General features: G+C 42.4%; 1 protein-coding gene across 1 annotated transcript; it reads left to right on the top strand.

The window, feature by feature from the left end:
* Positions 1-83,837: 83,837 nt before the first annotated feature.
* Positions 83,838-140,635, top strand: LOC122557081 (sodium- and chloride-dependent neutral and basic amino acid transporter B(0+)-like). Its single transcript, XM_043704371.2, has 15 exons — positions 83,838-83,900; positions 99,472-99,563; positions 99,809-99,962; positions 101,974-102,105; positions 107,266-107,433; positions 108,910-109,048; positions 112,826-112,958; positions 113,639-113,779; positions 122,814-123,042; positions 124,216-124,341; positions 128,268-128,386; positions 129,572-129,671; positions 134,623-134,732; positions 134,837-135,007; positions 139,243-140,635. Exons 2-15 carry the CDS (start codon positions 99,492-99,494, stop codon positions 139,354-139,356), a joined length of 1,908 nt encoding a protein of 635 aa, XP_043560306.2. The 5' UTR covers positions 83,838-83,900; positions 99,472-99,491; the 3' UTR covers positions 139,357-140,635.
* The last annotated feature ends 3,544 nt before the right edge of the window (positions 140,636-144,179 follow it).

Raw genomic sequence — 144,179 nt, 5'->3', positions numbered from 1 at the left:
CCTCATCAGCCAAACTCTGCTGAAATCAGGGTCCCTCGAAACTACCTAAACTCTCACCTGACCTTTCACCTTCACCTCAATCACTGCCAAAGTGGTTTTTCTTTGATCTTTAACTTCTGAAGTACAGCAGCAAGTGTCATGAGAAAGAGATATATGTTAGTCTGTAACATTGGTTCTGCACTGAGTGGATTCCTTCCTGATTTCCTCTGGTTGCTGCACTCAGGACACGTCGGACTCAGAACCTTCCCTAGGTGAGGTGGGGAGGAAAAGGGTTGTATTAGGTCAAATCTCTTTCATTGGTAATTGAAATATCAAGACCCACTGCTCCAGTTACACTGTGACCCTCTGCTCCAATTACACTGAGACCAGGGCTCAGATTGTCCAGTGGGTTAGAGTTAATGCAGGAGTATAGTCTGGAGTTGGACATTATTTCCATGTGATCCCAATAAATCTTCTTGAGTAGACCAATTGCTGCAAAATGACCCTGATGGATAAATAGTCTGTATTGTATCTACTCTCAGTCTCAGGTCGAAAGTTGTGGCTGCATCTGTTTATTTCACTTGATTTATTATTGTCACAGGTATCTAGGTACAATGAAAAGTTATGTTTTGTGTGCATTACTGGAAGATCATACCATGCAAAATTCATTAGGGTAATAGAAGAGAGCGAAGAATACAATGTTAACAGTTGCAGAGAAGGTGCACATAAAGTGAGATCAACATTAAATGTAAAATTTGAGAGGTCCATTCAATCTTCTTTTCTCGACATCAGGAATTTCATTTTTCTATTCTTATCACATTTTCCCGGCTGTCTCGGCATTGCTACGTCATAATGAAGTGGTGAAAACTCAGCCTATTTACTTTGTCATCTTTCACTGCAAATTTTATAGCTTAGCACTGATATTCATGGCCAGTATTAAAGGTGCAATCTGCTTTAATTAAAACATGCTGAATCTGTCATGTATAGTGCAGAGATGGATTATAACAAATGTAAAAATATGAAAAATGAGAATGCAAAATTCTGTTACAGTAAGCTTCTGAAAAGGAAAGCCTATAAGTTTTGGGCCACAACTTAAACTAATCCCAATAATCATTCATTTAGTCATTAAAATTTTAACCAGTAGAACAACAGGTTTGGTGCAGTAACTCAGGAAATTTTATATAAATCATAAATAATACTTATCAAATCAAGACATTGATTTTACAGTCATACAGCAGTTCTTGCTTTCTGGTTCAGCTTAGGTTGCAGGGTGAACACTCATTCACTCGACTCTTTCTGAGTGGCTGAGATGAGACAAAGCTTGTTATTCATTGGTTTAATGGACACATGATCATTAATTGGCTCTTGAAAGTAATGGACTATGACTGATGTTACTTCCTGTCTGGGTCCTCAAGTTGTTGATTATCCATGAGCTTGTTCTCTTTACTGTGACAAGGTATTGTCTCTTCTGCAATTTTTTTTGCTAAGGTAGGAGGATAGTTTATGAAGTTTTTGCTGCAAATTTGTTTCGGAGGGTGAACACTCATGCTGTCATGACCCGATAATTGATATTCTTAAGTTCATTGCCTCAATTCTTGGTCAAGTGGTGAAGTTCCAAATAAATCAGACATTTATCACTGACCATTTATTTTTACAGGTCACTTGTCAGCTTAACTTTTGTGTTTGATTACTTGGAAAGGGTTTCTTTCTTAAATTCATTGTAAAAAAAAAAATTGTTTATAAAGTCTAATCCGTATAAATAGTAAAGATCAAATAGTAACCTTAACAAATTGTCACAGTACATATAATAGTGAATTTTTAAAAAATATTTTAATCAATACATTGTCAAGTGATGAATGTCTATGGGATTATGCACTTGCAAACTTAAATAAAAACATAGTTTCCTACAAAAGATTAAGGTCAGTCACAAAAAAAAAGTTGAACTTTGAAAATAAATTAAAACAAAACCAGTGCAGAACACAGCTGTGGCCATGATTTTATTTTTCAGTACTGTCTTGGTTGGTTGTTTAAAGAATTACTGATGTGGGAGGATGTTAATTTGCTTCATTTGGCTTTAATGTTTGCATGTTCACATTATCATGGAAGTTAAATAAGGTAAACAAGAGACCCTAGCATGTTGTTCAAAATTGTGGTGCATTCCTTTGTCAAGTTAGGTTAAGCAGAGTCACGTCATTTTCAAATCCTAAAAATATCTGGATGAGTAAACCAAATCTAGCCTTGCGAAGAAAAATCAGAGTTAACGTTTTGAGTCCGGTGACTCGATTTTTCATCACAGATACTCCCAGACCTGATGAACTTTTCCAGCAACTTCTGTTTTTTATGGTTGAACTGACCTTCCTCACATCCACTTTCTGTTCTTTCCCCGGAACCTTTCACCCCATAAGTCAACATGGCTAAATGTGGGGTTATACACTCTGGTGTATTAGCTGAAAGGAAAACTATGATGCAAGTGATGATTATAATGAGGACTGTGACACATTACAATCTGCTTGAACGCATGAAGGGAAGTGCTGCACCCAGTGCTCAGACAAGGAGTAACGTTGCCAGTTAATGTAGGTGAGATGATGTTCAGGAGATAGTAAACTATCAGAATTGTTGAATGAAAATCTGTGTGGATCGAAGTCAGATGAATAAAAGATTAAATGTGACATTCACTCAATGGATTCAGCAGATGAAAATCAAACAAACGCTCATTTCGTGTGCCAGTTTCATCAAATTTGATGTGAACAGTAGATTCTGAAAATTATCTCTGGTTGGAGTCTCCAGAAAGCTGAATATGTTTGTTACACCTTTTAGTCATTGTTGCTTTAAAAGGTTACCTTAATTAACATTCCCACTGCACACTTTTCAAATCCCCACTGAATATTTTGGAAGGCATAATGTCACATGGATGGCATTCTGAGCCAAGTTTTAAAAAAAAAATGACTGAAGAGTAAGAGCAGTCATAACAGTGGTTCAGAATGCAGGTCTAAAATGGAATCGGAAGTATGAGCTTGCACGGTCAAGAGTAACATTTCTTCGGCACATTGTCCAAGGGACTGGTTTCCCAACAGACCTTCAGAAAACAAGGCCAGTGGAGAATTTCCATAGCCAAGGCAAATTGATGATTTTCAGTGATTTCTTAGAATGCAAAATGTTCTGTGAAAATTTTTTATCAAACTTCAAGGTATCTATCTTTGTAATAGATACTATGCCAAAGTCAACAATGTCAACCAGGAAAGTGTATCTGTCAATATTTTAAGCAGATTTCGCCAAATTTCAGGGCATTTATACACTTTGCCTCAATCTATAAAACTTGCTGAAACCTCAAGTTTCAGTATCATACATATTACAATCATGACGTTGTCAGACAATTATATGTAATTGGTAATTCATATTGTGCATATTATCTTTACTTCTTTGAGTCTAGTCCTTTATAATATCTAGATAGCAACATCTAAACAACTGAATTTGTTCGCAACCTAATGATGTGTTGAATTGGGTGATAAATATTTTCTTACTTTGATTTGAAATCAACCTCGCATATAAATATCCAAAACAGTGCAAATCATAAGTCAGCAAAGCACTGCAGATGATGGAAATCTGAAACATCAGCAGAGAATCCTGGAAATAAAAAGTACCCAGTTAGTCTTGCAGCCTGTGTGTGGACAGAAACAGAACTAATGTTTCAGGTCCATGATCTGCACAAGTTCTGATAAACAGTCACTGACCTCTGTTCCTTTGTGCCCAAATAGTGCCAGCCTTGCTCAGCTTTCCCAGTGTCTGCCTTTCTACAGAAGAAAGAATAATCACTTTTGCCAGCCCACTGTAAAGCAGTCAGAGTTGCTAAAAGCCTCTTGTTCTCTTTCAGTACAAAACCCAGCTGCAGATACCTGAGATCTTGTTCTGCACAATATAAAACAAGTTCTTTTTTTTTTTGAAAGTAAGTTATGATGAAATGTAAATAAATTGCTGCACAAATAAAATCTCAATGTCAAAAGCAATAATCATATTTTCTTTTTTTTTAAAGAAAAGTGTACCAAGTAGAAAAAATAGCAAATTAAATCTTTTTTGGCATTTTGCTTGTGAAGCTGAGTGAGACAGAGAAAGGTAAGGGTCCGAATCATGGTCACAAGGTGAGGGAAGGGATAAGGTTCAAGCAAATGATTTGGGATGAATGTAAACTGTTGCCAAATCACTCAGCAAATATCTATTACTACATCCTGCTGGTCTGGTTCTGTTCTCCTCTGTCATTCCCTGTTTTCCATCCTAATAGATAATTGATTAAATACAAGTATAATTTCTGAAACCAGGATGGGCACCATGTTGGCAGCTGGGTTCGGGTGTATCCAACACTACCGCTGTCAGATAAGGTTTTGCCTCTGTCTATGAAAACCATCCCATTTTGTAGCCTTAGTTCATAGTTTAGGGATCAACTCCTGGCTGGTCATGCCCATTTTTTATTTTACACATGACATAATTTCTTTCTGTGACCTTCCCGAGGCACCAGTGGCCAGTTTCTAAAGCTTTCTCTGCACTGGTAGCCAAACATCCTATCTCTGACCATCCATTTGTGAAAAACCCACCACTTGCCCATGCTGTTTGTACACAGGTAGCAGTTATCCGAAATCCCATTCGTCTTGCACCAACACTCTGGTAGTTACACCCAAACATCATGGAGTTGTTGGGATGCACCCACCATCCTCACATTCATCAGCCTCCACATTTTGGAGGGGAGGGAGGTAGGGTTAGTAGGTCGGGATTAGTGCTGCTGTCATCTGAATCTATACTGTGGGAAAGAGGCCACAGAATAAAGATATCCGCTGCAGCTTCAGCGGTGTTTGAGTGGGGAATGCCTCTACCCATCTGCTAAAAATGTCCACAAAGACCAGGGTATCCTTGGATCCCTTTTTACACGGTAGTAAGGACTAATGTAGTTTATTTGTAGGTCAGTCCACACTGACCTAGTGTGCTTTAACCCTCCTTTATTGGCATATTTGTCTTGATTATTCTGTGCGCAATACAATTCTTGACGTAATATTTTGTGTATCTTCCTATTTCTGGACACCAACAGAAGGCCTTAATTCTGTCAGTTGTGCCTCTGTTCCTTGTTGAACTAGGACATAATCACTTGAGAAATCACTTGAATTTCATCCTGGACCAGTACCACATACTATCCATCTTTGAGAACAAGTCGTCTAATAATTAATTTGTCATCCCACTCACTGTACGAGATAGGTATTGGTCCCTCCTGTACTTACTTTAACTCAACATCGTTACTCTGGGTTTGTATCAGATCTTTGATCTTGATTTGGTTCACATTCATTGCATCTATTTGTTGGGTTGCCACATTTCCCCTTTGTGGGCACAATGCTAAGCCCATTTATCAGCCCTTATGTTCCCACTTGGGGAAGTTTGGTAGTGGGCTTTATCCTTAATGATGCCATATTCACAGCCTTGGGCAGATTGGAGAATAAATTTGATCATAGATGCAGATCATAATAGTTTCCCATCTGTCAAGACCGTAACAATTGGAATGAAGTCAGCCAGGTAGACCTCATAGAATATCAATTCCCTGATTTGAGGTTGCTTGTGTTAATTTATTACTGTCACATGTACCTAAGTACACTGAAAAGTATTGTTTTGCATGCAGCATAGCAGATCATAACATGCAAGTTATTGAGTGATTGAACTGAGTGAGGAATACAAAATTACAGCCACAAGGAAGATCAACATTAGATTTGAAATTTGAGAGGTTCATTCAGAAGTCTAATAACAGTGGGGAAGAGGCTATTCTTGAACCTGTTGGTATGTGTGTTTAAGCCTTTGTATCTGCTACCTGACGGAAGAGGTTGAAAGAGATTATAAGCAAGGTCGGAGGGCTGTTTGAGATATTGGTGCCTTTCTGCAGCAACAAGAAATGCAGATGGAGTCAATGGATAGAAGGCTGGCTTATGTGATGGTCTGGACTGTTTTCACACTTTCTTTAGTTTCTTCTGGCCCTGGACAAAGCAGGTGTCATATCAAGTCTTAATGCATCCAGACAGAATGCTTTCTGTGATGCATCTGTAAAAGTTGGTGAGGGTCCTTATGGACATGCTGAATTTCCTAAGCCCCCTGAAGAAGAGGTGTTGTTATGCCTTCTTGACCACCGCATCAATGTGGGTGGTCCAGGTCAGATTAATGGTGATTATCATGCCAAGGAACTTGACGCTCTCGACTATCTCCACCTAAGCTCCATTGATGTATCCTCCTCCTTGCTTTCTGAAGTACATGATTAGCTCTTTAGTTTTGGTGACATTTGAGGGAGAGATTGTTATCTTTGCATTAAGTCACCAAGCATTCTATTTCTGTCCTATATTCTGTCTCATCATTGTTTGAAATCTGCCCTACAACAGTGGAGTTATCAGTGGACATGTAGACGGAGTTCACATGAAATTTGGGCACACAGTTATGGAAGCTACAGGGAATACAGTATGCAGCTGAGTACGCATCCTTGTGAGGCTCCAGTTTTGAGGGTTATTGTGGAGAAGATGCTGTTGCCTATCTTCACGGATGGTGATCTGTGGGTCAGGAAGTTGAGCCAGAGGCGGAGCAGAGATCTAGGTCTTGGAGTTTGGAGATTAGTTTGGTGGAACTGTAGTCAATAAGTAGAAGCCTGGCATAGGTATCCTTATTATTCAGATGTTCCAGGGATGAATGTAGGGCTCAACAAATGGTGTCTGCCGTGGACCTGTTGTGCTGGTGGGCAAACTACAAAGGATCAAGGCAAGCAGGGACACTAGATTTGATGTGAGCCATGACTAACCTCTCGAAGTACTTCATTATTATAGAAGTCACAACCACTGGCGGTAGTCAATGTGGCATGTTGAATATGTTTTCTTTGGTACCAGGAAGATGGTGATCTTCTTGAAACAGCTGGGAACGTAACCTCTCCTTGCTACAATATTAAAGATGTCAGCGAGTACTCCCGCCAGCTGGTCCACACAGGATCTGAGTGGTGGCCAGGGACTCCATCTGAACCAGTCGCTTTCTGTGTGTTCTCTCTCAAGAATGCCAATCTGATGTCTGCAGTGGGATCTGAGATAGGCAGTGTATCCAGGGCTGTCGGGGCAGGTGACACGACTTCATTCAGAGCATAAAAAGCACTGGGTATAGCAGAGAAGGATATATTTCTGTCTGCTATTCTGTCCAGCTCCATTTTGTTTCCCATTATATCATATAGGCCTTGCAACAGACAGCGGGTGTCCATGTGATTAGTTTGGGTCTCTAACTTAATCAGGTATTAGCTCTTAACATCCGTGCAGAGGTTGTATCTGGTTTTCTAGTAAAAGTCTGGGTCATCTGACTGTAAAACACTGCATGCCTGATCTTCAGCAGGCAATGGACTGCCCAGTGCATCTATGGTTTCTGGGTGAGGAACATATAGATTGCCTTCTTTGGCATGCAATCCCCAACACACTTGTTAATGAAGTCTGTGATGGTGGCGGCACACTTGTCTAGGTTGACCACTGAATTCTTGAACATAGACTAGTCCAAGCAGTCCCACAAAAACTCTTCCGTTGCCTCAGATCAGCACTTTGCCATTCCCGTACTGGGTCCTCATGTTTCAACTTGTGCTTGTGAGCTGGGAGCAAGAACACAGCATTTTAATCTGATTTTCCAAAGTGCGGACAAGATGTGGAGTGGATGGCAATTTTGCTGGTTGGGTAACAATGGTCAAGGATGTTCAGCCCCCTGGTGGTACAGGAGACCTGTTGATGATATTTTGGTAGCATCCTCTTGAGATTGGCCTGGTTGAAGTCACCAACTACAATGAATAAGACCTTAGGTCTTGAGTGCATTTGCAGCGGTGTAAATTTCATCCAGAACACCCTTCACTTCTGCATGGGGTAGCATGTTGATTGCTGTCAGGCTGGCGGAGGTGAACCCGCACAGCAGGTAGTAGGAATGGCATTCCACTGTTAGATATTCCAGGTCCAGGAGCAGTGACTTGTCAGGGTCACCACATCTGAACATCAGGAGGTGTTGATTCGGGGGCAGATTCCACCGCCCATTGCCTTACTTGTGGTATATGTGATGTATAGAGAAGCCTTCAAGTTGCAAGATGTGGTAGGAGTGAGTCATGTCTCTGTAAATCAGAGCACACAGCAGTCTCTCAGTTCCTTCTGGATGGTAAGTCCAGCTTTAATTTCATCCATTTTCTTTTCAATTGCTTAGACATTTGCCAGGTGTATACTGGAGAGGGTGGACTTGAAACTGCGTGGTTTCACTCTCCCCTGCAGGCCAGCACATCTTCCACGGCTCCTGGTATGTTTCCTGCTTCTGGTCAGTCCCAGGCATCGGTGGTGCAAATCTGCTGCTCCAGAAACTAAGTGAGTCAGGCCTCCTCAGGGAGAAAGTGAGGACTGCAGATGCTGGAGATCAGAGCTTAAAAATGTGTTGCTGGAAAAGCGCAGCAGGTCAGGCAGCATCAAAGGAAAAGGAGAATCAACATTTCAGGCCCGAAATGTCGATTCTCCTGTTCCTTTGATGCTGCCTGACCTGCTGTGCTTTTCCAGCAACACATTTTTAAGCTCAGGCCTCCTCAGGGTCAGAGTTCAGGTCTGTGTTGGTCAGGCCTCCTCATAGTCAAGTTACTGCAGCGTTGGAGTTCGGCCAAAACTTGTCAGGTCACTCTGGGGTCAGAGTTCAGGCCTGGGCTGTTTGGTCCGCCTCAGCGCTGGGTCACTGTGGGGTCAGAGTTCGGATCTCTTCAACATTGGGCCTGGACTGGCCGGGCCTGTATGGTGTCGCGCCGCTGCAGGGGCCAGTTTTGTTCCAGTTTGCATCAGGTTGGCCCTCCTTCAGGTTCCGTCACTGCAGGATCAGAGTTTCGGCCTTGGTTCTCGGTTTCTTCATGGTCAGGAAGGTCGGGCCTGCCAAAAGCCCGTAGGTTTAATCTGGGCTTGCAACTCCAGTGTCAGTAATACTTGGGTCTTGGTGTTCATGGAATCTTCAGACCTTCAAGTAGATTTATTGTTAACATTGTTAGTAATTTCTACAAACTTAGAACTGTGGTTTAAAAGTGCAGAACAATTACAACATTTGGAGTACTGTGCACAGTTTTAGCTGCCATGAACTGCAGAGTCACTCTTCGAAGTTCAGGATGTTTCCAAACTACTAACCAATTGCTGTAAAATGGGAGTAAATAAACGTTTTTACAGTGGGGGGAGAACTGGACTTATTGCTGAAGTTTGGACAAAGAAAATCTACTTTCTGATTTGGTCAATTCTTTTCTTTGCCCTCAGAATGCTGCCAATATACCTGTGGGTAAAAATTATGAAAATATGAAGAGAGGTAACTGGTCTTCGAAGACTGACTACTTGCTCTCTGTGATCAGCTGTGCTGTGCGTCTGGGCAATGTCTGGAGATTTCTTTACCTGGCTTACAAAAATGGAGGAGGTACTGTATTGAATCCATATTACAGGAGAGAGAATGCATAATGCAGCTGACATTTCATTGACTTATAAAGGATTAAAGCTTAGCTCTAGTTATTCACAAGATAGATAAATGATTAGGATGAGGATCCAAAAGCAACATTTTCAAATTTTCTGACAACACAAAACTGGATGGAATTGTGAATTATGAGGCGAATGCAAGGAGGCATCAGTATGATTTAGACCAGTTGAGTGAGATACCAATGCTTAGTGGTTGCAGTACAATGTGAAGTTATACACCTCAGTATGAAAAACAAAAAGGAAGAGTATTATTTAAATGGAAGAAGATATTGGCATATTCATTTCATTGGCAGAGCTAAAGAAATCTCAGCTTTTGAGTACAGAATGAACTTCATCAGTGCAAAGTTATGCTGTTTGGAATGAAAAATACACTGGTAATGTTTCAGCGATTATCTAACAAAATAACCAAAGGGCTTGGTAATTGTTCTGTTTACAGCAACGACTTGCCATTTTTTAGCCTTAAATTTTACACCAGTTTATTTTATCATTTTGATCAACTACAATTCTAAATTTAGCTTACAATGAATTTGCCGAGGCAAAGGTATCTTTTAGGAACTTAATGTGAAAGAAGACAAAATCACCCCTAAGGAAACATCAGTATAGTTTATTTTTTTGATATTTCGATGTTTAAGATGATGCGTGAAGTTGTAAGTTTTGTTGCCATCAGTGGATTCTATCATACGTTTGTTCTGAAACTCAGCACTGTTATTACACCCTTAACAAACCTGTTGAACAAAACACAAAGAATTTGAATAGATATAAGATTTTTTGTAAATTTGAAAATAGTGCTGTCAACAGCACCAGTTTGATTACTTTTATCTGACTTATTCAAATCTATTCAAACTGGCTATTGCAGAGGAGCATATGAACAGGAATAGGCCAATTTAGCCCCTTTAGTTTGCTTCTCTTGGAGTTGCCATCCACAACGGAACACCATCAGTGCTACACTGGGGAGATGAAATGAAATGATGAAAGGTGATCGCTGTGTGAAATACTCATGAAGGAACATGTACACATCTTCTGTATCCAGTCATGAGTTACTCTGTCTTTCTCTGATAGGCTCAATCCTTTCCTTTATCATCTTCATACTCTAAAACATTTTAGGATTTTCCTTCATATTTCATAAACTCTCTTTGTCCTAATTTTCATCCTCACTTCAGCCCTGTACGTTCCTGAAATAACTGCACAGAGGCTAGTATCTTGTCTCCAAGTCACCCTTATGTGTCGATAAAGATGACCCCGAGTTTCCAGTTACCTGCCACTTCAACACCCCACCATGCTGCCAGGCCAACATTTCACTCTGAGGCTTACTGCAGTGCTCCCAGTAAGTCTCAACGTAAGCTGGAGGAACAACACGTGGTACCTAGAGAACTCAGTGTTGAGTTTAGCATGTTGAAAATATGATTACACCCCCTCCATACTTGTTATGACCATGCACATGCGCGCACACACAGACACAGATACACTCACACAGACAGGCACTAACTCTCTTGCACAGGTTATTCCCAGCTCAGGAGAAAGTGAGCACTGCAGGTGCTGGAGGTCAGAGTCAAAGAGTGTGGCATTAGAAAAACACAGGCAGTCAAGCAGCATCCAAGGAACAGGAGAATCCACATTTCGAGCATAAAGCTCTTTATCAGGTGTACCATCTTCCTGATGAAGAGTTTATGCTCGAAGCATCAATTCTCCTGCTACTAGGATGCTGCCTGACTGGCTGTGCTGTTGCAGGGCAACAGTGTTTGATGCTTATTCCTGGCTCAGCCAACCCATTTCCAGCATTCCTGTCTTACACTACCTTACCTTACCTTTTAATGTCTTGCCCCCTCAGCCAGAGACAGCAGGACAATGGTATATCTGTCCTGCCTTGCAATTTAGTGCAGAGATGAAGGATGTTTGTCATAAGTGTTAGCAGGCCTTATTCAAGTCAAGGAGGCTAGCCTGTAGATGTCCCAGCACAGTAAGTCAAGGGCAGCCTGTAATATCAGTCCAATGCCTGTCCTGAGTCTCTCTGCCATTTTCCTCCTGAAATGAGAGACAGGCCATGGGTGGCAAAGCTGTTACTTTTGGTGTTGGTGTGGCGGTGTCCCGAATGAGTGATCAAGCAGCACAGAAGGCAAGTTGGATCAGTGAGCTCACTGGTTGGGGTGGGTGATAGCGAGTGTGGGAAGATGCAGGCAGTAGTCATAATGGTAGAGCATGAGCCTTGGTGGGAGGTGGATACAGTAGCAGTGGCAGAGTATAAGATATCCCAGAGAAACTGGTAGGACTCACAGATGGAGTAGAGAAGAGACTTATTTCCTCAGGTATTCTTTGTTCTCCGATTAGTGAGACTGCTTTAAACCGGGTGGCAATTTCACTCTCAGTTCAATAAAGCTGGGAGATGTTCTGGCAAAAGTGGACTGGTTGCAGCTTCTTAAAGGAAAGTCTGTGACAAATCAGAGGAAAGCATTGAAAAACAAGATTTTCATGGACACAAGATAGACATGTTCCCACAAAGCTAAAAAGTGGTGCTGCCAAGTCTAGAGACTGGTGGTAATCCAGAGATATACAGGGTAAAATAGTTCAGAAAATTAGAGTTTATGATAATCTCAGAAAAGACAACTACTTTAGGAAGATTCAAGGAGCATGGAAATGTAGTGATTAGAACCAAGTAGATCTTATCAACAGTGAGCTCCTTGATTGGGATTGTTAACCTGGGTCAATCGGGAAGCCTGGCTGACCAATATACACAGGAGAGTCTGAATCTCCTTGCTTCAGGGACTGACTCTGAGCTGGCTGGCCACAGCAGTATACTGTGCACATTTAAATAAAGAGTGACTTGGAGACAGGATACCAGCCTCTGTGCAGTTATGCACAGGGGAGAAGTGAGAAGGAAAATTAGGAAATCAAATCGAGGTTATGAAAAATTAAGGAAAATCCAAAGATGTTTTATTAGTATACCAAGAATATGAAGGTGACGAAGGAAAGGATTGAGCCTATCAGAGACGGACATAGTAACTCATGACTGGATACAGAAGACGTGAATATGTTTCGTAAATGTTTTGTCCCTGTCTTCACAAAGGAGAGGAGTGATGCAGACATTCTGGATAAAGAAGATTACATGAACATTAATCTAAATAAACATAATGAGAGGGGAATTACCAGAGGTACTGACCTCCCTGAAAGTGGATAAGTCACCAGGACCAGTTGAATTATTTCCGAGTGTATTAAAAAAAGTCATGTGGAAATATTGGATGCTCTGAGGATTATTTTCCAAACCTTACTAGGTGCAGGCAAGGTAGTAGAGGAATGCAATTCTGCAAACATTGTACCATTTTTCAGAGAGTGTGTGAGGGATAGGGTCGATAATTATAGGCTGATCAGTCTGAACGTGATGGTGAAACAATTATTGGAATCCATAATGAGTGATAGAAGTGACTTCTACTTGAAAAGTTTTGAATTGATGATGGATAGTCAACATAGCTTTAAGGGAAAGTCACGTCTTATGAACTTAATTTTTTTTGCGGGACTATCAAGCAGGGTAGTGATGTGGGTCACACAGTGCGTGTTGTCGACGTGGGTATTAGTGAGGTGTTTGACAAAGTCCCATTCTGAAGACTGTTTTAACAAAAAGTTAAAACCCATGGGTTACTGGGGAATGTGGTGAAATAGGTTTAAAATGGACTCAGTGATAAGAAACAATGGATAAGTGATGATAGAAGTTTTTGTGAATAGAAAGTAGTTTCCAGCAGTGTTCTGCAGCGTTCAGCTCTGATTCCCTCGCTGCTTATGGTATATTTTAATGATTTCAATTTTAATGTGGGAGACGTGATTGGGAAATGTACGGATGATATAAAAACTGTTAGGTATTTAACAGGAGAGAGGATGGCTACTGACTGCAGGATGATACCAGCTGTTTAATTGACTGGGCAGAATAATGGCAAATTAAACTTATTCTGGAGAATTGTGAGGTTAAACATTTGGGGAGTGTAAACAAAGTCAGTAAATACACAATAAATAGGAGGGTTTTGCGAGGTAGTGGATGACATGAACATTGGATTGCATGGTTATATGTGTCTTGACAGTTGCAGGGCAGATGGAAAAGGTGCTAAAGAAGGCACGTGGAATGATTTTTCACCTGGGCAATGTAATAGCATCAGGTACATCTGTTTGCAGCAAGTTATATCTTTACCATACTCAGCCAGCTCATGATTTCAAATTCAATGTCTAACATCAGAAGTGATTCTTCAATTGGACATAAGCTGTGACACTGATTTCCCTGAAATTTTACAATCTGCTGCAATGATCAAATCTGGCACAATCAAACAGAAATTCAGGCTAGTGTGACAGTGTATGAGAAGATGCTTCTTTGTTTTCTTGCAAAAAGATCTGAACATTCTCAAATGACACATAGTTACCACAAGGTTTTCTCAAACTATGTTCTGGCTGACAGCAGCTTTGTCCATGAGGTTTTATCTCCCAGAAACTCAAGCCCACAGCATTGTCGCTTCATGAACTCCATACTCCCTGGATTCCTTTTGCATTTAATTTCTAGGCACTACAGCTGACCCATGTGTATTTCACTCTGACCATGTTCTGCAAATTACTGCTCTAACATTCACCCAGTGACTGTTATCATGATCATGAGCACTGAATAAAGCTGACAAACATTCCAGGGTCTTTAATCGATCCTGAATGTCTTCCCCTGTGAAAGTGAAACCTATGATTGACTTTTGTTTTCATTTCACACTAATGAGGTTCTGCTTATTATTATCTGTAACCTATTAAGAAAGCAGAGAATCTCAGTGTAACCGGAGCAGACAGTCTCAATGTAACTGGAGCAGGAGGTTGAGAGGTAACTTAATTGAGTCATAAAAAATAATCAGCGGGTTAGATCAAATGGACAGCGAGAACCTTTTTCCTCCGATGGTGGTGGCTTGCATGAGTAGCATAGTTTCAAATTGAGGGGTGGTAGTTATTGGACATATGTCAGAGGTAGTTTCTTTACTCAGAGTATTGGGGGTGTGGAATACACTGCCTACAACAGTTGAAGACTCGCCAACTTTATGGGCATTTAAATGGTCATTGGATAGGCATATGGATGAGAATGGAATATTGTAGGTTAGATGGGCTTCAGATTGGTTGCACAGGGCAGTGCAACATTGACGGCTGAAAGGCCTGTACTGCAGAGGGTCTCAGTGTAATTGGAGCAGACGGTCTCAGTGTAATTGGAGCAGACGGTCTCCGTGTAGCTGGAGCAGATGGTCTCTGTGTAACTGGAGCAGAGGGTCCTGGTGTAACTGGAACAGAGGGTCTCGGTATGAAAGAATCACTTGGCAAAATGCAGCCTATTGCTGGAGAGCAGAGAATGGCTTGCTGCTGATTCTTAGGTTCAGCAGGCAGGTCAGCAATGGATTGTGGAACAGTTGGGCATCTCGAAAGAATCCTTTGTACTGTGTCAACTTTCAAAGGGAAACAATCTAATCATTTGCAATGACAGTTCCATGACTGCATGTACTCACAGTTTAATGCTTATACCCTGTAGATTTTACAATGAGAGATGATCTTCTTGAATTTTCTGAGATGCTGGAGAAATGTAGCAGAGTTCTTGCTGAGAGCGTACTTCTGTTTATGGATGAGACCAGGACTATGTGGCAATGAGGGGTCCCCCATTTTATTTCAAAGATGAGGAATTTTGTTCCTTTCAGAATTTTCAGTTAGGAGAACTTGCCTCCTCAGTGAGCCATAGAGGTTGAGTGTTTGAATTAACATTCCAAGCTAATGAGGTCTCACAGAAATGGACAAAACACAAACTGATCACTTTGTCTCCTCCAATGCCAAAACGGCTGAACCAGGAAACAGTCCGAAAACCAGGACTTGCCATTTTCAATAATCATGAACAAGATCTCCTGTTTTTGGCAGTCAGTGAAGATATCCTACACATAACAGGTTTCAGGCTATCGCCAGTCATTACCAAAAGGGCTTCACAAACCACAGGGTGCCAGTACTGACAAAACTGAGTGCAATGCCACAAGTCATTCAGTGACCTGCAGCTATCTGGCAATGTGAGTGAGATTGTCCCTGACTCAGTTTAGGATCACAGTGCAGCTGTAATTCCTTAACTTGGAGCAGTGTGTACCCAGGTCAAAGACACAGTACGTTCTCAAGAGATTCATATTTATATTTTCTGCATTCACAGGATACGGGTGTTGTTGGCTCGGCCGGTGTTTGTTGATGAACCTTAGTTGCCCAGCACCATTCCTGTGGGTCTGGAGTCACATGTAGGTCAGACAGGTAGTGATGGCAGTTTCCTTCCTGAGAGAACACGAGTGAACCAGATGGATTTCACCTGAAAATTGGCAGTGATTTCATGGTCATCATTAGACTGTTAATTCTAGACTTTTATTGAATTCAAATTCCAACATCTGTTGTGGCAGGATTCAAACCTGAATCCCCAGAAAGTGGGTCTCTGGATTAATAGTCTATTGATAATACCACCAGTCCATCACTTTCCCTGAGTTTGGACATTTTTACAATATAGCCAAGTAGGAACAGATTTTTGTCGTAGTCAGTGGAGACTGCAGGCAGTAGACCATCTGCATAAGATCATCATTCTGGGAAGGAACTTGGCTTGGCTGCTGTCCTTTTCAAAGATCAGGATTTATCCAATACCAGTCATACTTTCCAGTATCAGCTAGCTTTAATGCCCTGAGATGGAGCACAATGAGATCACTGAAGCCCTTTCAACTACAGTGTGCTGCCTGGGTTCCTTTCCATGTCTTCGGGTCCTTTCCACACCACACCTCTGTGGCTTCTCTGCAGGTTTCTCTGCCACATCACCTGGTCTTTTCTGCCTCGTCAACTCCTTCTCTCCCTCCCGTGGGCGGCACGGTGGCACAGTGGTTAGCACTGCTGCCTCGCAGCGCCTGAGACCCGGGTTCAATTCCCGCCTCAGGCGACTGACTGTGTGGAGTTTGCACATTCTCCCCGTGTCTGCGTGGGTTTCCTCCGGGTGCTCCGGTTTCCTCCCACAGTCCAAAGATGTGCAGGTCAGATGAATTGGCCATGCTAAATTGCCCTTAGTGTTAGGTAAGGGGTAAATGTAGGGGAATGGGTGGGTTGCGCTTCGGCGGGTCGGTGTGGACATGTTGGGCCTGTTTCCACACTGTAATGTAATCTAATCTAATCATCTGCCCCTTCTCCTCTGATGATAATATTGGGCCTACCTTGTGCTCCTTGCTCTCAGATCCTCTTTTCTTCTCCTTGCTAAGATGTTTATATCATCAACAGCCATGGGTGAAGTGTTGGAAAGTGGAGGGTTGCTAATGTGGTGCAGTTAGTCCAATATCAATGGTAGGTAAGTTGCTGGAGGGGATTCTGAGGGACAAGATTTACATGTATTTTAGAAAGACAAGGACTGATTAAGGATAGTTGATATGGCTGTGTGAGTGGGAAATCATGTCTCATTAACTTGATTGAGTTTTTTGAAGGGACAGATATGATTGAAAAAGACAGAGCGATGAATATTATCTACATGGACTTCAGCAAGGTGTTAGAAAAGTTTACACATTGTGGACTGTTCGGCAAGGTTAAATCACATGGAATCCAAGGAGAGCTAGCCATTTTATATAAAATTGGCTTGAGGACAGATAGAGGATAGCTTTTTGGACTAGAGACAAGTGGTGCACTGCAAGGATCAGTGTAGGGTCCACTGCTTTTTGTCATTTGTATAAATGATGTGGATGTGAATATAGGATGAATGGTTAGTATGTTTGTAGGTGATACAACCTCTGAGGGCATCTCTTGTTGTCAGGGCAGTCTCCTGCTGCACTGGTCGCAGACATCTCCAGGTTGTCCTGCTTGTTCTGGAGGATGAGGATCTCCGTTCTCCTTTTTGGTGATGGCAACTCATGTTGTGCCTCTTGGTGCGTGAGAGCCCATCCTCATGGTGACTGAGACTGCTGCCGCAGCCACTCTGTCTGAAGGCCTGTCAGTGTGAGGGATCTTCAGCCTGACCCAATGACAGGTTTTCCTTCCTCAGAGATTGGGTTCTTTGAGCTTGGCTGAATGGACTGAGGAGAAAGTGAGGTCTGCAGATGCTGGAGATCAAAGTTGAAACTTTATTGCTGGAACAGCACAGCAGGTCAGGCAGCATCCAGGGAACAGGAGATTCGACGTTTCGGGCACAGGCCCTTCCTCAGGAATGGACTGAGGCCCTGCTCACTGATGAAAATATTTCCCTTGGCTCTGTGTGATTAGGGACCACAAATGTCACCTTCAATTCCTCTTGTGCAAGTTCAACACTATCCTCAGCTTTCCTGCTGAGGTACCACCACACCTTCAACATGTCTCTGAGCACACTCCTGACCTCATCTCTGACTGCACTGAGTGACCAGGTATCTGAGGCACAAATTGCCTCTTCAAAATCTTGAAATAGCTGCATGAATAGTCTGTGTTATGCTGTGCCTGACATCCCTGCTGTCCATGTCAGTGTGTGATCTGGTCTGATCCAATGGGAAAACTCTCAGTGACAGAAACAAGGGTGGAAATTTGGATACATTTCTACCAAAACAAGTCTGAATTCTACTTTGCCTGTCCCAATTCGTGCAGATTCACTTACAAATTAGATGCTTTTAAACCTGCAGATGCAAAGTAACTGCAATTTGATCTTGAATGCCCCAAAACTAGGCACGGAGCAAGACTATTTAGTATAGAAATTTATAATAGCAGCTGAATGCACAGGGAACTTGAATATCAATAGACTTTGTGAAAATTGAGTTTCATTCCTTTCAATTAAGTTAAGAAACTGTGGGAGAGTTACTGCCTTTTAAGGAGCTGAATCACCTTTAACCTGATTCCTGGAGCAGGACAGAGGCTGAAATTTCTCAGACAAAACAGTCCACAAGGTTAACAGTCAATCCATGAGTAACTGGAGGAATCATTCAGCATTGTCCAAAAATGGAGCAGAGTGGATTGGCTTTATCTGGGTTCTCAAAGAATGACCATCAAATACACCCTGTAGAAGACATGGTGAGTATTTTATGAAAACATGCCACTAGCTCTGTGAAATTTTCATTTGTCGTCTGTGTATATTGACTTAGGGATTTTGATTTTTAATTTCAGTCCTTGTAGGAACTTTCTGACGGGTATGAAATGAAATACAATGGATGTCCTAAGAGACTTGGGGATTCAGGTTAAATTGCCATGAATAGGTGGAGAAAATAATCAGGAAAGTCAATGGAATGCTGCCCTGTATATCTAGAGGACTGAGGTATAAAGATACATCTACAGTTCTCACTTTTGCCTAGTTGATTTTAACCTCACTGCAAGGATGACTACCTTGAAGAAGTTCTCCTCCTCTCTCTACAAGAATCTCAGTGAGTCTCTCTCACTGCAAACCTCAGGTACTCTTTGCTACCTTCCACCCCTCCCCCCCCCCCTTTTATCTCTCCACCCTGTAGGCTTCCTGCCTCTATTCCTGATGAAGGGCTTTTGCCCAAATCGTCGATTTTCCTGCTCCTCGGATGCTGCCTGACCTGCTGTGCTTTTCCAGCACCACTCTGATCTAAACTCTGGTTTCCAGCATCTGCAATCCTCACTTTTGCCTATAAAGATGTAGGGGCCTTACTGCAGTTATCCAAAACCTTGGTTAGACCTCACCGATGGCAGATATGCATAACACACATTATGAAGGACATATTGCCCTTGCAGGCACTGCGATGTAATTTTATAGGAATGATAATGAGCCTTTATTCTCTAGAATTTAGGAAGTTATGGGTGAACTGATTGAAGCCTTCAAGATATTAACAGGAAAAGATAGGATAGATAAGGAAAAACTATTTCCACTGGTTAGAGATTTGTGGACTATGGGGCACAGTCTGAAAAATAGGGCCAGACCGTTCGGGAGAGATGTAAGGAAGCACTTCTAAACTCAAAGGGTGATAGATGTTTGGAACTCTCTACCCCAAAAGGCAGTGAATGCTGTATCCGTTGTTAGTTTTAAATCTGCAATAGATACACTTTTGTTAAGAAAAGGTATAAAGGAATGTGGGCCAAAAGTAGTTGTATAGAATATGGGCCAAAATTAGTTGTAGATCTACCATAATCTCATTGAATGGTGTAACAGGCTTGAGGGGCTGAATGGCCTACTCCTGTTCCAGTGTTCTGATATTCTTTCTGTGGGTTCAGATTGTTTCCAAACTACCAACCAATTGATGCTAAGTAGAGAACAACAGAATGTTTCTGGATTGGGAGAAATCTGAAATAAATCAAAACATGCTAGAGTAACTTAGCACATTAGTATGACTCTTTGATACTGAAGAGAGGTGGAAAAGAGACAAGTGCTGTGCTGTTGACAAACGGTGATGAGAAGTGGGTTCTGAAGAGGAATAATTTGTGACTGGAAATCTTAATGCTGCACAACTCTCCACTGACAGAGACTTGCTGAGTTTCTCCAGTATACCTCTGTTTCTATTTAATTACCAAACATGAGAAAAATTTGTAATACAAAACTCATCCATGTAGAATAGAAATAAGAGTTAATGTTAAAGGAAAAAAAGTTTGTTTGAATCAGTCTCTGAGTTGTTCATGAGGAGCACCTGCTGAAGTGATTTTGAGTTGTACCTGTGTCATTAACATTGGCAGATCAATGATACATTTTTGAGATTCTTGCTTTAGAAAACTGATACTCCCTTGTCACGATTCAACTTTCAACTCTTGTGCAGTATTAAGAGTAAGTGATTGTCATGATTTCTTTACCTCTGGTGGAGAGGCGCACGTTGGCTGTTCTTAAGCTGTGACTTCCACAGCATGCTAGAGACTCTCCAGTCTATAGCAGCCAAATAATAGCATACAGAACACTGTTAAAACTTTCATTTGTATCCTCTTTATGTGCATTCTTTAAAGGACATACCACCAAAATGCTTGAAAGAGGCTGTTCCTTCTAAGAACACCAAAATGACCATTTGCCTCTGCTTAGTGAATAACTCACGAAACCATCAGGCAACTGCATCAAAGACATGGGGAGTTGCTTCTCATGGTGAATGAGACCTCATTGGATGACTTGTCTTACTCTGCCACAAATCTCGCCAGAGCCAATCTCATTCCGACCACTGTATGATTCCACACATAGGGCATTTTTATCAAGGGGAAAGGTAACTCCTCTCCCTCAAATGGTACAGCTACACCCATTGCTACATTAAGCTCCACAGCAGCTACTCCTTTTCTGACCAAAACCTAATTTTTCCTTCTGGGTGTGAATTAGAAGGTTTGATTAATGGAATTAGTGAAGAAATGTATGCGTGTTTGTTTGTATGATGTGCATTTAGAATGTAACAATATCTGGAACAGTGAAAGTCAAAGTTGTTCAGAATTTATTTCAGAGCTCACCTTTAGGTAATGATTTGACCAGAGTGAAAGTGATAGCTTTGGCCTTAATTACAGTATGTCCAAGTAAGCTTAAAGGGAGGGAAAAGTTTCAGGATTCTTTCAATTGTGTGCAGTGACCACAGCAATTGCTGAACAACATTTATCACCAGAACACCAAGTGATGTGCAAGCACTTTTCAGATTATCTAAAACTTTCTTCAAAGGTGTTGTGAGGTTGTTAAATGTCTGTTTCTCATTGATTTGTTGTCAATGTAACTGATGATCTGCTGTTGTTTCCATATCGTCGAGGCGTGAGTTAACCTGTTCTGCCTTTGGTTTGGTGTCAAATCCTGAAGGTCCTTAAAATCTATGGAACTGTATCTTCTTCGTATGAAGGACATAGGAACATAACAGCAAGAGTAGGCCATTCAGCCCATCATGTCTGTTCCACCATTCAATGAGATCATGGCTGATATGTAGTCTAACTCCATACACGTGCCTTTTGTCCATATACCTTAATAGCATTGCTTCACAAATAAATGTATCTATCTCAGATTTAAAATTAATAACTGATCAAATTCCAAACATCTACCACCTTTCGTATGTAGAAATGCTTCCTGACATCTCTTCTGAGTGGTCTTTCCTTAATACTCCCTAGTTTTAGAATCCTAACTGAGTGGAAATAGTTTATCCTTATCTGCACTGTTTTCCTATCTTGAAGACTTCTTTCAATTCTCTGATCTATCAAATGGATCTGAAAGCTTTTCTTTATCTGGTAGAAAGATTGGTGAATGTTGTGCATTGGCTAATTGTTGAAGTTAATAATGTTTTTGATTTGGATAATCATCAGACTTATGATCTTCTTGTATTAAACTTGCTTTGTTAATGTTTTTGTTGATTAAAGTTGATGCTGAATCTTTGTCATTGTCAAGATTGTTGCTGTTATACACAAACTGAAAGTTGTTGATGTTTCTGCTGTTTTCAATGCTCTCTGCAATGTAAAGTTCAATTTTCTTTTGGTATTCTGGCACCTTCACTGAAATTAATGAAGATATCACTTTTCAGAGGTGGCTGAAAGTTTTCCAAAGATCTGCAGGAGAAAGATTGTCAAAATACCTTCACTTAATAAGAGTCTATGACTGTATCAAATATGGCTGCCATCATAGCATTCACACTGATTCTTCGCACCAAATTTGACATTGCATTCCTTTTCTTTATCTTACATTTCATATTTAAATGAATATAATCATTAAAACATCTTAGTTGCTGAATAAAACTTTACATTAGGGTGGCACGGTGGCTCAGTGGTTAACACTGCTGCCTCACAGCACCAGCGTCCCAGGTTCGATTCCAGCCTCTCCCTGTGTCTGCATGAGTTTCCGCCGGGTGCTCTGGTTTCCTCCCACAGTCCAAAGATGTGCAGGTCAGGTGAATTGGCCATGCTAAATTGTCCATAGTGTTAGGTGCATTAGTCAGAGGGTCGGTGTGGACTGGTTGGACCGAAGGGCCTGTTTCCACACTGAAGGGAATCTAATCTAATCATTTGCTATTCAGTCAAAATCATGAAGGTTTCATGAACTTCACTGATAGACCTCTGTTATTTTAAGCTGCAACTTTTTTTTTATCCCTTCCCTTAAGTGAAACTGCTTTTGTTGTCTGATCATCAGCCTTTTCGCAAATGTCCTCACTTCAGATGTACCCCTTTAGCTGCTAATGCTTTTATTGCTCTCCATATTCTGTTTTTCAAACACTTACATGAAAGATTTTGAGTAATCCAAGATGGAGGATGGGAGGAAATTGTGGCTGTAAGTGTTCCTCCTGTTTTCAGGTTTCTTTCAGTGTTGGAGCAGATTTCCTCAAATTCTTAGAGCAGTAATTGCTGTTTTATAAGCCGTTACATTGTTTTGGAACTTTGTGGAAATAAGATCAAAACAAAGGTATTGTTAAAATGGGAGAAATTGAGAGAGCAGCTATAACATTGGAGGTGAAAAAGGGAGCAGTCAGCCTGAACAACTGTCTGCCTCTGCAGTTTAGTGTCTAATATCTCTGGACATTAGAGTTTGATCTGGAAAAGCAAACAAAATAAACACTGAAATTCACAGCTTGGAGGAACCTCTAGAGAACTGCTCACAGCAGGGGAACAGCCAAGTATTTCTTTAAAAGACTAACCGTACTGTTTTTCTTTGTAAATTTACAATAGTTTGTTTATATGTTTATTGAGATCTGTCTCTTGATTAAACCCTCTTAAAATATTTAACATTGTACCAAGTTACCCTGGAGCAGCTATTTTCTGGGTCTGTAGTTTTGTTAAGGTGCAAAGATGGCCTTTGGTCGAGTGATGTGCTCTTCCTGTCAGATCTGGGAGATTAGGGAGAATTTTAATATACTCATGACTATGTTTGCAGGAAATAGGTTTTGCAACCAAACACATCATACTTCATGGATGAGTTGGATAGGCAGTTAAGAGGCAATAAGGAATTTACAGGAGCATGGGGGTGTGAGAGATGGCTGTTTTCAGGAAGACAGAAAACCCCCAGATACAGTCAGGTAGACAGGTTATCTCCAGGAAAGGTAGGAGGGGGTAGGCAGGTAATGAGGGGTCTCATGGCTATCTCCATCTCAAACAGGTGTGCTGTTTTGGAAAACGTAGGGAGTGATGGACTCTCAGAGGAATGTGCACTGACAGCCATGTTCCTGATATTGAAACTGGCTATAATGTAATGAGGAGTATGTCAGGTTCCAAGTGATCGATGTGACAGGGGACTCTCTAAACAGAGGCACAGACGTTTCTGCAACTGCCAGCGTGAAATCAGAATAGTGTGTTGCATCCCTGGGGCCAGGGTCAAGGATATCTTTGAGATGGTGCAGAATATTCTTAAAGGGGACAGGGACCAGCAGGTGGACGTTGTATACATTGGTGTAAACGACATAGGAAGAAAAAAGGACAAAGTTCAGAGGAGAGAATATAGGAAATTAGGCAGGAGGTTAAAAAGTAGGTCCTCAAGGATAGTAATATCTGGATTACTCCCGGTGCCACATGCTAATGAGAGTTGGAACAGGAGGATGGAGCCGATAATTGTGTGCCTGAGGAGCTGATGTAGGAGAGGTTTCGCAGTTTTGAATAATTGGAATCTTTTCTGGGGGAGAATTAACCTGTTTAAGAAGGACTGATTGCACCTGACTTAAAAGGGGATGAATATACTGACGGGGAGATTTGCTAGAGATACACGGGAAGATTTAAATTAATGAGGGGGGTGAGACCTAGAGAGATTGTGATGAAATAGATCAGTCTGAGGGTGGTACAGTTGGGAAAAGGAGCAAGTCAAATAGTCAAGGCAGGCAGGAATAAAGTAGAGCATGCAGTGGGACTGCATTTATTTAAATGTGAAAGACCTGTCAGGTAAGGCAGATTAAGTTGGTGCTTGGTTGGGAACGTGGGACTGGGATATTAAACCTATTACAGAGACATATGTCAGGGATGGACAGGACTGGCAGTTAAATGTTCCAGGGTATAGATGATACTGGATCATAGCTAATTTAAAACATGACAGCATTAATTCATTGTTAATTAAAGAATGGAAAGCGACATAACTGGCCAGAGTGTGTGCAGGCATTGGCAGCAACAGCCTTATTGGTAGAGGAGAGTCAGAAACTTACTTTTGGGGGAGCCTTAATAGTCAGCACCTCACATCAGGTATGGACCATACTAAATCAGAAAGCAGGGCATTGGCTTATGGACTCTAGAATTCTAAAATACGAAGCAATTCTAATCGAGAGGAATGACCTTACATTGATCACAGATATTTGTCTGAATCCAGCTACCTTTCTCTGGAAAGGGGAGGATGAAGCTCCCTCAGACCCAGAACATGACTGCCTTGACACTATAGAATATCAGACTAAAGTAAGAATGGACCTTAGAGGTATCCCTCTACATGCAGGGGCCAGACTGTTCATTGATGGGTCCTCCAGACTGATTGAAGGTAAAAGACATAATGGATATGCGGTAGTGGATGGGATAGAGGGGAGTGTTATTGAGGCTAGTAGACTACCCAATGATTGGTCGGCATAGACTTGCGAACTTTATGCACTAGGAAGGGCCCTTAAGACTTTGGAAGGCAAAGAAAGAATCTGTGTATACAGTTCCAAGTATGCCTTCGGGGTGGCGCACACATTTGGGAAGATATGGCAGGAGAGGGGACTGATAAACAGTAGGGGTAAAGAACTGGCTCATGAGGAATTGGTAAAGCAAGTATTGGAATCCCTTTTGTTGCCAAAGGAAATAGCAATAGTCCACATAAATGGACATCAGCAGGGAAATGATACTGAAACAAAGGAAAATAGATTGGCGGATGAAGTCGCTAAGGAGGCAGCTCTGAACCTTCAGCCCTTTATAATATAGATTTTGGTACCAATGGTGCAGGAACCTGAGGGGAGACCGATATTTAGTGCTAAGGAAGAGAAAGTTAGAAGAACTAGGAGCTACACAGACGATAGAGGGGTGCTGGATTCTACCCGATGGCCGGGAGATGCTAACTAAGATGATGATGCGAGAAATTATAGCTGTCTTACACAAGGGGAGTCACTGGGGAGTGCAAGCAATGTGTGATTTGGTCTTAAGAAAATATGGATGCAAAGGGATCTATATGATAGCCAAACAGATATGTGAGGGATGTATAAAATGCAAGAAAATCAACAAGAAGGTATTGAGGAAACAAGTCCCAGGAGGGAGAGAACCTGGGTTAAGACCATTTCAGAGTATTCAGATAGATTATACCGAATTATCCCGAGTGGGAAGACTGAGGTATATACTGGTAATGGTTGATCACCGATCTGGATGGGTGGAGGCGTACCCTTTAGTCACTGCCACCGCAAGTGGGGTGTCCAAGATAATACTTGAACACAATTCCCAGATACGGGGTAGTGGAATGTATAGAGTCGGTTTAGGGAACTCATTTTACTTCCAGGGAGTGATGAAGGGGTTAGGAATCTCTTGGGAGTTTTATACCACTTGGCACCCACCTTCATCAGGAAATGTTGCGAGAATGAACCAGACACTCAAGAAGCAGTTATCGAAATTAGTAGTAGAAACCAGACTCCCTTGGACTAAGTGTTTACCTATAACCCTTTTATGGGTGCGAATGGCCCCAAGGAAAGATTTTGGGCTGTCCCCTTATGAGATATTGTTTGGCCTGCCCTATCTGGGAATGAAAGGGGAACTGCCAACCCTGGAGACTAAATATCTGTTCTTAAAGAAGTATATACTGGGCTTGTCCTCCTCTTTGTCTTTTCTTAGCAGACAAGGATTACTGGCACAGACTCCATCCCTTGAATTCGCCGTTCATCCCATCCAGCCGGGAGATTGTCCATGATTTGATTAGGACCCAGAAACTAAATTGCAACCAGATTGGGAGGGACTGTACCAGGCTCTTTTGACTACCGAAACGGCAATATGCAAGGCGGAGAAAGGCTGGACTCACTACACCAGGATTAAAGGACCGGTGGAATCCCCGGTTAAGAAAGAAGTCTGGACAGCCGAATCGATGGAAGAACCACTGAAACTCAGACTCAATAGACTTTAAGTAACTGATTTTTATGCAGACACGAGATAGTTTCTTTTTGATATCTATATATTGTATTGCATGTTATATCTCTCGGTCCTTCAATATTATTGTAGGATGCTAGGGACGCTTAGGGTTACCATATTAGCTTTCTTACTATTGGGATTTTGTCAAACAATGCTGTCATCTCCATATTTGTTATTTAACGGTCCCTGAGTCTGAATATCCGCAAGTAATAGAGGTCGATGCTTGCAGCCTAGTAAAATGCGCAGATGGAAAGTATCAGAGGGAGTATATTTCCTCCAAAATCCTCCTTAAGACCCGACTGAACACAAGGTATGGTTCGCAAAAGCCGTCACCTGGCATCACTATCCATAGAGCCCCTTTCGCCCAGTCCTAGACTGTCCTGACAGAAAGTGCCACCTGAAATATCTCACCATTAAAAATACCTCCTCTGAACACTCCTTACCCCTTAAAAACGGGTCTCGACTCCTTAGTAACGATTTAAAGATAGTAATGGAAGCCACTGGGAAGTGTTTTTCGGGCTGCTGTTTTCGAATAGTAGTAGGAAACGGAAAATAAGCCAAACAACTTGATAGTAAGATACAACATTTTGCCCCTCCCAATGATCCATAGGTGGTAAAAATTATAGAGGTGAAGGACTTGAAGCAGACCATTGAAATAGAAACTGGATATGGGGACACAAATGCCTGGGTTGAATGGGTAAAGTATACTGTTAAAGCTCTGAATAAAAGCAATTGCAATGCATCTGCCTCCAGTAGACCAGTTGTCCACATAGTCCCCTTTCCACTCGGGTGGAACCGAAACAGGAAGGGCATGGAATGTATGATAGCCTTGTATGATAAGACTGCATGGAATGAAAGGAATTGTATATCCCCATCTCCAATGTTCCCTCCTTTGGAGAATAAAGATTTGAAAGCTCCTCCTCCCCCCCCCCCCCCCCCCACCCCCGATATTTGACTGCGGTCGGGAATCACACATTGTGTATAGGCCGACAAGGTCTAGAGACTTGGGGGAGCTGAGGTTATGTATAGAAACTCAGAATGACACCGAAACAGACAAAGGAGAGAACTACTCAGCACTCCAGGTTCCCCGGGTGGATCTCTGGTGGTACTGTGGAGGCAGAATATTGTGACCTACCCTACCTCCTGACTGGAGAGGGATATGTGCATTTGGCAATCCCATTCACCTTGGCATTTGAGAAAGAGAAGATGGTAATAACAAAGATTGGGAGAAGTAAAAGGTCACAATTAGATACTTCCTTTGATGATAGTGTTTATCTCGACTCTATGGGAGTTCCTAGAGGGGTCCCCGATGAGTTCACGGCCCGCAACCAGATTGCAGCAGGTTTTGAATCGGCCCTATTTTGGTGGATAACGGTCAACAAGAATGTGGATTGGATATACTATATTTTTTACAACCAGCAAAGATTCATCAATTCAACTTGATGCAACCAGCAGAATGGCCTGGGAAAACAGACTGGCTCTAGATATGATCCTAGCTGAAAAAGGGGGTGTATGTGTGATGTTAGGAGGTAGCTGTTGTACCTTTATTCCAAATAATACAGCACCTGATCGGTCAATCTCTTGTGCCTTGCGAGGATTGACCATCTTGGTGGAAGAATTGGCTGAGAATTCAGGAGTGGACACATCACTCTCGAGATGGCTGGAATCATGGTTTGGGAAGTGGAAAGGTGTGGTAGTCTCCATCCTCACCTCCCTGATAGTGGTAGCAGGGATACTGACAGCAATTGGCTGTTGTACCATACCTTGTGTACGAGGGTTAACCCAGCGGCTAATTGAGACGGCCTTGGCAAAACAAATGCCCCTAAAAGGTAATCAGGCAGACGAACTCAACCTCTTGAACAATGAGGGGATGGGTGACCTTAAGGAATTAGCCACTATAAATGAAGTCTCAGGGATGAGGCTAGCGAACTGGAAGGCAACGTATGAGACAAATGCAGAAGACTACACTTAGTAGCCAAGAAGAAAAGGGGGGAATGTAAGGTATAGGGTTAAAATCGTGCAGAATAAGGGAACAGGTGTTGCCTCTGCAAAAGTTTACATTATAAAATCAGGCTGTGAATGCCAATACTAAACAGTGAGAAGCGAAAACAGGTAGAATTTTCTATGACTAATAGGGCAGAGCGACCGTGTAGCGGGATTTACCAGTAACAGGAGAATAGTGTGCCAGTCGCAGGAGGGATGTGGCCAACAGATAGAATTTAGTTTGGCAGGATGATCATATGAAGACAGCAAACTATGCCAGGATAGTCACATATAAGGAATGAGATAAATAAGAGTAAGGGACAACAGGCTTAGAGTAATGGGAGAAGTAAACAAAGGCGGAGAGAAGCTAGACAAAGTCGGAGTGAAGCTAGAGCTTGTGATAGGCTACACGCTACAGCAAAAGTAACCAATGGGATGAAAGGGCAGGACCGAGAGACGCAGCTGAACTGCATAAATCAGAATGTAACCCTCAGATCAGGGTGCTTACTCATGAGGCACCCGTTCTTGCAAGTACATTTCAATAAAATTCGCTGCTTCAGAATTTGACTTGGACTGAAATTTATTAATATGTGAGTTTTGTTTCTCACAGGTGATAATGGTAGGGGATTGTAACTTGCCAAACATAGACTGGGATTGTCACTGTGTTAAGTGTGTACAATAATTTTTCTTATTTGGTATGAGGATGTTCCTACTATAAAAGGTGCAAAACATGACCTGTTGGGAAATAAGGCAGGGCAGGTGACTGAGGGGGGAGCACTTTGGAGCCAGGAACCAAATTCTAAAATAGTGATGGAAAAAATGGGCCTGATGCCGCGGAGATGAAGGAATTGGGAAAATGGGATGGCATTTTTACAAGGGGCAGTGTGGGAGGAGGTGTAGTTTAGGTAGCTGTGGGAGTCGGTCGGTTTATAGTAAATGTCCGTGTTGATTCGGTCGCCCGAGATAGAAATGGAGAGGTCTAGGAAGGGGAGGGAGGAGTCTTAGACGGTCCAGGTAAATTTGAGGTCGGGGTGGAAGGTGTTGGTAAAGTGGATGAACTGTTCAACCTCCTCGTGGGAGCACTAGGCAGCGCCGATACAGTCATCGATGTAGCGGAGGAAAAGGTGGGGGGTGGTGCCAGTGTAGTTGCGGAAGATGGACTGTTCCACATATCCTACGAAGAGGCAGGCATAGCTGGGGCCCATGCGGGTGCCCATGGCTACTCCTTTGGTTTGGAGGAAGTGGGAGGATTGGAAAGAGAAGTTGTTCAGGGTGAGGACCAGTTCAGTCAGTCGAAGGAGGGTGTCAGTGGAAGGGTACTGGTAGGTACGGCGGGAAAGGAAGAAGCGGAGGGCTTTGAGTCCTTCGTGATGGGGGATGGAGGTGTACAGGGACTGGATGTCCATGGTGAAGACAAGGCGTTGGGGACCGGGGAAGCGAAAATCATGGAGGAGGTGGAGGGCGTGGGTGGTGTCCCGAACATGGTGGGGAGTTCTTGGACTAAGGGGGACAGGACCGGGTCGAGGTATGCAGAGATGAGTTCGGTGGGGCAGGAGCAGGCTGAGACAATGGGTTGGCCGGGGCAGTCAGGTTTGTGGATTTTGGGCAGGAGATAGAAACAGGCGGTGCGGGGTTGTGGGACTATGAGGATGGAGGCGGTGGATGGGCAGTAGGAGTATACTCAAGAGGCAAATCAGAAGGGCAGAAAAGGGACATGAGAGAGCTTGTGTCAGGTAGGGAAATACCTCAGTATCTTTCTAGGAGTATGAAATGGGAACTTAAAATGGGCCTCTTCAATGGCAATAATTCCAGTGTTACCAGTGTCACCGTAGAACTAAATTACATTTCCTGCAGTTCCCATCCATTTACAATGGCTGAAGGCCACCTTTAGTGAGGATATTAGTAGAGTGTTGAGTCTGTTGGAATTGGCTTCCAGCATCTGCAGTCCGTACTGTCTCCAACGGATGAGTATGATTTGGTAACTATTACAAAGGCACGGCTGGAAAGTAATCAAGGCTGGGAAGTGAATTTAAGGAGCCCTTGATATTTTTGAAGGATAGGCAGAAAGAATTTGGAGATGTGATAACTCTGTAAATGAATAATGAGCTCAATACAACTGTGAGGGTCTGAGACAGGATCATTTCTCAAGACATAAGATCAGTCTGGGGGGAGACAAGAAATAGTGAGTAATCTTTAGTTTTAATAAGCAATAGTGCAGACTTGTAAGACATATTGCAATATCTAGAGTAACATTAATCCTCATAGAGATTGGGCAAAACAAATTGCCAATGTTGATGAATTCATGAGGTGTATTTAAGACAGTTTCTTAGGACACTATATTCTGGAAGCAACTGCCCACAGGATAATTTTAGATTTGGTAATTTGCAACAAAATCTGATTGTGAAATGATCCCATTGTAAATGATTGTCGAAGGAAGAGTGATCTTTACACCTGAGACTAGTAGGTTGAAGGGAGAGATGAGAGCATTTAACATAAAAAATGACCATTCAAACTGATGAAGGAAAGGTTTGGCCAAAGTGAACTGGAAAAAAAATTAAAGGGTAAGAAGTATTTTGTTACTCTCATCAAAGATATATTCCATTGAGAAATAGCAACTTTTAAAGATTATTCATCTGTAACTAACTGAGAAAGATAAGAGAGAAAATGCAGCCTTTAATCCTGGTCAGTATTGATGGTGGGAAGGGCCTTCATTGCATTGCGCCGAGGCTCACAGCTATAGGGCTGAGTCATTGTTTTACATCGTTCTGTGTTAGGGACATAATGCAGTGAAAGCATATTCTCAGCACAAAAATCCTTCAGGCTATTGAACAATGCAAAAGCAGTGATGAATTGAATTGAATTCAATTCAATTTATTGTCACATGTACCGAAGCACAATGAAAAGTTTTGTCTTGCAAGCAATACAGGTAGATCACATAGTTAAGTAGCATTGGTAGTAAATAATAGGTAAACTGCAGCAAAAACAAAAACACAGGTACAGGCGAATGTTAACAGGTTGTGGGTCCATTCAGTATTCTAACAACCGTGGGGTAGAAACTGATTTGAAACCGGCTGGTGCGTGTTCAGGCTTCTGTACCTTCTCCCCAATGGTGGAGGTTGTAGAAAAACATCGCAAGGGTGGGATTGATCTTTGAGAATGTTGGTGGCCTTTCCTTGACAGCGGGCCTGGTAGATGGATTTTATAGATGGGAGTTTGGCCTTTGTGGCGATAACACACCACAAATTACTGTTCACATTTGACAACTTCATCCTCGCACTGGGACTCTGTTCATACGTTTCTGATAGAAATTTTACACTTTAAACATTATGAAAGCAAACTTCAGTTGTACGAATGAAAAGATGAATAAAAATAGTTGATACAGAAAGACTAGTATAATGTGCTGTAATACTTGTTGCAGTTCCTCCAGTTTGATAAAAGATGACCATGAGCAGCCTGTGTAAGATAATAAGATGAGTCTCTAACTCCCAAGCTTGTTCATTGAGCTAAGGAGCCATACAAAGCAATAGTTAGGACAATGGAACAGGAGGGAATTCTGAAATAAAAACAGTTATTAATGGAAAAACTGAGCAGGTCAACATTTTTTCTTCCTGTACAGACAGAGTTACTGTTTTGAGTCAACTTTGACTCTTCTGAACTGCTGTTCTAAAGGTCCTACTTGTGAAAGCAAGTCATATTAGTCTTTTCAGCACTTTCTGCTTTAGGTTTCAATCTGACACTGACATAGACCTCATTCATCCTGCTCAAGACAAAGGGATTGACAGAAAACATCCAGTGTGTTTGTTCCTGAATGTTGTATATCAACCACTGCTGGAAAGTTGAGTGTAAACAGCTCAGGGTGAAAGCAATCATTCTCTGTCTTCATGCACTAATGACAATTTAGGAAAGGTAACTGAGAAGAGCTGGGGCATTGCGGCAGAACATGAAGTGATCAGGAAAAGCACAACTTTAAGTGGGTTGGAAAATTACACCGATTCTTATGACAGGATTATATGGTCAGTTTAAGGAGACAATATTGATCAAAACAGGTCAATGAACAAGACGGGAGATAAGGAACCTTCAGATATTGTCAGTTGTCAGACAGATGAACATGCAAGGAGTGGAGGGATACAGACCATATGCAGAAAGAAAGGATTAGTTTAGAATAGCACCATGGTCAGCATGGATATGGTGGACTGAAGGATCTGTTCCTGTGCTGTACAGATCTACGCTTTGCCATGTCTTGCCAGAAATGATGATACAAGTGAGTCCTGGCATTGAAAAAGAGAACGGGATAAATATTAGACAGGGTGAAAGTCTGAGAGTTCCATGGAAAAGGGCACCTTGGACTGGAATTATTTTTGTGCCTCTTACCGAAAGTTGGCACAATTCTAAAGGCTGAAAGGTGATTTGCTTTCTCGGAATTTATGCTTCCACACGTATGACTGTAAGGGTGGATGCTACCAGATTTAAGGAAAAGGCATTCACCTATACAAAATTAGTAATGGATTAGAAAATTGAGTATATTTATTAAATGAACAAATGACTAGAAAAATAACAAAGAAGGAGCAAATTGCTAAAGTAGGCATGCGTCCCTGAGATGGAAAAGCACAGCCGGTCAGCCAGACAGCATCCGAGGAGGAGGAGAGTTGACATTTCGAGCATGAGCTCTTCATCAGGAAAATAATGAAGAGCTCATGCTCAAAACGTTAACTCTCCTGCTCCTTGGATGCTGCCTGATTGGCTGAGTTTTCCAGCACCACACATTTCGACTCTGTTCTCCATCATCTGCAGCCCTCACTTTCTCGTGGGTCCCTTAGATGATGAGACTAGTGAGTAAGTTAATGACTAGAAACAAAAAAATGTTCCTGGTGGAAAAAGTGTTCATATCTTCTTAGTTGAAAATACCCCAATGACGTAAGTCCCCAATGAACTCTGGGAAGACAAGGAATAAGAAAGAGTTGGAAAGAAATTGGGTTTAATGAAGTGAAAAGTCAGAGCAGCCATGATTTTAACCCGAAGGCCCTACAGCCTGGTATGCTCCTAGTTCTTATCTCCTTGTGTTCTTGCCTTACAACCCTTGCTGAAACTTTCATTATTTTTAGCCTTTTATCAGATTGGTTTGAAGCGATGAACTGGGAATTAAGAACTGGAAATGACTTAAGGACAATGTAGCAGCTGGCTTGTGCTATAAGGAAAGGAGAAAGTGAGAATTGCAAATGCTGGAGATTGAGAGTGGAAAAGTATGGCGCTGGATTTTGGAGGAGGCTTAGGACTTGCATGTCCTTGGTGGAGTGGGAGGGGGAGTTGAAGTGGTCAGCCATGGGGCGGTGGGGTTGTTGCATGCATGTGTCCCAGAGATGTTCCCTGAAACGTTCCATGAGTTCTTTTCTCTTGTTGCCATTGAAACAACTCAATAGAGGCCAGTATTCTGTCATCTTTTATACACAAGTAGAAAGTTCTTGACACTAATCCAGCTCCATCAGAGCTAGCTCTCAGTGTGAACAGGATGTTTGATATTCCTGTTTATATCTGTCAGCCAAAGCTCCCTGATTGTACCAGATTAACAGCCCCAGTCAGGGAACTCATATTCCACATCCAGAATATAGTTAGAAACTGACTCTTTTCATCCAGCATCACTTGGTAGTCTGTATCCTTTATATCTAGTGAAATAAGATTTTCCCTTACAAGTTCTGCCAATATTTCTTTAATTGTCAGTATGGATTGTGAGATCTCTTCATCTTTCAGGTCGATACATAATTTTAGCTTTCCAGTTTGTATCACTGTTACCCATTCTGGAGTAGGTGTCACTTTCTGGGTGCTCCCTTCTCTTCCAGCTTTTCTACCTCTGCTTTCAAGCTGGACCAGAGGGCAGCTGGAATTTACTTTGGCAGATGCTGAATTGGTCTTGCAGCTATTTCAAGATGTCATTCTCCAGGAAGACACTGAATCCTGTTAACACATTATTGTACTCCTTGTGGAATCAGTTCCACATCAGGGGTCTAACAGCCGCAACATGTTGCAAGTTGTTTTTGGAATGTGAAGGTTATCAGTTAAGCTTTGGGTTTGCTGTGGCTGAACTGAGTGGCTTTATTTCCTGCAGTGTGTGACCTGGAACTCAATGTCTTCATATTGCATTCGGCTCTCAGAGTGAACTGTCCTCTTGGTACAGACATGGTATCACTATATAACTTCAAATTTACCTTCACCAAGGCTTCATTTGTGTATCACCATGTTGTATCACTTTAGACAAGTCTTTGAAGATCGCAAGTATCTATCTGACACTTTACCTTGATCTGATGTTCTTATTCTGCATTCCTCATTCAGTCAAGATTCGCCGAACCTTATTGAATCTAACTGTTGTTTGGTGCAAAATGATTTGTCAGAGCCTTCAGCCGATATCTCTTTTGGCCATTTGGACTTGCTTCATTGTGCTTCCCTCTGAGCACATTGGTTGGATGCAAAATGATTCTGTTCGGTCTTCTGCAGTATTTTCATTCTGCCCTCTCGCTGTGATTGTTCAGCCCTTTCGGCCTGATGTATCTATCAGCACAATGCAAAACCTGAACTGTTCTACCATGACTTTGCTCGAACTGCTAACTTTCAACCTTGGTACCTCTGTACATGCCAATCATCTTCCTTCAAGTAAGCTTCTCCCCTTCCAGAAGGATCACAGTCTTTGGAAGAAAAAATGTGCTCATCCTGTGTCTCTTTTTATATCACTCTGTTCAGTTCTATTCAGCTGCCATGGGACACCAGTAGTGAGTAATTGTTCCTATTATTGCTGCACAGGTTACCTCAAGATTGATCTTTCCACATTCCCCCTTTTATCTGAGGCAGCTGGAATTCTTGCTGAACGTTTTTCAATTCATGTATTTATATACTGTCATGTATAAATATCAAAACTGGTTTCTGAATGCTTTTGATTGTTGTAGGACTGGAAACCACACCTGTCTAAATTGTTGCATGTGGGTATTGAAGCATCTGCAAAGGTTACTATTAAGAAGACTGGTGAACATTTGATTTTATTTGATTTATTACTCTCACATGTATCTGGGCACAGTTAAAAGTTTTGTTTTTCATTCAGTACAGGCAGATCATACCATACAAAATATATAAGGGTAATGAAACTGAGCAAGGAACATAATGTTACAGAGAACATTGTTGGTTACTTTGACAGACTTAGAATTGAGGTTTAAAAGAGCAAGATAGCAATTACAGACACATGGTTGAGGGATGGACAGGACTAGCAGCTTAATGTTCAAGGATACAAATGCTATAGGAAGGACAGAAAGAGAGGCAAGAGATGAGGGAAGTCGCGTTTTTGGTAAGGGATAGCATTACAGCTGTACTGAGGGAGGATATTCCTGGAAATACATCCAGGGAGCTTATTTGGGTGGAACTGAGAAATAAGAAAGGGACGATCACCTGATTGGGATTGTATTGTAGACCCTGTAATAGTCAGCAGGAAATTGAGAAACAAATTTGTAAGGAGATCTCCGTTATCTGTAAGAATAATAGGGCGGTTATGATAGAGGATTTTAACTTTCCAAACATAGACTGGAACTGCCATAGTGCTAAGGGTTTAGATGGAGAGGAATCTGTTAAGTGTGTACAAGAACATTTTCTGATTCAGTATGTAGATGTACCTACTAGAGAAGGTGCAAAACGTGACCTACTCTTGGGAAATAAGGCAGGGCAGTTGACTGAGGTGTCAGTGGGGGAGCATTTTGAGCCAGTGACCATAATTCTATTAGTTTTGAAATAGTGATGGAAAAGGATAGACCAGATCTAAAAGTTGAAGTTCTAAATTAGAAGAAGGCTAATTTTGACGGTATTAGGCAAGAACTTCCAAAAGCGGACTGCGGACAGATGTTCGCAGGTAAAGGGACGGCTGGTAAATGGGAAGCCTTCAGAAATGAGATAACGAGAATCCAGAGAAAGTATATTCCTGTTAAGGTGAAAGGAAAGGCTGGTATGTATAGGGAATGCTGGATGACTAAAGAAATTGAGGGTTTGGTTAAGAAAAAGGAGGCAAGTGTCACGTGTAGAAAGGATAGATCGAGTGAATCCTTCGAAGAGTATCAAGGCAGAAGGACGATACTTAAGAAGGAAATCTGAAGGGCAAGAAAGGGCAAATAGGGTTCAGGAGAATCCAAAGGGGTTTTAGAAATACATTACGGACAAAAGGGTAACTGGGGAGAGAACAGGGCCCCTCAAAGATCAGCAAGGCAGCCTTTGTGTGGAAACTCAGGAGGTGGGGGAGACACTAAATGTGTATTTTGCATCAGTGTTTACTGTGGAGAAGGATATGGTAGATATAGAATGTCGGGAAATAGATGGTGACACCTTGAAAAATGTCCATATTACAGAGGGGGTGGTGCTGGATGTCTTGAAATGCATGAAGGTAGATAATTTACCTGATCAGGTGTACCCTAGAACTCTGCAGAAAACTATGGAAGTGATTGCTGGGCCTCTTACTGAGATATTTGCATCATCAGTAGTCCCAGGTGAGGTGCCGAAAGACTGGAGGTTGGCTAACGTGGTGCCACTGTTTAAGAAGGATGGTAAGGACAAGCCAGGAAACTATAGAACAGTGAGCCTGACGTCAATGGTGGGCAAGTTGTTGGAGTGAATTCTGAGGGACGTTATGTCCATGTATTTGAAAAAGCAAGGACTGAATAGGGATAGTCAACATGGCTTTGTGCATGGGAAATCATGTCTCATAAACTTGATTGAGTTTTTTGAAGAGGTAACAATGAGGATTGATGAGGGCAGAGCGGCAGATGTGATCTATATGGACTTCAGTAAGGCAATCGACAAGGTTTCCCATGGGAGACTGGATAGCAAAGTTAGATCTCATGGAATACAGGGACAACTAGCCAGTTGGATATAGAACTGATTCAAAGGTAGAAGACAGAGGGTGATGGTGGAGGGTTGTTTTTCAGACTGGAGGCCTGTAACCAGTGGAGTGCCACAAGGATCGGTGCTGGGTCCACTACTTTTCATCATTCATAAAAATGATTTGGATGTGAGCATAAGAGGTATAGTTAGTAAGTTTGCAGAAGACACCAAAATTGGAGGTGTAGTGGACAGTGAAGAAGATTACCTCCGATTACAACGTGATCTTGATCAGATGGGCTAATGGGCTGAGGAGTGGCAGATGGAGTTTAAATGTGAGGTGCTACATTTTGGGAAAGCAAATCTTAGCAGGACTTATACACTTAATGGTAAGGTCCGAGGGAGTGTTGCTGAACAAAGAGACCTTGGAGTGCAGGTTCATAGCTCCATTGAAATGCAGTCGTAGATAGATATGATAGTGAAGAAGTTGTTTGGTGTGCTTTCCTTTTTTTGTGAGAGTATTGAATATAGGAGTTGGGAGGTCATGTTGCGCCTGTACCGCACATTGGTTATGCCACTTTTGGAATAAATTTGTACATGACACCAAATTCAGGTTAGCTACAACTATTTTCAATAGGATATTAATAAACTTGCTGACTGAACAGATAATTGGTGAATGAAGTTAAGCATGAATAAATGTATTCTGATACATGTTGCTGGCAAGAACAGGGAGGCCACTTATTAATTAGAAGGTAAAAGCCCAAGAATGATAAGGAACAAAAATACCGAATAGATTTTAATGGAGTGGACACAGAGGTAATTTTGTTTTGGGATGAAGAGTGTATTAGGCGGTATAGTGATCATCACAAAATTCAATCAAAATTTCAGAAGAAATATCTTCACCCAGCATGGTAAGAATGAGTAAATTGCTACCAACAGAAATTGAGGCAAGAGATACAGATGTATTTAAGAGATAACAATACAAACAATACAAGCAGATAAGAAGAGACAATATGATTGCAATGGTAGATTAGATAATTAAAGGTGGAGGAAGGCTTGCTTAGGAGAAAAGAATTAACATGGACTTGTTGAACCAAATGGCCTGATCTGTGCCATGTTTTCTATGTAATCCTATATAATCATTTTGAAGGAAATAAGTTAGCCATCCACTATGCTAACCACACACACACCTGATCCTCTATTGAGACAAACTTGCAGTGCATTTTGCAAACTGCTGCACACTGCAATTATGTGGATGAGCAGCCAGCAAGATGTTGAGCTGCTGTTTGTCCCAACACAGGTGGGCACAGTCAGCACTGGCTAAAGACTGGCATTAGTACAACAATTGTTTGCATTTCAATTTGATGAAAAGACAATTCAGAAGAGGTATAAATAGGATGTCAACTTTCCATGGCCCATTTTGTCCTCCAACCCAAGATGCATTTAAAACCCAAAGTTAATCAAATTCCTCACATGAGAAACATCAGAAGTCATTATTCTCTTCAAAGCTTTTAATGTTTTAAAAACAATGTTTATTATAAAAAGTCCAGTGACTCAGTAATAATATTCTTGCTGCAGGTTTCTATTCAGTATCTCTGCGAGACAACACAATGAAGATGGTCACGGAAACAATTGGCTATTTTCCCACTGACAGATCAACAGAATGAAATATGAATAATATCTCCAACAGATGTGAACATTGTACCTTTGGGAATCCTGCTGCATTATCATCTGCTCCCCATCAACTGAAGCAGTCTGACCATGGTAGGGGTGATTGGAAGGAAGCAAACAAGTAATACAGACTGTAGGTGAGGATGCAGAAGTGATTGATCCTTGTGTTACCATATTTATACCCACACCTTAAAGAAGGAACATAAATTTAAATTGAAACTGCAATAAATGCCTTCACATAATTTCTGTTTGCAGACACCCAACCTTGTCTCATTGCTAGTCACCATTGTAATTTTTGCAGTTTGAATCACAGAATTCCTACAGTGTGGAAACAGGCCATTCAGCCCATCGAGTCCACATCAACCCTCTGAAGAGCATCCCACCCAGACCTACCCCATTCCTGTAATCCTGCATCTCCCATGGTTGAGCCATCTAGCCTGCACACTGTGGCCAATTTATTTACCCTTCCCATCTTCAGAGTGTGGGAGGAAACCAGAGCAAACCCACACAGACACAAGGAGAATGTGGAAACTCCACACAGACAGTCGTCCTAGGGCTGAATCGAATTCGGATCCCTGGTGCTGTGAGGCAACAGTGCGAGCCACTGAGTCACTGTGCTGCCCAGTTATTTGCATTTCCATCATTCTCTAGAATTATATCACATTTGAGAATTAGCTGCATTTGAATTTCAAACAGTTTAGTGTGAAGATATATGTTTCTAATTGTAGAAACATATAAAGATCAAATCCCATTGACTTCAGGCATGTGTAATAACACTTGATTGGTGAAAAAGAACCTGGGTGTACCATCTTCAGATGGCATATCTTCATTACGTTTGCTTATAATCCTGAAAATTATTGGCAGACATTGGGATTTTCAGGGCCCTTTGAAGACACCACTGTATCAGTTCCATATTTTACAAGGATGTGATAATAAGCTGAGATTATGTATGTGTGGATATGACAAAATGCAATAAGACAAATCAAGACCCAATAGAATGAGGCCTAATTTTGGCCATGACAGAGTACACCTTTGTTGTTGCAAAAATCCCAGATGTTGGTGGGAATTCAAAATGCTATTTCTGATACTGGTGTTTCTGTTTTTTGCTCTGTTTTTTGACTGTGGGTAGTTCATGCATGTTTGGCTCCTGAAGGCAGATGGCCATTTGAATGACCAGTTAACAGTAGGTCTGTTTTCAGTGCTTTTTTTGGATGGCCAGGTACCGTTTTGGAAATACCCCTCTGAATACAGTCTCAACCTTGGGGATGGGAGTCTGGGATTGTTTTCTGGAGGCAAATGCCTGATATCCTTTGGGTTTGACATCAGCATGCTCTTTGGGACTGTTAACTATGGAAATAATGTGCGTAAAAGCTAAACAGACTCTGGAACTGTCGGACATGTCTGGACCAGTCAATGACTGTTGCAAAGTGTCGAGAAGTGTCAACACGTGTCGAACAATGTCAATTGAAGAAGTGTCAATATTGTCCATGAGTACCCATCTATCAAGGAGCATCAGCAAGATCAAATGTGTTTTAATGAATGAGATTGTAATCTCAATATAGAACTCTAAGTAATAAAACTATGTTTTCTCCGATGTGGTATTGGTGTCAGATGTCAGATATCAGTTACCAGATGTCAGAACTCTGTCAAAATCACAGTTGCCGTTAGCGTCAATGCCTCTGGTTCAATCCAGGGGAATAATGGAGATATGTGTGGCATCTCAGAATCAGTAATAATATCACCGCATTCAGGTGATGACTGATGTCAGGACAGTCCACTGAAACATTCATTATCCCACTGATTCAGATAGTTGTTCTGAGTGAGTCAGAGATGTGGGGCTGGAGGTGTATACATGGTTCCATCAGGTGCAGTGTGTGATAGATTACATACATGTGGCCTGAAAAGCTCAAGACAATGAATGTGGAATTTATCTGCAACCACCTCCAATCGATCTCACAGGGTATATGTACCTATAGTTCAAACCCTCAAACCCTGGCAACATCCTTGTAAATTGTTTCTGAACCCTTTCAAGTTTCACAACATTTTTCACATAGCAGGGAGACCAGAATTGCATGAAATATTCCAAAAGTGGTCTAACCAATGTCTGGTACAGCTGCAACATGACCTCCGAACTTCTATACTCAATGCATTGACCAATAGAGGCAAACATACCAAATGCTGCCTTTACTATTCTATCTACCTGCAACTCTACTTTTAAGGAACTATGAACCAGCACCCCAAAGTCTATTTGTTCAGCAACACTCCCCAGGACCTTACCATTAAGTGTATAAGTCCTGCTGTGATTTGCCTTTCCGAATGCAGCACCTTACATTTATTTAAATTAAACTCCAGCTGCCATCCCTCAGCCCATTAGCACATCCAATCAAGATCCTGTTGTACTCTGTGGTAACCTTCTTTGCTGCCTGCGACACCTCCAATTGTAATGTCATCTGCAAACTTACCAACTATACCTCCTATATTCACACCAAATCATTTATATAAATGATGGAAAGCAGTGGATCCAGTACTGATTCTTGTGGCACACTGCTGGTCACAGGCCTCCAGTCTGAAAAGCAACCCTCCACCACTATCTTCCAGCCAGTTCTGTATCCAAAGCTAGCTCTCCCTGGATTCCATGTGATTTAATTGTGTTAACCAGATTACAATTTTAAAGGAACACATATATTTCATTGTATAGGAAAGCAAGCAATCTTGGTATTTATACTGAGATAACTCTACAGAGGATGGTATCCTGTCACTAAGTTACCCTTTATTTACATGTGGAGATTCCTTGACACTGATCCAGGTCCCTCAGAGCTGGGTTTCAGAATGAACTGCATGGACTGACACATCCATTTTTATCTGTCAGCTAGGGGTCCCCAACTGGACCAGATTAACAGCCCCAATCAGGAAACTCGCATTCTAAGATATTCACCTGGCTGGCCTCATTACAATCATTACATCCGTCCTCCACTGCATTCTTGTTTTTTTGGCAACCTCTCTTGGGGTATTTTAGCACCAGGTTAACTTCCTCCAACTCTGCCTCTGATACTGGCGATATGTAACACACAGTAACTTGTCTCTTGTGCCCAGAGCATCTCAGGAAAAAATCATTCTCCTCTTCAGGCAACAAAGACATTGAGGCAGTGATATCAGCTGTGTCCATTTCAGATTCCAAGTTATCTTCAATGCTAGATGGAAAGAGAGAGTCCACGGCTTCTGGAACAGGCAGAAAGGCAGTCGAGGTATCGGGCAAGTTTTGCTCCTACATCGTTTGCAGTTTTCATATGGTCCACATGCCTGTTCAGGACCATCGCTATGACATGAACTTTATATGTCACTGGATATGACATCACATCAACCATGCAGAGCCATTCCCGTGGTTCCCACAACAAACATCGTCCCCAGAGGTAAACTGTCCCTCTTGCTTAGAGGAGTTATACATCCAGCATTGGGGTTTCTGATGCTGTTTCATTCTCCCCCTCCAGGTATGGGAAGGTCAGATTTCATGGAGTCTTCTCCCCATTAGCAACTCTGCTGGGGCTATCCCTGTAATTATATGAGGGGTAGTTGTATAATCAAATACAAAATGGGACAGTTTGGTATCTCATGAAGCTATAGGTGTTTTTTAAGTCCACCTTCAAAGTTTGGACTGCTGTTTCTGCATGACCATTGCATGATAGATAGTAAGGAACTATTCCGAAATGACGAGTGCCATTTGACTTAAGGAAATACTCAAGTTCCATGCTGGTAAATTTTGGCCAGCTATCTGTGTCCAACACTTCCGGGAGTCTGCGTATTGCAAAAGACGCGTGCAATTTTTCTATTGTTGACCACATGTTTGACAAAGACCTCCATGCACGTCCAGCTGTTTTGAGTGAGTGGGCATCCATAATAACAGAGAACATTGAGCCCATGAAAGGACCTGCATCGTTGACATGCAAACAAGTGCAAGGTTTACCTGGCCACTCCCATAAATGTGGGGGTGCTGGTGGAGATAATTTTTGTTGACTTAGTAGGTCAATTAAGGTGCCTAGAATACACATTTTATCCTCCTAAGGAATATACTCACCTGGGAGAAATGTGTAAGATTTTTATCCAAGTTCACTCGGTGCTCATTATTGGTCTTCCCTGTTATTAGCACGTCATCGAGATAAATGGTGACCTGGGGGTAGACCTTGTAAAATGTACTCTATCATTTGCTGAAAAATTGCACTGTGTGATGATACCCCAAATGGCAGTCTTGTGTATTGGTACAAACCCTTGTGGGTATTAATTGCAGCATACTTCTGGGAATCCTCATCTAACCGCAATTGCAGGTACACATGACTCATGTCCACTGTCATGAAGAACAGACCCCTGCCAGATTTATGTATGAATCCTTTTTACAAGGAATTGCATATTTTTCCACCTGTGAAAAGCTGTTTACCATTCATTTAAAATCCCCACAAAAGCGAAACAACCAATTGAGCTTCACAATCAGTACAACCAGTGCTGCCCATTCCACAAACTGGACTGGTTTGATAATTCCTTTGCTTTCCAGCCTCTTTACTTCAACATCTGCTTTCATGTGTCAGGCAATCGGCACTAGGTGGGCCTTACAGAATCATGGAATTGCTTCCTGGTCAACATGCCAGGTAGCTTTGGCTCCTTTGGTGGTCCCTCGACCATCCTGAAAAGCATCCGGGTACTTTATTAGGACTTCACTCAGGCAGCCATTTTCTGATCAACAAATGTTTAACCAATCTAGGTGAATCTTTCTCAATGAATTCTGCCCCATCAAACTGGGGGTCAAGTCTTTTACAATAATCATTGGTAACTGAACCAGTGCTTCTCATAGGAGACCGGAAACCCTTCATCTGTAAGGTTTTCTGGTATTTGTTCTCAGTCTAGCGAGGTCTTGCACAACCTTAGGGATTGGAGGCCATAGTGAATTTTATTAAAGACTGGTTCTGCAATCACTGAAACAGCCACGCCAGTATCGGCCTCCATTAGCACCAGGTGACTATTTAACCAGACACCTATTTTGATTGGATCTGATTTGGATGTTGCTATGCAATTTAACTGTTCCAGACCAGATGTAGGTGGACTTTCCAGGGTGTGCGCACTCTTGGATATCGGTCTATGAATTCCCTTATTTTATTTCGTTCTAATGTGACTCTTTTGCTGTGTTGAGTCCGCGTACTGGCAGCAACAATGATGGCTTGCTGGCCTGGATCCTGAAGAAAATTTTAACCATTTGGCTGAAGCTTAGATTTGCTTTGGGCTGACCTACACTCCCTCTGTTCTGGATGTGTCCTGAGGGAGATTATACAATTGCCTTCACTCAAGTGGTGTTCCCCAAGCTCAGTCGGACTGGTGAGGGTGTCCACTTCCTGCAAGTCATATAATCCACTTGCTGCATTTTCCAATGATAAAGCCAATTTAAAATCTAATGTAAAATGCCTGTTTCAAATCTAGTTGGGCTTCAGATGAGCAGTGCTTTTGCATAGTTACATCATTAGTCACGCTCTCACCATCATTGAAATAATTCCACAAAGACTGGTATCCCATCACAAAGTCACCTCTTATTGATCCAGCTTCTTCAGAGCCAACTCTGAGTGGACAGAATCTCCGAAACTCTTGTTCTTTTTTTACAGTGGAAAGGGGTGGCAAGGCCAGACCCCAATACTACCATGTAACCAGTTTGGAGGGAAGTGAAGATAAATCTCAAATCCCTCTCCTGGTTATATTTTATTAAACAGTACAGTTTACAAACAATTAACATTAACAGCTGTACACAAAGAAACAGCAAATTAAAAGGGAGAGGAGCAGTAAAGCCAGGCCCCAAACCCTATTGTTTGACCAGTTTTCAGGGAAATGAGGACAAGCCTCAAATCCCAACAATCCTGTTTATTTATTTCTTTTTCTTTTTCTTTTTTCCCACACTACTGCCTAACTGCTTATTTTTCCCCTGCACCCATGTTCTGTGTGTGCTCGTGCAAGATACAGTGAAAGACATAAGGTACACAAATCGTTATTCAATTTCCACCACCAGGGAGAAAAGAAACATCCAGACACTCCTGTCTATATCTGTCAGCCAGTTGGACCAGACTAACAGTCCCAATCAGGGAGCTCATACGTGGTCAACCTGGCTGACATCATTACAGTCACTACATACACAAAGCATATAAACAGCAAAGCTAAATCATATCTTGAAAAGAAAGAGAATCCATGCTTCCAACTCTGTTGATATAAGTACAAGATTTTAAAGTAAAGCAATGATATCAATCTAACATCAAAGTAATAGATAATACTTTAATCCCCCATAGTGTGAGACTAATTAGGTTCAGAATGAGTTTGAAATGAAGGTAATCAATATCAAAATCTCTCTTTAATGAATTTAATTGTTGGGATTATGTTAAGATATCTATGATGACTTTTTTTGGTTTTGCATAATTTAATAGCGGTATGGAAGCTTGATTAAGAATAGACAATCCCTAATTATTGTCCCATATTAAATGAGAATGCCTTCCTCTTAATATAATGTTGCACATTCAATTTCCAATGAATCGTTCCAAATTTATTCTGGCTAGGGCTAATTAATAGCCATGTTGGCCAATCTGTTTGTTCAGATCCCATCAGGTAATAAGGTAACAAGGCACAGCATTGCTTCATCAAATCATGGTGTTACTTATTTGAATTGGCTTCGTACTCTATTACAAAGTTGTCATCACAAGGATCCCCAGGATGGTGGTTTTTAGGTCTGTATAATTTGTATTCACTATTCCACTCAATTGTGAAAGAAGTTGACCATGCTATATCTGGTCTTTTTGTTCTTAGAAAATGCAACTTGCTTGTAGATTTTACTGAATGGTAACTTTTATGTCAAAAATTCTCATACTATCCATATAGTTAATGGGGTGTTAAGATGAGCATACAATACAGGAGTAAAAGTAGCCAGTTTTGCTTATTAAGTTTACTCCACAATTTAGTGAGATCAGATTTGACCTGATAATCGTCAACTCCGCTTTCCTATCTTTTCCTGTAATCCCTGTTTCCCTTATTTATTAAATATCTTTCAGTCTCATCCTTGAATATACTAAATGACACTAGCTTGCGCACCTCTGCACTAAAGAATTCAAAAGATTCCATCCTTAGAAAAATATTCTTCTTGTCTCCGTTTTAAATGTGTACTCACTTATTATGAGATTATGTCCTCTGGTCTGAGACTATCCCACAGGCTAAACATCTCTGCATCAACCCTGTCAAGTCCTCTAAGAACCTATGTTTCTATAAGGTCATCTCTAATTCTTCTAAACTCTGTAGTGATACTGTGCCTTTTAGGGATGTATTCTGTCCTGTATCTCTTGTCCCATGTCCTGACCCTAACCCCCCACACCAGGCCTTGTTATTTGTAGTCTGTCATTGTACACAGCCCATTGTTAGCCATTAACAGCTATTCTCCCTTCCAGCCAGTTCATTATCCACCCCCTTGTCTGTTCAACTATTCTTCTATCTTTGGGGTCTATCCCCACCAGTCATTTTCTCCTTACCCGCTCCCTCCACCCTATCTTCTGCAAATAAACTGACATTTTCCGAGCTACCATTAGTTCTGAGGAAGGGTCACTCGATCCAAAATGTTAACTTTGATTTCTCTCCACAGATGTCACCAGACCTACTGAGATTTTCCAACAATTTCAGCTTTTGCTTTTAATTTACATTGCCTGCAGTTCTTTTGGCTTTTCTATGATAAATTGTTGGTTCTGCACCTTGCAAGCTCACACAATTGTTTTGCTGTGCATTTGGATCGAATACATTCTTAACTGAAACACTTCTGCTCAGAAGGATTTTTGGTGAGTATGAGTCCCTATGGCAATATAAACATTGGAGGAGAAGGTGGCCTAGCTGTAGTAATGTCAGAGGGCTAGTCATTGAGAACTCGAGGGTGATATTCTGAGGGCAGACTTCAATTAAAATCAGGACTAAAACACTAGCCTAACAATGACTAACCACCATTGATTGTCATTTACAAAATAACCCTGGTTCACTAATGCCCTTTATGGATGGAAATCTGCCATCTTTACCTGGTGGCCTACCTGTAACTCCAGAACTACAGTAATGTGGTTGACTCTTCACAGGTCTTCGGGCAATTGGGGATGGACAATAAACACTGGCCTAGCTGGCAATGTCCACATCCCATTGAAAAAATATTTCAAAAATCTGTCTGACAAAATTCACTGAGGTTTTCAGTTTAACTCTGAAATCAACTCTGGTTGAATAATCTCTTTCATGGGCCAGATATTCAATTAGGGTAGGGAACTCAATATCTGGATAAATTCTGCTCCTTTCCCCTATGCTTGATTTTTGTCAACATTGTAATGTAAGTTAAAAAATTAAATGGCCTAATTAATCATAAGGTAGACTTGGCACCTATTTAGAGACAGTGAGTGCCTTGAGATGGTGGGAGCACCCTGCCTGACACAGTGGAAGATTACAGCCAGGTTGGAGTTTGGTTTATTGATGAGTACCTTTTGAAAATACAAAACTTTATTGGAGGCCTCGGGAGTTTCTTATGGAAAGCCAAAAGAAACCTGGTTGATTGATCTCATCAGTATTAGTAAGCTATTTAACTGCCATCTTAGTTACTGGGGAAGTATTTTCATCTTATACTATGATCCATATAGTGGGGGACTATAGCAACAGTTCACTCTTTAGCTGCAGTCAGAACAGTGCAGTCAAATTGTTATTGCATCATATTAAACAATGGCTGACATTTAGTGAGCTTCAATGTAGTTTAGACCAAAAATATATACTTTTTAACAAATGCCCAGTAAGGAAAATGGTTAACCGTGACTAATAAAAAGAAATTGATGATTGCATTAAATCAAAGGAAGAACTGTATAAAGTATCCAAAATAGTTTGTAAGCCAATGAATTGGAAACATTTTGGAATTCAGCAAATGACAAATGAGGAAAATATTAAGAATGGGAGAATAGGTCATGGGAGTGCACTAGTGAGGGATACAAAGTTGGGCTGGAAAAGCTTCTCTGGGTATGTAAAAAACAAACAGTATCAAAAGGGTAGGCAAAGGTGAGCACTGCAGATGCTGGAGATCAGAGTCAAGATTAGAGTGGTGCTGGAGAAGTACAGCAGGTCAGGCAGCGTCCGAGAAGCAGGAAAATCTATGTTTCGGATGAAGGGCTCCTGCCCAAAACATTGATTTCCTGCTCCGTGGATGCTGCCTGACCTGCTGTGCTTTTCCAGCACCACTCTAATATCAAAAGGGTGCCCATTACAAGAAAAGCCAGGGGAATTTAAAAAAGGGGGTAAGGACACAGCAGCAGAACTAAACCAATACTTTGCATCTATCTCTATAGAAAAAATTGAAAATATCCCAGAAAAATTAAGAATCTATGGATTAATGCAAATTAGAAATTCAATTTAAAAAATGTCAATATTGGCAAACAAAAGTATGAGAAAATTTAATCCAATTTAAAGTAGGTAAATCTTCTGAACATGAGTTACATTTGGGTGGCACAGTGGTAGCACTGCTACCTCACAGTGCCAGGGACCTAGATTCAATTCCACCCTCAGGTGATTGTCTGTGTGGAGATTGCACATTCTCCCCATGTCTGTGTGGGTTTCCTTTGGGTACTTAGCTTTCCTCCCACAGTCCAAAGATGTGCAGGTTAAGTGGATTGGCCGTGCTAAATTGTTCAAGAATGTGCAGACTAATGCATTTGCCATAGGAAATGCAGGATTATGCGAATGGGGTAAAGGGGTGGGTCAGGTTGGGATCCTCTTTGGAAGGTTGGTGTGAACTTGATGGGCTGAATGACCTGTGATGATCCCAGAATGTTAAAAGAGTTGGATGTAGAGATAATGAATGCATTTGTGGTCACAATTAAAAATTCTATGTCCTTTGGAATAGTTGCTGCAGATTAAAAATTAACAATATAACCACCTATTTAAGAAAACAAGGACCAAAAACAAGGAACTACAGACCTGTTAACATAACCACTCATGGGAATTTACAAAAAAAGGGATCATATTTCAAAACTGTTTTAATTTTTTGAGGACGTAACTTGGTAGATTTTCTCTGGGTGGGATGGGGAAGGGGGAGGTGTGTGGTTAGGTAGAGAGGACCAATGGATAATGTATATTTAGCTTTTGACAAGGTTCCACACGCAAGATGAGCAAAGAAAAACAACACATAGATCTAAAGAGATATGTATTTACAGATTCAGAACTGGTTAACAGGCAGAAAACAGGAAGTAGGTACAAATGGAAGGGTTTTGCCCGAAACTTCGATTTTCCTGCTCCTCGAATGCTGCCTGACCTGCTGTGCTTTTCCAGCACCACTCTAATTTAGGCAAATGGATCTTTCTCAGGTTGGAAGAAGTATCAAACTCAAACTGTTGACTCCATTTCTTACTGCACAGACGCTGCCAGACCTGCTGAGTTTCTTCAACATTCTATCTTATAAGATTTCCAGTATCCACAGTTAATGCTTTTATTTGAATATAAGTGTGAGTAATGAGCAAAGTGCAAAGATGCTTGTTGGTTTTAGAGAAGCTATTTGAGTGGACAACGAATTGTCAGGTGGAATACAACATGGAGAAGTGTGATGTTATGTACTTTCACTGGAAAAACAGAAATACAGTGTATTCCTTTAATGGTAAAAGATTGGGAAGTGTTGAACTTCAAAGAATTAGTTTCCTTTGTTCATCAGACACTGAAATTTAACATTTAAAGACTGCAAGCAATTAAGAAGACTTCTTTTACTAGAGAATTCTAGTAAAGGAGTAAAGGGGTCTTACTGTAACTGTATAGAATCTTGGTGAAACTACACCTTGAGAATTGTGCATAGTTTTCACCTCCTTACCTACCTAAAGATATACTTGCTGTAGAGGGAGTGCAAAAAAAGGTTCACCAAACTAATTCCCATAAGTGTCCTATGATTAAAGGGTCTTTATTCTCAGGAATTCCTCTCTGTTCTTCTTTGAGGATAATGAGTAGTGACCTCATTCAAACATACAAATTTCTTCAGAATTGATTGATTAAATGCAGGAAGGATATTTCCTGTGTGGATAGAGGAGTTTCAATCCAAGGGGCACAGTTTCAGAAAAAGTGGCAAGCCGCTTACGTCTGAAATGAGGAAGAATTTCTTCATTTAGAAGAGTGTAAATCTTTAAAATTTGTTTTCAGCTTGGGTGTTAGGGTAGATGATGAGCCATAATCATATTGAATGCTGGACTAGCTTGAGGGGTTGAATGGCCTACGCTGGCTCCAATTCCTTCTATTCTGATATGGTGAATATGGGGAACTACAAAATCTTGGTCCAACCAAAGATGAAGAACGTTGATGCATGTCTAAGTTGTTGTGTGATTGAGAAGTGCTGGTATTTCAAAGCACTTGTACATTTAGGGGACAAAGTGGCTCATTGCTGCCTCACAGCACCAGGGACCCAGGTTTGATTCCACCCTCAGGCCAATGTCTGTGTGGAGTTTGCACATTCTCTTCATGTCTGCATGGGTTTCCTCTGGTTTCTCCCACAGCTCAAAGATGTGCAGGTTAGGTGGATTGGCCATACTAAATTGACCATTGCATCCAGGATGTACTGGTTAGGTGGATTAGCCATGGGAAATACAGGGTAACACGAATGGGAAGGGTCTGGGTGGGATGCTCTTTAAAATCGAGAGTGTGTTGCTGGAAAAGCACAGCAGGTCAGACAGCATCCGAGGAGCAGGAGAATCGATGCTTCGGGCATAAGCCCTTCACAGGATTCCTGATGAAGGGCTTATGCCTGAAACGTCAATTCTCCTGCTCCTCAGATGCTACCTGACCTGCTGTGTTTTTCCAGCAACGCACACTTGACTCTGATCTACAGAACCTGCAGTCCTCACTTTCTCCTCCTGGATGCTCTTCAAAAGATTGGTTTGGACTCGACGGCCCAAATGACCTGCTTTCACATTGTAGGGATTCCATGATTTAGGTGAGAAAGATTGTGGTTCAATTGTTGAAGCCTCGCTCAGCTTCTGCACTGCATCCCAGGGAGTGCATGTTTAGCAGCTTAGGGAAACTGTTTAGGCCTGAACACTGTCAAGTTACTTCAACACTGTTGGAGCTGTATCCACTCAGGCACTTGGCATTTCCCCCACACATTCCTGAATTGTGCCTTGCAGGTAGTCAAGAAAAGACAGCAGATGAACCAAGAAGCAGAATATCCAGCTGTGAGTTTTGTTCAGTGTGTTGATCGCAGGGACACACTAACAGTAATACTGCTGTATACCAAGTGAAGGTGGTTATTTGGATTGGAGTGCTCATTGTTATGGACCAGACCACACCCCCTCAAAATATTCAGAAGATAGTCTAAACCTGAATGTTTTCTGATTCTAAAGTTAAATGTAAGGTGATGCGTTCCAGATGCTATTCATTCGGTCAAACTAACAGATTTAAAACAAAGCACCTTTTATTTATACACTATAGTTAAAATACAACAAAAGAAAGAAGGAATTGGAATAACTGAACAATATTGGAAAACTTACCAGAATAGAAACAGCTGATACAGTAACTATTCCTAATTAACTGTTCCAACACTGTAACATCCCATAAACACACCCTTGGCAAAAAGCAAATTCAGAAAACAGATTGTCTCACATGCAACTCCCATAGCATAAAGACAATCCAAGCTTTTGGCTGTAACCATGAGAGGGAGAAAATAGCTTTCACTTCTTCAAGACTCCAACAGCAACTGCTGAAAGCTAAACAAAAAATCCTGGTTCTGTGGGAGTTCGACCACACCCACTCAGGCTGCCTTTATTGTTCTAACTTAAAACAAAAACCCAAAGCTTCACTAGTTGCTTATCTTCTCAATGTGCTTGACACCTGTCCCCTAATCTGTTTCTAAAAGATATAAAAAAAAATACATCTTTTAAAGCCACACATGAATTGCCTGGAAATAGTGTGCCAAAACAATGTTTGTTACACATCAAGCATTTAGAGTCATAGAGATGTACAGCATGGAAACAGATCCTTCGGTCCAACCCGTCTAGCCCCACCTGCCAGCACCCGGCCCATATCCCTCCAAACCTTTCCTATACATATACCCATCCAAATGCCTCTTAAATGTTGCAATTGTACCAGCCTCCACCACTTCCTCTGACAGCTCATTCCATACACGTACCACTCTCTGCGTGAAAAGGTTGCCCCTTACGTCTCTTTTAAATCTTTCCCCTCTCACCCTAAACCTATGCCCTCTAGTTCTGGACTCCCCGACCCCAGAGAAAAGACTTTGCCTATTTATCCTATCCATGCCCCTCATAAGTTTGTAAACCTCTATAAGGTCACCCCTCAGCCTCCGCCGCTCCAGGGAAAACAGCCTGTTCAGCCTCTCCCATAGCTCAAATCCTCCAACTCTGGCAACATCATTGTAAATCTTTTCTGAACCCTTTCAAATTTCACAACATTCTTTGATATTATTCAGTCTTGTTGTATGTGGTTTGGATTGCTTTCTGTTTGGAGGTGTTAAGAATGGAACTGAATTCTGTGCTGGCATCAGTGAAGGCAGGAAATGGAAGCAACATTTTCACAAGGCGAATGATGACAGAAACTTGATAATCAACCAAATTCCTTTGTATTTCATCTTTTATCTATTCCTGCACCAATGGTACCCACTGAGTACTTGTTTCTTTCTACTCTGTAGTATTTTCTGGTTATTCATAATGAGTTTATCAGTCATAGATATAACTATTTTCTGATAGGCTCTGCCTCCTTTGGTGGGTTACATTGGTTCCCTGAAGATAACTAACCTCCTATTTACTATCTTCCATGGATTTCATCAGGGATTTGGTTCACTGCACAGGATAGGCGGTGATGCAAAATGATGCCAATGGCATGGAATCAATTCCTATTGTCCATTTATGGAGGTCCTGCTTCACTGGATGGGCTGCTGCTGTGGCAGTGCACAAAAGTTAAATAACAAAATGATATCTCACTCTCTCTCTCGTCTGTTGTTGTTAACATGGATTAATGATGATGAATTTGATATCTCCTCCTATCTCCCCTTTGGACCATGACTCCATCATGGAACATCAGGCCATTTTATCAGCTACGGTCATTTCATTTGGTTTCATGTAATTCATGAACATTGGAACTCAGCACTATCTTTTTGTGATATGCCATTCAGCAGTTCACTAACTTCCTGATGCCACCTTCCTACTCTTTTCTACCTTCAGTCACATTCACACTCTTAGCCCAGAAGGATTAGAGGTCTGATCTCAGGAGCAGACATTCATTTTGTAACCCTCATCCTGCTTTTCTTTGTAATCCACTGGTATTTCCTTGTTAGCCAAAAGCTAGAGAGCTCTTTGCAGCAGTTTCTTGTGATATTCAATACCAAAGTTAAGGTATCCCTCATTTCTCCAAGGTTAGAATCTGAGTGTTCAGATCATTGGTGGGAACCAGCATATTCTCAATTATCCGCTCTCCAATGTTGAATATTCTGTACACAGCAAAGGTCTCAGTGTTATCCCTCTGCGTTCCCACCTTAACGAATTTCGGGCAAGACATGATGTCGATCATCTCTTCCAACATCTTCTCTTCCGTGCCCATTTCTTTGGAGAAGAGTCCTCTCCCTATCCCAAGCATCTCCGAAATTCTCCCTCCATCTGGACCCCTCCCTCTAGCCTTCTGCCTGTACTCCACTTGTTCATTGAGAATTGTCAATGTGACATTGCTCGCCTCAATTTTTCTGCCCCCTTCACCCATTTAAACCCGTCTCTCCCCAAACTGACTGCACTCTGTGCACTCAGATCCAACCCTGACTTTGTTATTAAGCCTTCTGATAAGGGTGTTTCTGAAGTAGTTGGGGACACTGATTTCTACATTTCAGATGCTGAGTGCCATCTCTCAGATACCTTTTCCTATCTCCCCCTGGACTAATGACCTTATCATGGAACATCAGGCCATTGTATCAACTATGGTCAGTAACCTCATTTCATTTGGTGATCTCTCCCCTCCCCCCCCCCCCCCCCCCCACTGCCTCCAAGCTGACAGTAATCCAACCCCGCACAGCTTGCTTCTACCTCCTTCTGAAAATCCACAAACAGAACTGCACAGGCAGACCATTGTTTCGGCCTGCTCCTACCAGACAGAATCCATTTCTTCCCACCTTGATTTGATCTTTTCTCCCCTGGTCCAGTCCCTGTGCACTTAACATTCACGATTCCTCGGATACTTCAAGCCGCTTTTAGAATTTCCAATTTGAAAGTTCAAGCCGCCTCCTATTCACCATGTACATACAATCCCTGTACATGTCTATTCAGGGCTCTCTGCTTCTTCCTGGAAAAGGCCTAAACTGTTCCCATCCACCTCCGCCTCGGTGAGTTTGTCCTCACTCTCAATCATTTCTTTTTTAATTCCTCTCATTTTCTTCCAGTCAGAAGGGTGTCCATGGGTAGCTGCATGGGCCCCAGTTATGCCTGTCACTCTGAGGGGTAAGTAGAACATTCTTTGTTCAAGTCCTATTCTGGCCTCCACCCATAACTTTTTCTACAATATATCAATGATGTCATTGGTGCTGCTTCCCTTTCTTGTCCGGAACTGGAATGATTTATTGATTTTGTTTCCAATTTCCATCCCATGCTCACTTTCATCTGGTCCACCTTCGACTCCTCCCTTCCCCTCCTCGACATCTCTGTTTCTATTTCCAGGGATAGACTGGCCACTAATATCCATTATAAACCCATCTACTCCCACAGTCATCCACAGTATTCATCCTTGCACCCTGCTTCCTATAAAATCTCTTTTCCATTCTCCCAGTTCCTCTATCTCCATCACATATGTTCCAATGAGGCCAACTTGGACAAGGGAGCCTCAGAAATGTCCACCTTCTTGCTGAACCAAGGATTCCCCAGCACCATTGTCGACAGGGCCCTCGATCTGGCCCGACCCATCTCCTGCACTTCCTACCTCAGCCCCATCCTTCCCTCCCACAACAGCAATAAAGTTCCCCTTGTCCTTACCTACCATCCCATCAGAAGATCATCAGCGCCATTTCCACCACCTCCAGTGAGCTGCCACCACCAGACATCCATTCCTCTCCCCTTGTCTGCCTTTTGCAGGGATTGTTTCCTCCAGGATACCCTGGTCCACTCTCCCTTCACTCCCAACACCCTCCCACAGCCCCATGGCACCTTCCCCTGCAACAGGCAAAAGTGTAACACCTGCCCATTTATCTGCTCCCTCCACAGTATCCCAGAGCCAAAACATACCTTCAGGGGAAGCAGCACTTCACTCGCACCTCTCACAATCTAGTCTACTGAATTCACTGCTCACAAAACGGTCTCCTCTGCATTGAGGAAACAAAGCATAGACTAGGTAAACGCCTTGCAGAATGTTTACATTCTCCCTGCAAAAATGACCTCGAGCTTCCAGTCGCCTGCCACTTTAACACACCACCTTGTTCCCTGGCCAACTCTGATTTCTCTTCACAGATGCTGCCAGACCTGCTGAGCATTTCCAGTAATTTCTGTGTTTGTACCCTCAGTTACCTGTTTTCTTAGATGTTTCATGCAGATTAACTTTCTATCCATCAGTAAGGCCTGAGACATCACACCAGTCATTTCAGGGATGAACCCTTTCAATCGCTCTCGGGTGGTGTACAGTAATGCAGGAAAGGGTGTCAGAACTTCTTCACTGACTGAGCAGAGCCTGGAAAGGCCTGGACCCTTTCAGGGGGACTCTCCACTACTGTCCTTCTGTCCAACACCCTCCTTGCTCATTTGTGATATGTGACTCATTAGGTCACAAGTCAACACCTTTCCCTGTTGGTCTCACTGAGCTGTGTGCATCTGAGGTGGTGGATGGTGTGTGTGAGTCCTCTGCTGCATGTTGGAGCCCGGCGATTGCCAGCTCCAGTTATTGGCTTGTACAGAGAGGACAAGAGTCAATTCTCTCATAACTCACAAGTCACTTTGTTAATGTTGTTAGACAACACGTGTGTAGCTTATACATTTGTTGGCATAAACCAAAAGCTAGAACATATTTGTACACTCACTAGGGTTCTCTGACACTCCCTGAGCAGTATTTTCTTTTATTTCAAAAAAATATACTTTATTCATAAAAATATTTTGATAATCTGTACAATTTGTGGTGCCATACATACATACACATTCTATTTCTTTACATACAGAGATCAGAATTAATCATTTATATATACAGGTCTGTACATTTACCATCCATATATTTAGCTGAGGAGTCAGCGGAGCGTATAGACCGTCTGCCCGTGACCAGGTGTATCTACGCTGCGCTCCGTCTGCAGGGATGCTGAAGACGTCGTGCAGCTTGGTATCTTTGACCGTTTCCATCAGGACTGTGGACATGGCGTCCAGTTTACTGCCCACCCACCCCCGTCAGATCGTCCATCTGCATCAATGATACAGTTGAAGTCTCTGGCCAGAATGACCAGCCTGGACGTTGCCAGCAACAGTGGAAGCTGCTGCAGAATGGCCAACCATTCACTCTTACCAGTTGGGCCGTACACATTAATGTGTGTAGCAGATTTAATGCTACATACATTAGTACTGGCAATTTTTATCACCATTTTAACAGTTTGAGATTACCAGTGTCCATTTGCTGCTGGTCCAGCCTCTCTGGGGTAGCTATCTGCATTCCTGTGGTGAACGCGAACTGCTGGACACTCGCAGGGCTGAGGTAGCTGTCTAGCTCCTCACTGGGGCCATTTCCCCGCTCTGGTGTCTTCGGGTCAGGACCAGGGTTCGCACAGTCCCATTCTCTGTCTGACAGTGGGGCTGTCAGAGGATCGCTGCTCCCAGTTACCTGGAGCTGTGGGGCGGTGGGTACCTCCTGGTTCTCACCTGGTTGGGGGGGTGGTCTTTATCAGCACCCTCAGAGGGTTCATCGTTTCCTGTTTTGGGGGGTGCTGCCCTCCTTTCTCCCCACGGCGCTCTGTCTCTTCCTCTGGTGATGACCCTCCTTGTGGCCGTCCTCACCATCTGAAGAGCTGGCTGTATCCTCCTCATGCAGGTGTCGTTTCCCCCTTTGCTGGGTGGCTTTGGGGACCTGGCGGGGTTTCCTCTTCCTGGTTTTTACAGGAATCCACTCCTCTGCCTCCTTGGTTTGCTCCTCCTCCATTTCCACCGTCTGTCCTGTAGGAGTTTGGATTGGCTGCTGCACCTCCCTGCTGGCTGCCGTCTGCTCTGCTCCATCCTTCCGGGTGCCCCCAGTCACCGCTCCCCTGCTGGTTTGTTGTACCTTTCTGTCCTTTTGCGGTCCACGGCTCGCATTGCCACCTCCGGCCATCTGTACGTGGGTGGCGGCCCCTCGTCTTGGGCAGGCCTTGTACATGTGGCCCACCTCTCCGCACAGATTACAATTCTTGGCTTCTTTGCATTCCCTGGTTGGGTGACCCTCCTTCTTGCAGTTTTGACAAATAGTGACCTTACTGCCGGTTTTTTTTTTAATTTAAAAATTTACTTTATTCATAAAATACTTTAATGGTCTGTACAGTTGGACATGCCATACATATGTAAACATTCCATTTGTTTGCATACCGAAACAGAGTAATCATTCCTATTTACAGGTCTGTACGATTACATTTTTAGTTGAGGCATCAGCAGAGCCCAAATGACTGAGTGGGCCCCCCTGTTCTTCTTTAGGCAGGCAGACATTACACGGTGGTCTTTCCCCACCGCGCCTTGGCGGCAGCTGCCCCAAGCTTCAGCACGTCCCTCAACACGTAGTCCTGGACCTTGGAATGTGCCAGTCTGCAACACCCAGTCGGGGTCAACTCCTTCAGCTGGAAGATCAGCAGGTTTCGGACCGCCCAGAGAGCGTCCTTCACCGAGTTGATGATCCTCCAGGCACAGTTGATGTTCGTCTCGGTGTGTATCCCGGGGAACAGACCGTAGAGCACGGAGTCCCGCGTCACGGCGCTGCTCGGGACGAACCTCGACAAACACCACTGCATTCTTCTCCAGACTTCTTCTGCGTAGGCACATTCCAGAAGGAGGTGTGTGACAGTCTCGTCCCCCCCGCAGCCGCTTCGAGGGCAGCATGCGGTGCAGCTGAGAGTCCGGGCCTGCATAAAGGATCTCACAGGCAGACCCCTTCTCACCACCAGCCAAGCCATGTCTTGGTGCTTGTTGGAAAGTTCTGGCGATGAGGCATTCTGCCAAATGGCTTTGACAATCTGCTCAGGGAACCGCTCGATAGGATCCGCCCTCTCCTTTTCCTGAAGGGTCTCAAGGACAGTACGTGCTGACTACTTCCTGATGGACTTGTGGTCAAAGGTGTTTTTCTTCATAAACTTCTCCACGAAGGACAGGTGATACAGAACGGTCCAACTACTCGGAGCGTTCCGCGGCAGCGAGGCCAGGCCCATCCTTCGCAACACCGGGGACAGATAGAACCTCAGTACGTAGTGACACTTGGTGTACCGGGGATCCACCACAGCTTGATGCAGCCACACACAAAGATGGCCATCAGGGTGAGGGTGGAATTGGGTGTATTTTTTCCCCCGTTGCCCAGATCTTTGTACAGCGAGTCCCTTCGGACCCGGTCCATCTTTGACCTCCATATAAGCTGGAAGATGGCCTGGGTGACTGCAGCGGCACAGGTTCTGGGAATAGGCCAGACCTGTGACACGTATAACAGCAATGACAGTGCCTCACACCTGATGACCAGGTTTTTTCCCATGGTGGAGAGCGACTGTAGCTTCCATCTGCCCAGTTTCTGCCTCACTTTGCTGATACGTTCCTCCCAAGACTTGGCGCACGCCCCAGCACCCCCCGAACCAAATACCCAGCACCTTCAGGTGGTCGGTCCTGACGGTGAAGGGGATCGAGGATTGGTCGGCCCAGTTCCCGAAGAGCATGGCCTCGCTCTTGCCTCGGTTTACCTTGGCCCCCAAGGCCCGTTCGAACTGGTCACATATGCACATGAGTCTGCGCACGGACAGTGGATCCGAGCAGAAAACGGCAACATCATCCATGTACAGGGAGGCCTTAACCTGCAGGCCCCCACTGCCAGGAATAGTCACCCCTCTCAGGCTCGCATCCTTCCTGATGGACTCGGCAAATGGCTCTATGCAGCACACAAACAAGGCAGGAGAGAGAGGGCAGCCCTGCCTAACTCCAGATCTGACTGGGAAGCTGTCTGATTCACACCCATTGATTGAGACTGCACTGACAATGTTGGTGTAGAGCAGTCTGATCCAATTGCAGATTCCCTCCCCAAAGCCTATTTTGGAGAGAACATCTCTCATATACATATGTGATATCCTGTCAAAGGCTTTCTCCTGGTCCAGGCTGATCAGGCAGGTGTCCAACCCTCTGTCCTGCACGTAGGCGATCGTATCCCTGAGGAGTGCGAGATTCTCAGCGATCTTCCTGCCCGGCACAGCACAGGTTTGGTCAGGGTGAATCACCGACCCCAGAGCAGACCTGACCTGGTTGGCGATTACCTTTGACAGAATTTTGTAATCCACATTCAACAGTGAGATTGGTCTCCAATTTTTGAGTTCCTCCCTCTCCCCCTTCCGCTTGTAGATGAGGGTGATGATGCCTTTCCTCATGGATTCACTCATGGTACCTGCCAGAAGCATACTGACATACACCTCCAGCAGGTCCTGGCCAATCAAGTCCCACAGAGCGGAATAGAGCTCAACTGGTAAGCCGTCACTTCCGGGAATTTTATTCTTTTCAAAGGACTCGAGGGCCTTGGTCAGCTCATCCAACGATAGCGTCTGGTCCAGCCTCTCGCGTGTTCTGTCGTCCAAGACCTCCATGATAGAGGACAGGAACGACTGGGAGGCTGCGCTGTTGGTCGGCTTCGCGTCATAGAAAGATTTACTGATCCTCATGACGTCAGTCTGAGATGACGTTATCGAGCAATCTTCTTCCTTCAGGCTGCTGAGCCCAGAGCTCTCTTTGTGCACCTTCTGGAAGAAGAAACGTGAGCACGTCTCGTCCTGCTCCACCGAGCGGACCCTGGACCGGAAGATTATCTTGGAGGCCTCCGAGGCAAAGAGCGAGGCTTGCTGGCCCTTCACCTCCTTGAGGTCCTCCGTGACATCGACCCCCATCGCCTGCAGCAGGAGCAGGTTCTGCATATTTTCCTGGAGCTGGGACAGTTTTCCCCGCCTCTCTCTCGCCTGCTGAACACCTTTGAGGATGAAGAACCTCTTGATGTTCCCTTTTACTGTTTCCCACCAGTCCGCTGGGGACTCAAAGAGGGGCTTCACGGTTCTCCAACCTGCGTAGTCCCTCTTGAGCTCCCCAATGTTTCCCGGGGTCAACAGCTTTGTGTTCAGCTTCCACGTTCCCTTACCAGCCCGCTGCTCATCCTGTGTGTGACAATCGGCCAGCAGGAGGCAGTGGTCAGAGAAGAACACCGGCTTGACGTCGGTGGATCTGACCGAGAGCGCTCGGGACACAAACAGGTAATCTATCCTTGAGCGGATAGACCCGTCTGCCCATGACTAGGTGTATCTACGCTGCGCTCCGTCTGCAGGGGTGCTGAAGACGTCGTGCAGCTTGGCGTCTTTTACCGTGTCCATCAGGGCTCTGGACGTGGTGTCCAGTTTACTGTCCCCCCCGCCGGATGGTGCATCTGCATCAATGATACAGTTGAAGTCTCCGGCCAGAATGACCGGCCTGGACGTAGCCAGCAACAGTGGAAGCTGCTGCAGGACAGACAACCGTTCACTCTTACCCACTGGGGCGTACACATTAATCAGTCTCAGGGGAGCATTCCTGTACATGACGTCGGCGACGAGGAGGCGCCCGCCCACCACCTCCTTAACCTCGGAGATGGTGAAGTTGCCTCCTCGCAACAGGATACCCAGGCCGGAGGCGCGGCTATCGTTGCCCCCCGACCACATTTAAGGCCCATGGGCCCACAAGCTCGACCATCTCCTGTTGCTGCTGAGGTGCGGTATCCCACACTCCTGCAGAAACAGGACGTCGGCTTTAACGTTGGCCAGGACGGCCATGGTAGAAACACATCGCGTAGCCGATTTGATGCTACACACATTGATGCTGGCAATTTTTAACCCCATTTTAACAGTTTACGAGGTTAACAGTGTCCATTTGCTGCTGGTCTTGCCCCTCTGGGGTAGCTGTGTGCATCCCCGTAGTGACAGCAAACTGCTGGACCCTCCCAGGGCTAAGGTAGCTGTCCGGCTCCAGCTGGAGCCATTTCCCCGCTCTGGTGTCTTCGGGTCGGGCCCAGGGTCCGCATAGTCCAGTTCTCCATCTAACAGTGGGGCTGTCACAGGACCGCTGCTCCCAGTTACCTGGAGCTGTGGGCCAGTTGGTACCTCTTGGTTCTCACCGGGTGGGGGGAGGCCTTTACCCATCCCCTCAGAGGGATCGCCTTTTCCTGCTTGGGCGGTGCTGCCCTCCTTTTTCCCTGCGGCGTTCTGTCTCTTCCTCTGGTGACGACCCTCCTTGCGCCCGTCCTCACCGTCGGAAGAGCTGCCTGTATCCTCATCGTGTAGGTGTCGCTTCCCCCTTCGCTGGGTGGCTTTGGGGCCCTTGAGAGGTTTCCTCTTTCTGCTTTTGACAGTAATCCAATCCTCTGCCTCCTTTGATCCCTCCTCTTCCATTTCCTCCGTCTGTCTTGAAGGAGCTTGGATCGGCTGCTGCACCTCCCCGCTGTCTGCCATCTGCTCCGCTACAGCCTGCCCTTCCTTCTGGGTGCCTCCAGACACCGTTCCCGTGCTGTTTTGTGGTACCTTGCTGGTCTTAGGTGGTCCACGGCTCGTGTTGCCACCTCCGGCCATCTGTGCGTAGGTGCGGCCCCTCGTCTTGGGCAGGCCTTGTACATGTGGCCCGCCTCTCCACACAGATTACAGTTCTTGGCCTTCTTGCATTCCTTGGTCGGCTGGCCTTCCTGCTTGCAGTTTCGGCAGACGGTCACCTTACAATCCGCCTGACCTCCCGCAGGTTCGGCACACTTTTGGCTGCCCTACGTATGTCAGGTAACCTCTGCTTCCTCCAATGGCAAAGCTGGAGGGTGGGTTGAGAATGTTCCCACTGGCATCGACCCTCAGGGTTACCCTGACCTGTCATTTGCTGGTCCAGATCCCGAAAGGATCGACCACATTGGTACTCGACCCGGACGTATCTTCTCAAGAAGGTCAGTACATCTGCTGCTGGGATGTGAGGGTTGTACATCTGGATTGTTACAACCCGACTCCTTTGCACAGGAAGCACACACAACGGGACCGCCGACAAGATGGAGAACAGAGGTTCCCCTTCCTTCTCCTTGAAGACCTTCAGGAGCTGCTCGCAATTCTTCACGGTCCTGAAGGTCACATCGAAATAGCCTGCTGCAGGGAATTCCTGCAGGCAGTACACGTCAACTGCTTCGAACCCGCAGCACTCCAGCAAAATCTTCTTCACGAACACCGTCCGATCGACCAGTGTGCGCTCCTCCACCTTCTTCACAGTCACCCTGACTGTGTTGCGAATGCCCTGGCCTGGGCTGCGAGCGGCTGCTGAGGCCATAGCTCTGAGGTTGGCTGGTACCCGAATTGGCGCTAGGCCGAACTGGTATCTCCCCTGCCAGGTAAAGCTAATACCCAAGCAGAATAGTTGCTGATGATGACAAGGGCTGATGCTGGCCAGGTGCTTATTACCCCGCCTCTCTGTCAATGTTGTTACCGTGTTCTTATGTAGGGTTCACTTTTGTGATGGTCTTTGGAGTTTTGCTGACTCCATGTCCAAGAGTCGTCTCCTTATTCCTTTCCTTTCCTTTGGAAATGTCTACATGCGTGCCATTGGCTCAGGCTCATTTTCTTATCATATGCCTTTACCTTATTGGCTATGGCCCAGCGACTTGGGTAGCTTGTCCAAATAAGGCTTTTGTATTACTTGATCTTCCTTTGGCATTACTTCATCTTTCCATAGAAGTTAGTAAGTATAAACTGGTTTCAATCAGCTCACACCAGTACATGGACTCAGGCCATTTTAGTTCACAGCCACTTCTTCCTAGATGCCGATAATTTTGCATTTACTATTTTTCTGTAGCATGTAGGTAGCTTGTATCCTTCTCTCTCTTCTGCTGCAGCCACTGGCTAATATCTCTCCCCTCTTGATCCAAAGATACTTATCTTAGGATCATTTTCTGTCTCTTTCTGTGGACCACTCCTGGGATTGTCAGTGTCCCCCATTGAACGTGTTATCTGTGCTGTGTTATATTGTTATAGTAAAATAGGGAAAAGAATATATAAAGAACACTAAAGAGAACTATAATAATGTAAAGTGAACATGCAATACAAGTGTGAAGAAAGAATGTGTACATAACTTAATTCAGTGTTTGTATAATATTCCTTCTGTTTCATTACAGCCTCAATCGCTGCACAATTTCATTTGTCTACCTCCTAACCTGACATACATTGGGTATGACAATTATTAATGCACATAGAATCATTACCACAGCAACATGTGACAGAATTCTGCTCCACAGATGGATTTGAACATTGGATCCCCAATTCCAGAACCTGTCCCACAACCCGGGGTCTTGCAACCTCTCCTTTGCTTTATCAGGAAGACTTCTAATTATTTTAGTGTGTTTGGTCCATTGACGGATTATCTCTTATGCCTCTCTGCTTTCAGGCCCCGTCTTATCCCCTCCCAATTGTTTGGAAACAAATGGGCCCTTGGGATCATTTACTGCCGTCAACTGACACTCGTGTTTTCCTCCCTGGTGTGTGAATTTGTTTCCTAATATGGTGATGGTTTTTACCCCTTTCACAGGTGATATTCCTTCCCTGTAGCAACAGTGTTCATCTAATGATTCCGTTTCAGCTAACTAAACTATCTTTAATCCTTCTGTTTAATAGTAGCTGTACCGAGGTATGTTCTGTTAATAATTGTAAGTGGGTTCAGCTGTACTATGTAGGTAAAATGCTGCACTGCCCAGAAACAGCTAGCAAATGCCTTTCACATACTGTGTACCCTGCTCTACCAGTGACAGCATGTGAGGTGTATGCTACCGATCTTAATTTCCTGTGCGTCCCATGTAACAGAACCTGTGCAGAGGATGGTGCCTGTGGTGGCTAGGCTACCTCCAATGAAAATAGTTCAGTTGGATTTGGGGTTTTCAGAACGGACATAGCAGCTAGTGCTTGCTTTAGAGCTGCAATGGCATGTCTGTGTTCCATTTTCCACTCGCATGCCACATTGTTTTTTAATAACCCCATCAGTGGAGTTGCTTTAGTGGTCAATGTAGTCTTTGCAATAACCCACTAAGCCTGGGAAGGATCTCAACCCTTGACATCCCACAGCACAGGGAATCTGCCGATTGCCTCGACCCTTCATTTGTCCATTTCTCTTTTCCTCAGTGACAGAATCATTCCCAGATAAGTAATGTCCTGCTTCATACCTGCGCTTTCTTAGGGTTCACTTTCAGACCCAACTCATGCCATAATTGCATTAATTCAATTAGCAGCTGATAATGCTCCTTTTTAGTTTGTTTGTAGAAACAAGTTGTCTACACTAAACATTAATGTCTTGAGAATCTTTTAACCCTTCCCTTCAATGTTGTTGAAATATGGATGAGGAATTGGGAAATCACTGTGGCAGGGCAGTCCACGTATTTTGTTGATCTTGGAAAGTAAATGCAGATTTATATTGGCACTCATTCTCCAGTGGGATTGACCAAAACACATTACTTACGTCCAAAACAGTGACCCATTGCGCATCCTCATTTTGCTTGACTACGATCTCTGGTTAGTTGCTATGGTGGGGACTGTAAACGGGGTGGCCTTGTTCAATGTTCGGTTGTCTATCATTATTTGCCAGCCACTCAATGAGTCAGAAGTGATTTTCCTCAATGTTTGGTTTAGATTATTAAAATTAAGCAGACACCTATTCTCATCCTGGAACAGAATGATTCTGCACCTGAGGCCAGAATTTATAATGCTACCGCTTTTAATTCATTTAGTCAATTATTTCATTAGTCCAACATGGGGTGAAATTGATCTTTGGCAGGAGTATGAAATTATTGGGAATTCAAGAGCAGGTTTATGCTAATGTCAAATTGTAATGTTGTCTTTTCCCATATTTAAATTCAAATCAGTTTAATAAGATTGGCTTTCACATAAGCATAAAATGTGACTAGTTAGAAATTGACAGTAGGGCAGTCATGGTCTGTAAGAAGAATGGGTGGGTTAATATTTCATTATCACTGATGATTTGGAGATGCCGGTGTTGGACTGGGGTTTACAAAGTTAAAAGTCACACAACACCAGGTTATAGTCCAACAGGTTTAATTGGAAGCACACTAGCTTTCAGAGCAACGCTCCTTCATCAGGTGATAGTGAAGGGCTCAACCCTAACAGAATTTATAGCAAAAATTTACAGTGTGATGTAACTGAAATTATACATTGAAAAATTGATTGTCTGTTAAGCCTTTCATCTGTTAGAATACAGTGATAGTTTCACTTCTTTCATGTGAGAATCACAAAACCTTTTTTTAAAAAGCTGCATTCTCGGGTTAGCTGTTAACAATGGTGATAGCTAGACAATATGTTGAAGGTGTTAGCCCCCTGTGTTCTCTGTCTATGCCATGATGTTTAGATTGATTCTAATCAAAAAAGAGAGATAACCGAGTTCTACATGAATGCATGCAGTTTTTGAGCAAAGTACAATGTAACCCTGAAAGTACAAATTCACCCTACAAAATATGTGGGTCTTTGTCTGTGTGTGTGTGTCTGGATTGGGGGTTGAGTGTATGTGTGTGTACTGAGTGCAGAGTGTCTTAAGTCTGTGAGGGGGTGCATGTGGGAGTGTCTGTCTGTAAGGGTGCGTGTGGGTGCCTGTTTGTATAGGAGTGCCTGTGTGTGCAGGAATATCTGTGTGTGTATTGTGCAATGGTGGTCACCTGTAATGTGACATGAATCCAAGGTCCCGGTTGAGGCACTCCCTATGGGTACCGAACTTAGCTATCAGCCTCTGCTCGGCCACTTTTCTCTGCTGCCTGTCCCGAAGTCCACCTTGGAGGCTGAATGTCCTGGACCACTGAAGTGTTCCCCAACTGGGAGGGAACCCTCCTGTCTGTTGATTGTGCGGTGCCCATTCATCCATTGTCGTAGCCTTTGCTCGGTTTCCCCAATGTACCATGCCTCGGGGCATCCTTGCCTGCAATGTATAAGATAGACAATGTTGGCTGAGTCACATGAGTACCTGCCATGTTCAAGGTGGGAGGTGTCCCCACGCGTAATGGTGGTATCTATGTCCACACTCTGACACGTCTTGCGCGTCTACCGTGACAGGGTTGTATGGAGTTGTTCTGAAGCTGCCCGGCTCTCAGAACAACTCCATACAACAGTGTCAGTTAGTAGCTGATAAGCAGGTGTTAGTAGACAGTAGGTCCTTGCAAAGAGAAGAATAGCTCCATCCAAAGAGAAGAATTTGTTTATCAGGTATCAGTACAGCTACAAGGCCAACCATCTTAGGTGGGCATGGGAAAACACAGGCTTTAGGAAGCAGGCACTAAGATGAGATTCAATATGGTTTCCAGGCTTTTTTATTTTTTTCTCTTTTCTTCCCCTTTAACCCCCACACTACCACCTAAGTGCGGTAGTGCTCATTCTTTTTTTTTTCCCCAGCACCCATGGTGTGTGTGTGTGCAGGTGTGAGACACAGTGAAAGACACAAAGTGCACAAATCTTTATTCAAATTCCACCACCAGGAAGATAGGAAAACACCCGGGTGGCCAGTGACAAACACTGCCCTTCACATCAAAGGGCAATGCTGTGTGATCAAAACAGTGAAGGGGAGGGTAGGGACTAAATCAAAATAGAGTTGGAGGGAGAAATGATGCACTCCACTCCCTGCGGCGCCCACCTCTCCCTGAACAACTCCAGGGTGTTTTCCAGGCTTTTAATATGTGACAAAATGTCTGCCACAAATCTAACAATTCTCCCACACTCAGACAGTGCACAAATTGAATTCATGCTGTGGCCATCTATTTGCATTGCAAACCATCCAGAGAGACAGCTGAGCTAACAATATCCTTCAGAGTGGTGCTGGAAAAGCACAGCAGGTCGGGCAGCATCCGAGGAGCTGGAGAATCGACGTTTTGGGCAAAAGCCCTTCATCAGGAATCTGCCCAAAACTTCAATTCAGGTTCGGGCTTTTGCCCAAAATGTTGATTCTCCTGCTCCTCAGATGCTGCCTGACCTGCTGTGCTTTTCCAGCATCTTGACTCTAATCTCCAGCATCTGCAGTCCTCACTTTCGACTAACAATGTCCTTTACCTACTGTAGGTCCGAATTATGACCTGGGCTGCTTTTCACTTACTCATTGTCCCTATTATCATTTTTTTTCCCCCTTCCCTGCCATACTATCAACCATTCCTTTGTCTAACTTTCTTTCTCTCCCTTTGGGCTTTGTCGGCTCATGTCCCGTCATCAGCTTTTATACAGTTTCTTCCTAGGTACTATCAGTTCTGAAGAAAGGTCACTGGACTCAAAACATTAACTCTGCTTTCTCTCCATGCATGCTGCTAAGACCTGCTGAGTTTCTCTAACAATTTCTGTTTTTAAATCAGCCATTTCCTCTGTTTTCCCCAGGCTGCCACCAGTGAATGTGTGCATGAAGGTGACGAGAACGTCGAGCGAGGTAAATGGTCCTCGAAGACTGACTACTTGCTCTCAGTGATCGGTTCTGCTGTGGGTTTGGGCAATGTATGGAGATTCCCGTATCTGGCTTACAGAAATGGAGGAGGTATTGTCATGAAATCCAAAATACAGGGGAGAGAAAAGCACAAAGAGAACAAGTAAACGGTGTAAAAAAAAATCACATTCAATGAACCAGAGAGCATCTTGACCTGCAGTCACCAACAGTTATGCCATGCACGCCTACTCCATACTAGCACTGTGGACAAGTTTCAATTATAAAAATAGTATGTCTGCAATTTAACAAAAACAATCATAAACAGGCACCACAAAAATAACTGACCTTTTTGACAAGGTGGAAGTTGCTGCTGACTTCAAGACATGCAAATAGTGACTGGTAGATTACTTCAGTATTTCAGGTGGTGTCAGTTGTGATTACTTTTGGACACACAAGAGGAGAACTGAGGACAGCATCTCAGAAAGGGCTTCAATTTCAAAATTTTGCTCCAGTGACCTTCTTGGGAACTCTAATTTATTTGAACTCCTTTGTGTTTAACAGCAGTTCAATAAATTTGAGAGGATAGCTGAGATCCTACATTGTGGATGAAAGTACTGTTTCCTATTGAGATGATGGTGTGTATGCACTTAACATCGCTATTCAACTAATGATCTTCCATACTGGTGCTGCTCATGTCAAATTATGCATCTCACAAAGAATCAGAGAATCCATCCAATGCAAATAGAGGCCATTCGGCCCATCATCTCTGCACTGTTTATTCCTGTATCCCTGCTTTTCCCGTGGCCTATCCACAGGTCTCCACATCCCTGAAGACTCGGGGCAATTCAGCATGGTTCTGGATTAGTGGCGCTGGAAGAGCACAGCAGTTCAGGCAGCATCCAAAGAGCAGCGAAATCGACGTTTCGGGCTAAAGCCCTTCATCAGGCATAAAGGCAGTGAACCTGAAGCGTGGAGAGATAAAATCTCACTGCCTTTATTCCTGATGAAGGGCTTTTGCCCGAAACGTCGATTTCGCTGCTCTTTGGATGCTGCCTGAATTGCTGTCCTCTTCCAGCACCACTGATCCAGAATCTGGTTTCCAGCATCTGCAGTCATTGTTTTTACCCGGCAATTCAGCATGGCCAGTCGACCTAAACTGCAGACCTTCAGACTGAGAGGAAACCAGAGCACCCAGCGGGAACTCCATGCAGACGTGGGGAGAAGCTGTAACCTCCCCACACTGTGAACAGCCCGGATGGTGCCGCTCTCTAAACTGGGAATCCCGGTGTGAATAGTTGATAGGCAGATGGATTTCAGCCGCTATCTCTGTAACTTTCCAATGGGGGTAGGGCAGTCACGGCCAGATTTGACTATGGGAGAGCCGTCACTGGGAGTAGTTGATGGACAGGATCGGGGTAGTTTATATAATGAGGAGGATGTTGATCCCACCGGTATTTACAGATGCACTCCAACAACACAAGCCGCACCACGTGACTGTCGTTCGTGGGCTCTCGCGTGCTCCCATTCGAACTCCTGACCGTTGGACACCAGCTGCTGCGGAGCGCGAACGCACGTCAGAACTACAACTCCCATGAGGTATCGCGGGCAGTCCATCCAATACCAAACGTTCGACGGCACTGCGCAAGCGCGGGGTGTCTAATGGCAGCATGGGTAATGTAGTCCAAACAGGGCGGGCTGGATAATGTCTTGTGAGGAGAGTCAAAGAGTTAAGATGCAGAGTCTGACCTAACTGTTGTTGAGGACTGAAAGGCGCAGGAAAATGGTGTTTTTGATGTTATGAATAGAAGGGAATAAGAATGAGGGGAGCAGATAGTGAGAATGCCCAGAGGCGGAGGTTGCTAACCGTTGTGAAGTAGCGATTGTACACATTGCTCAGAGCAAAGTCAACAAGATACAGGCTTGTGGGCAAATGGAAGAAAACTGGAGAGGGCAAACAGGGCAGCACTTATATAGTTCATGGTAGGGCCCTGCAGAGTGCTGCCGAGCAGAGACAGAGGGATGCAGGTTCACAGTTCCTTCAAAGTAGAGTCGCAGGTAGACAGGATAGTGAAGGAGGCGTTTGGTACACTTACCCTCATTGGTCAGTATAGGAGTTAGGATGTACTTTGTGGCTGTCCGAGACATTGGTCAGGGCTCTAAGTGCTGCCTAATGATGATCATCAGGATCAACTCATCTGGACATTGGTGAGACCACTTAGAGTCATACAGTCATAGAGATGTACAGCATGGAAACAGACCCTTTGGTCTGTTAGAAATAAATTTAATAAAATTTAGACGAGACCACCAAAACTGGAAACAAGACAATTTATTACGAACTTGCAAGTAAGGGCTTCAATTGCATAAGCAAATGAGCAAATTAGAACTCAGATTAGTGTACAGTTATACCCTTTGAGCTGAGTGAGGTCATCTCTCCAGACTCCTAATTACCCAATCTCTCTTACTGTGCCATACCACTGCCCAGCTGCGCTCCACCCTTATTACTTCCCCCTTCCCCAGGCTGGCAACCTTCCTCTCTGTAAGTGCTGACACACACATTATTATGTCAACAGTACATCAAGATCTGGTTTACCATTTTGTATCAATTCTGCTGGTACATTCCATCCTCGGACATTTCATTAACTTGTATCATTTTGTATAGCCCAAGCATTTCGGTTATCTCAGTGTTTTGCGGAAAACATAATTTTTAAAAAGAACTTATTGCTATAATAATTACACACCAAAGTTAGTATTTAATTAACCACAATTGTACACTGAAAAGTAGAGATACTCTTCCCTAAATACCTGCATAGTTAATAGTTCTCTTGCTGTACCCCTTTTCTGTATGCTTTTTCTATATTTGCAAAAACAACACTTTTCCCCATTTCTAACAGGTCCAATCCGTCCATGTCGACTAGATATCCTAACCCAATCTAGTCTCACCTGCCAGCACCCGGCCCATATCCCTCCAAACTCTTCCTATTCATATACCCATCCAAATGCCTCTTAAATGTTGCAATTGTACCAGCCTCCGCCACTTCCTCTGGCAGCTCATTCCATACATGTACCACCCTCTGCGTGCCCCTTAGGTCTCTTTTATATCTTTCCCCTCTCACCCTAAACCTATGCCCTCAAGTTCTGGACTCCCCTATCCATGCCCCTCATAATTTTGTAAACCTCTATAAGGACACCCCTCAGACTCCGAAGCTCCAGGGAAAACAGCTCCAGCCTGTTCAGCCTTTCCCTATAGCTCAAATCCTCCAACCCTGGCAACATCCTTGTAAATCTTTTCTGAACCCTTTCAAGTTTCGCAACATATTTCCGATAGGAAGGAGACCAGGATTGCACGCAATATTCCAACAGTGGCCGAACCAATGTCCTGGACAGCCGCAACATGACCTCCCAACTCCTGTACTCAATACTCTGACCAATAAAGGAAAGCATACCAAATGCCTTCTTCACTATCCTATCTACCTGCGACTCCACTTTCAAGGAGCTATGAACCTGCACTCCAAGGTCTCTTTGTTCAGCAACACTCCCTAGAATCTTACGATTAAGTCTATAAGTCCTGCCAAGATTTGCTTTCCCAAAATGCAGCACCTCGCATTTATCTGAATTAAACTCCATCTGCCACTTCTCAGCCCATTGACCCATCTGGTCAAGATCCTGATGTTCTCTGAGGTAACCCTCTTCACTGTCCACTACACCTCCAATTTTGGTGTCATCTGTAAACTTACTAACTGTACCTCTTATGCTCGTATCCAAATCATTTATGTAAATGACATAAAATAGAGGACCCAGGACTGATCCTTGTGGCACTACACTGCTCACAGGCCTCCAATCTGAAAAACAACCCTCCACCACCACCCTGTTTTCTACCTTTGAGCCAGTTCTGTATCCACCTGGCTGATTCCCCCTGTATTCTATGAGATCTAACCTTGCTAATCAGTTTCCCATGGGGAACCTTGTCGAACGTCTTACTGAAGTCCATATAGATCACATCTATTGCTCTGCCTTCATCAATCCCCTTGTTACTTTTTCAAAAAACTTTTTCAAGTTTGTGAGACATGATTTCACAAGCACAAAGCCATGTTGACTATCCCGAATCAGTCCTTGTCTTTCCAAATACATGTACATCCTGTTCTATGTAATCCTGTACTGAATTCAGTTCTGGTCACCCTTCTATAGGAAAGATGTTGTTAAGCTTGAGAGGATTTACAAGAATGTAGCTGGGACTGGAGGGTTTTTGCTATTGGGAGAGGCTGAATAGGCTGGACAAAGTTAAAAATCACAACACCATGTTATAGTCCAACAAGTTTATTTGGAACCACTAGTTTTCGAACCGCTGCTTCTTCATCATGTGGTTGTGAAGCAGGACCATAAGACACAGAATTTATAGCAAAAGATTACAGTGATACAATGATATATTGCACAAACCAGATTGTTAAGTCTTTCATCTTTTTGAATGGATTTGCTGTTTTTGGTTCTTTAATATGTAAATCCCAGGATGACTTTTAAGTCAAATTCTCCACATAACTTAAGGTTTTATGACAAAAGGTGACATCTCGGCTCAGACAATGCTTTAAAGGTGTGAGGTTAGAGTCTGACTATATCCCAATCTTGAGTAAGACTGGTTCTATTTCCAAAGTTGAATTTTTAAAATATTACACGGATTGACTGCCTGCAATGACTCTTTGCTGGTTCTGCATTTTTGAGCAAAATAGAATGTATCTGCAAATATAACTTTGCAAATACAAATTCACCCCAATAACGTGCAGGAGAGAGAGTGTGTGTGTGTATGAGAGTGCATGTGAGAGAGTGTGTTTGCGTGTGTGCAAGCTTGGTAAAGTGTGTGTGTGTGTGTGCGCGATGGGGTATAAGCCTGTGAATGTGAGGGGTTTATGTGTGTGTGATTATGAGAGAGAGCTTGTGTATGTGAGGGGTCTGTGTAAGTGTGTGAGTATGTAAGAGTGTGTGAGTGCCTGTGTGTTTGAGAGAGTGTATAATGCAGTGGGGTCACCTGTAGCATGACACGAATCCAAGGTCCCAGTTGAGGCCATCCTATTGGGTACTGAACTTAGCTGTATGCCTCTTCTCAGCCACTTTGCATTGTAGCCTGTCCCAAAGTCTCCCTTGGAGGATGGTCACCCGAAGGTCTGAGGCCGAATGTCCCTCACCACTGAAGTGTTCTCCAACTGGGAGGAAACGCCCTGGCTGGTGGTTTTTGTGTGATATCCATTTATTTGTTGTTGTAGTGTCTGCTTGGTCTTGCCAATGTACCATGCCTAGGGGCATCCTTGCCTGCAGCGTATGAGATAGACAACGTAGGCTGAGTTACACGAGTACCTGCAATGTACATGGTGGGTGGTGTCCCCACGTGTAATGGTGGAATCCTCTAACAATCAATGCAGGCAGTCAATCTATGTAATTTTTAAAAAATTCCACTTTGGACATAGAACCAGTCCAAAGTTCTATGGACTGACTCTAAACTCACACCTTTAAGGCATTATCTGAGCTGAGATGTCACCTTTTGTTATAAAACATCAAGTTATCTGGCGAATGTGATTTAAAATAAGTTCTGGGATTTACGTATTAAAGAACCGAAAACAGCAAACCCAATCTAAAAGATGAAAGACTTAATGATCTAGGTTTGTTCAATAGATCATTGTAATCTTCTGCTATAAATTCTGTGTCTTTTGGTCCTGCTTCACAACCATCTGACAAAGCAGTAGTGCTTCGAAAGCTAATGCTTCCTAATAAACCTGGTGTTGTGTGACCTTTAACTTAGTCCACCCTCAATCCAGCACTGGCTCCTCCAAATCATGGATAGGCTGGGGCATTTTTCCCTTGATCATCAGAGCTGAAGTAGTTTATAAAATCATGAGGGGCATGGAAAGGGTGAATAGCCAAGGTTGTTTTCCTACTGTGACAATGTCCAAAACTAGAGAACGTAGGTTTAAGGGGAGTGAGGAAAGATTTAACAGGGAATCAAAGGGCATTATTTTCACACAGAAGATGGTGCTTGTATGGAATGATCTGCCAGAGGAAGTGGTTGAGGCTGGTACAATTACAACATTTGAAAGGCAACTTGTATATCAGATACATAACGGCCGAGCCATTGTGCCGCCCCAGTCTGAAGGCAAGCCCACAAATCATGTAGGTGTTTGTAGACTCTGTGCATGGCCATCTATAGTTTCCTGCTGTGAGAGTCAGCAGTTTGCACCAGTCAAGCTTTCGTCACTAGTGCAGTAATGTAACATTAGGCTGGGTGATAATATCTGAAAGACAGGCAGTAAAAGCTTGTACACGAGGGTGAAGAGTTCAGTGATGTAAAGCATGCTTGTGAAGGTTTTTGGTTGGTGGCTTTTATTGATTGATTTTGGTGCAGGGACTTCCTGGTGAGAGAGTTGGAAATGAGTGTGATGCTGGTGAATGATTGGTGTGTGTTAGGGTGGGGAAGTCTGTGTTCATTGAGGGATAACCTCATAATCTCACTGCACCCATGTAGATGGGGTCAATGTCACCTCCTCCCTATCTCCTCTTTCCAGTTTCTGTCCCTTCCTCTTTCCAAGACAGGAAACAGTGCACTGAGATAAAAGATTAGATTCCCTACGGTGTGGAAACAGGTCTTTCATCCCAAAGCCCGCATCGACCCTCCAAAGAGTAACCCACCCAGACCCATTTCCCTCTGACTAATGCACCTAACACAATGGGCAATTTAGTATGGCCAATTCACCTGACCTGCACATCTTTGGACTGTGGGAGGAAACCCACGCAGAGAATGTGCAAACTCCACACAGACAGTCACCCGAGGCGAGAATCGAACCTGGCACCGTGGTGCTGTGAGGCAGCACTGCTAACCACTGAGCTATCCCACCGAGCCACTGTGCCACCCCATATAAAACCTAACAGACGATCCCAACTTAATGATGTTGTTCCAAATTCCTGTAACAATCCCCCTAAACACCTCTTGGCAAAAAGTGTAAAATCAAGCACAGGGTCTCACAGGCGAGATAGCAGAGAGATTCAGCATGGAACACCTTCTTCCATGGAGCTGTTTCTTTGATCAGCAGCCTCAAAAAACTGACTGCTTGCTCTGAACAGCCAGACTGCTTAAACCAAAACAAACCAAACCAGAGAAAAGCTGAGCTGGGAGAACTGGCTGCTCCCCTTTCATTGTACAAGTTTTGTTTTAAAACTTAAAAGCTTCTTCAACTGACCTGCACATCTTTGGACTGTGGGTGGAAACCAGAACACCCGGAGGAAACCACACAGACACTGGGAGAATGTGCAAATTCCACACAGACCGTTATCTGAGGCTGGAATTGAACCTTGGACCCTGGTGCTATGAGGCAGCAGTGCCATACTGAGCCACCATACCGCCCTGTTGCGGCTCTCGAAAAGCTAGGACGAAATGAAGAATGTAGTGCATCACCCCAAACTTGGAGAATCTCTCTGACAATCCTGCAAAGACTGCCCTCCTTACAGGTAGCCTTGTCTTATGGTGTCATACTATGTTTTGCTACATTTGCAATTCTTCTCCCTGGTCCATAAGCATGACAGAAACAGTTCTCCTGAGGGAAATGGAATCAATGTAAGAATGTTTATTCAGCAACACTGATTGAACTTTCACTCCAAGCTCCAACCCTATAATGAGGCCCTTTCCAACCTCCTGACTGTTGGAATCATGCATTTTCCTCCCGGCCGTCATCTTGAGGCTGCCAAGTATAATTATCAAAGCTAAATAAAAGCAAAATACCATGTTTGCTGGGTGTGTGAAACAAATAGAGAATGCTGGAGAAACCAGCAGGTGTGGCTGACCTAAGATTTTCGGAGCAACACTGTTTTGTAGATCCCTGAATGTTGATTGTGTCTTTGTAACAGGATCTGAATACAATCTACAGTTATCCAAACTGGTGGAACACCTTTGTTTGCTACTCTATGTTCATAATGTAACAATATTTGTGTACTATTTTCAAACAGATAGCCTTGGAATGAGATTTAAGTACAAGAGTTTCCTGCAACAATCCCGTGTCCCTTGATATATAGACATCAATCTTGGTCATGTTGAACTATTGAGTTTACATTGTCATTTGGGGCAAAGATTTCTTAATACTCACTGCTCCTATTTTCGATTGATTGATGAAATTCCAGCACATCACAGTCCAAAATTACCCACTCTAATATTGGAAACCTTCCTCCTGCATCGACCATGTGAGTCCCTGCAAGAATTTTGTGTGATGGCATTAGATCACATCTCATTCTTCTAAAGTACATCTGCAAATTTGGAAATATGATGTTTAACCCTGACTGAAGAAAAGTCATGATGATCTCAAAATGTTAACTTTGTTTCTTTCAGGTATGTAGAAGTTCTAGAGCATTCTGTCCATTTGTTTCAGATTCCCAGCATCTGCAGTACTTTGTTTTTCTTCAAATCATTCCTATAGATTATGAATAGCTGGGGCCTAAACACTGACCCCTGTGGAACCACACTAGTTGAAGCCTACCAAACTAAAATTGAATCAGTTCTGATATTCTTTTATGTCCATTAATCAGTTTGCAATCCATGCTAATTTATTCCCCCCCCCCCCCCCCCCCCCCGTACCCCCAACTCCCATGTGCTCAAATTTTTTCACTACCCTGCAGTGTGGAACCTGTCTGAAAACATTCTAAAAATCCGAACCAACAATATCTATCAGTTCTTACTTAATATATTATTTAAATCCTTAAACTCCCACGGGTTTGTCAAAAATGATTTTCTTTTCCTAAATCCATGTAGACTCATCGAATCCAATCATTATTTTTGAAGAGGGCCGAAATTGTATCTGCTTCTAACGGATTCACATTTTCTTTTGCTACTCTTTTCCTTTTTACGCGTATATAAGAACTTTTACAGTCTGCTTTTACATTTCTCACATGTTTAGTTTCATAATCTATTTTCTTAATGTTTTGCTTGGTCCTCCTTTATTAAAATGCTCTGAATCCTTTACTTAATTTCTTTTTGAAACTTAATAGGTATCTTCCTTGGATCCAATATGATCTTAGATTTGTTTTGTTATCCATGGTTGGAACATTTTCCTTCGGGTGTTTCTGTGCTTTAAGAGAAGTATTTTTATTGCTAATTACGGAGAGTGAAGTTAGCTAGTACTCCTCCACCCTCATCCAGAAGCAAATTCAGCACTGAACTCATAGACCAAAGTGAGCCTTAAAGCGCTATAGGGGTGGGCAAATATGAAACACAGTGAAGAACATCCCACCCAGTGACGATACCAGACAATCTGATTGTTCCAATCTGCACCAACTGTTTGATGGTGTGCGCAGTGTAATATTGTGGTCAACAGAGTCTTTACCAAATCATTTGACTATTAATTACTTGGGTATGGTGAGAGAGCTACTGACTTTAGCACCCACCAATGCTTTGGGAATGAGCTCAGGAGTGTACAGGAATGTTATAAAGAACCTACAGTTCTTCATAATATTTATCCCCACCAAAACCATATGCTGCAGTGACCTGTGCTATCCCATCATCTTTATTTGTCTTTCAGCGTTGACCATTTATTGTCATACCTTTTCATTTTGGGTTGTAATCCACCCATAGCCAATTTTTCTCTTCGCAGTTTCATAAAGTCCTTTGTTTATATTTAATATCATCATTTCTGATTGAATGACATCACATTCAAACTCAACATAAGCTGCTACCATATACTCTGTTATAAATAAACTGGTTTATTGCACACAAAAAGGGAAAAGAAACAGTAACTATAATCCGTTATACAAGAACTAATTAAAAATGGTCTTATTCCAACTGTAAAAAAAAGTCAACCTTTTTATGAGTCAGTCATAATTAAACTCTCCATTCCAGATTTGTATTGAATTCAAATTTTACCATCTGCCATGGCAGGAATTGAACCCTGGTTCCCAGCATATTATCTTGATCTCTGGATTAACAGTGCAGCAATAATATCACTAGGCTGATGCCTCCCCCTATAAATTATCTGTAAGGTGCTTAGAGATGTCTTAAGTTTACGCAAAAGACTATGTAAATGGAGACCTATCTTATCTTTATTCATAGTGAAAGGTAATGTCCTCAGTGTTCTAGCCTTGCTGTTAAGACGTGCTGCTTCATCGAGTAGATGATTCTTTGCTGTTTTCATAGAATTCAGAGCAGCCCCTCTGCTCTTGGTATGACATTGGGACAGACCAATGCAATCTCAGACTATTGGTGTTATTATTAAATTATTTCTCAGATCAACATCCATTTCAGTCCCTTCATGTGGATCCCCTCCCCCTTCTAAAATATGTAACTGGTACCAGCATACCTGGAACCTTGAACATCTCAGCCAATATTGTTCAGGATTTTTGTTGCAAATTCAATGAAAATGTGACATTTGAAGTTGAAAGGACTCAAGAATTTTAAATTTCAATAATTAGAAACATATCTATCCAAATTAAGGTGTTTGGAATTAAAGTACAGCTTATACTCATCCATCATGTAATTCCAAAGAATTGTGGACAAACAAACAGCAACAGAAATTGCAATGCCAACTGAACGAGATAAGATTGATTTGTCTACCAGCTAAATCTATGTGAAGGAATGTTGTACTCTTGTTCAGGAAGGGCTTCAAAGAAAAGCCTGGGAACTGTAGGCTACAAGCCTAACATATGTGGTGGGTAAGTTGCTTGAGAAGATTTTTGAGATAAGGTGTATATGCATTTGGAAAGACAGCATTTGTTTAGGAGTAGTTAGCATGGCTTTGTGAGTGGGTGATCATGCCTCGCAAATTTGTTAGCGTCTGTTGATGAAGTAACCAGAAAAGGTTGACGAGGGCAGGAAGATAGACGTAGTCAATATGGATTTCAGTAAGGCATTTGATAAGATCCCACATGGTCGACTTCTCTGGAAGTTTAGATCGCATGTAATCCAGTGGGAGCTGGCTAATTGGATACATGTTTGGCTTGATGGTAAGAAGCAGAGGGTAATAGCAGAAGGATGCTTGTCAGACTAGAGGTCTGTAATTAAAGGAGTGCTTCAGAAGTAGGTGCTAGGCCCATTACTGTTTATTATCTATATCAGTGATTTGGATGAGAATGTACAAAGCATGATTAATAACTTTGTTGATGACACTAAAATAGGTGGTGTAATGGACAGTGAGGAAGGTTATCATAAATTGCAGCAGGACCTTGATCAGCTGGGGAAGTGGGCAGAGCAATGGCAAGTGGAGTTTAGTATCGATAAGTGTGAGGTCTTGCATTTTGGAAAGTCAAATCAAGGTCGGAATTTCATGGTGAATGGTAACGCCGTAAAGAGTGTAGTGGAACAGAGGAATCTTGAAGTTCAGGGGTTCACAGTTCACTGAAAGTGGAGTCACAGGTAGTCAGGGCAGTGAAAAAAGCTTTTGGCACACTGGCCTTCATCAGTCAGGGCATTGAGTATAGAAATTGGGAAATTGTGTTGCAGATATACAGGACATTGTTGAGGCAGTGCTTGGAGTATTGCGTTCTGTTTTGTTCACCGTGTTATTGGAAAGATGTTATTAAACTGGAAAGAGTGCAGTAGAAATTTACGAGGATGTTGCTTGGACTCGATGGTCTGAGTTATAGGGAGAGTTTGGACAAGCTAGGACTTTTATCTTTTGAGTGTAGAAGACTGAGGGAGGACCTTATCGAGGTGTATCAGATCATGAGACACATAGATAGGATGAATGCACTCAGTCTTTCCCTAGGGTTGGGGAATTGAGGACTAGAGAGCATGAGTTTCAGGTTATAGGGGAAACAATAAAAGAGAAGGTGAGGGGCAACTTTTTTATATGGAGGGTGGTAAGTATATGGAAGGAGCTGCCACTGGAAGTGGGTACATTAACAAGATTTAAAAGGCATTTAAACAAATAGATGGATAGGAAAGAATTAGAAGGATGTGGGCCAAGTGCAGCGAAATGGGATCAGCATAAATGGGCACTTGCAATTTTTGAGAAGATTTGTTGTTCAAGTTGTAAGTTTGCTCGCTGAGCTGGTAGATTTGTTCTCAGATGTTTTGTCACCATGCTGGGTAACATCATCAGTGGTGTTCCGTCCCACTTTCTATTTGTGTGTCTTGGTCTTTTGTGGTGGGTGATATCCCTTCTAGTTTTTTTTCTGTGAGGTTGGTAAGTGGGATCCAAATTGATGTATTTGCTGGTGGAGTTACGGTTTGAATGCCAGACGTCTTGGAATTCCCATGCATATCTTTGTTTCGCCTGTCCTAGGATGGATGTATTGTCCTAGTTGAACTGGTGTGCCTTTTCATCTGTATGTAAGGATGTGGTATGGACTAGGCCAGACCACTCAAGACATTCTTAAGCAGGCAGCAGACCATAACTTTGGAATTTGTTTCGGTAAGTGTACAGTGAAAATTACCCGGAGTAAGATGGCTCGGTTGACTACCAGGTTTTAAAACACACAAAAATTTATTCATAAAATTACACAACGAATCACAAAGAACAAAATAAAGAACCCCTACAGAACACAGTCTATCCAAAGTAGACCTAATTATGCTGTTCTGAATATACACAACAGTCCCAGTAAGCAAACCCCCTTAAACAACAGTAAAAATGGAACAAATGCTCACAGGTTGAAGTTCGAAGGGCAGAAGGAGAGAGAGCACTTTTCCATTCAGCTGAAATCCTAACTAGCTCTGGGCTGAAATGCTCAGGCAGGGAGGAAGTTGTTGAGTGTGGGAGCCGTGGTTTACTCAGTAAGTTGAATCTCTTTGTCAAGGGGAAGAAGAAGCCTTATGTTAGGATGCGATGTGGTGGCTCAGTTAGGGTGCTTGAGAGTTACAAGTTAGCCAGGAAAGGCCAAAAGAGAGAGCTAAGAAGAGCCAGGAGGGGACATGAGACGTCATTGGTGGATAGGATCAAGGAGAACCCTAAGGGTTTCTAGCTATATCAGGAATAAAAGAATGACACGAGTAAGAGGGGGGCCAATCAAGCAGATAGGGGTTCACCTTCTACCCTACCAATCTCCGGATACAACGCATCATCCTCTACCATTTCCTTACCTACAAATGGACCCTGCCACCAGAGACCTATTTCCCTCCCCACCCCTATCTGCATTCTGTGAGATCATTCCCTTTGCGACTACCTTGTTAGGCCCATGCCCCCACCAAGCCACCTCCACTCCCGGCATCTTCCTTTTCCACCACAAGAGGTGTAAAACCTGCACCCACACCTCCCCCCTTCACCTCCATCCAAGGCCCCAAAGGATCCTTCCACATCAGGGAGAGAATTTCCTGCACCTCCACACATGTTATCTCCTGTGTCCATTGCTCCCGATGTGGTCTCCTCCACACTGGGGAGACAGGAGACAGGAGTCCAGCTTGCAGAACGTTTCATTGAACATCTTTGGGACACATGCACTAAACATCCCCACTGCCCTGTGGCCGAACGCTTCAACTCTCCCTCCCACTCCACCAAGGACATGCAAGTCCTGGGCCTCCTCCACCCCCAGGTTCTAGCCACCGGACACCTGGAGGACATCTTCCACCTTGGGACCCTCCAACCACAAGTGATCAACATCGCTTTCACCTGTTTCCTCATCTACCCTCTCCCCACCTTATCCAGATCCAGCCCTCAAATTCAGCACTACCTTCTTGAACTGTCCTATCTGACCATCTTCCTTCCTACCTAACCACTCCACCCTCTGCTTCGACCTATTACCATCAGCCCCACCTTCATCTACATATCGTATTCCAAGTTACCTTCACCCTCCCCCTTCCCATTTATCTCTCAGCCCCTTGGGCCCCCCACATTCCTGATGAAGAGCTTATGCTCGGATCATCAACTCTCCTGCTCCTTGGATGCTGCCTGACCGGTTGTGCTTTTCCAGCACCACTTTCTGACACTACACACCTTCACACCCTGTTCCCTGTAAGGTCCATCCCATTTTTTCAGTTTCTCTGTCTCTGGTTCTGATGATGCCACGTTGATGCAGGGCACTTCAGAAAGGTCCACACTTTGCCTCAACCGAGGATTCCCAGCCACTTGAGTTAACAAGACAGTCGTGTTTGACCCATTTCCTACACTTCACTCAATTTGGTCTATTGTATTCACTAGTCACAATGTGGTCTCTACACTGGGGGAGGTAAGTCGCAGAGTGGGTCACCACTTCGTGCAACATTTACATTCTCTTAAACTCAGTGCCCCTGTTAATGAAAGCCAATGCACCATATGCCTTATTAACAACTCTATCAATTTGAGTGGCAACTTTAAGGGATCTGTGGACGTGAACCCTACGATTACTCTGTTCCTCCATATTGCCAAGGTTCCTGCCTTCATCCCTCTATTCTGCATTGAAATTTGATCTTCCAAAGTGCATGACTTCACGCTTCTCCATCTGCCACTTCTCAGCCCAGTTCTGCACCCTGTCAATGTCTTGTTGCAACCTACAACAGCCCTCCACACTATCCACAACTCCAACAACCTTCATGTCATTGGCAAACTTACTAACCCACTAATCCAAGTCATTTATAAAAACTGCAAAGAGGTCCCAGAACTGATCCTTGTGGAACACCACTGGTCACCGAGCTCTAGGCTGAATACTTTCCATCTACCACTGCCCTCTGACTTCTCTGGGCCAACCAATTCTGTATACAGACAGACAAATTTCTTTGTATCCCATGTGTCCTTACTTTCTGAATGAGCCTACCATGGGGAGTCTTATCAAACACCTTGCTAAAATCCATGTACACCACATCCACTGCTCTACTTCCATCAATGTATTTTATCACATCCTCGAAGAATTCAATAAAGTTTTGAGGCATGACCTACCGCTCACAAAACCATGCTGACTGTCTCTTTCTCTAAGATTCAAATACATGGAAATGAGGTCGTTGTTATTCAATGACGAGATTCTGAAATCACCATTTAAGACTTGAGGAGAAATGAAGTCAAGAACCAGATTTCTTCATCCACATTTTCTCATTTTTCTTACAATTACTCACACAACACCAAGGAGGGGGCAATTTATGTGCATCTTTTTTCGAGCTTTCTATACCTCTCTTATTTTTTTGCCTCAAGCCAGGTTCGATTGTTACTTGCTTTTATTAGGAAAGGCAAACAAAACTCTGAGGCCCTACTTTCAGTCAGAACTGTTAAGCAATGTTGGAAGTTAATTGTGTTCAGTTCACACAAAGCTATGTGCAAAAACACAAAAAAACTGTGTGGGGATTTTTCTCAAAAGATCAAGCATCATAATGGATTAACTTCACTGCAGGACATTGTGTGGGAAGTAAAATATTATGCAAGTAGTTGTGTAGCCTTCCATAATTTTTTAAAAAAACTTCACTAATTAAGACAAATCAAGCTCAGAAGATAAACTGATCTTTTTCAACTTAAAATTCTTAGGAACTGAAACAACTTGAAAGGAATAAATATTTTTTGTATGTGGGTTTCCTGCTCTCATCAATTTGAGCAGTAATCTCAGTTAAATAAACAAATGTTTCAAAACCTTTTTGCATTTTTTTATAGATGCACTCTTCTTTAGAATTAACATTTTTTTTCCGGTATAACCAGGATAATTAATTAGTCAGAATCAATTTTCAATTCACATAAGTCAATGTTTAAAATTTGAAATTATCAAGCTGTATATATGTGTGAGCCTTTTTTTTACACAGAATAAAAGTCACTAACACACAAACCTCAATATTACAGCTAAAAGTTTTATTGTGACCAGATAAGAAACTTCCAAATTTACCAGTTAATAAGTTAGTTAAACTGAAAACTCCCAGTTTAATTTGTCCCAAATTAAATAAGAGCTTCAACAGCAAGAGTGTTTTGAATAATTTCAGTTGAGTTTCTGCCAGATATCTCAGGGTTTCAGACTGAAGTTTAAAAGGGCAATGCTAACCGTAAGCAAAATGTTTTGGTAACACGATTCTTACATTTTAAATTGACTCCACAATTGCATTTATACTGTTTCAAACAAAGGGGATTAACATTCACATAGATACATAAACACTTTAGACAAGTTTCTGCTTTTAATATTAAGAACCAGAAGACATGTTATTAAAGACCTTATTTTCTGCATGTATACACTAAATACTAATAAGCCTTCTTACAGCAGTTCGAAGTTTTCTCTTTTTAGTAATTTTCTCTTAAAATCTTTTTTCACTTAAACCAGTTTAAATGTAAGTATGAAAATAAATATCAGATGTAAGAAGGTACTTGAATACAGACAGGAAAGAGTAAACAAATTTGCTTTACAAAAGGAAAAGCCTCGGTATAGAAGACAGAGCAAAGTAGTCTGTCTGTGTGCTACTTGCAGGACAACAGAAGCATCAGAACGTGAATTGGATTGCTCTGGCCCTAAGTATCTTTGCCTGAGAAAATCCTTGTAGGTAAGCCAACATGGTGTGGCGTTCTTTACTGGACCCAAGCTGTTCTAAAATGTATGTCTTGATATGGGTTTTAATTTTCTCTTCTTTTTAACATTATGAATTGAATGTATTTTATCTAATCTTTCGTGCTTGCCAGTTCTAAGAATTTATGGATGTGTTTCAAACTGGAATCAACCTAATTTCAGAAATTTGTTTTTAACTCCTAGTTTTAGTTTGAAAAAAAAAACCATAAAGGGTAATACCAGAAAGCTTCAGCTACTCAATTCAAAAATGTCTATTTCATGAGAAAGATGAGTTAGTACGGGGTTATAATAACAAACTGGTTAAGTAAAAATAATTTACAAATCATGTATCTATACAAATGAAACTCAATTTTAATCCATGTAATATCTGCCTGTGATGAACATCCCTTCTTTCTGCACAGAAATAACTTCATAGCAGAAACGAACCCACACTGCTCAACACATGTAGCTGGCATGTCTGATGCTCCCTTACACCTGCGACAGTAAAGCTAACTCTATTCTAATTCTAATCCTAACATGCAACCCCATTCTCTCAGTTTAGTTTCTATTTAACCACCAGGCCACACAGTTTCACTGTCCCAAGCTACATCCCATCTAAACACCCTCAACATGGAGTCTTCCTGTCGCCAGTGCCCACTGGAGATTCATAACTTGTCATTCCCAGTAAGGAAAAATGTATTCAGGCAAGCAAACAGATAAATGCAAACATAAATATGAACTTTTCATTACAGAAAGGATAAGGGAACAGAAATGAAACTGTTAGAAGCTGAATGCTGCCCTCACAGTGCCAACCACATTTCAGCATCATGACCAAAAACATGTTACAGTCAACTGTTGTGGCTGCACCCCAGCTCCCTCTCTCTGATTGGAACTTTGTGCCAGTGAGGTTCTGTCTAGCCTGTAAGGCTGTTTGCATCTGGGCTCTGCCATGGACAACATTAGCTTCTTCCATCACAATGTCCTTAACCTCCTCTTTGGAACAGAGTTCCTATTCCCCTAGTTCCCCTGCTTCCAGAAGCTCAGCTGGTTGCCTGCACCAATTGTGCAGGGTACAGCACACCATAATGATATATCACACAGTGTCCAGATGATATTGGAGGGTCATCCCAGACCAATCATCCCAGAACAAAACCACATGTTCAAGAGACTCATATTCTTCTTTATCATGGCATGTATGGAAGCATGGGTGGCCTTACATCTGCACTTTGCATCAGTCAGGCATGTGTGTAATGGTGCCATAAGCCATGGTCACAACGGAGTGGTCTTTATTCCCCAGTAACCAGCCTTGCATGGCTCCTGAACCCTCAAACATACCAGGTACACCAGAGTGCTCCTGGATGTAGAAATCATGGTAACTGCCACAGCAGTGAGCACCCCCTTCTAGGATTTGTGATCACCTGAACATGAATGAAATGGAACCCCTTCCATTGATGAATTCCACAGTGTTGTGATACAGCCCTCTCAGTGCCAAATGTGTGTAATTGACAGCACCATATTCCTTATGAAATCCAGGTCTATGTTGGAATTCTGTTTCTCTGGGACAGTGCTGATACTGTCTTGGAGGATTGAAACAAATCTGTGACACATCACCACAGTGTGTATGTGTTTGATTCCGTTCAGTGGCTGGTTCAGTTCAATTTCTGGTCAATGGTAAGCCCCCCCCCCAGAGTGTTGAACTTAGTGGTGGTACTCTCATTGATTCCCAAAGGCAATGGTTGGATTATTCCTTGTTGGAGATTGTCAATGCCTGGAACTTGCGTGATGAGAGTGTTGCTTATCATTTACAGATTGCACTCCTAGTCAAAGATAAATCAGTTAAAAATGACATTGGATCAGAATGTAGTCTCAGTTTGGATGCAGATGATGAATATTAGGGAAATCAATTCCTAACAAAAGTGGCCTACAGATCCTAAATACTGACTATACTGTGGAAGGGAGCAGACATGAGAAAAGATTGTGTGTTTGTGATAACAGAATGGCAATTACAAAGGTTTTTGTCTTAATTTAAACTGGAATAGTCTTATTGGCAATAATATATTTAATACTTTCAAAGTAATTTCTTAAGAGGTTACATTCTGGAACCAACCAGAGAGCATGCTGTAAAGATTTATCATTATGTAATGTGACATGATGGAATACTGGCCACAGAGAGATGACATTTCTAGGTACAACAACCACAGTATGATTTAACTTTAAAAAAGGTTTGTAAGGGAGAATAGTCAGCCTAGAAACAGTATCTCAAAGTTAAGTAAAGAAAGATAACTATATGCAATTGAAAACTGTCTTAGCTGAAGTGAACTGGGTTATTGGGATAGGAGTTACATCAGTGAAGAAGCAGAGGGAGACATTTTAAAGGCATATTTCAGAACATATGGAAAAAGAGTATTCATAATGTAGTTAACTAAAGAAGGGTATTAAGGAACTCTGTGGAAAGATAAGTGGCTGATTCTGTATCCAAGCAAAGGCAGAGGATGACTAAAAGATTATTCAGGTGAAATAAATTAGGACATGAGAGGAAGTTAGCTAGAAATGTGAAAACAGATACATTTGTAATTCTTGCTGTCTACAATGGAAAAGAGTAAGTAAGTGAGTGTTGATTCTCAAGAAGAATGGGAATTTATTAAATAAAATATAGATGACAGATATTTTGCTTCTGTCTTCAATATAGAGGATACCAAAAGCATCTTAGCCATACCTTTATATCATAAAATTGAAGGTAGAGAGAAACATAGTGAGATTATTTTCAGTAGGAAAGCAGTGTTGAGCAAACTGATGGAGCTGATGACTGACAAAATAGGCAAAGTCTTTTCCCTAGGGTTGGGGAGTCCAGATCAAGAGGGCAGAGGTTTAAGGTGAGAGGGGAAAGATATGAAAGAGACCTAAGGGGCAACTTTTTCACGCAGAGGGTGGTACATGTATGGAATGAGCTGCCAGAGGAAGTGGTGGATGCTGGTACAATTGCAACATTTAATAGGCATTTGGATGGGTATATGAATAGGAAGGGTTTGGAGGGATATGGGCCAGCTGTTGGCAGATGGGACTAGATTGGTTTGGGATATCTGGTCGGCATGGACGAGTTGGACCGAGGGATTTGTTGCCATGCTATACATCTCTATGACTCTGACTGTGTCCTCGGTTCTTAAAAGAGAATGTAATGAGCTAGTTGGAGAAAGTGAGGACTGCAGATGCTGGAGACCAGAGTTGAAAAGTGTGGTGCTGGAAAAGCGCAGCAGGCCAGGCAGCATTCGAGGAGCAGGAGTATCGATGTTTCGGGCATAAGCCCTTCTTCAGGAATGAGGCTGGTGTGCCATGCGGGCTGAGATAAAAGGTGGGGGAGGAGTGGGGGGGAATTTGGGGGAGGGGTGCTGGGACGGAGGTGAGGGGAGGGTGATAGGACGGATAGAGGGTGGGGGTGGAGAGGTCGGGAAGAAGATTGCAGGTCAAGAGGGCGGTGCTGAATCCGGGGGTTGGGACTGAGATAAGGTGGGGGGGAGGGGAAATGAGGAAGCTGGAGAAATCTACATTCATCCCGTGTAGTTGGAGGGTTCCTAGGCGGAAGATGAGGCGCTCTTCCTCCAGGCGTCATGTGGTCAGGGTCTGGCGATGGAGGAGGCCAAGGACCTGCATGTCCTTGGCGGAGTGGGAGGGTGAGTTAAAGTGTTCAGCCACGGGGTGGTTGGGTTGGTTGGTGCGGGTGTCCCAGAGGTGTTCCCTGAAACATTCCGCAAGTAGGCGGCCTGTCTCCCCAATGTAGAGGAGACCACATCAGGTGCAGCAGATACAGTAAATGATGTGTGTGGAGGTGCAGGTGAATTTGCGATGGATATGGAAGGATCCATTGAGGCCTTGGAGGGAGGTGAGGGGGGAGGTGTGGGCGCAAGTTTTGCATTTCTTGTGGTTGCAGGGGAAGGTGCCGGGAGTGGAGGTTGGGTTGGTGGGGGGTGTGGACCTGATGAGGGAGTCACGGAGGGAGTGGTCTCTCCGGAACGCTGATAGGGGTGGGGAGGGAAATATATCCCTGGTGGTGGGGTCTGTTTGGAGGTGGCGGAAATGACGTAGGACAATACGATGTATCCAAAGGTTGGTGGGGTGGAAGGTGAGGAGAAATGGGGTTCTGTCCTGGTGGTGATTGGAGGGGCGGGGTTCAAGGGCGAAGGTGCGGGAAGTGGAGGAGATGTGGTGGAGAGCATCGTCAACCACATCGGAGGGGAAATTGCGGTCCTCCTGGGAACAGATGCAGCGGAGGCGAAGGGATTGGGAATACGGGATGGCGTTTTTACAGGGGGCAGGGTGGGAGGAGGTGTAATCTAGGTAGCTGTGGGAGTTGGTCGGTTTGTAGTAATTGTCTGTGTTGAGTCGGTGAGTTAGTGCTAATTTTCCAAAGTGCATTAGATCCTGCAGAGGGTCCCCCAGAATGAAAGTGACCAACATAACTTCTTTCAGAAGGAAGGGAGGCAAAAAAAAAACACAGCAACTGTAGGCAGTTAGCTTGAAGTCTGTCATGAGGAGTTAGAACCGATCAATGAGGAGGTTAAAACTGGGCATCTGGCAAAACCCAAAGAAATTCGGAAATGTCAGCATATTTTATGAAAGGAAAATTGTGTGTAACCAAATTATTGGAAATCTTTAAACAAGTAACGCAGTTTAGATAAAGTGCAATCAGTTGATATGATGTATTTAGATTTGGAGGGCATTTGACGAATGTTCACGTGTAAGATTACTAAGTAAAGTAAGAGCTCATGTGTCTTACTGGGAAGCAAACACATCATGTCAAAATCATTATGAAGCAGTCTGGCAGGGGTGCATAGCAAGTCAATATCACAATGAAGCAGACTGGGAGGGGTGTGTAACAAATTTGTTGAGGTTTGTTCTGAGCAGTGCTGCAATGCAGGACTCTGCTGTATGGTCTGTCGGGACACACAAGTAGACAAACATTGACTGTACCTGGAGAAATATCAACTTGATGGAGGATGCTCTTTTGTCTGTCTGAAACTTGCTGGTCTTCCAGAACAAGGTGTTGACCTTGATTGAGTGGAAAAGACTAGCATATATCAAGGTCCAGGGCTGAGGGATCCAGTACAGCTTGGGGCTTCTGCTGCCAAGGTGAAGTAGGGAAAGACTGCTGTCTGAGGTCTTTCTGTGGAAGTTAAAATTGGGGTCTGTTCAGGTATCGGACCTTCCTGGTGCCTCAACTGCTATGTAACCCTGTATTCCCCATGGTTAATCCACCTAATCTACATATCCCTGGACACTATGGACAATTTACCTAACCTGCACATCTTTGGACTGTGGAAGGAAACCAGAGCACCCGGTGGAAATGCACGCAGACATGGAGAATGTGTAAACTACACGCAGACAGAGGCCTGAAGGTGGAATTGAACCTAGCCACCGTGCCCAGTTCAGGTTTGGAATGCGCTGCTTGGAAGTGGTGTCACAGTCTATATTCCCAATTCCTTCGTCTCCGCCACAATATTCCCAATTCCTTCGTCTCCGCCGCAATATTCCCAATTCCTTCGTCAGCGCTGCATCTGCTCCCAGGAGGACCAGTTCCAAAACCGTACAACCCAGATGGCCTCCTTCTTCAAAGACCGCAATTTCCCCCCAGACATGGTCGACGATGCCCTCCACCGCATCTCCTCCACTTCCCGCTCCTCCGCCCTTGAGCCCCGCCCCTCCAACCGCCACCAGGACAGAACCCCACTGGTCCTCACCTACCACCCCACCAATCTCCATATACAGCGTATCATCCGCGTCATTTCCGCCACCTCCAAACGGATCCCACCACCAGGGATATATTTCCCTCCCCTCCCCTGTCAGCGTTCTGAAAAGACCACTCCCTCCGTGACTCCCTCGTCAGGTCCACACACCCCCACCAACCCAACCTCCAATCCCGGCACCTTCCCCTGCAACCGCAAGAAATGTAAAACTTGCGCCCACACCTCCCCCCTTACTTCCCTCCAAGGCCCCAAGGGGCCATATCCACCACAAATTCACCTGCACCTCCACGCACATCACTTATTGCATCCGCTGCACCCGATGTGGCCTCCTCTATATTGGGGAGACAGGCTGCCTACTTGCGGAACGTTTCAGAGAACACCTCTGGGACACCCGGACAAACCAACCCAACCACCCCGTGGCTCAACACTTCAACTCCCCCTCCCACTCCACCAAGGACGTGCAGATCCTTGGACTCCTCCATCGCCAGACCATAGTAACACAATGGTTGGAGGAAGAGCACCTCATCTTCCGCCTAGGAACCCTCCAACCACAAGGGATGAACTCAGATTTCTCCAGTTTCCTCATTTCCCCTCCCCCCATCTTGTCTCAGTCAAATCCCTCGAACTCAGCACCGCCTTCCTAACCTGCAATCTTCTTCCTGACCTCTCCGCCCCCACCCCAATCCAGCCTATCACCCTCACCTTGACCTCCTTCCACCTATCGCATTTCCAACGCCCCTCCCCCAAGTCCCTCCTCCCTACCTTTTATCTTAGCCTGCTGGACACACTTTCCTCATTCCTAAAGAAGGGCTTATGCCCGAAACGTTGATTCTCCTGTTCCTTGGATGCTGCCTGACCTGCTGTGCTTTTCCAGCAACACATTTTCAGCTACATGCAAATATAGTTTTGTTCAAGTAAGAGATACCTTTAGTTTGTTTGGATAGAGTCAAAATGTTTGTTTATTTCCTTGATATGCTACTGTAGAGAACCAAACTGCATTTGTTTCTATGGATGTGTATAAAAGATCTTTTTTATGACTACAGTATATTTTTGAAATAAAAATAGTGAAGCAGACTGAGAGGAGTGTGCAGCAGGTCAGCATCGCTGTGAAGCAGACTGGGAGATCAGATCTGTGTGAGAAGGGCAGTGGTGGTAAGACAGGTATTGGTATCCAGAATTTAACTTTGGAGTCACCTTCTACCTTTCTTCAACCAGTATGAGGTTCTTGCTATGCATGTGGACAAAGGCACAGAGTGCAGGTAGAATGAGCAAACTGCAGTACTGTGTTGGGGTGAGAGGCAGGGAGATAGAGAAGTGAAATGTAAGACTAATATGGGATAACATAGTTAGGGGAATTAACACTGCTGTTTGCAGCCAAGGCAGAGAGTCTTAAAGGTTGTGTTGTCTACCTGGTACCAAATTGAAGGACATCTCCTCTGGGTTGATGAGGAACTTGTAAAGGGAGAGAAAGATTTCAAGCACCACAGTCCATGCAGGTACCAATGACACAGTAAGGACTGGGAAGGAGGTTCCGCTGAGGAATTATGAGCAACTCAGAGCTGAATTTTTAAAAAAGCAGTGCCACAAAGCTAAGAATCTCAGAATTACTATCTGAGTGCAAATTAGCATAAGGTAAATCAGATTAGCAAAGTAAATGTATTGCTCGAACATTTGTATGAAAGAAATGGGTATCAATTTATGGGACATTGTCACTAGTTCTGGCAAACGAGAGAGCTGTTCAGTTGGGATGGCCTTTGATTAAAACATGCTGGCATCAATGTCTTGCAACTCAAATAACTTGGGTTAAGCACTTAAAGCGGTAGTAGGTAGATTTTGGAAATATTGAAAAGTTGAGGCCAATGGGTAGCTGGTGTTGAAAAGGTGTTAAGGCCTGGTGGAGATGAGCATGATCTTGGGGAATAGTTGTGCAAAATTAATGTCCAAACAAGTTACTGCTGCTCCTATTGCTTATGTTCCTATGATGTAGGAGTAATGGAGCATGGATTGAAGAGTGGCTGGCTATCAAAAAATAGAGACTGTTAATAAATGGGTCTTATTCAGATTAGCAGAATCTGATGAGTCGGGTCCTGCAGCGATCTATGCTGGTTTCCAACTTTTTGTAATTTGTGAGTTGAGGAAATCAAAGGCACAATGGCTAGATTTGCAGATGGTGAAACAAGAGTTGAGTAAGTTCATTGTGAAAATGAAATTAAAAAGATACAAATTAACTCTATGTTGAGTCAGCTGGCAAAAGTCTGGCTGGTGGAGCATAGTGTAGTTGAAATAAATCAATATAGCTCTTTCTTTCACTTCTCCAGAGGCTGTTTTGCCATGTCCCAGAGAATGGGCTAAATAAACCACTTTTATGCTGGCAAATTTACTTTTAGCTGAACATATAACCAAACTGGCTCTTCCTAGCGAATCGGAAGGTTTAGTCAAACGATGTAAATGCTCACCTGAAGTTTGGTTAAACACAACCAAGAGATGAATGTAAAGCACGCGGCTACATAATCCCACATTGGCTTTATTAATTATTCTTGGAATGTTGCTCATGTAACTGGAGCAGAGGGTCTCCATTAAGCTGGAGCAGAGGGTCTCCATTAAACTGGAGCAGAGGGTCTCCATTAAACTTGAGCAGAGGGTCTTGTTGTAACTGGAGCACCATGTCTCGGTGTAATCAAAATGTATAGACTCAGTGCAATTGGAGAAGATAATCTTAATAGAATGGGATCAAAACAAAGTTTCAAACTCTGATATTAAAATGAACTCCAACATTTAGTTGTTGGAAGTCCAAAATTTAATAAATATATCGAGTTTTGCTTCAGCAAGGCCATGATTGATGGAATTCCACTTGGTGCTGTCCCATTGAACGATTCATTTGGTGTCAAGCCAGTTGTTGTTGTGATTTTTTAACTTGGCTTCTCCACATCATGGCTACCATCACCATCACTAACTGCCGGCTCAAAGTAGAGAGGATCTCCAAGAAGATCGCGCACATGAACACAGGCAGCAAGTTTCGGCAGAAATGCAAGAAAGCAGGAAATATCCCAAAACGATTATAGATGACAAGCCCACTCAAGTCGACCTACAACACAGACTATGCTGAGAGACTTTGCTGTTACACCTCTCGCAAACTCCTCAGTCATCTCTTGCCCTGAACTCTACAGCAGGCGCCATAACCTTGAAATCAAGATAGAGTCCACACTCTCAGCTTGTGATCAAGACACAGCAGTACAGTTACGCAGTAGTGCCAAGCAGACAAGGAGGTAGGACTACACCACGTACATGAGCACCAAGAACAAGAAACTAGAGAAATTTGGCATCAAACCAGCAATAGCCAAGCCTCCCCTGGCACTACAGTTGAAAATGTTATCACGACAGGGAAATCGATTGTCAACTTATCAGACCACACTCTTCAATCGGAAGAGATTGAAGTTCTCAGCCACGGGCTCAATTTCTGCCCCACCAGCAAAATGGACCCTATTGGCCTTGCAACAGACAAGGAAGAATTCATCAGACGAAGGAGATTCTGGGAATTCTTCCAAGATGTCAGCAGTGGTCCCAACCAACGAACCCGAACAGTAATCAAAGAGATCCATAGTGGAGCGATCAAAGAAGGAGTTGAGTTGGATCCCTCTGGAGAGCTGCTGCCCTGGGTTTGACATGTATGCTGAAACCGTCAGGAATTGCGTGAATGCCAGATTCATCAGCCGCACCCACAAGGTAGAGCCGATCACAACGCACTGCCATCCATGCTCTCAAAACCAATTGCAACATTGTTATCCAACTAACAGATAAAGGAGGAGCCATCATCATTCAGAATAGAACAGTCCTTCAAAGGTCCCTACATGCTCTCATCCCATGTACATCTCGCGTAGGGGACTTCTACTGCCTTCCAAAGATACACAATGCCAATGCACCTGGACATCCCATCGTATCAAGCAATGAGACCCTATGTGAGAACCTTTCTGGCTCAGTTTAAGGGCATTGTGAAATCCATTGTCCTGGGGACCCCCAGCTTCTGTCACAACACTACAGATTTCTCACAGAAACTCAGCACCCACGGGCTCGTCGAACTGGGAATATTCCTTGTCACAATGGACGTTTTGCAATGTACACCAGCATCCCCCATGATGACAGCATTGCTGTAGCAGCCTCAATACTTAATACCAACAACTGCCAATCTCCGAGCACCCAGCCTACAACTCATCCGCTTCATCCTCGTCCACAACGCTTTCACCTTTGACAACCAGTTCTTCATCCAGGTACATGGAACGGCTATGGGGACCAAATTTGCACCCCAATCTGCCAACATTTTCATGCATAAGTTCAAACAATACTTCTTTGCTGGACAGGACCTCCAACCAGCACTATAAATCAGACATATTGATGACATTTTCTTCCTCTGGACTTATGGCGAGGAGTCAATGAAACAACTGCACAGTGATATCAAGATTCTTCCCACCATCAGACATAACATGGACTACTCTTTAGTTTCTGTCTCATTCTTGGACATGTGTGGGCACCTCAGTACCTCACTCTACCTCAAACCCACAGATAACCTCATGATGCTGTATTTCCAAGCTTCCAACCTAAACATATCAAAACAGCCATCCCCTACAGACAAGACCCACGCATACATAGGATCTGTTCAGATGAGGAGGAACATGAGAGACACCTGAAGGTGCTCAAGGATGAACAGGATATGATGCTCAATTCATCGATCGCTAGTTCTGACGTGCCACAGTGAGAAACCGGAATGGCCTCCTCAGGAGACCGACACAGGATGCAACCAATAGGGTACCCTTCATTTTCCAGTACTTCCCAGGTGTGGAGAAATTACGCCATGTTCTTCGCAGCCTGCAACATGTTATCGATGATGATGAGCACCTCGCCAAGACCTTCCCTATGCCTCCATTTCTTGCCTTTAAGCAACCGCCAAACCTTAAACAGATCATTGCTTGCAGCAAACTGCCCAGCTTTCAGGACAACATCGGCCACAACACCATACAACCCTGTCACGGCAACCACTGCAAGACATGTCAGAATGTCGACATGCATACCACCGTTACATGTGGGGACACCACCCATCACGTATGCTGCAGGTACTCATGTGACTTGACCAATGTTGTCTATCTCGAATGTTGCAGGCAAGGATGCCCTGAGGCTGGTGAAACCAGCCAGATGCTACAACAAAGGATGAATGAACACCACATAACAATCACCAGACATGGGTGTTCCCTCCCAGTCAGGGACTATCGGCTTCAGATCTTCGGGTGACCATCCTCCAAGGCGGACTTCGGGATACACAACAACGCAGAGTGACTGAGCAGAGTCTGATAGCCAATTTTGGTACCCATCAGGATAGCCTCAGGTGACACTACAGGTGATCCCTCTCTCTCTCTCTGTCTCTCACACACACACACACACACAAACAACCCCCACACTCTCACCTACGCACACACCCTGTCAGAGGCTGAAACTTCATCACACTCAAACACACACAGACACTTTGCCAAGCATTCACACACACAAACACACACTCGGTCACACTCACATGCAGACACATTCCCTCCCCCTCCCCTTCCTCCTCTCCTTCTCCCTCTTCCTCTCCCGATGAAGGAACAGCGGTCCGAAAGCTAGTGCTTCCAAGTAAACCTGTTGGACAATAAACTGGTGGTGTGTGATTTTTTAACTTTGTCCTCCCCAGTTCAACACTGGCTCCTCCACAATATTGATGTAGAATAACTGCAGTTTAATGCTGAGTATTCTCAAACTGGCATGCAACTACCAACAGGAAGTTTTGAACAATGGCTTCACCTATTCTTTCACCTTCGATATAACATAGATGCATGAAACTTGAGCTGTGCTCTTTTTTGATCACATGTGGAATACTTATTGAGCTTTGTACTTTTCTTGAACTCTGTTTCAGACTGCAAGTCGTAGAGATGTACAACATGGAAACAGACACTTCGATCCAACTTGTCCACACCAACCAGATATCCCAACCCAATCTGGTCCCACCTGCCAGCACCCGCCCCATATCGCTCTAAACCCTTCCTATTCATATACCCATCCAGATGCCTTTTAAATGTTGCAATTGTACTAGTCTCCACCACTTCCTCTGGCAGTTCCCTCTGGTACCACCCTCTGCAGGCAAAGGTTACCCCTTAGGTCTCTTTTATATGTTTCCTCTCTCACCCTAAACCTCTGCCCTCTAGTTCTGGACTCCCCAACTCCAGGGAAGAGACTTTGTCTATTTATCCTATCCATGCCCCCTCATGATTTTATAAACCTCTATAAGGTCACGCCTCAGCCTCCGATGTTCCAGGGAAAACAGCCTGAGCCTATTCAACCTCTCCCTCTAGCTCAAATCCTCCAACAGAGGCAACATCCTTGTAAATCTTTCTGAACCCTTTCAAGTTTCACAATATCCTTCTGATAGGAAGGAGACCAGAATTGGAGGCAATACTCCAAAAGTGGCCTAACCAATGTCCTGTACAGCCACAACGTGACCTATCAACTCCTGTACTCAATACTCTGACCAATAAAGGAAAGCATACCAAATGCCTTCTTCACTATCCTATCTACCTGCGACTCCATTTTCAAGGAGCTATGAACCTGCACTCCAAGGTCTCTTTGTTTAGCAACACTCCCCAGGACCTTACCATTAAGTGTATAAGTCCTGCTAGATTTGCTTTTCCAAATGCAGCACCTCACATTTATCTAAATTAAACTCCATCTGCCACATCTCAGCCCATTGACCCATTGGATCAAGATCCCATTGTAAACTGAGGTAACCTTCTTCGCCGTCCACTACACCTCCAATTTTGGTGTCATCTGCAAACTTACTAATTATACCTCTTCTGCTCACAACAAAATCATTTATATAATTGTTGAAAAATAGTGGACCCAGCACCGATCCTTGTGGCACTCCACTGGTCACAGTCCTCCAGTCTGAAAAACAACCCTCCACCACCACCCTCTGTCTTCTACCTTCAAGCCAGTTCTGTAAACAAATGGCTAGTTCTCCCTCTATTCCATGAGATCTAACCTTGCTAACCAGTTTCCCATGGAGACCCTTATCGAATGCATTACTGAAGTCCACATAGATCATGTCCACCACTCTGCCCTCATCAATCCTCTTTGTTACTTCTTCAAAAAACTCTATCAAGTTTGTGAGACATGATTTCCCATGCACAAAGCCATGTTGACTAACCCTAATTGGTCCTTGCCTTTCCAAATACATGTACATCCTTTCCCTCAGGATTCCCTCCATCACAGATGTCAGGCTCACTGGTCTACCATTCCCTGGCTTGTCCTTATCACCCTTCGTAAACAGTGGAACCACGTTAGCCAACCTCCTGTCTTCTGGTACCTCACCTGTGACTATTGATGATACAAATACCTCAGCAAGGGGCCCAGCAATCACTTCTCTAGCTTCCCACAGAGTTCTAGGGTACAACTGATCAGGTCCTGGGGATTGATCCACTTTTCAAGATATCCAGCACTTCTGCATTATGGACATTTTTCAAGATGTCACCATCTATTTCCTGACATTCTATACGTTCCATGTCCTTTTTCACAGTAAACACTGATGCAAAATACTCGTTTAGTAACTCCCCCATCTCCTACGGCTCCACACAAAGGCTGCTTTGCTGATCTTTGAGGAGCCCTATTCTCTCTCTAGTTACTCTTTTGTCCTGAATGCATTTGTAAAAATCCTTTGGATTCTCCTTATCTCCATTTGCCAAAGCTATCTCATGTCCACTTTTTGCCCTCCTGATTTCCCTCTTAAGTATGCCCCTACTGCCTTTATATGCTTCTAAGGATTCATTTGATCTATCCTGTCCATACCTGACATATGCTTTCTTCTTTTTCTTAACCAAGCCATCAATTTCTTTTGTCATCCAGCATTCCCTACACCTACCAGCATTTCCTTTCACCCTAACAGGAATATACTGTCACTCGACTCTCGTTATTTCATTTCTGAAGGCTTCCCATTTTCCAGCCGTTCCTTTACCTGTGAACATCTGCCCCCAATCAGCTTTTGAAAGTTCTTGCCTAATACCATCAAAATTAGCCAATTCCAACTTAGAACTTCACCTTTTAGATCTGGTGTATCCTTTTCCATCACTATTTTAAAACTAATAGAATTATGGTCGCTGGCCCCAAAGTGCTCCTCTACTGACACCTCAGTCACCTGCCCTGCCTTATCTCCCAAGAGTAGGCCAACTTTGCACTTTCTCCAGTAGATACATCCACACACTGAATCAGAAAAGTTTCTTGTACACACTTAACAAATTTCTCACCACCTCAACCCTTAACACTATGGCAGTCCCAGTCTATGTTTGAAAAGTTAAAATCCCCTACCATAACTACCCTATTATCCTTACAGATAACTGAGATCTCCTTACAAATCTGTTTTTCAATTTCCCTCTGACTACTAGGGGGTCTATAATACAATACAAGTAAGGTACTCATCCCTTTCATATTTCTCCGTTCAACCTAAGTAGCTTTCCTCGATGTATTTCAAGGAATATCCTCCCTCAGTATGGCTGCAATGCCATCCCTTACCAAAGATGCCACTCCCCCATCTCTATTGCCTCCTTTTCTGTCTTTCGTGTATCCTCGAACATTAAGCTGCTAGTCCTGTCCATCCCTGAGCCACATGTCTGTAATTGCTATGATATCGCAGTTCCATGTTCCGAACCATGCCAGGAGTTCATCCACCTTCCCTGTTAGACCTCTTGCATTGAAAGAAATGCAGTTTAATTTATCAGTTCTACCTTCTTCTCTGCTTTGTTCCTGCCTGCCCTGACTGTTTGACTTCCTTCTGTTCTCAACTGTACGAGTCTCAGATTGATCTCTTTACTCACTATCTCCCTGGATCCCACCCCCCTCATCTTAATAGTTTAAATCCTCCTGAGCAGCTCTCGCAAATCTCCCTGCCAGTGTATTAGTCACCTTCCAATTCAGGTGCAATCCGTTCTTCTTGTAAAGGTCATTTCTACTCAAGAAGAGATTCCAATGATTCAAAAATGTGAATTCTTCTCCCATACACCAGCTCCTAAGCCATGTATTCATCTGCTCTATCCTCTATTCCTACCCTCACTAGCTCACAACACCTGGAGTTATCGAGATATTACTACTCTCGAGGATCCCCTTTTTAAATTCCTGCCTAACTCACTATATTCTCCCTTCAGAATCTCATTCTTTTGCCTTTCTATGTAATTGGTTTCAATGTGTACCATGACCTCCTGCTGGTCCCTCAATATGTATCTCAATAAAACATATAATCAAGAAAGAACCCACTCTACTCACTCCTGCAGACTTGCTGTAAGGCCACACTTAAAAACATTCACTTATCTGTTTCTGTGCTGTGACCTCTCCCAAATAGGTTCCTCCAGATTAGTGGTGAATTTCACTGTTTGTTAATTTTCTCACACGCACTCTCATGTCCAGTGATACATGAATTCAAACAGCAAAGGCAGTAACTGCACAGGTTCATTGCTGTGTCAGTTAGCAGTGCGGGTTTCTCTCTCTCTTCTCTCTCTCTCTCTCTCCTCTCCATGCCTCACCATGTGCTGCCTTCGTCTGTTCCTCTCCTTTTCAAAAGTGTTGTTGTTTTAACTTTTTTCTCTTCAAAGATCTAAAACAATGCAACAGCATATAAAACAGTAATAGCTGCTCCTGGAATTCGAGGAACTCCCCTCCAACGCCTCAAATACCTCAAAAAAGGAGCTGTCTGTGACAGCCAGAAAGTTTTGCCATCCTTCATCTTGAGTAAAACCTCTTCATATTAAACTCTAAACCCTCTTTAAACTGCAGAATAAATCAAAGATCTAAAGATGCACCAGCGAGAGTTGGCTTTAACTGGATTCTTAAAGAATGACCATGAAACACATCTTCCAGAAGACACGGTGAGTCTTTTTGTAAAAGATGGGAATTCATTCATGTAAACTCTTGAGATGATTTTCAAGATTTTGATTGTTGCGAATTGAAGAGATTTTCTAGTGGGGTCAATATCTCCACAAACCACTGAGAATTTTTTTAAAATGTGGTGCAATGCAATGTTTCTGTAGTGGGTGAAAACCGTAATTTTATATTCAATTTCACTCGGACAAAGTCTGATTTCTGAGTTGGCCATCTCCTCTCTTTTCCCCAGGCTACCACCACTGAACATGTGGGTGAAAGTGACGAGAATGTGGAGCGAGGTAACTGGTCCTCGAAGGCTGACTATCTTCTCTCGATAATTGGTTATGCTGTGGGCCTGGGCAATGTCTGTCGATTTCCTTTCCTGGCTTACAGAAATGGAGGAGGTACTACAAATAAATCCAAAATACAGTGCAAGGAACAGAAGGGCTCGACAAAATTTCAGAAAATGTGCAAGAAAACACCTCTTTCTCAATCAGTATCATGAGATCTTTTGTACTTTCCAAGAGAGCAGGCAGGATATCAGTTCAAATTTTAACCTGATAAATGGAATAGTTAGAAAACCAAAAGAAAGCTTGTTATTTACTTCATAAGTAAACCTGGTAAATATTACCTAGACAGATCTAGGTAATTATAGGTCACCATTTGTGTGCTAGTTAGTGTAACCATTGAATGCATACCATTCTTTACTTCTTGACCATTCCCACAATCATGTTGGAGAGAATATTTGGGCCAAATTGTGCTGTGGGAAGGAATCTGGAAGGTTCTTGTTGTGCAGTGGTAGTGTCCATACCTTGGGCCAAGAGATTGTACAATAACTTATCTGAACAGGTTGATCAAAATTATCTATCCTATGTGTTAATAAATGATTTAAGAGCGTCCACAATTGGTTAACTTATCCTTCAGGTTGAAACTGAGTTGATAATTACCTGGAACAGGAATGTGGGATATGAATGAACAGGGAAAGGAATGGGATATCTCCTTCGTCATCAAAGTGAAGGTTTGTGAAGTAAACTGAATAACATAGAAAGGGAATATTCATTTAAATAGGTGGAGTCAAAACCAAAACAGATACAGAAGAAGAAATCAAGACATAAAAAGGATTGGATTAAGAAAGAGCAAAAGAAAAGACACAACAGAAAAGAATAATCATTATGACGATTATAAGATGGGTTATATCAGGGCTGTGTCTTGAATTTCAGGTGAATGAAGATCAAGTGACCTGTCCCAAACTTGTCCTGATAGTAAGCCTGGATTAATTGATTGATACAGATTAGAATTAGGCTCTTTAACCTTCCAGACAATGGCAGCAGCGACTGTGCTCACAGTGACACTCTGAGTCTCCAGCCTTCCAGGAAGGTGTTGAGTACATTAGTTTGTAAACAACTTTGCTTTCAGTTGTCCCTTTCATTGAGTTATGGCATTATGCAGCATGGAAACTGACCCTTTGGTCTAACTAGTCCACACCGACCATATTCCCAAACTAAACTAATACTGCCTGCCTGAGCTTGGCCCATACATCTCCAAACCTTTCCTATTTATGTATTTATCCAAATGTCTTTTAAACATTGTAACTGTCCCAACTTCCAGATGGAAAAGAATTGGACTCTCCGGGATATCCAAGTAACATTTCTACCTGCATACAAGGCCTGTGTGATTCATGCTGCAAGGGAGACAGGATTTGAGAGGAGAAGATTTCATAGAAAGCCAATATTGGGTTGGCTTGCAAGTTTTCCCCTAAAAAAAATCACTGAACATCACAGACAGTGTCAGTGTGCGAGAATATGAAAGGAGAGAGAGAGAGAAGTATCTCTTGAAGGAGTGTAGACTGTTGTATTTTTCATTCATTCATAATGCAGTTGAATAAAAACCTGGTTCTTTTGTTTTGTTGATTTGTATTTGGTTGCTGAGTAAACTTGTAATTACACCATTTAGCTGTTGTGTCAGTATGAATTGATCTGTTTAATTCCTCAAACAAGATGCAGGGCAGAAAGCTGTTGCTGTAGCCATATTACTTACATTGTTTGGGTGTTCAACAAAGTACTTAAATGATGACATTTAAATTTATTTCATTGTATTGAATGTATGAGTGGTGTATTCATTCATAACTTTAATAAAATTTTATTTTAACATTACCTTAATTTAAATACGCATTCATCATTTCCCATTGTCTGTTAAAGTCGCTTGTCAATTTTTCTTACACATGATTGTTACCTGTGTTTTTTAAACCCAATTGCTTCATCTAGTTATGAGTTTTTTGATGTTAGTCACACTGCAATCCAGCTTTCAGTCTGAATGTGTGTCTGGAATAAAGAAGCAATCAAAAAACTGCAAACATAAAGTGATCATTCCAACACTTTTACAATCAAATATCATTTCCTTTCCCATATTTTCCAGGTGCATTTCTGATTCCCTACATTCTCATGCTGACATTCGCTGGGATACCAATGTTTTTCTTGGAAACTTCCTTTGGGCAGTTTGCCAGCCTCGGACCCATTGCAGTGTGGAAAGCCATGCCAATATTACAAGGTGGCTATCTGTTGAATAAATGTTATTTATTTATGATAATAAATGGTATATTATAACTAATAATTAAAGTTTCATGCAATCTGATTGATAGTATACTTTAAAAAGTCCAATGATGAGATAGAAACAACGAGTGAATTGTTTTATTTTCTTGTAGTTTTGGCCAGCTATCAAGAGAATGCTCAGTCTTCTATTTCATTGGTTTTATAATTTTTCCAAAGGAGTTGCTAATTAAGAGACCGAGTGTTTTTTTAACTCATTTGATTTTGATGCAACTGGTGACTTATCAGCCATTGAATGGAATTGGTGGAGATAGATAAATACTTTCCATTGATTTTAACAAATTTCTCTTGGTTAACTATGAATACACGAACATAGAACAGTACAGCACAGTAGAGCACAGTGCAGGCCTTTCGGCACTTGATGTTGTGTCGACCTTTAATCCTACTCTAAGATGAAACTAACCTATATATCCTTTAATGTGCCTATCCAAGTGTCGCTTAAATGTCACTAATGTATCTGACTCTACTACCACCATGGTGCATTCCATGCACTCACCACTCTCCGTGTAAAGAACCTACCTCTGACATTTCCCCTGAACCTTTCTTCAATCACCTTAAAATTATGTCCCTTGTGACAGCCATTTACGCCCTGTCTCTGACTAATAGAACATAGAACAGTAGAGCACAGTACAGGCCCTTCGAAGTTTGCTGGCAAAGCAAATATTTATTGGCCACCTCTCATTGGCAAGCCCTGGTGTGTTAAGTTGGGAAGTATATTTAATATTAAGCTAGTGAGAACAAACCATTTGAACTGAGCTAAATGCTCCAGAGTTCATAGTAGTTGGACTGGTTAGGTGTCTCAATCTTTGAGGGAGGGGGCATGCAAGACCCACCAATGCAAGGCCCTTTAGAGGACAAGTACATTACACAAGGACCCATGCATTGTACAGGGCATGGGCCTACAGATTTCATAAATCCTGGTCATCCATTTCAAAACAGTTTCTACTCTACTGTTGTTAGAATACTGAATGGACTCAAAAGCTCTTAGCATTTGCCTGTACCTGTGTGTTTTTTTTTGTTTTTGCTGCTGTTTACCTACTATTTACTTATCTATGCTATTTAACAATGAAATCTGTCTGTATTACTCACAGGACAAAGCCTTTCACTGTGCTGCGGCACATGTGACAATAAATCCAATTCAATTCCTAATGCATTGGCTCCCTCAGTGCTGTACGACTCCTTGCTTTCGACAATATTGATCACTTCATGCAACACCAACATTTTTGTACACAGACGTCAGTAAAAGAATAAGGATGTTGATCAAGAGGGGAAGTGCTGCCACTGGATCCCATTGCTTTGTATACATTTTGTTCATTTCACTTCCATATGATGCATGAGACTGTCGACATAAACATTGATCCATAGTACATTCTGTATGGATGTGAACTTAAGCCTCCCAGAGACACAGTCACAAATGGGGCTAGGCAGAGACTCAAACAAACAGATATGTTTATGCAAATGTAAGAATTTAAATATGGTACAGTGTCACCCATGATCTTTGCAAGGTTTTTCTTTCCTTTCCCTCCTTCTACAAAGTCAGTGTTGTCCCAGGTTGTGCAGCTGGATGGAGGGGCACTGCTCTAAAATGTGCTAATGGCTGCACTCACAGATGGCCTCATAGAGTCATAGGGATCTACAGCACAGGAAAAAAGCCCTTTGGCTCATTGTGTCTGCATCAGTCAAAAACAGCTACTAATCCTTGTTAATTCTAGTTCTAGCACTCCTGTCATACTTAAAACACACATATTTCTCCCATCGCTTTGTACTACCTACCCCTTTGATTTCACATAATACTTTGTACCATCTCCTTTCTCCCAGTATTAACCCCACAGTGCCAGGGAATCCGGTTCGATACTACCATCGGGCGACTGTGTGAAGTTCTCTCCATGTCTGCGTGGGTTCCTCTGGGTGCTCTGGTTTCCTCCCATATTACAAAGATGTGTCTGTTAAATGGATTGGGAATGCTAAATTGCCCTGTTGAGTTCAGGGTTGTACTTGCAAGGTATGTTAGCCATGGGAAATGCAGAGTTACGGGGTTAGAGTAGGGGGATGGGCCTGGGAATGCTCTTCAGAGGGTCGGTGTGGACTTGATGGGCCAAATGGCCTGCTCCACACTGTAAGAATTCTAATCCTATTTTCTATGCTATGACTCTATGACTTAGTCCATAGCCTTGTATCTTTTGGCACCTCAAGTGCACATCTAAAAACTTCTTAGATATTATGAGGCCTTCTCCCTACAGGCAGTGAGTTCCAGATCCTTAGCATCCTCTGAGTGAAATAGTTTTTTTTTCTCACATCTCCTCTATACCTTCTTTGCCTTACCTTAAATCTACGCCCCTGGTCATTGATCCCTCCATCAGAGGGAGAAGTTTCTTCCTGTCTACCCTATGTATGCCCTCATAATTTTATAAATCTCAATCCTATTCCTTCTCAAATTCCTCTGTTCTTAGGAAAACAACCCTAGTCTGTCCAATCACTCTTCATAACTGAAACTCTCCAGCTGAGGCAACATCTTGGTAAATCTCCTCTGTGCCCTCTCACGTGCTATCATATCCCTCCAACAATGTGGATTCCAGAACTGCATGCAATACTATAACTGTGGCTATAACTGTTTTGTACAGTTCCAGCGTAACCTCTTTGGTCTTATACTCTATGCCTCAACTAATCAAGGTGAGAATGCCATATGCCAGCGTAACCAGTTTATTCACTTGTCCTAATACCTTAAGGCTTTAGTGGGCATGTACAATAAAATCCCTCTGATCCTCAGTACTTGCCAGGGTCCTACCATTTGTCATATCTTCCTTGCCTTGTTTGTCCTAACAATTAATTCAAGACAATCAGTTGTTCATGTGACCTGGCTAACTTTCACTTGTTAAAGGAGATATATATTTACACAGGACTTGTTCTCTGCAAACAAAAGTAATATGTTCAAGTTGTGCCCTTTTTTTGCATTAACTGGGAACTCAGGGAGCACCTTATTACTCCTTGTTGCTTTCTCCATGGCAACACCTTGGTCAAGCAGAGATGAGTTGGCAACCAAGCAGCATCGTTTTCTTTCTGTGCTATAAATTGTTGTAATTTTTTGAAGTTTGGCATTCTTATGTTTGATCTGATGAGTGGAAGACAGCAAAGTTTGGCAACTTGTTCCTGTTTGCATCAAACTGTAAATAATGTTGACTGTTCAGATTATTGAATGACAAATGTTCATGTGGACAGCTGAGAAACACCTTTGGAACCTCAGAATGAGTTAATGAGGAATTGGAGAAATCTGAAACCAGTTTAAGAAATTCATCATATTCAAGATTTTAAAAGCAAAACATTTGCATTTTAAATGACGTCCAAAACAAGGTTTAAGAATTGAAGTATTTATACCTATACTATATCTCACATGGCAATGCCCACACTGTCAGTTGGTATAGAAGATCAGGAATATTGCACTGTGTACCACACATGGGTATAACTTGTCTTTGCACAACGGTGCCTGGTTAAATGATGATGGGGTTAATACTGGGAGAAAGGAGATGGTACAAAGTATTATGTGAAATCAAAGGGTAGGTAGTACAAAGCGATGGGAGAAATGTGTGTGTTTTAAGTACGACAGGAGTGCTAAAAATTGAGATTAGATTCCCTATAGTATGGAAACAAGCCATTTGGCCCAACAATCCACATCGACTCCCCGAAGAGTAACCCACCCAGACCCATTCCTGACGCAACATTTACCCCCGACTAATACACCTAACGCTATGGGCAATTTATCTTGACCAATTCATCTAACCTGCACATCTTTGGATTATGGGAGGAAACTGGAGCACTCAGAGGAAACCCACACAGACAGTTGCCCGAGGCCAGATTTGAACCCGAGTCCCTGGCACTGTGAGGCAGCAGTGCTAACCACTGAGCCACTGTGCCGCCCCAAGTCTTAGTGCATTGGAACCACTTTTGGGATAGGAGACACCTGTACAAAAGCAAAGTGTTTCATCTGTGGAGGATTAGCAACAGTATCCTTAGGAGGAGGCTTGTTAGTGTGCTTTTGGAATGTTGGAACTGCATTTGTAAGAGACCAGAACATTGAAGTAGAAAAGGCACATAAGGTTTCCAAAGTTGAGTATGAGGAGAGACAAAAGGAATACCATGTTAGTTGGGAGCTGTCCCTAACAACAATCTGTCTCGACATTGCAGTGGTTTAAGAAGACAGCTCACCACACTTTCGCCAGGCTATTTAGGAATGCACAAAGAATGCTGGCTTAGCCAGGGATGTCAAAATCCCATGAATGATGAATAAAAATGCTGTATTATGGTTTGAGTCCATTGGAGTTAATAATGAGTCAGCTGCTGCAGTGAAGGAAGGGAAATCAATCTGTAGTGCAGATCCCACTATCTTGTAAGATCTCCTATCCTGTGTCCAAAGTTCTGTCAGTTAAAAATTAGTCTGCTCATTCATATGAAGATCTATGAACTGAAACACATGACTGTAAGTCAGCATCATCCTTGAATTGAGGGACAGGTAGGAAGTTCATCTTAGCTTTAAGCACAAATCCAAATTTGCTAAAACTTCGAGTCGGGTTTAGAGATTAACCAGAGGTGGAAATAGTGATTAAGGAATGGAGTTCATGTCAGGAATCAAAACAAAAATAGGTTTGGGGAGAGACATTTTATCACCGATTTGGTGAAACTGAATATAGTTTATTACTTTGAAAAGCCATTCTTCAGTACGTGGTAGGGACAGAAGTCCGATATATGGAATTTTAGCTTGGAATCATAAGAAAAATGGAGGTTGATTCTTTGGATTTTCTCCAGCCTCTCCCTGACTGGATCTGCAAACTTGTGATGAACTGGGCCAGATGTTTTCTGGTGCTTTGAAAAATCTTTTGTATCTGGAATATTGTGGCATCTTGTTTGTAACTAGCTGGCTTAAAAAGTGCGCTTTGGGCCTAGGTTGCCGAATGAATATAGGAAAATAATAAAAACAAAATTGCATTGCAGAGATTCATGTTTTACTGATTCCAAACAAAGACATTTGCTTAGTTATCCAGCTGAATCTGCTTGAAGTGAATAATTTAACGTACTTTAATTAACTTGTCTTCCTTCATTCTATTTTAAGGTGTGGGGATTACAATGGTGCTTTCATCGACATTTGCCAACATTTCTTACTCATGCATCCTTGCCTACAGTCTGTACTACCTGTTTGCTTCCTTCCAATCGCCCCTGCCATGGGCAGACTGCTTCAGTTGGTGGGGAGCAGATGAAACATGCAGCAGGATTCCCAAAGGTACAAGGCTCACATTTACTGGGGGAATTGTAGACCCTGATTATTGATGGTTCATTCTGTTTAAAAGGAGAAGGAAGAAAATATTGTCCAAAGTTAAAAATCACACAACACCAGGTTATAGTCCAACAGGTTTCATTGGAAGCACACTCCTTCATCAGGTGATAGTGGAGGGCTCGATCGTAACACAGAATTTATAGGAAAAATTTGCAGTGTGATGTAACTGAAATTATACATTGAAAAATTGGTTGTCTGTTAAGCCTTTCATCTGTTAGAATACAATGATAGTTTCACTTCTTTCATGTGTAAATCACAAAACCTTTTTTTTTAAGTTGCATTCTTGCGTTAGCTGTTAACAATGGCGATAGCTAGACAATATATTGAAAATATTGTCAGTACTTTCACTGGCTATCTTCATTTTGATATTACAGCAGCAAAGTTGGATAATGATGTTTTACGTGTGTGAGTGTTTGAGCTTTCAGGATTGTGGATAGTCTAAATCTTTATTGAAAGTAAATTAGCTTGAGTGCCAATCTGTTGCATACTGATAACATTTTACTTTAAACTGGCATGTCTTTTTCTGTATATACCTGTTTGCTTATTGTTTCATTTTATCTTTTACGCTTTCAACTCTTTATTTCGTCTTTCGCCTGTTTGTCTCCTACTTTCGACACTGTGTTTATTGTGTGTTTCACACATTTACACTTGGTTCTGTGTTTTTTCCCAGCCAGAATCTCATCCTTTTCCTGTTTGTATAAGATTCTACCTTTCTGTTTTCCATCTCCTCATGATTTTGTCACTCATTCTTTCAGTGTCTTGCAAAAATTGTCTCTATTTCTGACACTTTGCATTAAAATAACACATCATTTTAGTCTTCAAAACCTCTTAGAAATGAAGAAACCATCTTATTTGTCTCTCGGAGAGGGTCCTTGGATGTGTGCATTTATGATAAAAGATTAAGTGCTTATGCCTGAATTTGATTTAAAAACAACTCCAATACATAAATACTCAGAACATCTGCTGGGTTCAAGTTCTAGTATAAATATTGGGAAGTACTGACATGCAAACTGTCCCATACAATGTTAACAGCCTGGTCACTTTGCTCACTTGGGCAGGTGCCTGTATTGCGAGGGATGTAACTCAGCCAAATCGATAGAGTCCCAATTGTTACATCTCTTGGGCCTTGCGAGAACCACATTCCAGAAAGAATATTAATAATATGTGCATGGTTCACAGAAAATTATAAAACAAAGCATTTAAAATATCTTAGTTCCTTGCAGCATTAATGAGATTAAATTTGATATAATCTGACTACCTGAACTGTAGACAAAATCTTGGAAACACTATTAGAGATGCAGTATAATAAAAGGGATTAGGCTGATTCAGTCAGGGTGAAGCTCCAGTCCTAATTATCTGATGAGAAGTGACTGCTTTGTTCTTAATGAAGAGTAATTCTAAACCAAGTTTTATGCAACCTAGACCCACTCTGCAATCTCACTCTGAATGATGGATATTTTGAAATCGTTAATATAACATGGCTGCAGACAAACAATGAAACTTGTCCGAATGGATCTGAAATCTCCATTCCTCACCAGAGTCCAAGTGAGCAATACTGGGAGTAAGTATATTGCTGCAGAGAGCTGCACCTAAAACCTGCACAGCTGGGCCAGTAACTCCTCTTGAGATAGTTGTTTGGTAAATGCCCTTATTTAATGGACATAAAATTATTTGATATTGCTAGAGGTACAATTTACATTGCACACCTCTTACAAAATGATATAACAACAGAGGCCCATTCCTTAGCTTATACTCTCCTGGATGCATATATTTTCAATTATGCAGCAAAACCTATATTCACCACTCTTATCCATTTATATCCATTAATTAAAGTGATTCTTCTTGAAATCGAATGATTCCAGTTATCCCTTTAAGTAGCCGACCTGGGAATTGAATTGTGGGTATTCCATTGTAATTAAAATGCTCATGGAGACATACATTCAGAAGTCTTGTCCTAGAATATGGCACTTATCATTTTTCATACCAGGGATTTGGGCCAAGGGTGATTAATGGGGACTCATTCCAATTTGTATAGGCATACTTCAGAGAGGTAACTGCATCTACGAAGGTACAGCTGCCTCAGGCCTGATATGATTCATGGACTCATGGACCGATCAAAACACAACTTATACTCTTCAGTCTAGTTAGGGGAATTTTTGAGTATCCTTAGAAAGGTGAATTAGCCTTTTTGGTAAGCTCCCTAGGCACCCTTAGGGGGGTTTGGTGTACTTTTGGAGAGGCAACTGTCCTTTGGGATTGTTAAAATTAGACTTGAATGTGGGAAGAAATGCATAAAGTCTTTCAAAAGGATATGTCAACTCCATTGTCAAGAAAATCAGTCAATCTTTCAAGGTATTAAAAACACATGCCCTCTAAATAATTGAAGCAAAACTGTCTACACTGCTTAACAAAAATGTACTTGATCTTGACATAGGATTGAGAGCTATCATAACAGAATTGGTGCTGATTTCACAACCATTCATTATTACAATGTGGTGCCAGTTCACAGTTTGATTGACAGAGTGAGGTCGTCATGAATTCCAATGTATGTCTTCATAAGGAATGAAAGGCAGTAAGATGTATTCTCAATGAAGGCATTTCTTTTGAAATAGTGATTAAATTAATGGACAATGAAAATTTTCTTTAATCTTCACAAGTGTCCTGAGTTCTGCTCATGGTGAATATTGGACAAGTTGATAGGTTTAAACAGAAAATATGTGTTGGTGTCACAGAGGCTATAGGTTGGCATGGAGGATATAAGGAGACAATGGAGACTGCAGATGCAGGACAAAGTGTGGCCCTGAAAAAGGCACTGCAGATCAGGCAACACCTGAGGAACAAGAGGATCAACATTTTGGGCAGGACCCTTCTTCAGGGCTGAGGAGGGGGAAGGGTGTTGAGAGATAAATGGGGAGAGGGGGGTTAGGGCAAGGAGAAACTGAGGCGATGTGGTTGAAAGAAGAAGGTGATAGTTTTAGGTTGTGGGAAGGGAGGAGCAGAGATGAGAATGAGGTGGGGTGGGTTGAATCTGGGATGGGATGGAGGGAGGAGAGATTTGGTAACTGGTGAGTTTAATGTTTATACCATATGGATGTAGGCTTATGAGATGGAAGATGAGGTATTCCTCCTCCAGTTTGCAGATGGCCTTGTGTGGCTCCTTCCTCCTCTCCAGTCCTGAAATAGGGACCTGCCCAAAACATCGACTCTCTTGCTCCTCGGATGCTGCCTGACCTGCTGTGCCTTTTCCAGCACCATAATTTATCAACTATGGAGGATATTGGTTATGTATTATGTGGAATAGGTTAGCACGGGGGAGAATGAGGACCCATGACATTGGTAATGGCATGAGATAACGTGTTGGCATGGATAGCGCATGGGGAGTAAACTGGGGTGGAGGGGTATAAGGCAAGATGGCTGAGGTGCTGTTTTTTGATTTATTGTTAATTTATTGGGTTGTTTCTCAGATCACCCATTTTCATCTGCTCCACTACATACCATCAGTTTCCATCCCCTAACACCTTCCCACCACCCCCCCCCCCCCCCCCCCGCCAACAGAATGGAAATCTGAGCTCCTAGAGTATTTACACATCCTGACCCTGTGGTCCATGTAACAATACTATTGCTTTAAGAAGTTGTTTTATCCTTTTGTTTTAAAGTCAGAGGTGTTGAGGTGCTCAGTGAAAACTCAGAGAATTGCAGGTGAAACAATCTGTTTTGTTGAATATGCCTTTTCCCAAGTGTGTGTCTATGGAATGTTACTATATTGGAATAGTTACTGTTTAGTTGCTAACTAATCTTTTATTGTGATATGTTTTCCAATAGTCATGATTTGGAGATGCTGTTGTTGCATTGGGGTGTACAAAGTTAAAAATCACACAACACCAGGTTATAGTCCAACAGGTTTAATTGGAAGCACACTAGCTTTCGGAGCGACGCTCCTTCATCAGGTGATAATGGAAGGCTCAATCTTAACACATAGAATTTATAGCAAACATTTACAGTGTGATGTAACTGAAATTACACATTGAAAAATTGATTGTCTGTTAAGCCTTTCATCTGTTAGAATGCAATGATAGTTTCACTTCTTTCATGTGTAAATCACAAAACCTTTTTTAAAAAAAGTTGCATTCTCGGGTTAGCTGTTAACAATGGTGATAGCTGGACAATGTGTTGAAGGTGTTAGCCCCCCGTGTTCTCTGTCGATGCCATGATGTTTAGATTGATTCTAATCTAAAAGGTGAGATAACAGAGTTTTACATGAATTCATGCAGTTTTTGAGCAAAGTGCAATGTAACCCTATAAGTACGAATTTGTACTTGCAGAGTTACATTGTACTTTGCTCAAAAACTGCATGAATTTATGTAAAACTCCGTTATATCTCTTTTTAGATTAGAATCAATCTAAACATCATGGCATTGACAGAGAACACAGGGGGCTAACACCTTCAACACATTGTCCAGCTATCACCATTGTTAACAGCTAACCCGAGAATGCAACTTTTAAAAAAAGGTTTTGTGATTTACACATGAAAGAAGTGAAACTATCACTGTATTCTAACAGATGAAAGGCTTAACAGACAATCATTTTTTCAATGTGTAATTTCAGTTACATCACACTGTATATGTTTGCTATAAATCCTGTATGTTAAGATTGAGCCCTCCACTATCACCTGATGAAGGAGCGTCGCTCCCAAAAGCTAGTGTGCTTCCAGTTAAACCTGTTGGACTATAACCTGGTGTTGTGTGATTTTAAACGTTTTCCAATAGAGTTACAACTAAGTCAATTATTTTCTTTTTTTTCACTTTCGTTGTATTTTAGCTATAGTGTAAGAATAAATTGTGTTTTGTTTACCGTTGAGTAGTTTGACCAATCGAATTGTATCAGGAACGCAAAACACCTTGGATTTACCTTTTAAAATAAGAAAGAGTTAGGGTCTAGGCAAATTCTGAGGGATTTTGGTCTGGCCCATAACATCCTGAACTGGGATCGAATATTCGAGGCTACAGTGACTACACAGATAGTTTCAATAGTACAATGTGCAGCAGTTAACGAAGCACTATCAGAACCCCATCAAATCAAATCAGTTCTTTTGCGAATCACATCAGCACTCACTGTTTAAATAATATCACATCTTTAGAAAGTCAGGAGACACAGAGAAAGTTCATAAGTTTAATTACAACTCAACATATTTATCCATTTCTAAAAGTGTAACTGGTTGTCTTTATGTTGGTTAACTGTTAAATCTGTTTTTATTTGATTGTCAGCTTCTGTATACTTGTCATTGTGTAAATTAAATACCTTCCTGACGCACAATGTTTTTTGTTGTCATTTTCTTTAGTAAAGGAGTTTTACAACGAACCAGTTCAATGGATGAGACTGGGGAGATAGTCTGGTATTTAGCTCTCTGTCTGCTTCTGGTCCGACTGATGGTGGGGGCAGCGTTATCGAAGGGAATTAAATCATCAGGAAAGGTAAATGATTGTGATGAATAGAATTAAAACTAGTGACAAGGTACAGATTTCTGTAACAATAAAACTAGAATTTATAAATGATTTATGAAGTGGCTGGTTAATCTCTGAGATGATGTTAATAATGTTTGTTTGGGGAGTGTGAGATCCATAATTCGTCAACACTTTAGGCCTGAGGGAGATCTGAAGATCTTTCTGAGTGAAAGAACAGTAGCAATTCCCCCCAAACCCCTGCAATGTCACCCTCATTCTGAGGGTTTCAGTCCCTGATGCAGAGATGCTGGGGAATTTCCAATTGCTGTGGAAGGCTGTGCAGGACTGGACAGATTAGGGTCAGATTTTATTTGAGTAAAATGAGATTTGTCTGGACAACGAGAATGGGAAAGAAACCCAGGCTATAAAAGTGAGGAATGAATTCTGTTCTTTTTTTTCTATTAAATCTGATGTTTTACTGAATATGAGAAATAAATGAGATATGCTTATATTATTAAAATTCTGTCACGATAGAGCATATCAATGTTAAATATTCCTTTTGTGCATTATTATTCCTTCAATAACATTGTTTCACTGTCTGCATTGATTACAATCCAATCCTATATATTTTCCATTGATTTGGACTCAGTACTATAAATGTAGTACCAGCCTATATAGGAAAATCTAAAAAAATTATTCTCCATGGTCAGGTGGTTTACTTCACTGCAACATTCCCATATGTGGCTTTGACTATACTCCTGATCCGAGGGCTGACACTGGAGGGAGCCTCTAAAGGAATTGAATTCTACATCGGAAGCCAGTCAGACTTCTCCAAACTGGCTGATGCTCAGGTAATTAGAACAAAGTTTTTTTTTCTTTTTCTTAGTTTTTTAGTAGTCTCGTTGGGAATTTAGAATACTGGGTATCGAGGTTAGGGAAGTTGAATGTTCCTCCTGCAGAAGTGCACCCAATCCCAGCTCCTCGAAAACCGCATTAGGGAACTGGAGCTGGAGCTGGATGAACTTCAGATTATTTGGGAGGCAGAGGAGGTTATTGAGAGGAGCTTTAGGGAGATAGACACACCTAAGGTAACAGAAGAAGGTAGATAGGTGACCGTCAGGAGGCGGGATGGGAAACGGCGAGGAAGTGCAGGCATCTCCTATGGCTGTCCACCTCAACAGCAGGTACAGCGTTTTGGATACTGTTTGGGGGGGGGGGGGGGGGGGGGTGGTGGTGGTAAGTGCTGACTTACCAGGGGTAAGCAATGGGACACAGGGCTCTGGCACAGAGTCTGTCCCTGTTGCTCAGAAGGAAATGGGGAAGAGGAACAGAGCATTAATCATTGGAGACTCCATTGTGATAGGGACAGATAGGAGGTTCTGTGGGAATGAGAGAGTCTCACAGTTGATATGTTGTCTCCCAGATGCCAGGGTTCATGATCTGATCATGTTTTCGGGATCCTTGAAGCGGAGGGAGAGCAACTCCAAGTCGTGGTCCACAAAGGCACCAATGACATAGGTCGGAAGAGATATGGGGATTTAAGGCAGAAATTCAGGGAGCTGGGGTGGAAGCTTAGAGCTAGGACAGAGTTGTTATCTCTGGTTTGTTGCCCATGCCATGTGCAAGCGAGGCAAGGAATAGGGAGAGAGAGGAGTTGAACACATGGCTACTGGGATGGTGCCGGAGGGAGGGTTTCGGATACCTGGATAATTGGGGTTCTTTCTAGGGTAGGTGGGACCTTGGGACCTCTACTAACAGGACGGTCTTCACCTGAACCTGAGGGGTTCCAATATTCTGGGGGAAGGGATGGGGGAGTTCGGGGGGGTGGGTGGGGGATGTGGGAGGCGAGATATTTGCTAATGCTCTTTGGGTGGGATTAAACTAATTCAGCAGGAGGATAAGAACCTAAATAGTCATTTGAGTATACAGGAGGTTGAGAGTAATGAGGTCAGAAATAAGGTCCTAAGAGGGCACCGACAAGCAAGAAGTTGGTTTGAAATGTGTCTACCTCAACGTCAGGAACATCCAGAATAAGGTGGGTGAACTTGCAGCTTGGGTTAGTACCTGGAATTTCAATGTTGTGGCCATTTCAGAGACATGGGTGGAGCAAGGACAGGAATGGTTATTGAAGGTTCTAAGATTTAGATGTTTCAGTAAGAGCAGAGAGAATGGTAAAAGGGGGCAGGGTGAGGCATTGTTGGTCAAGGACAGTATAATGGTTGCAGAAAGGACGCCTGAGGACTCATCTACTGAGGTAGTATCAGTTATGGTTAGAAACAGGAAAGGAGAGGTCACCCTGTTGGGAGATTTCTGTAGGCCTCCAAATAGTTCCAGAGATATAGAGGATAGGATAGCAAAGGTGATTCTCGATAGGAGCGAGAGTGATAGGGTAGTTGTTATGGTGGATTTTAGCTTTCTAAATATTGACTGGAAATACTATAGTTCAAGTACTTTAGTTGGGTCAGTTTTTGTTTGATGTATGTAGAAGGGTTTCCTGACAGTGTATGCAGACAGGCCAACAAGGGGCGTGGCCACATTAGATTTGGTACTGGGTAATGAACCTGGCCACGTGTTAGATTTGGAGGTAGATGAGCACTTTGGTGATAGTGACCACAATTCTGTTATGTTTACTTTAGTGATGGGAAGGGATAGGTATAAACCACAGTGCAAAAGTTACAGCTGGGGGAAAGGTAATTACAATGCGATAAGGCAAGATTTAAGATGCATAGGATGGGGAAGAAAATGCCAGGGGATGGGCACATTTGAAATGTGGAGTTTATTCAAGGAACAGCTACTGCGCGTCCTTGATAAGTATGTACCTGTCAGGCAGGGAGGAAGTGGTGAGCGAGGGAGCTGTGGTTTACTGAAGAAGTTGAATCTCTTGTCAAGAGGAAGAAGAAGGCTTATGTTAGGGTGAGACATGAAGGCTCAGTTAGCACGCTCGAAAGTTATAAGTTAGCCAGGAAAGACCTAAAGAGAGAGCTAAGTAGTGCCAGGAGGGGACATGAGAAGTTCTTGGCGGATAGGATCAAGGAAATCCATAAGTCATTTTATAGATATATCAGGAATAAAAGAATGACCAGAGTAAGATTAGAGCCAACCAAGGATAGTAGTGGGAAGTTGTGCATGGAGTTAAAGGTGATCGGGGAAGCACCAAATGAATACTTTTCGTCAGTATTCACACTAGAAAAACACAATGTTGTCGAGGAGAATACTGAGATAAAGGCTACTAGACTAGATGGGATTGAGATCCTTAGAAGGAGGAGCTGTTAGCAATTCTGGAAAGTGTAAAAATAGATAAGTCCCCTGCGCTGTACAGAATTTATCCCAGGATTCTCTGGGAAGCCAGGGAGGAGATTGCCAAACTTTTAGCTTTGATCTTTACGTTGTCATTGTCTATAGGAATCGTCAGAAGACTGGAGGATAACAAATTAGATTACCTACAGTGAAGGGGTAAGTGTAGGGGTATGGTTGGGTTGCCCTTCGGCCCAACAAGTCCACACCGACCCGCCGAAGCGCAACCCACCCATATCCCTACACTTACCCCTTCACCTAACACTATGGGCAATTTAGCATGGCCAATTCACCTGACCTGCACATCTTTGGATTGTGGGAGGAAACCGGAGCACCCGGAGGAAACCCATGCAGACACAGGAAGAATGTGCAAGCTCCACACAGTCAGTTGCCTGAGGCGGGAATTGAACCTAGGTCTCTGGTGCTGTGAGGCAGCAGTGCTAACCCCTGTGCCACCATGGGAGTTGTTCCCTTGCCCAAGAAAGGGAGTACAGACAATCCTGGTAATTATTAGACCAGTGAGCCTTACTTTGGTTGTGGGTAAAGTGTTGGAAAAGGTTATAAGAGATAGGATTTATAATCATCTAGAAAGGAATAAGTTGATTAGGGATAGTCAATATGGGTTTTTGAAGGGTAGGTCATGCCTCATGAGAAGGTGACCAAACAGATAAATGAGGGTAAAGCAGTTGATATGGTGTATATGGATTTCAGTAAGGGGTTTGATAGGGTTCCCCACTGTAGGCTATTGGACAAAATGCAGAGGCTTGGGATTGAGCGTGATTTGGCAGTTTGGATCAGAAATTGGCTGGCTGATGGGTTGGTGGTTGATGGGAACTGTTCATCCTGGAGTTCAGTTACTAGTGGATTACCGCAAGGATCTGTTTTGGGGCCACTGGTGTTTGTCATTTTTATAAACAAGGGCGTAGAAGAATGGGTTAGTAAATTTGCGGATGACAGGTTGATGGAGTTGTGGATAGTGTTGAAGGAAGTTGCAAGTTGCAGAAGGAGATGTATAAGCTACAGAACTGGGCTAAGAGGTGGCAATTGAGTTTTATGCAGAAAAATGTGAGGTGATTCACTTTGGAAGGAGTAGCAGGCATGCAGACTATTGGGCTAATGGTAAGATGCTTGGTAGTATAGATGAGCATAGAGATCTTGGTGTGCATGCACAAAGATCCTTAAAAGTTGCCACCCAGGTTGAGAGTTGTTAAGAAGGCATATGGTGTGGTAGCTCTTATTGGTAAAGAGATTAAGTTTTGGCACCATGAGGTCATGCTGCAGCTGTACAAACTCTGGTGCGACCACACTTAGAGTGTAGTGTACAGTTCTGGTCACTATATTATAGGAAGGATGTGGAAGCCTTGGAAAGGGTTCAGAGGAGATTTACTCGGATGTTGCCTGGTACGGAGGGAAGGTCTTACGAGGAAACGCTGATGGACTTGAGATTGTTTTAATTCGAGAGGAGAAAGTTGAGAGGTGACTTGATTGAGACATAGAAGATAATCAGTGGGTTCAGTAGAGTGGACAGTGAGTGTCTTTATCCTCAGATAGCGATTGTTAGCACGAGGGGACAAAGCTTTAAATTCAGAGGTGATAGATATAGGACAGATGTCAGAGGTAGTTTCTTTACTCAGAGTGTCGTGAGACGTGGAACGCATTGCCAGCAACAGTAGTAGATTCGCCAATTGTAAAGGCATTCAATGGTCATTGTCAAGGCATATGGACGAGAATGGAATAGTTTAGGTTTGATGGGCTTCAGATTGGTTTCACAGGTCAATGCAACATCAAAGGCTGAAGGGCCTGTACTGCCCTGTAATGTTCTATGTTCTTAAAGTCAATGATTGAATTTCAAGGGGTTTTTTTTAGTCATTCTGTTTGGTGTTCTGTCGTATTTAATTTGCTGTTTACATAACCATTTTAAGAGTACAATGTTGCTTTTTGGGCCATGTTTAAACAAATAAAACATCATTTCAATTACTCTGATTACTCGGTGGATGGGCATTTTTTAAATACTTCTGACAACTTGCTTTAACAAATGGGAAAATATAGCATTAGATGGTAAGGTAAAATTCCCATAGTCTTACCAGCTCATGGGGCTGCTCCCTCACTTGAGAGAGATGATTGGTGGTGGTGCTGATAGTCCTCAGGTGAGGAGAGAGATTGGAAAGAGAGTCCTTCAAGGTAACTTCAGCCAGCATGGGAATTAAACCCATACTGTTGGCATCACTGTGTATTGCAAGCCAGCTAGCTAGCCAACTGAGCAAACCCAAATTCAACAGCAAGCTGTAATCGAATGGAATGGTACAGTGTAGGCTGGGATTAGAAGGACAAGATAGAGTGGATATGATGGACTTGGGCAGAGGAGGATGGGATGAGCTGGAATTGGTTGAAGTAGGTTATGCAGCAGTGGGTAGGGTGGAATGGGATGAGATGGAATTAATTGAAGTAGGTTGATGTAGCAATGGATAAGGTGGAATGGGATGAGATGGAATTAATTGAAGTAGGTTGATGTAGCAATGGATAAAGTGGAATGGGATGAGATGGAATTAGTTGAGGCATAATGCAGTGATGATGGGATTCTGGGTAATCCAAGATGGAGGATGGGAAAACTTTCTGGCTGTAACAGCTGCCCCTTTTTTGAGGTATTTTAGGTGTTGGAGGTGATTTCCTTGAATTCCAGGAGTAGCAATTACTGTTTCATATGCTGTTGCATTGTTTTGGAACTTTGGAGAAAAAAGGTCAAAACAACAGCAGTTCTAAAAAGGGAGAGGTACAGACATGGGAAGCACATGGTGAGGTCAGTGCAGGAGAGAGCGAGAGAGAGAGAGAAAGAAACTGACACCACAGTGAACCTGAATAGTAACTGCCTTTGCTGTTTGAATTCATGTATCACTGGACATCTGGGTGCATCTGGGAAAATTAACAAACAGTGAAATTCATAACTGATCTTGGAGGAACTGTTTGGGCAAAGTCACAGCACAGAAACAGATAAATGAATTGTTTTAGGTGCTGCCAACAGAAAGTCTACAGTAGAGAGTAGAGTGGGTTCTTTCTTGATTATATGTTTTTTGAGATATGTCTCTTGATTAAACTTAAAATATAAGCCACAACTATTAATTTAACCTGGAGCAGTGTTTTGTAGAGGAATAAGACGGGGTTATTTTCTGGGTCTGTAGATTGTGAAGGAGCAAAAATGGCCTTTAGTAGAGTGATATGTGATTCTTGTCAAATGTGGGAGTTTAATGAGAGTTTACTGGTTACTGTGGATTATACCTGCAATAAATGCTGTTGGTTGCGAATCCAAACAGATCGAATGGATCGGTTGGAGAGGCAGTTAGAGGCAATGACGAATTAGCAATAGCAACAGTATATGATGGATGGCAGTTATAGGAAAGGGGAAAATTCACAGATGCAGTCACTCCAGGAAAGGTAAGAGAGGTAGGCAGATAGTGTAGGAGTCTTCTATGGCTATCCCCATTTCAAACAAGTATGCTGTTTTGGAAAATGTAGGGGGTAATGGATTCTCATGGGAACGTAGCACGAACTGCCAAGTTTCTGGTATTGAGACTGGTTCTAATGCAATGAGGGGTACCTGGGGTTCCAAGAGATCAATTGTGTTAGGGGATTCTCTAGTGCGAGGTACAGACAGACATTTCTGTGGCCAGCAGCGAAAAATCAGAATGGTGTGTTGCTTCCCTGGTGTCAGGATCAAGGATGTCTCAGAGAGGGTGCAGAATGTTTTCAAGGGGGAGAGAGGCTAGAAAGAGGTCATTGTCCACATTAGAACCAACGACATAGGATGGAAAAGATTGACATTCTGAAGGGAGATTACAGAGAGTTAGGCAGGAATTTAAAAATGAGTTCCTCGAGAGTAGTAATATCTGGATTACACCTGGGGCTATGCGCTAGTGAGGGCAGGAATAGGAGGATAGCGCAGATGAATGCTTGGCTGAGGAGCTGGTATATGGGAGAAGGATTCACATTTTTGGATCATTGGAATCTCTTTTGGGGTAGAAGTGACCTGTACAAGAAGGACGGATTGCACCTAAATTGGAAGGGGACTAATGTACCGGCAGAGAGATTTGCTGGAGCTGCTCAGGAGGATTTAAACTAGTAAAGTGGGGGTGGGGGAGGGGGGGGGGGGGGGGTGTGGTGGGTTGGGACCCAGGGAGATAGTGAGGAAAGAGATCAATCTGAGACTGGTACAGTTGAGAACAGAAGTAAGCCAAACAGTCAGGGCAGGCAGGGACAAGTTAGGACTAATAAACTAAACTGCATTTCTTTCAATGCAAGGGACCTAACAAGGAAGGCAGATGAACTCAGGGCATGGTTAGGAACGTGGGACTACAATATCATAGCAATGACAGAAACATGACCAGGGATGGGCAGGACTGGCAGCTTAATGTTCCAGGATGCAAATGCTACAGGAAGGATAGAAACGCTTGCAAGAGAGGAGGGAGAGTGGCGTTGTTGATAAGGGATAGCATTACAGCTGTACCTAGGGAGCATATTCCCGGAAATACATCCAGGGAAGTTATTTGGTGTCGGAAGATTGGAACTTGGCTAATGTGGTGGCACTGTTTAAGAAGGGTGGTAAGATAAGCCATGGAACTATAGACCAGTGATTCTGACGTCTGTGGTGGGCAAGTTGTTGGGGGGATTCCTGAGGGAAAGGATGTACATGTATTTGGAAAGGCAAGGACTGATTAGGGACACTCAACATGGCTTTGTGCGTGGAAAATCATATCTCACAAACTTGATCGCATTTTTTGAAGAAGCAACAAAGAGGATTGATGAGGGCAGAGCAGTGGATGTGATCGTTATGGACTTCAGTAAGGCGTTTGACAAGGTTTCTCATGGGAGACTGGATAGCAAGGTTAGATCTCATGGATTACAGGGAGAATTAGCCATTGGATACAGAACTGGCTCAAAGGTAGAAGACAGAGGGTGATGGTGGAGCGTTGTTTTTCAGACTGGAGGCCTGTGACCAGTGGAGTGCCACAAGGATCGGTGCTGGATCCACTCCTTTTCGTCCCATTTACATAAATGATTTGGATGCGAGCATAAGAGGTATAGTTAGTAAGTTTGCAGATGACACCAAAATTGGAGGTGTAGTGGGTAGCGAAGAAGGTTATCTCAGATTACAACAGGATCTTGAGCAGATGGGCCAATGGGCTGAGAAGTGGCAGATGGAGTTTAATTCAAATAAATGCAAGGTGCTGCATTTTGGGAAAGCAAATCTTAGCAGGGATTATTTACTTAATGGTAAGGTCCTAGGGAGTCTTGCTGAACAAAGAGACCTTGGAGTGCAGGTTCATAGCTCTTTGAAAGTGGAGTCGCAGGTAGATAGGATAGTGAGGAAGGCGTTTGGTATGCTTTCCTTTATCGGTCAGAGTATTGAGTTCAGGATTTGGGACATCATGTTGCAGCTGTACAGGACATTAGTTAGGCCACTGTTGGAATATTGCATGCAATTTTGGTCTCCTTCGTATCAGAAAGATGTTGTGAAACTTGAAAGGGTTAAGAAAAGATTTAAAAGGATGTTACCAGGGTTGGAGGATTTGAGCTATAGGGAGAGGCTGAGTAAGCTGGGGCTGTTTTCCCTGGAGCGTTGGAGAGGTGACTTTATAGAGGTTTACAAAATTATGAGGGGCATAGATAGGATAGATAGACAAGCTCTTTTCCCTGGGGTGGGGGAGTCCAGAACTAGAGGGCATAGAGTCATGAGAGACGAAAAATATAAAAGAAATCTAAGGGGCAACTTTTTCACACAGAGGGTGGTATGTGCATGGAATGAGCTGCCAGAGGAAGTGGCGGAGGCTGGTACAATTGCAACATTTAAAAGACATTTGGATGGGTATATGAATAGGAAGGGTTTGGAGGGCTATGGGCTGGGTGCTCACAAGTGGGACTTGGTTTGGGACAGTTGGTCGGCATGGATGGGTTGGACCAAAGGGTCTGTTTCCATGCTGTACATCTCTATGATTCTGTGATGCTAGATGGAGAGGATATCATGAAGTAGTGAAAGAGGGAACAGGCAAGATTGATTTGGATGAGATGAGAGTTCATAAAATGGAGTGAAACAGAGTGGGGTGAAAAGCAACGCTGAGATTTTTTTGTCACACATTTTGTTTTAACAACTTGTAACAAATTTATTCATACAACTATTGTATAATTAATCAATCTTTGCGTCGAAAATTAATAATGGCATTATGGTTATCAGTCACACAGTGACTTAGTAGCATGTCAATAAGCAACTACAATTATTAAAAAGTGTTGCTGTGGAAAAAAAACAGTAAGAGTCCACTACACCACAGTAATGAAACTGGGTCTTCACTTTTCACATGACGGGGAAAGTAATAATGTTCGAAGGCAGGATTTACCATTAAATGTTTGGCCAGGAAACAAACTGGTGGCTCTAATATTCAATGGAGATGATTTTTATTGATAAAAGAAGCTTCTGTCTCTCGCCTCATTGTGACCTGTGCAGCTAAGAAAGTTCCTGTTTGTCAATGTAATTTTGCCTTCAATCGTTCAATGAGTTCAAGTAAAATCTCCAATTGCTCATTTATTCTATCTCCTATTTACTAGGTTTGGAAAGATGCTGCAACACAAATTTTCTTTTCTATCGCTGTATCAATGGGAGGCTTAACAGCACTTTCATCTTATAACAAATTCCACAACAATAGTTACGCAGATACCTTCATTGTCTGTGTTGCTAATTGTGCTACGAGTGTGTATGCTGGATTTGTCATTTTTTCTGTCCTTGGACACATGGCTCATGTACAGGACAAGCCCGTTTCAGAAGTTGCACAATCAGGTAAATGAGATCTATTTGATAGATCTGAAATTATAATTCATCTAGGCTGCAGGCACAGTTGTCAATCATTGGGATCCAGAGCAGTAATCCTGGTGAAAAATGACTTCACATTCTGAAATTCTACACATGAAATAGTGGTTGTATTATGTCAGGTAGATGTTGGTGGATGATTCATAAACTGGAAGGTTTGAAGTGGGCACGAATAGATCTGTTGTTCAGCTTTCTCCTTTAATTGCAAGGACTTTGAATCTTCACGACATACACTATCACAGTACAATTGATTCACGTTATAAATACACAATATAGTGTAGGACGTTGAATTTTCAGTGATGTTTCCAATCTGCTACCACAATATTTGTGGGAGATACTTGTGTCACAGCAGAAAGAGCAAAAGACTCGGAAAGTTTTTTTTGTCTTTCGTAATCATTGAATATCTCAACACACTTCACCTCAAGTGATTCATTATATATAAAGTTGCTTTCGTTATGTAAGAAATGTGGTTGTCAATTTTCTCACAGCAAGCTTCCACAAATGGCACAATGGTAAAGACCAGATTTTGTGATGTTCATTGAAGAACAAATACTGGCCAACATTGACCACATTGTAATCTGTGGGTTTAGGTTCTATACTGACTGGAATCAGGTGGATCTCACTGACTATGAGGTTCTTGATTGGGGTTGTTAACCTGGCCCAGTCAGTAAAGGCTTGGCTGACCAATGTCAGCAGGAGATTGATGACTGACTCTGAGCTGACTGCCACAGTCAGTGTACTGTGCACAAGTTAACAAAGGGTGATTTGGTGATGGGCACTAGCCTCTATGAAGTTATTTCAGGCTCCATCCTTGTTCTAGAGACTTCACTATAAAACCAAAACTTAGTGTAAATGGATCCCTGCCTATTTTCCAGCCATTAGAAATGCAATCTGCTCCAAGAGTCATGCATATTTGAATTCTAACTGTAGGAAATGGAAACAACCTAATTTTCTAATGTGACATTGCTCAGCTTGAAGAATTAACAAAATATTCACAAAGCAGATACTGAGAAAAATAAGGTTGATTTTGACAATTGGGATTACAATTTAATTATATATATATATATAATATATATAATATTATATATCAGTTTACCACAAAACTCCATTAATTTTACTGTACCAATTGTACCTATTGTTTAGGTATTGGTTTGGCTTTTGTTGTCTACCCAGAGGCCCTTGCCCAGTTACCATGGGCACCTTTATGGTCCATTTTATTTTTCTTCATGCTGCTTACTCTGGGATTGGACAGTCAGTTCGCAAACTTTGGTAAGTGTCTTTATAATCCAAATTGATCAAACTTAAAGGCATTTTTTTTCTAATTCTCTCATATGGTTGTTTCATGGGATTTTATTCTCTTCTCCCATGAGAAAAAGTTAAAATTTTATCCATTAGAAAGATAAATTATTTATATAGGTCACCGATAAAAGGATTGCTTTCAAAGTTAAAAAGTATTCGGTTTACATTTCAGCCTGGGATATTCCAAAGTATGTCACATTGCTATGGAAATGGGCTCGAGGGTTAAGAAGGTGTGTTTATTTCAACTATTTGTGTGTTTGCTCATAGAAAACATTCAATAGCCAGCTTCTTCAGCAATTTAAGAAAGCAGAGAAAGATAGAGTCTTTCAGGAGCTGTAAAGCAGTTGTGGGACCAGAGCTGTACAAGAACTTTGGGAGCAGATTAGGAGAACACAATGTGTGTCTATCCATACTCAGCACATGGAGCATGGAGACTATTAGGACTCAAGCATGTTCCTGATTCACTAAGCAGCAACGCAATGGAATCCCAAGTTGAGTTGAGAAATCTGCAGTCATGAGGTTTTAGGAAACAAGCTGAAATGTCACTTAGCCAAATGCTAACAGAAGGATCCTCATGATATCTCATAGTTCACAGGATACCTGGAATACTGAGAAATCAAAGTGAATTGCTAAAAAATCATGATATGCCTCGATTTAATCTCAGAAGCAGCAAATGAATTTCTAAGATTCTCTTGCAATGTTTGAGGAAACTCTTTGTTCTTGTTCTAAGTTGCTAAGTCCGTAGTTTTTGTTTTGTTTATTCTGTTTCATTTTCCTCTTACATAAAGCAAAGCTTTCTTGAATTCAAACTGGGTTCCCAGTGGCTTCTGCATCATTGAGGTGGTCCTAGCACTGACTCATGGCGGCTGCAGCAGAGGAGAGTTTGGTTTCCCAGTGGCATCTGTGACCAGCACAGATTCATGGCGGTGATAGTGTGAGGGGAGTTCAGGCCCAGTATGAGATCCAGCAGCATCAACAGCGGCTACTTCGGTGTTGTGGGCCTGAAGGGGACTCATGGCGGTGATGGAGTCAATTTTGGGCTGGTGCGATACCAGGCGGTATTGATGACACTTGTCTTGGCAAGGTCCAGGGAGGACTCATATTGGTGAGAGAACTGGTGGAGATAAGATGGTACTGAAGAGTGACAACTTTCATTCCAGTGGTACTTGAGCAGAGAAGGCGACTTGTGTCTGACCACCAGGCCCACGATGGAGGACTTAACAAGAAGGACTGTAAAGTTGGACACTTCCTCTATTTCTTCATTTTTCTGCTTTTATATTCTTTATCTTGGTTTGTTTTTGTGTGTTTTAGATGATGCTGGAGTGTGGCAACACTATACAACACTTTTCACTATATTTGTAACAAGATACATGTAACAATAAATAAAATATATGGAATTTTGAGAGATTGCTTTTTCTTCACTGAACCACTTTGGGCTGTTCAAATTTCTCCCTAAATGTTCACAATCTCTTTAGAGATTGTAACAATGGTGAGGAAGCACATTTGATGATATTTGCTTATCTACATCTTCAGATTCCCCTGTTTATCCCCCTCCCATGGTGCAAAAGCTGTAGCTACCCATGATAGGAGGCAGCCTCAGTCTTCCATTCACTCTGGGATTGCTGCTGGGAATATTGCCTCTCTCTCTGAAACCTTTTTGCTGTGAGTGAATGCAACTTTCTTCCACCTATGTCTCTCCTAATCTTGTTTGATATGAAATCTAGAAAAGACCATCAGGTGAATAAAAAATATTTCAGCCTCTTGATCTGACCTGTTGGTCTGACCTTCCACCATTTCTGAGGATGGGGTATTTGTGCAGCCACTTCCTCCAGCTAGTTGTTTACTTGCTTACTGCATTCATGACTGAATGTGTCAGGACTGCAGAGCTTTGACTTGATCCCTTGGCTGTAGGATCACTTAACCCTGTCCATAGAATGTTTCTTCCGCTCATTAACATGTACTTAATTATTTGCTGTAGCCTTACCAGGTTTGACACCTCTTTCAGGACTGGTGCTGCTTCTGGCATGCTTTCTTGAACTCCCTATTGTACTAGGATTGGTCCTCTGCCTTGATAATGCTGGTAGAGTGAGTGAAATATTGAGTCATGAAATCTTAGGGGAGCATGCTGGCACAGTGGTTAGCCTGCAGCCTCACAGCGCCAGGGACTGGGTTTTGATTCCAGCCTCTGGCGACTGTCTGTGTGGAGTTTGCACATTCACCCCATGTTTGCGTGGGTTTCCTCTGAGAGCTCCAGTTTCCTCCCACAGTCCAAAGGTGTGCAAGTTACGTGGATTGGCCATGCCAAATTGTCCTGTAGTATCCAGAATGTGCAGGCTAGGTGGGTTAGCCATGGGGAGTGCAGGGGTAAAATTGCTAGGGTAGGGAGGTGGGTCTGCATGGGATGCTTTTTGGAGAGTCAGTGTGGACTTGCTGGGCTGGATGACTTTTTCTACAGTATATGGATTCTATTCTTTACCTACCTATTGTAGTTGAGTACACTTCCATCTTCAAGTTTGCTGATGACAACACCACAGTTGGACGGATATCTAACAACGACAAATCAAGATACAAAGGAGAGATAGAGGGCTTAGTGACGTGGTTCATTGAGAACAACCTCTCTCTCAACATTAGAAAAACTAAAGAACTGATCATTGACTTCAGGAAGAAAGGAGGAGAATACCCCCCCATTTACATCAAAGGGACTGAGGATGAGAGGGTGGAAAGCATCAACTTCCTCAGGGTGACGATAATCAAAAATGTGTCCTCGACTTCCCATGTAGATACGATGGTCAAGAAGGCATAACAACACCTCTTCTTCCTCAGGCGGCTCAGGAAATTTGGCATTTCCATAAGGGTCCTCACCAACATCTAAAGATGCACCATTGAAAGCACAGTGTCCAGGTGCATAATGGCCTGGTATGGCAACTGCTCTGCCCAGGACCGTAAGAAACTACAGAGAATGGTGTGCACAGCCCAGACCATCACGGAAGCCAACCTTCCATTCATGGACTCCGCTTACATTGCTCACTGCTGCAGAAAGGCTGCCAACATCATCAAGGAAAACATCGATAATGATCTCCTACAACCTCTTCCATCAGGCAGAAGATACAGAAGCCTGAATACACGCACTAGCAGGTTCAAGAACCGCTTTTTTCAGGCCATTGTTAGATTGATGAATGGACTCTCTAGCCTGAAATAATGCTGACCTTACTAACGTTGCTCTCGCCTAGTGCACGCCCTGTGCAATGTAACCTGTATGCTTCTGCCTTAGTCTTGTTGATCTGTACATCCTTGCTTACTATGATCTGCCTTTACTGCTCGTAAGCAAAGCTTTTCACTGTACTCCAGTACACATGACAATAAATACATCAAATTCTATTGGTGCTGAAGATTTACAAGGCCTACATTTTTTTTAGTAATTTATCTAGTTTTTATTGACTAGACCTGATCTGAGCCCAATACTCTTTGAATGAAGGTGTCTTTGTTGTGAAGAGTAGACTTTTGAGACAACAATGACTGTTGTTGTCACTTTTTCCAATGACTATCTGAGACAGATGCATCTGTGACAGGTTGATTGGCAAGGATAAGGTCTATGTTTTCCTCTTGTGGGTTCTCTCTCCATCTGCTGCAGGCCCAGTGTAACAGATACACCCTTCGAGATTTGCCCAGTTCAGTTAGTAATGGTGTTACTCTCAGTAATGAACACTGAAGTCGTCCACCTGAATACATTCTAAACCCTTGCATCCTCAGTACTTCTAAGTAGTATTCGATATGAAGGGGTAGTAATTCATCAGCTGAGGGAGGATTCCTGATGGTAAATTTTGCAGCAAAGAGTGTGTTTCTGTGTAAACTATCAATAAAGTTCTGATTTCAATTCATTTCCTTCCTATCATCAGAAACAATTATAACAGTCATGCAGGACCAGTTCCCCAAGTTTCTACGATCAAGGCGCCTTCCTCTGACAACTGCTGTGTGTATGATATTTTATTTCCTCAGCCTTTTACTTGTAACACAGGTATGTTGTCATTCAATAATTTGTGATATTTCTGCCTGTGTAATTACTTAGAAATCTATGAGGTCAAAATTTCACTGCATTGAGTAATAAAAAGAACCTGGTATGTTTGTCATATATTTTTCCCTGTTTATTTAATGTAATGCAGTGATAGTTTGGAAATGTCTCTCTGTTGCTCAACACAGAGCCTGTTTAGAGCTGGGACTTGGCTTTATTAACACCATGCAAATCAGACTTGCATTGTGTACATTTTAAATCAGCAGGATATTATCTAATAGTTCCCTTTGTGTCATTTAGTAAATTTCCATCTCACTTTCAGTTTGGCTTAGTTTATAAAGCTCTTGCCTTTAGGTCAAAAGATATTTGTGAATCCCCATCAAAAAATAGATAGGCTGAAGCGCCACAATAGTGACTCGGGGGAGTCTGGCATTGTCAGATATGGCTATTCTTTAGATGAACCATCAAACTAAGGACCATAGCCCATTGAAACCAGGAAATCCAGGATCTTGATGTGTTTTAAATGCAGAAGGTAACTTAGATATGCAGGTAGATTTGATTTGGTTTGACTCATTGTCATGTGTATGTTGTTTCAAACTACAGTGAAAAGCATTGTATAGTGTTGCTACTCTCCATTTTAATGGTTCCACAGACATATGGCCACCTGAAAAAAAAATTCTCACATTTCCTTCTTAAAGAGACCTCTTAATCTTAAATTGTGCCTCCTACTTCTGGTTTGTCTAAGAATGGGAAAGCAACTACCTCACCAAAACCACTCTTATATGTCTCAATAAGATCAACTCCTAGTCTTCAAAACTCCAATGGGTATAGGCCCATCCCGTACCACATCTATCAAAATGATAACCCCAATCCCCATGCATCGCAGGATTTAGTCAAACAGGGCATCCTCCTATAAGTGCTGAGATCACTGACCTGTGCTGTTTACTGACTGGGAGCGTTGGGTGTTAAGGCAGGGAGCAAGATTATGTGAGGAAAGGTTGCTAAGTATGTAGACATAATTGTCAATGGTCATTCTATGGCAACCTCACAGGTGGAACATACATGATAGCAATAGTACTGAATATTTCTGCTCAGGGTGATGTCTCTTGTTTTGGCAATTTATCATATAATCTAGAAAGTTAGAATATTTTCTTCATGTGATACCTTTCCTAATTGTTCATTTCTCATTAGGCTGGGATTTACTGGATAAATTTAATTGACCATTACTGCATTGGATGGGTTCTCATTGTATCAGCCCTACTGGAACAGATGGGTCTAAGCTGGATCTATGGTAAATGTATCAAGAAAAGTATTAAAATAAAATGAAGTAATTAAATTGAGCAGGTTTACACAAGGAAAGTTTTCAACTTCCTGTTTGATATTAATTTTGAGAATACAAAAGTTCTCCTTCATTATCAAATTATCAAATATCTCTCCTTGTAGTTCCAGAAGCCAACATGAGAGAGGTAGTGCCTCCACCCATTGAAAAACAGTAAATTCTGGACATATTCAGCAGGTCAGACAGCATTTGTATAGAGAAACAGAGTAATCATACTGCAGGACATGCTGATCCTTTATCAATGCCTTTTGCATCTTTCACTTGTGGTATCTTTGGTCTTAGAGTCATAGAGATGTACAGCATGGAAACAGACCCTTCGGTCCAACCTGTCCATGCCGACCAGATATCCCAACCCAGTTTAGTCCCACCTGCCACACCCGGCCCATTTCCCTCCAAACCCTCCCTATTCATATACCCATCCAAATGCCTCTTAAATGTTGCAATTGTACCAGCCTCCACGTCTTGTCGAGTCATGCTTGGTTTTTAACAGAGAAAATGGTCTGACTGGCATTTTCTTGTTAACTTCTGCTCGAAACTTTGTTCAAACATCTTCACCCCAGATTGTACAGCTGTTTGCCAGTTGAGTTCCCCTTTCTGCCAATTCTCAAGGTAGTTGGACCCTGATGACTTGTCACTCTGAGTTAAGAGTAGCCTGGGATACTTCTGCATTCTAGGCATCAGCCAACTTCATTTGTAGCATCTTCCTTGGTACACCATGGTATTAAAGTGGTGACTGACACAATGTCTAGATGACCAAATGCTTCCCTTACTTTCAGCATCAGACTGAGGTTTATGTCAGCTCATTTTGTTAGCAATGTTCTCATGTTTCTCTCCAGAGAGGGGAGGCATTTGGAAGGAGATGATTTATTTGGCTCAGTCACATGTCTGGCAATGAATCTGAAGATGAAAAGGGATGATATTTCAGCTGCAGAAAGAAGTGTACCACTTTGGATGGTAGAGGAATATCCAGATATCTCTTAAAATTAGATGGTTTAACATGGAATATGGAATTTATTATACAGCAGCATCTTTGCCTCACTCAGCTCTTTATGACACTTCCCAAACACCACACAACAGTTGGTTAAATCAGTCCACACCAGGACAGCACACAGATGGAGCGCAAGTGAAGCCAGAAAAGCAAGTGTTTGCAAAACCATCATTTAATCCAGACTCTAACCTAAATATCTACAAACTGAAGCAACCATCTTTGTGAACCCCTGTGTGATTAATGAGTTTTCTTGATTCTTCGTGATGGTGCCCCAGTTCATTACCAGCTGTGCTACATACAGGCTGCTCACCCTTATGTCCTTTGCCTGGAATGACTTTGGCAGGATTTCTCTGACCACCTAAGACTGTGAGGACCTTGCCATCACAGGTTCCCCTGGACAGTAGCAGGAGTGCCATCTGTCGCTGCAACACTGAGTTTTTGGTGTCAATGGCAGAGCGGCAATGAGGAGGATGACCTCATTGAGTGCCCTGAGACATATCTGAATGGCTGCTCAGACCCGACCCCTCCTCTCCCCAAGCCTCCCACCCGTCACTCTGGTTCTGGGCACTGCTGCTCAGGTACAAGGCAGGTCAGAATGCATGATGCATGTCCCATCAGTGAACTGCTGAGCTTGGCTCTCCTTGACAGTCTCTCAATGGAGACAGCTATCCCTTCTGCAGGGTGACCAATTGTAGCTCTCAAAGCCTGCATGGACTCTTTCACTCTCTGTGCCAACACTCCACCTTAGAATCCCTGCTACATTTCCACATGTCTGGTGCTGTACATGCAGAAGCTTCCAGTTGACATTTGACTTCAAAGGGTCTTTTTCAATCAGGTGCTCAGTACCTCGTTTGGTTCCAGCCCTTCCCAGAATGTCAGAGACCTGCATGATTTCAGTCTCCAACAATGGGGCTTGCAACTATGATTTGCTTGCAGTGCAGACCTGTCTTTACCCACTGAGCTTGGTCGATCTACCCTGGTGCTAGTGGCTGCATAAGAACAAGCACCCTCCTCCTCATCAGATGAGAAGTGTCAAGTGTCTGCAGCTGCTGAGGGAACAGTCAAAGATTTATGAATAAGTGATTTCTTTTTCAAAGCAGCTGCATACATGCCATTGTCAACATATAGTTCATAACTGAGAAAAATAATCCAATCTGCATCTTTATAATACTAGTAAAATTGTAAAATGACTAAGATGCTGCTTTATCATAAAACATTACAGCGCAGTACAGGCCCTTTGGCCCTCGATGTTACGCCGACCTGTGGCACTAATTTGAAGCTCATCTATCCTACACTATTCCATTTTCATGTTTATCCAATAATCACTTAAATGCCCTTAAAGTTAGTGAGTCTCCTGTTGCAGGCAGTGTATTCCACGTCCCTACTACTCTCTGAGTAAAGAAACTACCTCTGACATTTGTCCTATATCTATCACCCCTCAAGTTAAAGCAATGTACCCTCATGTTAGCCATCACCATTCAAGAAAAAAGGCACTCACTGTCCACCCTATCTAACCCTCTGATTATCTTTTATGTCTCAATTAAGTCACCTAACAGTCTCAAGTCCCTCAGCCTTTCCTCATAAGACCTTCCCTCCATACCAGGCAACACCCTACTAAATCTCCTCTGAACCCTTTTCAAAGCTTCCACATCTTTCCTATAATGCAGTGACCAGAACTGTATGCAATACTCCAAGTGCGGCCGCACCAGAGTTTTGTAGCATGATCTCGTGGCTCCAAAACACAATCCCTCTACCAATGAAAGCATACACCATATGCCTTCTTAACAACCCTATCAACCTGGGTGGCAACTTTCGGCGATCTCTGTGCATGGACACCTAGATCTCTCTGCTCATCTACACTACCAAGAATCTTCCCATTAGCCCAATACTCTTTATTCCCATTGCTCCTTCCAAAGTGAATCACCTAACATTTTTCCATATTAAACTCGATTTGCCACCTGTCAGCCCAGCTCTGTAGCTTATTTGTGTCTGTAACATCCTTCAGCGCTATCCATAACTGCACCGACCTGAGTGTCATCTGCAAACTTACTAACTCATGTTTCTACGCTTTCATTGAGGTAATTTATAAAAATGACAAACAGCAGTGACCCCAAAATGGATCCTAGCAGTGCACCACGAGTAACTGAACTCCAGGATGAACATTTCCCATCAACCACCATCCTCTGTCATCTGTTAGCTAGCCAATTTCTGATCCAAACTGCTATATCACCCTCAATCCCATGCCTCTGTGGTATGTGCAATAGCCTATGATGGGTAACCTTATCGAATGCCTTACTGAAATCCATACACACCACATCAATCGCTTTATTCTCATCCACACGTTTGGCCACCTTCTCAAAGAACTCAATAAGGTTTGTGAGGCACGACCCACTCTTTATAAAACCGAGCTGACTATCCCTCATCAACTTATTCATTCCTAGATGATTATAAATCCTCTCTCTTATAACCTTTTCCAACACTTTACCCACAACCGAATTAAGACTCACTGGTCTATAATTACCAGGTTTGCCTCTACTCCCCTTCTTGAATAAGGGGACAACATTTGCTATCCTCTAGTCTTCTGGCACTATTCCTGTAGACAAAGATGACACAAAGATCAAAGCCAAAGGCTCTGCGATCTCATGCTTGGCTTCCCAGAGAGGCCTAGGATAAATCCCATCCAGCCCAGGCGACTTATTTACTTTCACATTTTCCAGAATTGCTAACACCACCTCCTTGTGAACCTCATCCCGTCTAGTCTGGGAGCCTGTATCTCAGTGTTCTCCTCGATGATGTTGTCTTTTTCCAGTATGAGTACTGATAAAAATTATTCATTTAGCGCTTCCCCTATCTCCTCTGACTCCACACACACCTTATCATACTATCCTTGATTGGCCCTAACCTTTCCCTAGTCATTCTTTTATTCCTGATATACCGATTGAAAGCTTTAGGGTTTTCCTTGGTCCTACCTGCCAAAAACTTCTCATGCCCCTCCTGGCTCTTCTTAGCTCTCTCTTTAGGTCTTTCCTGGCTAACTTGTAACGCTCAAGTGCACTAACTGAGCCTTCACATCTCATCCTAACATAAGACTTCTTCCTCTTGACAAGAGATTCAACTTCTTTCGTAAACCATGGCTCTGTCACTCAACCACTTGATCCCTGCCTGACAGGTACATATTTATCAAGGACGCCCAGTAGCTGTTCCTTGAATAAGCTCCACATTTCAATTGGGCCCATCCCCTGCAATTCCATTCTCCATCTGATGCATCCTAAATCTTGCCTAATCGCATTGTAATTGCCTTTCCTTCAGCAATAACATTTGCCCTGCGATATATACCTATCCCTTTCCATCATTAAAGTAAACATAACTGAATTATGGTCACTATCACCAAAGTGCTCATCTACCTCCGAATCTAACACCTGGCCAGGTTCATCACCCAGTACCAAATCCAATGTGCAAATGCCCCTTGCTGGCTTGTCTACATACTGTGTCAGGAAATTATCCTGCACATTGGGAAAAAAAGACCCATCTAAAGCACTTGAATTATAGTATTTCCAGTCAATATTTAGGAAGTTAAATACCCCATAACAACTACCCTGTTACTCTTACTCCAATCCAGAATGATCTTTGCTATCTTTCCTCTACATCTCTGGAACTATTTGGAGGCCTAGAGAAAACTCCCAACAGGGTGACCTCTCCTTTCCTGTTTCTATCCATCAGAACTTTAGACCAAAACACATTGAGACATCAGGACATAATTTTCTCATCCTACTTGAAGTCCTGAGTGACGTCTTCTCTGGTTTAACCTGTTCCTTACCTCCACCCAGGATAAGATGAACTTCAACACGAAACAAGCTGCCCTGAAGGCAGAACAGATTGAGTGATGGTGTCTCTCTGCTTCCTTGTTGTATACAGGGATTAACAGATTCATCAAGGACATTGAGATGATGATTGGCGAAAGGACTTGGCTCTTCTGGCTGTGGTGGAGAGTCTGCTGGTTTTTTATTACCCCGTGTTTGATGGCAGTAAGGAGATGTTACATTCTTTAGAGACTTGAATGGAAAGTAATCAAGCTTCAGACAATCTCTCATTCTCTTTCTGATCTTGTTCTATGCGTTCATTTCGTTAGGTAATCTTCATCTGGTCCTTAGCAACATTCACCCCACCAACATATGGACTTGTCGAATATCCTGGCTGGGCAACAGCACTGGGATGGTGTATGATAGTCTTCAGTATTATGTGGATTCCCGTTATAGCAGTGTGGAAAGTAGTTCGAGCTGAGGGCTCCACCTTGTGCCAGGTAGAGTTACACCTTCATAAATTTTAAAGGTGATGTAAGATGATTTCTGAAGTATTCCAAGCGCCCAAAGTATCTTCAATGAAAGATCATTAGAAAGTTAGAAAGGTATGACGATGCTGCTCATTTGAAAAGGTTATTCCGGTCTTGTTTTTTTTTTCGAGAAGGATCGTAAACACATTGGTTCCAATGTATCTGGTTTGTATAGGTTTTAGGGCCAATTTGATTATAGCTAACCAATACTGCCTGAGGAAAAAGGCTTTCAAGTTTTAAAAAAACACTTGTACAATGAAAGGGGAGTGGCCAGTTCTCCTAGCTCAGCTTTTCTCTGGTTTGTTTTGATTTTAGCAAGCTGTTTTGTTTATAGCTGCTGTTCAAGTCTTAGTTGGGAACCCAGAGAAGATACTGGACCGAAGGAAACAGCTCCATGCTGATTCTCTCTCTCTCATTCTCTCGCTCTCTCGATCCTCACTCTCTCTCTCTCTCTCCAATCTCTGACATCTCTTGTGTAAGAGCCTGTGTTTAATTTTACCTTTTCACCAAGGGAACTTGCAACATCCCAACATTATAGGATGTTGCAAGTATTTGGAACAGCATCATTAACTTGGGATAGTCCGTTAGGTTTTCGGATAGGTTCAGTTATTCTGTATTCTGTTTTTGCCTGTGTGTTATTTGGTAATCTGTAAATAAATTCTGTTTTGTTTAAAACCAAGGGGTTTTGACCAGCTGCATCACTCCAGGAGTATCCACTACACACCTGTTTAAAACAACAAGAAACATTAAGGTCTGGGCTACCTTCTTGAAATATTTTGAGGGATCTGGCCTGGTCCATAACAAAGGCACTATACAGGTGGAAGACGGCCATGATGGGAAATCTTTTTTTCTCAAATTCTGGTTGTCTGCCACAAAGTGGAGTATTTTAGAGGCAGTGCCTTAAACCCTTTGAATGTTGTGACTTTCATAAAACTTTCTGATAAGTTTGAATCAGTAGAAAAGATTAATGTCTATTCCCATAACTGCTTGAAATATAAATGTAACAAAAATATTGAATCCCCTCAAGCACATTTCCACACTTCCATCCGCAAGAGTTACATTCTACAGACCAACTATGCACTTTGGCTATTTCAGGGGATTTTACTCCACATGGAGACTGGAAAAACCTGATGACCAAGGGTAGCCTAAATGAGATGTTTGTTGAATGGTTTCAGGGTACTTTCTTCAAACATCACAATCTGCAGCTAGCCAGAGAGCAAACTATGCTGCAGAAGGTGTTATGCAATGAGATGGAATTAGTCATTGACCTCAGCATAAATGTTCCTCCAGGTAGCAGAATCATCATTTGATTGAATCTTGAATTAAATTTGAGGGAGAGAATAGTAAGTCTAAGATTAACATTTTAAATTGAAATAAGGGCAATTATGAGAGTAGAAAAGCAGAGTTAGCTTCAGTGAACTGGCAACTTAATTCAAGGGATAGATCAGTAGAGATGTAATAGCAGACACATACGTGCATAGTTCAAAATATGTAGAATACGTTTGTTCCAATGATAAATAAGATGAAAAATAAACTGACACCAACTTTACAGTCCAATAGGTTTATTTGAAATTGCAAGCTTTTAGAGCTCCACCCTTCCTCAGGCATGGTATGAGAGAGAGAAATGAGACATAGTAGTTATAAGCAAAAAATTAACAACTTTAAAATTAGCTGCCCTTGTTGAATCCTTTAATGAATTAGGAGATAGACAGCTGATTAAAATGTAGAATCCAGATTCCTTTCAAGTCTTTGTCCCTAGATAATTACAAGTTTTATCAATGTAGAAGAGATGATATCTCAGTTTAGACAATGCACTTTATGTATGAGGTCCCACTTGGAATCTGTCTATGTTTTAAGCTGGGTCAGTTTTTTTTTTGACGGAAAAGAATCTTGAATGAAATAACTGCCACAACCCCCCCACCCCCAGCATGAATGTTCGAGTGTGTGTGTGTCAGGGAAGGACCCATCAACTCCTCTGAGCAAAGGTCACCTCACCCAAAATGTTAACTCTGATTTCTTTTCACAGTTGTTGCCAGATCTGCTGAGCTTTTCCAGCAATTTCTGTTTTTCTTTGTGACTCACCGTCTGTGGTTAACTAAGCGGTTAAAGATAATGTCAACTTAAAGCATATAATTGCACAAAAGGTAGCTGATTAGAATATTGTTTAGAAAATAGTAAAGAGCAAAGAATGGCTAAAAGCTTAAGAAGGAAAAGTTTAGTGTTAAGGAAAACAATAAAATATGAAATAAAATAATAACATTTTCAACAGATATTTTAAAAAGTAAATCATTAACAAATGAGAATTTGTCCCATAGGAAGAAGCCTAGGAAATTAATAATGGAGCATAAAGAGTTGGCAAATGAATTGGACAGATATTTTGTATTAATCTTCATCACAGATGAACTAAGTAACATCCTAGAAACAGCTGTAAATTCAGAAATGGAAGGGAGAGAAGAACTTAAGAAAATTACAATCACCAGTGAAGTGGTAGTAAGCAAGTTGTTGGAACTGCAGGCTTCACGTCTGCAGGTCCCGCGGGCTTCATCTTAGGGTGTTATATTAAGAGGTCAGTGAGGTAGTCAAAGGCTTTCTGGAAATCCACATAGATCATGTCCCTGGCTCTCCTGTGTTTAATTTGCTCATTATCTTCTCAATGAATTCTAACAGATTTGTCAGTTATGATCTCCCATTGATGAAGCCGTGCTGACTCAGCCTTCTTTCCCAAGTACTCCACAATATCATCCTTAAAAATGGACTCTAAAAATCTTACAATGACCAAAGTCAGGCTAACTAGTCAAACGTTTCTTCTCTTCTGCCTCTCTCCCTTTTGAAACAGGGGTGTTACACAAGCCATTTTCCAGTATCTCTACAATGTCCTCAACTATTGCCTTCAGAACTCTGGGGTATAGTCCATCTGATCCAGGTGATTTATCTACCTTTTTGACCTTTCAGCTTCCCTGGATCTTTCCCCTTAGTGATATCCACTACACTCACCTCTGCCCCTAATTCTCTTGAAGTTCTGGTAGGTTGCTGGTTTCTTCCACTGTGAAGATTAATATAAAGTACTTATTCTTTTCATCTGCTGTTGCTATTTGGTACCATCTATATTTAGGAAAGGAAGGAAGCACAAAGCAAGAAACTACATGTCAGTTAGCTAACATTGGTTATTGGGAAAATCCTAGTATCCATTTTTATGGAGGTGGTAGCAGGATATTTAGAAAGTCATGATACCATCAAGCAGGTTCGATATAGTGTCAAAATTGAAGAGTGTTGGGAAGAATATCCACAGAGTCCACACGTGAATCTATGTTCACATTACGCTCTCCAAAGATCTGGAAATCAGAAAGTATGGCTGTATATATTGTAGTTATCATAAATCATGGATGCATTTATTAACACACTCACTTAATTTGGGATTTAATCACCTTAAGGTTCTTTAGCCTTCCTGAAAAGAACAGAATGGAAGAAAACAAAACAGTTCCTTTTAATGTACAGAATTTTTCTGACTTTACATTTAAGATCTGTCAGAATTTCTTTTTGTTAAAAGTAATGGTTTGAGTTGGACTTACTGGATTAGTACACAAAGCAGAGCTCCAGCAGAAATTAGCAGTAGATTTTAGTCCTTTCTTATTCACATGTACAAATCAGTCATAGCTGTTTTTGGCATGTTTATCTTTTACCAAGATAATATTCTGAGTCTTTCCAAGCTGAAGTGTTAAACAAGCAATTCTGACCTCGTTTTTAACCCTTATATGGCTGTTTACAGCTCAAAGAGCAGAGGCTATAAATTTAGTCCTCACTGTGTTTCCAGAATGTGTAATTAATGATTGATTAATCAATTAAAGTTATTATAATTCCTTAGTAGTGTGTCCTATATGTCAAATAAATATGGTATGACCCCTCTTCTTAAATTGCTGTGACAATAGTTGCATTCAAGATGTTTCAATCATTATTAGTTAGACTTGAGACAAGTTCCTTAACTGTATCTCATTGCCAATATGTTGCATATGCAAAATTAGAACTTACACAAGATTGTAGCCTCTGTAATGAACATTCAAGTTAAATATTCTTCAGTAGAAGATGAATTGCCATAGGTTAGTACAAACTGAAAGATAATCTGATTAGGAACAAGATTTATTTTTAGTGGGAAACTAGTGGCAGATAAAAATCAGAAATGATTAAACATTTTACTTTTATTATCACAGAAAATATCTGCTGCTTGCACATCAACTCCTGATTGGGGTCCGTACTTGAAACAACACAGAGGGGAAAGATACAGAATGAAGCTGGATTCTACAGAAACATCTAACCCTATGTAACTTCTGGTTACTCCTCAGATATGAATATTTAACAAAACAGTTCTTACTCAACTTGTAAACAATGTTCCTAAATATCCACCACCATTCCGATATACTCCCACCATAACTTATTTGGGTGTTTGCCAAAACAGATAATGACCTAGGTACAACTTTGGCTGATGTTTGTTCTGCCCATAGTCAGGTAGGACATGGTACAGTGGTATTACTAAGCATTTGAGTGCCTCCATCATGGATATGTAAAATAACTTTCTAATGAGACGTATTAAACTAAAAGAAGTCTAATAGCTCGGGTTGTGAAGAGAGACTTGATGATCAGAATCTTTAAAGAGCCGAAAAGTAATCATGAAGATAATCTTCGCTCTTTAGTAATATATCCATGGGAATGCGGGTTGGTAGATTGAAAAGCCAAATTTCTGCAGAATATATTGCAGAATAAAGAGAAATGTTTTTGGAACCACCTAAAGAAGTGAGTGGTGCAGAAGGGAAGCTGCAGGATTTAAACAAATATGTTTGTGGATTGAATGATGCATTGAAGGTGTAGTTATATGTCAGTTGTGCAACTACGCAAGTCCTGGTTTTAAATGGATCCGAGCCAGGAGGTAAAGTACAAACCAGAGCACTGATCTTTTCCTTGTTAGTAGGTTTCTTCACAGTACGCAGCATTACAGAACTCTTCCTCCTAACTACCAGTCTAGTGCTCTTCTAATTCTCTTCCTGCTATTTTGAAATAGACAAATTAAACAAAATTAGGGCAAAAAGCTCTGAAGGGGCATTGTATCAAAAATTAAAATTCCAATAAGGCAAACTAAAATGTCATAGTGGGGGTGATAATGCACTCAACCTATGTGTGCCCATCAATCACAGTAGGCCTGACAACTACCTGTGGACTGACTCATCTTCTGTACAATCTCAGTCAGCATCAAACAATGTCTCTTGTACGTCGTTTTAACATAACAATCAACCGAACATTAACGGATTTCTCATTTGTATCTTGAAACAGAATCTTTTTAAAATGATTAAAAAGTATGAACAATCAATTTTGATTTTCCCTATTTCTCACAATTCATTTTTACAGAAGATATCTCTCTTTTAGAACCTCCAAAAATTTCTAGAGCAAACATTCTTCTTTGGAAACCAATGGAATAATTGAAACTTTGCATCATTTTGGGGCTCTCTTTTCTCTCCAACATTTCCTTTACACAAGTGAGCTAAATGCTCAAACATTTGTCAGTGACGTTTTTGTTGAATTAACATTATTCCAAATAAAAAAATAATGTTCACATAACATTCAACTGTGATCCTTTCTCAGAATGCATTTTGCCTTTTGAATTTCTTTCAGCGTGTTACAGAAGTAGAATCTCATATCTATCACTTCCAGTAGCATCACTGTTTCCACACTGAAGATACTTTTAACTGCCTCTTTTTATTACCTTAGTTTCCAAATATTTCCAAATATAAAAGGACAATATAAAATATAAAAGGACAATATTTTCCATTTTTGCCAAGAGTACGAACAACCCAGCTGTACACAAATGCCCATCTGGAATACTGGCGCGTGATGTTTAACTTAAAAACAACTAATGTTGTATTTTTTGAATCACCCAAGGCTGGAGACCTGAGTGCACATTGCTCCAATTTAATTTCTTTCAGATTTATTTGCCTTCAGAACCTCCTCAGCTGGAACATGTTTCATCATAATATGAAGTTCCACTGCCATAAGTGTCCTGGGGTGTTTCTTAGCACGCTGTCAGTTTAACTGCTAAGTCAATATTTTTTAACTACACTGATTCTTCTCTGGAAGCAGAAGTATCTATGTGAGAATGTGTTCTAGTTTATCAAGATATGATTAATGTTGATTCAATGTTACTCATGACCTAGTCTGCTTAATGTATAATCCTGCATGTTTAAAGGTTTCCAAAACCTGGGTTTCAACTTTATACTGTCCTTTCTTCTTCCCTATAACAAGTTGTTTAAATTCACTGCAACATTTCAGATGAGGGTTTTCAGTTGTCTCGCCTGGTTAGTACTACAGAACTGTCTGCAGTATCCATATTTAGCTCAGAGTTGTAGAGATTCGCAGAGGGTCCTAGAAAGTAAAGGAATTGCCTGTGAGAATTTAGAACTTCCCCAAGAAATGCCCAACTACATCCACTTGTCAGGACCTCAATAAAGACTCAGTGCTCATATTCAGTCTTGTAGTGCTAGGCTCAAAAATGATACCTCCAAACCAGATTGTTCAGGGTGCATAATTAAAAGCTAATTGGACATGGCAATAAGTGATTGAAGGACAATACATGAGAAGCCAGCTTAGCGTAAAAGCAGGAACAGGCTGTTTTTACAGCAATACCTGGATTTGTTTGTGACCATCAAGCACAGAGGATCACTCTGGAAAGTACTCAGAATGGCAATACTGCATATAATATCAGATTCAGAATCGTCTTCATAGGGGGAAATCCTTTCCATCACTCCCTCAGGACTGAACCTTTGACAGTGCTGCGCTCTCTCAACACTGACCCTGCGGCAGTGTGGCACTCCCTCAATACTGACCTGCAACAGTGCCATTGCGACCTTTCACTATCAGACTGTAGTTTACGGACTAATGCTGTAAAAGCTGAGATAGAGCTACAAGTGCAGGCCATCACCCAAGAAGTTCCTGATGTGAAGAAGGCAGTGAGACTTACTTAGAGTCATAGAGTCGTGTTGAATATATCTAAAGTAGTTTCAGCTAACAGACTCACTCATGAGTTTGCATATACCTAGAGTAGAGTAAGCAAATAAATTTGCTTTTTATCAAAGCGCACGTGTCTTCTTGTATTCAATTTTGATCAGAACTCGATCAATAAATCAATCAATCAGAACCCATTAGGCACTTTCAGCCTAAGAATACAGGTCTCCAACGATCTGTGGTTCAATAGGTTTGGCCCTAGTTCTCATACATCGCCTTGGATATTTCAGCAATGTTTGAATTTCACTGTGATTTTCCTTTTTCTCTCTACAATGGTTACGTTCCTCTATTCACTCACCCTTTAAGTTTATATGTTACTCTTGTACTGATTCTCAGAATTTGTCCTTTGTGGAAAAATAACCCACTGTTATGCTTTTGTAATGATTTGTTTACTGTCATCTCTTCCCCATATCAATTATATCCTGCTCCTCATAACTTGCAATAAGTCTGTGTGATGTGTCGGATGGCTCATCATCTTCTGTTTCTGAAATTTACAATTACTCCCAATTAACCCAGACAAATGTACCCTCATAGTATGATCATCATGTTCGAGAATCATTTGTCTTTTCATTGCCTGCATCACATTTTCCAAATTTTTCCTCTCTTTCGGACCAACTCTTTTATGCGTTCCTAAATACACAGGGCAAAATTTTATCTCTGATGGCCTTATGTGATGTCATATGGCTTGCTGAATTTTTCTGTGAGACTTTTGCTTTGATGAATGCTCTTACGTCTGCATGTAGGATGTTCAAGTGCTCAGAAAAGGTGGAACTAATTATCGTTCCATCCAAGGCCACTGGTCTACGTTATGGATTTATCCCACACACCACCTGTCATGGACCAATGAGTCTAACCATTTGTAGTGTGTTGTTTTGCATGGACTGTCCATGCCATGGTATACTTTAACTTGCAATCTGGTTGGTAACTAATATCTCAAGGAGCACTCATCAATCACCACATTATTTATTTCACAAATCCCATTACAGGAGGGAGTTTCAGCTGCAGAGTTTCAGAATTCAATTGCAATGTTTTTGTTTGGAAGTGACAGTCCCAAGATCATTGCCTTTTACTTCTTTAGCAAAGATGTAATCAATGTCCATGTATTGACTTTATTTTCCCATTGGTCAGCCAGATGGAGGCAAGTTTAATCGAGTCATTCAAGGCAGAATTTGATGATTAAAGAGGAATGCTTAGGGTTACAGGAAAAAGATGTCAAAGTTGCACGATGAATTATTTATTTAGAGAGTGAGTGCAGACATGATACATTGAGTGGCCTCCTTCTGTCCTATAATAATTATGCTATTCTATAAAAGGATTCAGAGAATTTGTTTTCTTTCCTTGTTAATGGATTTAATTACAGGATGTAACATAACAGGTCAGAGTCTCCTAACTACTAATGGTGTAGTCCAGCTGTGTATCTATTTATACTCATTTCAGAAAACTATAAGTAAGTGACATAATGAAATAATGAATCCCTCTCTAAAGGGGAACTGACAAAAAAAAACACAAAAAAGGCATATCAAATGTATATACTATTTCCAGGGCTGACATTGCACTATTTACACCTCTGATTATTGAAGGCCTCAAGTGAGTCAGCAGATACTGTATGCCCCCCTTTGAAAGACACGATGTAACCACAGAAGAGAGGCAGGCTATCGGTCCGGGAACAAAGACTCAAGAAGCAGGTGGGAATCAGGCAAATGGCAGACTTTTATTCAAGCAAAAACTGGTCTTTCCTGAATCTGGCCTTGATGTGAGAACACGATTATTCTCTTAATCTTTGGCTCAGGTTGGAAGAGAGATCAATGATACACTCTAATCTTTACAGAGAAATACAGCATTTTTATACATTCTGTGTTATAGTAATCACACATAACGTGGTTACTGTGTTCTTCCACCTTATTCCATTCACCCAATCTTGTAAGACACGTAATCAATGATGGGCATTCCTATGCATGACTCCAGGTTCCCATGATCTCATAGTGTTTAACAGACACCGTAATCTTCAGGCCTTGGGACCTTTCCATGCATCCTATTAATTTGCATTCCAAAGTTACTGGTTACACATCTTTGGGTCTGTCCCTGACTTGGTTATCTT

The sequence above is a fragment of the Chiloscyllium plagiosum genome, unplaced genomic scaffold (assembly GCF_037043375.1).
Source record: "Chiloscyllium plagiosum isolate Xiang-an unplaced genomic scaffold, Cpla_swu_hap1 HiC_scaffold_11, whole genome shotgun sequence".
NCBI lineage: Eukaryota > Metazoa > Chordata > Chondrichthyes > Orectolobiformes > Hemiscylliidae > Chiloscyllium > Chiloscyllium plagiosum.
This window is presented reverse-complemented; position numbering and strand designations above follow the sequence as displayed.

Coding starts and splice junctions, on each gene's coding strand:
- LOC122557081 (XM_043704371.2), top strand. CDS start 99,492: ATGCACCAGCGAGAGTTGGCTTTAACTGGATTCTTAAAGAATGACCAT. Junction 99,564..99,808: donor CACATCTTCCAGAAGACACG/GTGAGTCTTTTT, acceptor TCTTTTCCCCAG/GCTACCACCACTGAACATGT. Junction 129,672..134,622: donor GGGTCTAAGCTGGATCTATG/GTAAATGTATCA, acceptor TGTTGTATACAG/GGATTAACAGATTCATCAAG.